The sequence below is a fragment of the Eucyclogobius newberryi genome, unplaced genomic scaffold (genome assembly GCF_026437365.1).
Source record: "Eucyclogobius newberryi isolate DKJ021-1_F unplaced genomic scaffold, fEucNew1.0.hap1 SCAF_1, whole genome shotgun sequence".
NCBI lineage: Eukaryota > Metazoa > Chordata > Actinopteri > Gobiiformes > Gobiidae > Eucyclogobius > Eucyclogobius newberryi.
Genome location: NW_027315723.1, coordinates 25,560,354 through 25,691,195, shown reverse-complemented (window position 1 = coordinate 25,691,195; position 130,842 = coordinate 25,560,354). Strand labels below are relative to the sequence as shown.

Genomic DNA, 130,842 nt, shown 5'->3' with positions numbered 1-130,842 from the left:
TTGACTTCTTAAAGTGCAATGAGAGGAACATAAAGGTTTATGCACGTAAGGTCCATCAGCCAATCACATCGCAGCATTGTTTCATGCAGGAGTCCAGTGTGTGATGTTCTGATCAGAACAAACATTCATATTGTAATTCACTTTTAATAGAGCAATAAAACATTTCAATTTATTTAAAAAGCATCATTAGACTATTTGTTATAAATCATAATAAATTGATAGTGAAAAATAACCAGACATATTATGATTACGTCTGTCATAGAATAATACTATATATTTTTATATAAAAGTGGCAAAGTTGCAGAAACGCAGTCTCTTCACTATAGCAAGGTTTAGACCTTCACTTATAGTTCTGTTCATTCTCTGGGAATAACATGTTTGCACTGTGCAGCTTTATGAGTGTTATCAAGCAATGCTTATGCCATTTGTTTAATTTAACATAACTTGTTTTGTCACTTTGGCAAGAAGGAACAGTTGGGAGCTGTAAAAGATAAATTAGTAAGGATAACTATTAATTTTACATTTTCAGTTAAAATGAATAAATTTGACCATAATTATTTTTCATAGCCAATATTGTATTGAGTAATTAAGTACACTAATGTATTAATAACTGGCTTTAGTCATTTTCTCCTGGCACAGTTTCATCACATCATCATTTTATAACATTACAACCTCAACATTTTACTCTTACTTTAGCCGGCTGGACCACATTAAAATGCACCAGAAGACCCAAAAAAGGTCATTAATTTAAACTAATGTTCTAATGTGGCTGTAGACCCTTAACGCCCCCAAATACGCCCAAAAACATATCTGGGACGTGTGTTATTTGTACAGGGAGTAGAGGTGATGTCAGCGGAATACCAAGTTGCATTGTGGGATTTAAGTTATCAATATTTGAGCTTGTGAGGTGTTGAGAATAAACTAACTGGCAAACGGATGCCCTGGCGTTTTGGTGCGCTTTGTTTGCGTTGAAGAAAGTTCCCATATGTGAATTGTTTACTGACAATGGCAATAAAACTGATTCTGATGACGTGGTGAGGGGCCCCCAAAAATGTTTTCGCTTAGGGCCCCCTGAAGGCTTGGGCCGGCCCTGGTTGCCATCCTCTCCTTTCAGCGTCCCACTCCATTTGCAGCACATTTTAATTGCATTTCGATGTCCATAGCTGCTCAGGGCAATGTCTATATCTACAGTTTCCCGCTTTGATGCAGCCTTAGCAACCTGATCCGCAGTTTCATTTCCCATAATTCCCATATAGGCTGGGACCCACAGAAATCCCACATCACTCCCTCCCCTTTCCACCCCGTGCAATACATGCAGGGCCTCGAAAACTAAATCTGGCCTTGCCCGGGATGCTCCTGACTCCAGGGACAGCAACACAGCAGCTGAGTCAGAGCAGACGACAACTCGTTCTGGCTTCACTTCTTCCATCCACTATAGGGCCCACACAATTGCTAAAATCTTAGCCGTAAACACTTCAATTCCATCTGAGTGTCGCCTGCCCTGACGCAGGGACAGGGCCGGAATGTGCACTCCAAATCCCCCTTTTTTTACTGCTGGGATCTACAGACCCATCAGTAAAAATCTGCAACTAATTAGCCCACTGTCTCTCTCACTCTGTCAACAGGGCTCCTTCCACCGACCAGTCCACTTCCACTTGAGGGAGCAACCAACGGCCAGACAACCACAGGCGCTCTTCCCCTTCATCTGAGCTCTGGTACCTCATCTCTCACATCAAACACAAATGTGCTCCCGCTCCTACTTCCTGACCCATGATTCTTCCGGCAACCTCCTCCCAGGATGACCCTGTCCCTGTTCCTGTGAAGGGGCATCTCTCCCATTTCAAGCAGGTGGGCTGGTATTGAAGTGGTCCGGAATGCACCACAACACAGACAACGAGCTTTAGCCTGAATCACATCCAACTTGACTTAATTTGTTTTAGCTGCATTCCCATCAACACTACTACCATAATCTAACGCTGACCGGACCTGATGCCACCCTCTCCAGCGCTTTGTCATACAGCTGCAGGCCGGCATTCCCCATCTTCCTCTCTTTCCCAAAAAAACATTATATACATTTTAAAATCCCACTGGGAGGAAGCATTTCAAATCTTTTCAGATGATTGTATGCACTTGATTGTGTAATATCTTTAAACGTGGGTGTATTTCGGGGCTTTTATAAATACAAGGTGAGACAAGGCAGGTGAATTAAACAAATTAGGAGATGTCAATGTTAAAATAAAATAATAAAAAAAATCATCATCTCTTGAGATCCTATTTAATATTTGAGTAAACTGGATCTTACTGAAAATAATACAAAACAGAAAAACACAATTTAAAAGTTGTTGTTGTTGTTGTTGTTGTTGTTTTCAGATCTAATTGAAATTAGAAATCAACAAATCCTGTAAAATCTAGTCTTATCTCATTTCAAATGTAGCATATGTAGATGCTTTAAGGGGTGATATGTTTTACTTTGTCTAATACTTGTACTAGGAAAACAGCCTTTGAAGTTGCAATATATATATTTGCCTATATCGATCTGAAATTGGTTTGTATGTTAAAGGCGCAATGGACGATTTTTCGGCGATTTGAGAACGCAGGCGGAAGTGCTCATGCACACTCCCCCGAGCGGACTGATACAACACACACGTGCGTTTGTTTATTAGCGCGATGGATCGCATCGCATCTCTCGTCTCCCGTAGATTTCAGTCTACTTCTGAGTCAGCTTGAACTGTCTTTCTCCGTCTCCATTTTGCCTTGTACACTGAGCGAACTATATTATGATAGATCAATGCGCTTAGACACGCGGAAATGTGGGACGAGCCGCACGCTGCTGCAGGTGAGCGATAGGTGCGTTTTATGATTGATACGTGGCAGGACTAATTGGCAGTCCACGCCACGAGGAAATAAGACTCAGATTTATGCCAAAGAAATCGTCCATTCAACCTTTAAGATCTTCAGTAAATCTTGTTTGTTTTGCAGCTTGGCAAATTCTTCTGTGAAAGAGCCTTTCCTGTGTTCGTCCCTCTGCATCAGGCTTGAGTCAAACTGTTCACTTAATCACCTGCAACTATCTACATTGCTCTTCTCAAGCCTTGACTTCTATTTCCCTTCATCCTGGTTCAGTGACTGATTTGTCCTTTGAGTCTGACCCAAGTGTAAAAAGTTGCAAACATTGCACCATTGTTGCAGCGTGCATCTTTGATCTAATGTGCCCTGTATGTTTGACAATAGATCTTCAAAGTCTAACCTTTTTTATTTGTTAATAACTGAATGTAAGTGGTGAATTTGATTCAGAAATGTCTTGTTTTTTCATGTTGTTATGTTCAATGAACAACAATTATCATTTATAACCAGGAGTTACACATTGTAGACACATCTTGTTAAGTGTAGGCTAAGTACACTAAAGCACAAACTCCATCTGTATCCGTGCAAAAGGACTAAAGTTCACACTCAGCTACAGAGGTAAATGACATTATCTGTGTTAAACTCATCACAGAAAAGCAACAGTAATACACTATATACTGTGTGTGACTTCTCATACATCATGTGATCAGAGATTAGCTTCACTCCGTCAATAGTTTTCCAGCAGTTAAACTGCATAGCATTTGACATAGTAAGGATTATATGTACCGTTCCACATTTCCTGTCTCACATTAGCTGTGTTGTTGTGGTTGGTGCACACTATTATCAGCCAATGTCATGGTGCCAGTGGTCAAATTAAAAAGTCCAGAGCAATTACTTATTCATCTTAATTTTCCTATGCCAGTGTTCTGTGTACACCACTCTGAGCCACTCTTGCTGTTTCCTCTGCTTCTCCGTGATGGATTTGTGTTTATCTGTTGTGGTTAGACTGTTCATTTTGCTTCCTGTCGTGCTGTGTCCCCTCGGTGTTGTGTACACAGTGTGTTGTGTGTGTCGACTGTTCATGCCTCACTGTGGGATGCGTTGATTAGTGCTCGCTGCGGCTCAGCTCCCAGCTGTCCTGGTGGCTGGCCGCTGATTGAAACCAATCAGGCTTGCGATGGCCCCATCGCGGTGACCCCTCACCCCTCCCACCCCCGGCCTAATCACCTGCTGATTGGCCCACACAGGCCCCCTCCCGTCGGCACCGAAGGTTAATTTGACCGGCGGATGAAGGCTCCAGGAGGGAATAGGAACGTGCGCTGGGTGATATTGCATGGATATAGCTCACCTGTCAATCACAGCCACTTAAAAGGAAGGAGCTAGGGAAACACTGACAAGCAGTGAGGACATCAGGGAGATAGAGAGAAGGAAATCAGGTGCTAGAAACAGTCCATATGAATTCATGTATTTATGTTCTATAGTAAAATTATAGATATTGACCTTAAACCATTTACTGGTACAGTATGTTCTGGACATACTAATATTTAGGATTTTCTGTTGTCTCATTTTAGTGAGGCTTGTTTGGAAGAAGCAAATAGAGGTATAACGTGAATATCTTAACACATATCTTAATGAACTGCACAAGCGACTATAGGCCCTGCCAATTATGCTATAATGATTTGTATTGTAGAGCCTTGTCCAGTGGGTGGCGCTGCTGTATTCACTGTCTTGTTTTGTTGTGGAGTAAAACCTCCTTCAAATCAAATCAAATCAATTTATTTTTGTAAGGCCCAAAATCACAACAACAGTTGCCTCTGAGGGCCACAGGGAGAAATGAATCAACAATGTATATGGTGGCGATGAAGTCAGACAATGTCTGTGGTGGCGAGGGAGTCAGACAATGTCTGTGGTGGCGAGGGACGATGTCCCAGGGTCCTCTGTCCTTAGACTCTCCTTCTCGGCCAGGAAAAACTACAAAAAAAACCTCTTTGGGAAAAAAGCGTAGAAACCTGCAGGAGATCCAGTGAAGGAGAGATCCGACTCTCACAGACGGACAGACGGACACGAGGGAGACTGGAGCTGGAGCCACTCTTCAGACAGATGAGGGACCGACTGAGGCGAACTGGACCCACTCTTCAGGCAGATGAGGGACCGTCTGAGTCGAGCTGGACCCACTCTTCAGGCAGATGAGGGACCGTCGGAGGCGAGCTGGACCCACTCCTCAGGCAGATGAGGGACCGTCGGAGTCGAGCTGGACCCACTCCTCAGGCAGATGAGGGACCGTCGGAGGCGAGCTGGACCCACTCCTCAGGCAGATGAGGGACCGTCCACACAGGGCAGGGACCACTTCACCAGGGGAGGGGCATCTGGGTCCACAGGTCCTCAGGAGTGAGAGAAAGAAAAAGAAGGCGGTGAACAGTTTGCAAGTGGAATTAAAAAATAAATATTGTTTGATAGCATAAGTAGTCAGAAGAAGAAGAGGATAGTGCTCAAGCTGTCATACTTCCCCCAGCATAGTTACTCCTAGGGCAGCGTAGCTAAAGCTGTGGGTTTATGTTTCTGTTCCTAACTACTCTGACCATAAGCGATTTCGAAGAGGAACGTTTTAAGCCTGGACTTAAATGAAGAGACTGTGTCAGCATATTTAACATGGGTCGGGAGCTGATTCCATAACACAGGAGCTTGGTAGCTAAACGCTCTACCTCCTACAGTACTTTTAGAGACTCTTGGCACCACCAGAAGGCCAGCATTCTGAGAGCGAAGAGCTCTGTTTGGATGATATGGTTCTATAGCATCTTTTAGGTAGGATGGGGCCATGTCATTTATGGCTTTGTAGGTCAAGAGTAGAATTTTGAATTTGATTCTAGACTCGACGGGGAGCCAGTGAAGAGACTTCAGCACTGGCGTAATGTGCTCTCTTCTTTTTGTTCCTGTTAGTAATCTTGCTGCTGCATTTTGAACCAGTTGAAAGCTTTTTATGGAGCTTTTAGGACACGCTGCGAGCAGGGAGTTACAGTAGTCTAATCTAGTCGTTACAAATGCATGGATAAGTTTTTCGGCATCACTTTTAGGCAGGATTCTTCTGATTTTGGCTATGTTGCCCAAATGGAAATAGGCTGTTTTACAAGCTTGATTTATATGAGCTTTAAATGAGAGCTCCTGGTCAAATAAGACTCCAAGGTTTCTTACAGTAGAACTGGAGGCTACACTGACATTGTCCAGTGTGACTATCTGCTCAGATAGAGCGGCTCGTAGATGCTTAGGGCCAAGCACAATGACCTCGGTTTTTTCAGGGTTAAGAAGCAGGTAGTTTAGTGTCATCCAGGTTTTTATCTCCTTCACACAAGCACTAAGTCTGTCTACTTGATCGCTCTGATCAGGTTTTATTGATAAATACAGCTGAGTGTCGTCTGCATAGCAGTGGAAGTTAATGCCATGCTTTCTGATAATGTTGCCTAATGGCAGCATATAAAGAGTAAACAGAATTGGACCAAGTACCGAACCCTGTGGCACACCGTAAATTACTTTAGAGCGTGGTGAGGAGCTCTTGTTTACATTAACAAATTGGTACCTATCAGATAAATATGATTTAAACCAGCTGAGGGCTGTTCCTCCAACACCTACATCACATTCTAACCTCTGCAGTAGAATGTTGTGGTCAATGGTGTCAAACGCTGCGCTCAGGTCCAACAGAACCAGGATTGAGACCAGTCCATCGTCAGCGGCTAATAACAAATCATTTGTGACTTTAACTTGTGCAGTTTCAGTGCTGTGGTGGGCTCTGAACCCTGACTGGAAAACTTCAAATAAGTTATTATCCTGCAGGTGGCGACAAAGCTGTTTTACTACAACTTTTTCAAGGATTTTAGAGACGAAGGGAAGATTTGAAATAGGTCTGTAGTTTACCAATAGGTCGGGATCTAGATTAGGCTTTTTCAGAAGAGGTTTAATGACTGCATGTTTGAAGGACTGTGGAACATAGCCACTTTCGAGTGAAGTATTTATTATATTAAGAATAGGGTCTATAATTAGGGGGAGAATGTCTTTGAGGAGTCTGCTTGGAATGGGGTCTAGGACACAAGTTGAGCTTTTAGAGGACATAATGGCTGAAGTTATCTCTGCTTGATCAACAGCTTCTAAGTTTACAGGTGGATTTATTTGGGACGTTAGATTTACAGCTTGGGCTAGTTCAGGGCTAATAGCGGGGGTAATTTCATCTAATTTATCTCTGATTGTTTTTATTTTATTGTTAAAAAATAGGAGGAAATAATCAGAGCTGAGTGTAGCTGGGATTGAGGGCTCTACTGCACTGTGACAGTTTGTTAGCCTAGCTACAGTGCTGAAAAGGAATTTAGTGTTACTTTTGTTGACTTCTATTAGACTTGAATAACATCTGGTTTGGGCCTTACGCAGAGCCTGCTTATAGGACAGCAGGCAACTTTTCCATGCTTTTAGGGATTCTTCGGTGTGAGAGCGACGAAATAATCCCTCTAACTTTCTAACTCTTTGTTTATGTGAACGCAGTTCTTGGTTGTACCATGGGGAGGCGCGCTTTGGCCTAATGACCTTCTGTTTTAACGGTGCGACAACGTCAAGAGCAGACTTCAGAGAATTCATGGTCAAGTCGACAAATTGATCACTTAAACTGGGACTAAAGCTGTTCTCAGCAGGATCACATGACATGTCAATATTGGCTCCATTATTTCTTTGAATTTTGAGATAGATTTTTCAGATATTGTCCTTTTCATTATAACTTTATTTTGTGGGACTGGATGATCTTTAAGAATAAACTGAAAGGTAATTAGTAAATGATCTGACAATATAGGGTTTTGAGGGAGGACAATGAGGTCACTAATCTCTGTTCCATACGTTAGGACAAGATCCAGAGTGTTCTTATGAGTGTGAGTCGGTTTATTTACATTTTGAGTGAAACCAATGCTGTCTAACAAGGCGCTGAAGGCATTACTGAGAGCGTCATCACTCATGTTCACGTGGATCTCCAGCTATAACTATTTTATCCCAGGCTAACACTAAGTTTGATATAAAGTCAGAAAACTCTGTTAAAAACTCTGAATAGGGACCAGGAGGTCGGTAGATAACTATGAACAAAACTCCTTTTTGGTTTTTCATATTTGGACATGTGATTGACAGCATAAGGCTTTCAAATGAGTGAAATGCATTGTTAGTTTTAGGGCTCATGAGTAGGCTTGAGTGGGAGATCACTGCCACACCACCACCTCGGCCTGTGCTCCTGGCGGTCTGAACGATGCCAGTGCAATTCCACTGTCCTTGAACTTTTCCAGTTCTTAAGGACAGTGGAATTGCACTGGCATCATGAATACATTCATATGATACATTTAAGAAAGTATTTTAATCTGAAACTACTCTTGAAAAATACAAGACAAGTCTTATGAAGTAGCCTACTCAAAATATTGTATAGAACAATGTAAATAATTAAAAATCTGTAGGTATTAGAATAAGATCAGACACTGAAGCCCACAGCGTTATTTGGGTGTACTCTTTTCAGCCTTGTTGCTCCACAGATCTAACCTCTGCTCTGTGCCCTGTTGTTGGCGTGTTTTGTGGCGGTTCCCCTCGCTCCGGGTCCCGGCCAGGCAGAATAATGTTGCCAGATTTGCATATCATTACCATATCATTTCCATGTCATTATGTCACTGCTGTGCGCCGCCGCTGTGTGTGCGGCTCAACTTTTCATCTGATCTTCCACTGTTTCTCTTTCACGTTCAGACCCACAAACCTCCCCCAGGACACACACACACACTCGCGCACGCGCGCACAAACACACACACACACACACACTCGCGCGCGCACAAACACACACACACACACACACTCGCGCGCGCACAAACACACACACACAGACACACACACACACACACACAAACACTTGCGCGCGCGTACACACACACAGACACAGACACACACACACACTCGCGCGCACAAACACACACACACACACTCGCGCGCGCACAAACACACACACACACACAGACACACACACACACACACACACACACACACACACAAACACTTGCGCGCGCGTACACACACACAGACACAGACACACACACACACTCGCGCGCACAAACACACACACACACACACACAGACACACACTCTCACACACGCACTCACACGCACGCACGCATGCACGCACGCACACACACACACACAGACACACACTCTCACACACGCACTCACACGCACACACACACACACACACGCACACACACACGCACACACACACACACACACTTCTGACATGCGGCCAGTGTCTCATCTTTGTATCACTGTCCCGTCCCAAAAACACAGAGTCACAATCTGCCGTTGATATCCACGTCCTGCAAAAGCGCTTTACAAAAATGCCTCTAGTAAATGCATGACAAAAGTTGTGATCCATTTTAAATTGTTAAATAGTTCATTTGTTTATACTTATGTGTCCACTGTCTAAATGTCTTAAACATTATAAAATGGATGCAGAGAACACAATTGATGATTCACTGAGTCTTCAAAGGGAACAAGACGAAGTATGAGCACAATCCCATCTTAATTGTTTATTGCTTATTATTCTATTACACATAGGATACAAATATGGCTAATTCAGTAATCAATAGGAATGGGATGAGACGCATTTCCCACGGGACGAGACACAAGATTGGGTCCACGAAAAACGAGACAAGTCTAGATCTGTTGACATACTGTAATAATGAATGAATTGTGCAGATCATTGCAGACAATGTTGGTCTGACTTTGTTTCCCCACTATCATTGTAGGATGGCTTCTCAAAACGCATCTCACCTGTGTGTTACCTTTTTTTTGTGTCGGATAGAAATGTAAACACATGGGAACAAATATAACGAGATCATTTTCCACTGTGTGCACAGTTTTATCTTGCAAGATCTTGTGGCACGAGATAAGAACATGGATGAATGGGTCTTGTCTCATCCTAGTAACCAACACAATTTAATCTCTAAATGATTGTGATTTTTTTCAATGTTTAGGTTGAGTGGATATGGTTTAGTTACTGTCTTTAGGTGTGACTTAACTGGGACTAAACCCTGAACTAAACATACTATTAGACTAGAACTGGGCCAAACTGACCTGCACCAGGACTAAACTGGGCTCAAACCAGGACTATAACCAGGTTTGAATGCACCCTCAAGTTACTACATTTGGTGTCAATGCAACATGATTTAAAATAGTGGTTGTATATTTATTTGCATTTCTTTAACACTTTAACATGGACGCCGAGGACCGGGCTGTGACTGGCCCTTGAGCCGCACTCAAACAAGCGGATTTAACTGTAATTATCTTGATTGTGGTGGTAAAAAACACAAAAAAGAGGACATTTAAAGGCTGTCATTTGTCCACACTACAACACAACCTTGGAGTTTTCAAACCGTAACCTCCCTTGTATTGCCAAAACAACAACAACAACCCCCAGTTTTCATGTAGCGTTCGTGGTCGTCCATTCTGGCTCCTGTCCCTCATACCCCCTCTCTCAATGTCAGCCATTTTGGGTCTTGCAGCTGCCAGAACGATCCCATTTAGTAAAAGGGGAGCATGTTTGGGGTCGCGGCCTTGTTTACATGGGGAGCCGGAGCTGATGGTTTTAAAATGGCATCCAGATGGTGAAGGGGAGATGATTGCAGCAGAGGGGGTTGCTCATGTGTCCCGCCCACTCCGGCTGTCCAGGGCGCCGCTATTTACCTCCTCATCTTTTCACGTCCAACTCCAGACCTGCTTCTCTTTCCCTGTTGCAGTTTGAAATCATTCGCAGCTCGTTCCCACATTGCAGAGTCAGGTAATGCAACGGGAGAGGATAGATGCTCGCCCGTTGTCGGAGTGATAGATTGGACAAGCCGCTGTCAAATTACTGCGCGTCTTGAGTGTGCAAGCTCATATAAGAATGTGCTGTATTAAGGAGAAACAGACATGATGACGGAAAGCTCACTGCGTGTGATTTTTCATATGTCACATGGAGCTGTGTCTAAAGCATCTTTAAGGCGGGAATCAGGGAGCGCAACATATGGGCTTTTCTGATGAATACCCCAAAAGCACCGGTGCAATTAGACACTCTTTAGTGGCTTAATTGATTTTTGCTTTTTTTTACTGAGCCAAATATCTCCTTTCATATAGTCATTCCCTGTCCAAATGTGCATTGTTCATAAATGTTTGGAGACTTAACAGACTGACATGTTCATTAACAAAGTAATAACAACTGTATCCTTCTGCTATTTATCAACAATATGTAGTAGTAGTAGTAGTAGTAGTAGTAGTAGTAGTAGTAGTAGTAGTAGTAGTAGTAGTAGTAGTAGTAGTAGTAGTAGTAGTAGTAGTAGTAGTAGTAGTAGTAGTAGTAGTAGTAGTAGTAGTAGTACTAGTAGCTGTATAAGTCAGTTTTTTAAAATACAAATAGTAGGAATGTCCATTAAGGCTATAACACAAGTAGTAGATAAGTGAATTCTGCATGATATTAAACGTATTTCAACTCTAAATATTAGCTATGTTTATATGCGCTCCACAAATGTGATCATCATCTGATTTCTGGAGTTATTGAAATTGCACGTTACCGTACATCTGATGTGAGTAATCTGATACATTTCTGATTCTTTACTCCTGAGCATGTTTCGACAAAGAAAATTATGCAAAAAAATAGTAATTCATTGTACTGCAAATCCATAGATCAACTGACATGTGTCACCAGGTGTTTTGATGATCACAGTTCATTTGTGCATCAAAACACAGCAATAATCAGATATTGTGTTCTATGTGCTCTATTGTATTGTGTCTGATTATTCTAGTTGGGTTTATTTTTTGGACCATGTAAATGTACTGCAGTGTCGCCATTTATATCCGGAAACACATTTTGCACTATGATGGAGACTTTATTTGATCCATTATGATTCATGAAATATTGAAAAAAAAAACAATGTGGGGAGTAGGTATTTTTTTCATTTTGACTCATTTTAGAGTAGAAAAGAGAACGTTGTTGTCCGACTGTTGAGTGTCCCGCCTTAGTCCTTGCCCACCTGTAACAGAGGAAGAATAACTAACAGATGAGGGAACAATAGAGTCAACACATTCGACATATTACTGTTTGTATAATGTCCCTGCAGTCTTCACAGTTGTTAGAAAGACGGATCCGGTAAAAGTTGTTAGCAATAGCATGACAAGCGAGAAGGGAGTTGATAAAGATAGGATTGTGTTTGTGCCATTTCGACTTGTTGTTGGTACTTTGTCTCTCTAAAGGAAACTGAAACACGGTGAGGAATCGCAAGAGGACGCCCAGTCCTGGGTGTGTGCGCGCTTTACCCGCAAAATAGGGGCACATGCGTCTCAACGATTTTTACCAGTGTAGCTGCGGTCCCCTGTTGTGTTAGCCGGTAAGTGATTCCACAGGCTGCTGGCCGTCATCCAGCTCAGAGCGAGAACGGACGAGCGAGGAAGGAGTGAATGCAAACATAGTAGGGGAGAGAGAGAGTCAGTGGCTGTGTAATTAGTGGCAGGTCTTTGCCTCTGTTTAATTAAAAAGCCAAAAGAAGCGAAAGAGGAAACAAGGAGAAACGAGAGAGAGTGAGCCAGCGAGGAGACTTTCGCACAGTTATTCTGTTTTTGCCAGCGGCAGGTGTGAGGCTGGCACTGGGAAAGCTGCCCAATAGCTGCAGGCTGCTCCCACTAGGATTTAGAGAGAATAGTTAAAGGGATGAGCTGCACCAACAGTTGAATTCATTTTGAAAGAGGCTCCAACTTTATTTTCATGAACTCCACACAATAAGAAAAGTTTGTTGCTCTGCTCTTAGGTCAGTGTTGCACAATTTGCGACGGACAAATAAACAATTAGTACATTAAAACATGCACAATCCTCATTTTGACAAGCTTATTGTGTGTGTTTAACATCGTGTTTGCCAATTTCAGTGATTATACAGAGATGTGGTGGTGTTTGTGAGTGGTCGAGGTGGATTGTTACTTTAGGAATTGTATCACATTATTTAGCAGAAAACAAGGTCTTAAGATGCAGTTAGTAAGTACATTTGAGATCATGTTGTAATGTAATTTATAGAAATACATTTACTTAAGGCTGTATGATGAATCGTAAGGAACAAAAAATAAAATAGAATGGTTTCAATTGGCAAATCACAAAGGCTGCAATTACTGAGATACCAGTGTCCAAATATCCTTTCTACATTTTAAGTGCTGATTCTCATTGACATGTTTCAAATGTGTACTGTGGATTGAAAATTGATTTTTAGAAAAAATCAATAAATCAAGAGTGTCCTGGTTTTGTTCTGGTTTAAGCCCAGTTTTGTCCTGATGCTGATTTGGTTTTGTTTTGTTCTAGTCCTGGTTTAGTCCTGGTCAAGTTCTGAGTTTAGTCCCAGTTTAGTCCCAATTTTAGTCCCTATTTTTATGTGGTGTGTGTGAGCATGTGTTTAAATGTGCCCGAAATCATATCATATTACTACATTGACTTGCTATTAGAGGTGGGCAATATATTAAAATTCAGACAGTTGTATTAGTGTTATTTTGAAGATATGCAACATTTGAATAACAAGTATATTGTTATAGTAAAAAGAGCATAAGGTGCTATTTTGACTTTTGTGAGTGGTTTTACAGACATTTCACATTTGTCTAAAAATTAAACCTGAACTGATTACATACAAAGACATGTTTTAACGCTTTTCTTTTGGATTAACCATAATGTATCCTCTGACTATCGTTTTAGGGTTACTGGAGATATTCATTTCTGTCAGTAATCGTCCACCCCTACTAGCAATACAAAGGAAGAACATACAATAAAGTGTTGATGCTACACTGCTTGTTTTGCCCCCATCGTTCACGTCTCTCCCGACACTTAACAGGACCACACCGGGGCAGACACGTTTAGTGCGCTAACGAGTGCGCTGATGTGAGGTGGCATAGAGCAGGTTTAACACCGGCGGCAGTTACAGTTCGAGTGTATGAGGCGATGATGAGTCAGCCATTTGCGCAGTTCTGCAGGTGCTGATGAGGACTTCTGTGTCTTCTTTAACCCACGGCCACGGATCCATAACGCTGACGACGGTCTTTCCCTCCAACAACAAAGTCCTTACCATTTTTCTGTCACCTCTCCACTGTAGAGCTTTCAGTTTGCCCGTGCCGTTTATGTTTTCCCCTGTGGATCGCTGTATATTTTGACTGCGGTTTCTCAATCTAATGCGCAAGATTCGGTTGGTCGTATGATCCGATGCATTTTAGGTAGAGATTGATTGATAGATGTTTTTTCATAGGCGATACAGATTGTTTAGAATCCAGAGAAACCGATTGTCGATATTTTTTGGGGCTAATTTTGATAATGTTTGTGTAATTGTAATTTGAATGAACTACAAACTCACCCACAGCCTTGTTTCACCTCAAGTCTATGAGGGAGCAGTGTAGTTGGGTTTTGTGCCGTTCCCTCTTGTCAATAAAGTGTTAAAATAAAGCTTTATGTGTGTTCTTTTGGCAGCAAGTCTACCGAAACAATCTGCCTCTGCTGGAGAATTAAGGCCAATATGAAAAAAGTGATAAATATCGGCTTATCTTTCTTTTTGTTACCTATTTACAAATGAATCTGCAAACAAAGCTGCACCACATATAGTAGAGGTTGTTACGATTTCTTGATGTTTTTGCAACATTTATTTTGAGTCTAAACTAGTAAAGCAAAATCCTTTCATTTTATTGGATTGTTGTAGAAAAATTCAGTTGTGTAGTCCAGAAACAAAACGTTTCAACTCTCATCCAAGAGTCATTCTCAATCTGGGAATCGAGTCTGGGAACTCTTTTATATCCTAGGCAAGAAAAGTTTATTTGTAGAGTTTTTGATTTCACTTGAAAATACCCTTTTTGTTAACTAACAGCCCTGTAATGAGCTATCAACATCCTATTATAACCTGACTTTCACTCCCTCCTCACTGAGTACATGATTAGCATCAGAATGTCCCTGGGCGTCTCCTTCTCCAGGGTTTCAAAATATATACAACCGGAAAGTTAAATCTGATTCGCAGATTGAGAATGACTCTTGGATGAGAGTCGAAACGTTTAATTTGCTAAAACGACACGAGTGCAAACGACACAACAGATTATTTTTTTTACAATGGAACACTCCTGGACGAATGAGGGATTACACCGACTTGTTTTTATTGGATCCAAAACTATATCTGAAATTACAAACAACCCAAATTTCCCAAAATTGTGTTTGCTTTTTCTGATTCCAAATACGTAAGTGTTGTTCCGCTTTGCATGAACCAAGAACAGAAAGTGACTGTTTGCCCACCATTCGCTGCACAAATGCTACACCATGAAATAAGCATTATATTTTTCTCTCGTTTCATTCATTTTAGTTCGTTCTGTAATTGTATTATCCCATAACAGAGATATCAGCTTTTTGTTGGCAGATGTTATTACTTATTGTACCTAGCAACGCTGTGTATGCGTTTTTACAGTCTTCTGTTTTTTGAGCATCAATAAACCACACTGTTCCCTGCCTTGGTCTGACATACCCACAGTCAATACTACACGCCATTGTTGGACAGAGAAGAAGCAGGTTTTTATTGTTGAAAAATGCTTCTGTTCACCTTTACAAAGCTGCGTGATGGATGATGGACGCACTATTGGTTCGGCACATAAATAATCGAAGCGTTACCGACCATGTATTGTCTTATATGTGTTAGCGTCATACTTGTCGCAGACTCCAGTCGTTTTAAGCTTGATATTTTGTTAGTTTCCATCCAAAAATGACAAACAAAACCTGTACAATGGCCAGCCTTTTCCTGCCCCACTTCTGTTTTTCGCTATTGTGCTGTGCTGGAGTAAAATACCTTTGCGTATAGCCTCTCTCTTTTCATCTGGCGCTTCCTGCCAAAGTAAGTAAATGAGAACTAGATGAAGTGACATACGGTCAGGTAGGGAAAATAAAGAGTGGGTGAAATGGAGATTGGGGGGGGGGGGGAGGAAAGGGAAGGAGAGGGGGGTGAGAAGCAGGTGCCAAATTCAGTCAGATGGAGGAGAGTGAGGAGTGGGGCGATAAGAAGACAGCCAGAGCAGCCAAGGAGAGAGAGGGAGAGAGCTGCAAGAAAGACACTGATACCTCCGTCGCCCCCTCCTCCCCTCCTCTTTTTCTTCTTCTTTCCCAGCATCCTCTAGTCTTTTGTGCCATGTGTTTGAGTGGCGGGCCGTCACAGATCACCTAGCAGCTAAGCACAGAGCTCCAGCTGTGTGCACAAGCATGTATTTGTAACACCATGTGGACAAGTACAGTTCTAGAGGACATTTTGGTTGCCTTTGGGTTATTGGCTGTTTATTGTTGCATGTTGGTGTGGGATTTTCATTGTTTTCATGCAAACTCAGTGACTTGCATCTTACATACTGGGCCAGGGATGTCAAGATGAATCCGATAAACTATTGTGATTGTTTAGGACTTCAGGTCATCATTTTATCATATGAGTAAAAATATATATATATAATAGTGAGCATTTTAGAAACACAATTAAGTCATTTCAATTCATTTAATTAATTTCAATATTAATTCATATATTTCTTAAAAAGTAAATTCAAATTTAAATGGTTTATTTATCTGACTGTCATATCACATAAACTGTATCAATCAGAAGGTTTGATTTCATAAAGCTAGTCCCATACAGGAGGAATGGTAATGTAAATACACAGTGCGAATGAAAGCAAAACGATTTCATTGTGTTTCTGATTGTGTCACTAATTGTGAATAATTGTTAAAATATATGATCTTTTTCTCACATTAATTGTAAGACAAACATGTTATATTATGACAATCCTAGTCTGTGATACAATGATGTCTGAATTTGTCAAGGGCCATGCTTCATTCACTTTGCAAATATCTTGTCTTGTTAGAGCTGGGCCATATCATATGGTTCATGATCATATTGTCATTTGCTTTTGCTGCAATGTAAAATTTGGAATGTCACAATATAATTCTGCATCTAGTTTTTCTTGCAGCAGTGAAGGGAAGCAGACAGAGAGTGCAGCTAATTACAGACGCTAACAGCTACAGATGCAATAACAATGAGTATAAATATCAATTGAATTGAATATCCTTAAATGCTTTTGAGGCAACTGCTGTTATGATTTGGGGTATTACAAAAATAATAATTTGTACAGATATTATAGATGCCACCAGTATGTATTTGGTCTAGAGTTAATTATGTTGCCATTTTTGTCTTTTATTATGTCGGATAAAACTGTAAGCCATATTTTTGTTTGTTTACTGTGTTTCCTGGAAAGTATTCTACCTTTTGTTATGTTTCTGTCTTATACAAAAATCTATTCAATTCCTTTTTTGCCCCAAAATTCTACACACAATACCCCATAATTACAATGAAGGTTGTTTGAATTATTTGAAAAAGAAAAAAATGAAAAGATAAAAGCACCTAAGTACCTAAGTATTCACAGCCTTTCTCAATACTTTGTTGAAGCACCTTTGTCACTAATGATGAGTCCAATGATACAAGTTTGGCACAACTGCTTTTGGGCAGTTTGTCCCATTCTTCTTTACAGAACCTCTCAAGCTCCATCAAGTTATAGTTGGTGAGCGTCAGTTCACAACCATTTTCAGAGATGTTCATTTGGGTTCAAGTCTGGGTTCTGGCTGGGTCATTCAAGGTCATTCACGGAGTTGTCCTGTAGCCGCTCCTTTGTTATCCTGGTTGTGTGCTTAGGGTCGTGCTTTTGTTGGAAGATGAACGTTGTGGATGCAGGTTCATCATGATGTCTCTGTACACCGCTGCATTCATCTTTCTGTTGAGCCTGACCACTAACAAACCTCCCCACAGCCTGATGCTGCCACCACACGCTTCACTGTAGAGATGGTACTGACCAGCTGATGAGCTGTGCCTGTTTCCTCCAGACATGATGCTTGCTCTTCAAGACAAAGGGTTCAATCTTTGTTTCATCAGACCAGAGAGTTTTGTTTCTCACGGTCTGAGAGTCCCTCGGGTGCCTTTTTGCAAACTCCAGGCGGCTCTCATGTGCCTTTTACCACACAGGCCTGATTGGTGGAGTGCTGCAGAGATGGTTGTTCTCTAGAAGGTTCTCCGTTCTACACAGAGACACGCTGGAGATCTGTCAGAGGGAGTCAAAGTCAGAAATGTTTCTGTCCCTTCCCCTGATCTGTGCCTTTATACAGTCTCTGAGGTCTTTCCTTGGACTTCGTGGCTTGCTTTGTGCTCTGACACTGTTAACAGTTGGACTCCAATCAGGTTGTTGAAGCATTTCAAGGATGTAAAAAGACGCTGAGCTCAATATTGAGTGTGAATGATTATATGCATTTGCTTTTTTCTTTTTCTTTCCTTTAATACATTTACAAATAATTCAACAACTTTCCTCCAAGTTGTCATTATCATTGTTTGTAGAATTTTGAGGCAAATAATGAATTTGCTGTTTTTGAATAAGGCTGTAACATAACAAAATGTGGGGGGGAAATGTAATATATTCCGGATGCACAAAAATCCCATTTAATTTAGTACAATAATTTACTTTTGCAAAGATATCAAACAAGTAATACATATAAACTTTTTTTTCCAGTTCAATATTCTTACATTTGTCAATAAATAAATGAATTCATTTTTATGCAATGGCATCTAAGAGATGTCCCCGCAGAGATAATTAGCCGAGCACAAGTGTGAAAGTGTGTGAGGCAAAGCAGGGGGCCGCTAACACGGAGCAGAGCAGATCAGGGGAGAGTCTAAGTGGGCTTATCCGTCACTGCTGCCGAGCACAAAACACTGCACTATAGAAACAAGAAACGTGCCTTGAGCTTTATATATACAGTATATATATGTGCACATACTTTCTGTTTCTCTATCTGGATGTGAGCGCCAGTGGGTGTATGGGCGAAGGGGGTATTATAGTGAACCAAAGCAAACCTGTGAGCATGAAAGCGCCTTACTGCCTGCCTGCCAGCCCCAGATGTGAGAGGATTCTTAAGCAGCAGCTCTAGAGGACAGGCTCCAGTTCAGATGAAAACTGTTACAGCTCCGTCGGTGCAATAGACACCTCCTGCATGAACTGCACTTGTCAATTTTCCTGGTGCTGTGCTTACGTTTCGATACAGGCTACAGTTTGTACAGTTTGTAGTAGCAGATATCAGTAGTGTTCAGATTCTAAAATGCAATGTCGTCATACTCCCATGTGGGGGAGGCAAGAGCAAGTTTTTATGATTGATTTCTCATTTGGACTTATCCAAACCAATGACCCTGATCATTTCTATTATGAATTCACTACTACAATAAAATCTGTAATAAACAATAGTTATTTTATGCCACATGCCACACATCTTCATTAAATGGCTCTACCAGATTTGCTTTCATAACAAATGTATTTTTAAAGCGGCTCAGGGTCAAAATTAAACCGCGGTGAGCTGCCTGCATCTAATTATAATGCATTGTTATCCCTCAGCAAACTAGGAGGTGCGCTGTTAGCATGCTAGTTGTTGTTAGCTATACCGTGATGGCAAACTGGCATCTGACGGTTGTGAAAATTACTATATCATGTCTTATTGTGAAATAAAGCTGGAAAATATGTTTTGGGGCACAATATGTATCGTGTGTATCTTTTCTTGGCACTAATAGGAACCCTTTTGTTATTTTTGTAATAACATTTCAGCTGTAGAGGGTTGAATAATAAACATTTATCATTTACTGGGATTAATATGTGTTTTTGTGGTATAAAGTAATTTAGATATGATCGTTTATTGTGATATTTTTGGAACAATATATTGCACATAAACATTTGTTATTATGGTTTTACAGTGAATAGTTAGAATGCTAAGAAAGTGTAGAATACGTTTAGACCACTGCACTCTGTTTAAGATGTAAGATACTGGACAGTAGAACTCAGGCCTGTTGTGAGGTCGTCTGAAACCCAGAAATGGAGCGATGCAGAACAGAATGATTGCATGGAGTAAAGAGTGTTACGTTGACGTCATTGGGTTGGTATTTCCAGTCTGGGGCTGTCTTCAGTGACCTGCTTTCTTTTGTATTAGGTTTGGTGAGCGGTTGTGGATAACATCTAAAGTGTATCAGAGGTTTATCAATTCTGCTACCAATTATTGTTACAATGCTGTTTTGTGTCAGTCCTATGACCCAATAAATACAGCAGGATACTGTACAACTCCATTATGCTTACACCATTATGCCTACATTGCAGAGATAAAAGCTTCTAAACTTTATGGATTAATACATTTTAAGTTGATAATCAGTTAGTTAGTTTATTTATTTGCTTATTTATGTTCAAATAAATACAAAGACAGAGAACGTGACACAGAGAGAGGAAACAAACAAGATGCCAGAGCATATTGAGAGTGTTTTGTAAACTTCCTATAATCTGTTATCTGTCCTTTTCTTCTGTATCTACCTGCGTTGTATCAATGAAATTTCCCCATGTGTGGACAATAAAGGATTATCTTATCTTATCTTATCTTATCTTATCTTATCTTATCTTATATTTGACATAACTGGCAAATTAGTAGTTTATTCCAAAAGCCTGTGAATGTCCAACTTCAGGTACGTTAAGTTATTTTGTGAACTTACAACGTACTTTGCCAATTTGGTCCCGAGTTCTCCCTCTCTTTTAAAATATTTTGCCCAATGCATTACACAGATATGCTCTGTAAATACAATTTTAATTTACTGTTCATATTTAGCAGATTGTTCAATTAAACTTAGCATGTTCTGCATTGATAAGTATTTTTGTATTCAGACATTGGCCCATCTTTAAGCTGCTACATAAAGAAACTCTTTTTTTTGTCCCCAGCTGTTTTTCCATATATGTTAAGTGTACACGATTAATATGCTAATTAAAATACAGGAGTGTGAACTCTGCACAGCACGCCCCGCTGTAGCACTGGAACAGACAGGCCTAATTACTTCTTTAAGTGTGTAATTAGCAGCAAATGTAATTGGTTGTTTGCACACACTACACTTCTGGTGTGATGGCACAAATCATGTCTGACATAAAGGCCGACAAAGAAGTGCAGCAGCAGGACAGGTGCAGCCCCTTTTACAGCACACTACTATATAAGAAAATAGCAGCTCACTTTATTGACTTTTCCCTCTGGAGTCACCACAGCAAAACATCTGTGACATGTGTGAAGCCTGATGTAATTAGGCTTTCGTGTGTTTTCAAGTTCACTCCATTCAAATTACGTTCATATTTTTCAACTCACTTTCAGGCTTGTATCTGACGGGCTGTCGCACTTAAGTCGTTTAACTGGACGATGATGTTTTAGTTTACCAAAATTTGTATTAGTTCAGCCTCCAAGCTATTTCAGCATGACTTTATTGGAATTTTCAAACAGTATTTACATTTTGCATATATTAACCATACAATAATTTAAAAAAAGTCCTTGCCTGTGCTTTTTGGATGGTGGCAAGGAAACAGATGGTGTATGTGAAAGGTTACGCGTGCAGCACGTGTGTACGCATAAAGTCAAGCATACACTTTTCTGTCCTCTTCATTCCTCCCACAGTCTTGGTTTTGGATTGCGTCGTCCACAATGATAGATCTGTGAGCATATGGACATGTCTGAAAATATGATGCATTTTCTTCTTTCTTCTATACTCGAAGCTGAGATTATATTGTTTATTACAAAGTCAGGAAATACATTGCTTGGTTGAGAGCGTATTGGACTCGATGAAATTCCCTTTACTGTCTGAAAAAGTTGTTAATACTGTATATTCATATAATTATAGTGATGTGTCAAAGGGGCTCAAATCAACCAAGTCAACCCAATTACAGAGGCGCCAAGTCGATTTTTTCAGGTATCTTTACGTTACTTGAGTATTATATTTTTCTGGGGACTGTTTACTTCTACTCTTTACATACATTATCAGTATGGGCCTGTCACTTTTGTTTAAATCTGCCCTTTTTTTCCCCTTTTGTAAAACAGTGCTCGCCCACGTCATGGATCTATTGGCTCCAGTGTGTGGCTCGAGCACTGCCACACGATGCTTTTTTTCTATCACTTCTAAACTTTTGATCCTGTGATGTGGCGTGCCGTGGACTCACGCACGACCTAATGATATAAGCCGATTGGACCTAAGGCCATGGTGTGAACATGAGAAGAAATGGAGCATGTTCATGTGCCGGCGCACAAAGTGACTGAATCATACTTTAGTCTGTTTGACCTGAGCACATGTGTGAGATCACACGTGCGTGTTCATTAACACAGACAGAAGAAAGACCAGGCTTTTGCTCCTCAGGTAAATAAAAGTCAGTCAGAGTGCAGCTGGGCTTTCAACATTCATCATTGTTTGAATAAAAAAAAATCTAACATATACCGTTTACCACTTAAGTCTAAACACAAACCAATCAAAGTTTTAACTTTTTTACTTAAGTACCTTTACGATGATGTACTTTTACTTAAGTAAAGGTGTTTCAGTTCTTCTCTTCTTTTACTTGAGTAGTGAACTTGAGTACTTTTGCCACCTCTGGCTAATTGGCTCTCTGCTACCAAATGTTCATATTTGACTATATATTTTTTTCACAATCAAGTACAGGTTAGGGTTAAGATAGAAATGGGTGTGGTTCAGGAACAGGTTACTTGGTTTACGTTAGGTCTTTGGGACAGTTTCGCTTTGGCAGAGCTGCATTAGGAAAAAAAAGGAGTTTTGTGAGCTTGGAACAAACACCCTCTTTCTCATTTCACACAGTCCCACAGCTTTAACTGTTCCTTTATAGAAAACATGCTGGGCAAACCTGTTAAGTAAGAATGCATCCTCAGTTCTTGAGCTGGTTTATGGTGAGGAGGACCTGGCTGAAGCATTAGCCTATTGTGCATGTTTAAAGGGCAAATATTATACATATTTGACTTTAACACTTGTTTGATGAATCTTGTTTAGTTCCCCCCCCCAGATTTGTGACATTGTGGATAGAGCTCTGATAAGTCCATCATCGCCAGAGCCTTTTTAAGTTCCAAATTACATAATGTACAACTGCATGCTTATATTAGCTTGTCGGGGAGCTATCTATATTACATTTTCTCATGGTAATTCCCTCTGCTGCCAGTAGATGGAGAGCTAACACAAATCCTGAAGAGGGAGTAATTTTAAGTTTTAACACATGAGATGACAAAGCACAGGTACTCAAGACCACATTTAAAGGCCAATAACGATACAAACAATGCATAGTGCATCCTTGTACTGGTAGTATCAGTGTGTGTCGTGATATCCTAAGTTGTACTCTAAAGTGCAGAATTACATTCCAGATTCACTTCTGACTTTATTGCACACAACAGTTGTAAAATGCACCCCTACACTTCAATACCCAGATATAGTATTGAGCGTAGAGGACAGAGGATGAAAAGAGATGAGGCGAGATTGACACGGCAGGTCCCGGGCCGCGGCGATGTCCACAGAAGAGCTGTTTGTTTAGAGCAAATGACACGTGCTTTCGAGGAGGAAATGATCTGCTTGGCCCCTTGTAAGATCCTCGCTGGCACAGAGACCACTGCGCTCAGCTCTTTCCCTCTCCACCAATATGCCCTCACACACACACACGCACAATATTCCTTCATCTTCTCAGCTCTCCATCCATCGCTCGTCTGTCACAGCGGGAGTGCAGCCAATCCATCACGGGTCGGAGCGGGGCGAAGCGCGAGGGCATGTGTGTGTGTGAGTCCAGAAGAGTCAGCAGATGGTGTGTGTCTGTGGGATGTATTTGTATGCAAGCATTGACACCTTTTCCATCCTTCACCTTTACCGGGGTTAAGCCATTGTATAATATTGATAGATTGCTCCAAAATCATTATCAGACTGTGAAATCTAACTGCTTGTCTGACATAATAATTTCTCCTCATGCAGTGAAGTGTATGTAGTTCTGTTAGAATGCTTTCTGATCTGTTGGCCACTAGGGGGAGTCAAGAGTAAAAATACATACCTTAGTGTGAACCAAAGATTGTGGAAAACAATTGTTCACATTTGGCTTGGACAAAAACAAACACAAAAATATGTTAGCACTGGTGAGTTACATCTCTTAAGTAAATGTAACAGTACGGTACTGCAAAGAGAGCAAAAAGTTAAAAAAACAAAAACTGTTTGCAATATTGACCCAACTCTGCTTAATTTCAACAATGGGACCATATACTTCATGTTCAAAACGGCAGAAAGCACTGCCTCTTCATAGGGGCTTTTTTATGGAAGTAGTGGTGTGTAATTTACAGGTTTGACATTTAAGTGGGTGTCTAATATCCCATATAGCAAAGCACAGACTTTGCAAAACAGTGGTGCACAGGACTGGGACAAAAACTCCTGCCATAAGATCTTGTGAGATCAAGATCGTGCACAGGTGGAAAATGATCTTGTGAGTTACACTTCAGGAGAAGCTGCTGTCAGAAAAAGCAGTGCTACAATGACGTAATTAGTCAAATGATTGAATTAAATTAATGCTGTTTCCACAATGGACACCACAAGTTGGCGCTCTTGATTGGCAACATGTTAATAGCAATACGGATCTGTGGCTAATTGTGGTGACAGATTAAGGATGAGGATGAGGATCTATTCAGGATCAGAATCAGAATAAGAACATTGTTTATTGACATTGTAAATTAACAGAATTCACAAACATAGGGACTTGCTTTTGTGCAACATAAAACAATGAACAAAGCTAGTGCAACCTATATAAAATAAAAAGGGCATGCATTAAAGAAAAACAACTTAAATCTGCTATAGGATAAAAATAGGCTTACTATGTACACAAAATTTACAGTTGAATTTACAGATGTAGTGCAGAAAGTGAACAGTGCAGTGGGTGATTGAATTATGGTTAAAGTGACAGTGTTTAGGAAGTGTTCATGAGTCCAACGGTAGTGGGAAAGAAACGGTTCTTGTGGCGGAAGGTTCTGGTCCGGATGGACCGTAGCCTCCTGTCTGATGGGAGTGGCCTCCTGCCTGAGGGGAGTGGCCTTCTGCCTGAGGGGAGTGGCCTCCTGCCTGAGGGGAGTGGCTCAAATAGTCCATGTCCAGGGTGAGAAGGGTCGGCTGTGATCCAACCTGCTCGTCCCAGAGTCTGCAGCTGATCACCTTCTCAGCAGAGCGCACAATGCACTGTAGTCTCTGTTTGTCCCTGGCTGTGGCTCCAGCGTACTATCAATCTACTGAAATGAAAAATCTCTTTGTGTTTTTAAAATTTAGTGTGTCGGTTGAGGTTCAAGTATTTCTCAAAACGTGAAGTGCTGTAAAATTAAACACAAGTGCAGAAATATCAGCTCATACTCTTATACCTACTAAGATTATACTGAAAGGCAAGTTTATACTTTTTTGCTGCATTTTGAGAGTTTTCTTTTAGATTATTCTGTGTAAAATATATATTGTTTCGCCACACTTTAACATCTGGGTTATGTTGAGTCGCTCCTTTGTTTGTGTATTTGGATGAAGTAAACTCTCTGTTTGTAGCTCTTTGGACGACAGCAAGCTTAGCGCCACACTGCGATGTGCCTGTGATGAATTATCAAATTATCTACTAAGCTGTCGGCATGGGGGCATCCACACGCGCGCGCTAACACCAACACTAATCGAACTGTTGACTTATTCCACTAAAAGTCTCCCACTGAGTCATTATGATCCGGTGGCAGCGACAAGCAGCGTATTACTGATGCCGTGTTGTTTTATTTACATGAGACATCTCCCTTAGGCGCGCTGAATGGGGTCCCTGTAAAAAAAAAAACACTTTGGATTTATGAGGCATTTTCACGCTTGTTACCAGAAGAAATATGGGAGTCGATCAGCGTGCGAAAGAAGAACGGCGACAGCGATAGATTCTAATGGACAAAGCTATAGGGCTTAGCGATATGGACACAAATAAATATCTTTATGTATAGGGATTTTTGCAGTTATTATATTTGATCACACTTTTGTATTCCAGATGAAACAAACCTATACATATTTTCGTTGAGATTGTTTGAGTATGAAAAGTGAATGAACTGCAATATTAAGTATTGGAACTATACATTTAACCCTCAGTTTGGAAGATTACATGGCAAGTTTCTCTGCTTTATCGCTTTTTGCAACTTTTTGGACAGTTTGCTCTTTATAGACGACATGGGATACTTTATAATCTAATTTGGCGTACAGTCAAAAAAACGATTTCAGTATTATCATCAAAATGGCAAAATGCCATCCACTTCTAGAAAAGAGAGAAACAATTTAGTCAGAGCAATATACTCGACCGTGTCCTTTTTTCAGTAAATTCTTGTATGTATTTGTACTAGTGGGAAAAGTCCCTGTCAAATACAGAACAAAACACTGAATATCTAGCTAAAATGTCAACAAAAAACATCAATAAAACATTCAACAAATGTATAAACACACTTTGACATATATTATTGAATTACAAAGCAAGAGCACTGGCATTGTGGGAAATCTTTAACAACTGCTTTGAATACATTAAAAGGCATGAGATTGTCTATTTTCGATAGTTGCTGAAGGCCTTTTTTCCCTGATTCAGTGTTGACGTGGAGCTGTAAAATAAAGATGTCCTGAGATCTCAATCAGTGAATATTTGATCTGATGTTCAATATAATAAATTATAATCAGGCTGTTTTCTTCTGGCATCCAATCACAGTGGTGCGTTCTGTATCCTTCTCCTGTAATAAACCTTAATGCTGAATGACTGTCGCAGAATGCATGCATATAATATCACCATAAAGCACTGAGAGAAATGTAGCCTGGGTCAACTGTTTTCTACAATTAAGAGGAATACGCTTTTTACTCCTAAAGAAGAATGACAATCTGGCTTTAAGATTACGTGTCAGTTATTATTTAAGGCTGCACGTGTAACTGTGTGTGTGAGAAAGAGAAGGTTAACCGCAGAGTAGCTCTCTGTTACAAAGCCATCCAGGGGCACTTTAGGCTCAAGCTTTAAGCCCAGCAGGGAGCTCTTGGCTTGTCATCAATATGCACCACCACAGCCTCCCAGCACTGCATTTCATCACTTCTTTCTCCTTGTGAAACCGTGTTCCAAAACAGATTTCAGGTGTTTGGTAATAGGGCTATATAGCACACTAAAGCACGGTGAGCTCGATGCAGCGACAAGCATCGATGGGTGTCACGCTTCACATATGTAAAGCTGTTATTTTGTAGCTCAAGTCATTTATTTAAAGCTTAGGAAGATCAGATAGCAGAGATTTGGCAAAGGTTCTTGTCTACATTTATTTACAGGGGTTAAGGATTAAGATGACCACATGTTAGATTGGCTTTGTGCTGGCTTCTGACCCTCTGTAGATTTCATATTGCACATAATGAACATATTCACCTTATTCCGGGCGTCATTAATTATTATTCCGCCCCTTCCTCCACTTAAATTTACATGTATCTGCCTGATTTCAAAGGTAAATACATTTTACACAGATAAAAACAACATTTTCAAGCCTCCCAGAGAAACGGTTCAGTGTTGACTTGTTGGTGCACATGAACATTGAACATTTTACATAAATCTATCAACTATACAACATGTTTTAGTGCTGAAACTTTCCCCTCATTCGCCACTTAAGTGAACAGGATTCCCGCTCAATCGGAAGTGCCATGACAATAGGGGGGCATATCCATAGTAAAAAGGGGCAAAAGTGGGCGGGGCAAAATAAGGTGAATAAAATGATAGGACAAGGATGAGGAGGAGGTTGATTTGTCTGTTCTCTGGACAACAAAACGCATTATTTAAAGTGCAAAGTGAAGAGTAAGAGTAATCTCTAAAATGTAATCATTATCTATAAAGATATTTCTGGATCGCGGATACAAGCAGTCGAAATGAGTTTCCTCCGCCGTGTGGCTGGGCGCTCCCTTAGCGATAGGGGGAGGAGCTCGGCCACACGGGGGGAGCTCCGAGTAGACCCGCTGCTCTTCCACGTCGAGAGGAGCCAGCTGAGGTGGCTCGGGCATCTGTTCCGGGTGCCTCCTGGGCGCCTCCCTCGGGAGGTGTTCCGGGCATGTCCCACCGGGAAGAGGCCCCGGGGAAGACCCAGGACACGCTGGAGAGACTATGTCACTCGGCTGGCCTGGGAACGCCTCGGGATCCCCCCGGAGGAGTTAGAGGAAGTGTCTGGGGAGAAGGAAGTCTGGGAGTCCCTGCCTAGACTGCTGCCCCCGCAACCCGGCCCCGAATGAATTAGGGTTGTCAAAAATACAAACAGATACTAACTATTCGATACTAAAATTAGTATCAAAAGTCGTAGATACTCGTAGATACTCATACACATTTAGATACAAAAATCACATAAGCAGGACAAAAATTAAGATTTCCTGAACAGTTTCAAAATGATCTTGAACTTTATCAAAAAAACACCACAAGCTAATGAAAATAAAGTATTATTTTGAACTGGAATGTACTATTGGTAGTGAAATCAGAGCCTAATGCGTTGGATCAAAAGTTTGAAACGTCAGTATCTTGACAACACTATCTTGAATACTTTTTGATTCGTCTTCATAAGCAACCGCCAATCTGACCCCGGCAAAGCTTTACCTTCTTGACAGTTTCTATACCTTTGTTCCTCAGTGTAGTCTGGATTCTCTGTGGTGAAAGAAAATCAAACATATGCATCTATTTTACTGTCTCATTCTTGATAGGGCATTGTGTTGTAAATTGTGTTCTACATTTCAAAATCAAATTACCTCTCTCCTTTCATAGCTACCGTTATCATCATACAAATGTTACCATTGATCGTTGCAACACACTGACAATTTTGGCTAAACGATGGCAACAAAGAAGACGGTGAGTTGAGCATAGGATCTGGACCGCAGTGGTCAGAGGGGAAACAAACGCACAGTGAATCAAAGGCAATTTCGGTATAGATGACACGCGTTTCAATAAAAATCGATGGTGCTTGCCTTGTGTCAGGTAGGGTCAGCCAACCAATTCAATTTCCCCACCAAGGGCTGCTCCTCCGAGTCGGGGCCACGGCGAGACGTGGTGTCCGGTGATTGTGGTATCGGCTGAGGTCACGCACAAACCGACAGCTACAACATGCCATAACAGTCATGCTATTTGCCCGCGTGTGCAGCCCTGTTAGAGCCACTGTTTAATGTGAGTATTTATAACCACCAGAGTCTGCCATTAAATATTATGGCAACGATGGCAACGTTTATGCTCTGTACTTCGATGCAATTTTATGTGCTGAAGCAGATTGACAGGTTTTTTCCCCCCTTTTGGCAGATCAATACAAACTCATTCGGAAAACATACCGACTTGTCTGTCTTTGGCCTTTAAATCACTGGTCGATACTTCAGCCATGTTGTGTAATTTTATCAAAACGGCTGTAACTTTCCTCTGACATTTCTGATTCGCATTATTAGGCTTATAATGTGTTTTTGCACAACCTAATTTGGTCGACCAATTAAATTAGCGTTAGAGGTGGGAGATGTAGCAAAGCATTTATAATATCGCAGTTGCTTTTGTGGAGATATGCAGAATAATCGACTGTCATTAAATCTATGAATGACAGCATAAATACCAGATTAAGAATAAAAGGAGCAGAGATGTCTCTTGTAATCTTCCAGACAAGGGTATAAAGTGATATTTTGACACTTTAGTGGTTCGTTTTATGGTCCATTCATGTTTTGTGTAATCAACCGAGCCATTATAGACACTTATGAGCTCATCCCTGATGCTTTTTGAACAAACCATCAATATTGTTATCAAGCAATGATTTTGTCTCTTTTGCACACCTTTTTTCCTTTGTTGTATCTTTGTCTTTTATTTTATGGATCATGTAAGCGACAGAAATAAAGCTGATGATAAAAGTGTCACAATACCAACAAAGATGAGAATTAAATTTAGGTCAACGTTTAAAACAAAAGTTTGACATTTTCAAACAACATCAATCAACAAAATAATATGACTTTGTTAACTAGTTCTCAAGTTAATTCTAAAACTATTCTGGAAAACATTTGTTCTGTTTATGATTTGTTTTTGTATTGATACTTGTTGATTTGAATACAGTGTATAGTATCAATTATACTAGTATATTGGGATATCAAAATCGATATAGAGCACAACATTATCAAGCCTATTCCTTGATATCAAAATTGAGTTTGAAATGTTAGTATCGTAACAACACTAGTGATGTCACAACATCAAAATGGAGGCGTCTCCACACATTGTTTCTCAGTAGCAGAATCTGTTGTTTGATGTGGAGCCTCTTTGCCTCGCTGTTCTAAACCATTTTAAATTTAGTTCATCCTGTTGTGATTTACAAACGCTAATGTGGATTTCCTATAGTTTTATTGTAGTATTATTTGAACAGTATATTGTTGCCATTTGAACAGCCCGTTAAGAAGAAATATCCCAATTTTCCGATTAGTCACGATTATTGAAACCAGCGGAACAGCAGAATTTTATATTTTCTTTCATTCCAATTGTCTAACAAAAAAGGCGGTAAGTTATTGCAATATTAGTCAAACTCTATCAAAGTAAACCTGGACCAAATTAAGGTTAATTAAGAATGAATAAAGAAAATTGTATTCTTTTTCAATATTTTTCCCATTTATAACATAAACGTCTGTCAGATGGAGAACCTTGGTGTTATTGTGATATATATAGATTGATATGTTTCCACTAAACCGTGCAACATTAATCATGGTGTATTGTGACCTGAATAATAACTATTCATTACCAGTTTCTCTTGACATCATTAGTCATATTATGTTAAATCTCAGCGTATCTCAATGCATTGGTTTACCACATGTTTACTGCTACAGGCTCCACACACACACGTTCAGAACACATCCAACATTAGATATGGCAGTTCAAACAGAAAGCAGAGAGCAGAGAATCTCCTCTACTCCTTGGTAGCATCGCATTTTCACTTTATAGTGGCGACGTGCTGATTGGACATGGCCAGAGCTTCTGCTGCTGCCGGGAACTATTCAGCAGCGAGAGAGAGAGACTTGAGAGGAGTCCTGCAGTGCTGAGGATTGAGCCACACTCCTTCACACTCTTAACATCAAAAACAAGACCCCGACATAAAATATAACGCTGGAAAAACATGACAGACCACTGCAAATTATTCTCAAATGAGCCTCTGCTTCTCACAGCCCTCCAGGCCAGTCTCTGTTAAATGTGTTTCTGAGCGCGCAGGCCTCAAGCAGCTCAAAAGTGACATTAAACTGCACAGATTCATGGAAATAATACAGGTTTAGGACTGGCTAATGACCTCTTGTTGCAATTCTACTCATAATGACAATCAGGGAGGGTCCAATATAAATTATTTGAGCTGATAATAATATCCGAGTATGTCTTACTGTTGTTGCCACTGACAGATTTGTACAGATTCTGATAAGACCACAAACTTCACACAATGAGTCTGTTTCAAAAAGTCAAATGTGATGCACTGAGGACAAACTGGGAATTACACAGTTTTTACAGACGCTGCAAGTCTCCTTACAATTGGGTGCATAATTCCTTCCACATTTGATGGCGGTAAGGGACTTTTGTGACATAGCTACCCTGATTTCCAAAGTATTACGCAGGCCTCATTGTGCATCTTGCTCAGACGAGCTCAGGCATATATAAATATTAGTGGGAAATGAAGATAAATCCTACCACAACACACCAAAATACCCTGAAAACAAATTGGACTACACATGGACATCACAAAATCACACTTTGTTGCCCATTGTATCATTACAAAGGTTTTATAGTAACTGTACTGGGCAAATAAGGCTGCTTGAAGATTAAATATAGACCATAAGTGTAATGATTTGGGATGTAGTCTACTGAAGATATTCTTGGTTGACTAAAGAAATGACTATATTAAGTCGACTAAAGGGAGTGGCACTCAAAAGACTACAACTGCACAGACGTTTGTGCAACTATACAGTAGTAGGAAACAGTGTATTTACATGTGCGATGTATGTATATTACCGGTAGTTACATTAAACGTATAAGTCACTCCAAAATCACTCCATTTCTTCTCCTTTTTGATGTTGCCTCATATAAATAATTGTAATGAAATAATTAATTGACAAATAAAAATGTCTGTCTTCTAAGTTGCCATCAACCCATGAATCGACTAAACGACTAAGGGATTTCTGCCCTAAAAGTGTTTGTGCCACCGTCGCCCTGGAATCTATGGGAAACTATAACAAATATGATGGTATATTTGTGGTGGCTGTAAACTCCTCTATTTTCAGTTTATGAAGCACTGAACAAACAAAAGAAATTGATCATGCTCAAGTTGTTTTACAGTATTCCCAGAATGATCTTTGCCATCTGGATGTAAAACTTCTGGCACGGTGTGAAATGCTCCAGTGTGTGGCTTTAGTCTGGGGACAGAAGGAAAAAATGAAAATGAAATGAGCTTGGCTTTTCTCTCCTGATCCCGGTCTCAGCTCTGTCCTGGGCTCAATCTCATCACCCGCACCTCCCCGCCTCCCTCTGTATCCTCCTGCACAGCCCTCCCTCTCCCCCGCCGCCTCCTCCTGCGCTCCCGTCACCCCTGGGTAATCAGTGTGCTCTCTCATTCCATGGCACACGGAGACACATTGATCTGCAGCGCAGCGTGGACAGCCACCAGCACACACACACACACACACAGACACACACACACACACACAGACACACACACACAGACACACACACACACAGACACACACACACACACACACACACACAGACAGACACACACACACACTCTCTCTCTCACACACACACTCTCTCTCTCTCTCTCTCTCACACACACACACACACACACACACACACACACACACACACACACACACACACAGACAGACACACACTCACACACACACACACACACACTCTCTCTCTCTCTCTCTCTCACACACACACACACATTGATCTGGCCCGCAGGTCAAGTTCAATAGGAACAGCCAAGCGAGCCTTTCTTTTCTTTCCCCTTTATTTTATTTTTTTCTGCGGCGAAGTGCAAAGAGCTGTGTGTCTCCTCCTTTCAGTCCATTCCAATCTCACTCTCACGCACACTCTTCTGCACAACTGGTACAATGCTCTGACAGTGAAGAATATATGAACTTAGTTTCCTATGGCATGAAGGGTGATATATATATATATATATATATATATATATATATATATATATATATATATGTTAGATTTGAACATTTAATCTATTGTTTATAGTAAACATGCTGCAAAAAGAGCTGATAATTTTTTTTGTAAACTTTTAAATTAAGTGATATTCCTTCACTTTTGTGATTAATTAACAATCATTTCCAAATTGTCTGATAATTAAACATCAACTAATGCGTTTAAAGACATGTTTTAATACATTTCTGTTGGATAGACCTTCTGTAACATTGTCTGATTATCATATAGCACATTTGTTCACATGTGTTAACAAAGTGCTACACGTGGTGAACGCAACATCAGTAATCACATCAAATCACATACATTTGGGATTCTCTCAAAACAATATTGACAAATATCACTTTTGTGAATATCACCCAGTCTATTTGCAATTCAGACATGCTTTTATTTAATGTTTTCTGTATTCTCACATGTAGATGATACTGTTTTTGGATGACTGTTGATTTTGTATGCGCTGTATAACTATTAAAGTTCTATTACGGTAATTCATAACACTAACCATTGTTCATAAAAAACAAACTGTTTGCAAACCCAGGAGCTTCTTGCATTAACCGCTCAGCCACCTTTGAGTTTCAACCTCCCAGAATCCAGCATTGTTGTCAGACGTCATGATTACTTGGTACAGATCTTTTGCACATTAACACGCAGAGAGACTGTGGTTTTCTTTCACGATCAAACACGCTTTATATCAGGAAGGGCATCTGACAGACTTATTGACACTGCTGCACCACAGATCCTTTTTGTAGAGGTGTGGTTTAACTGAAAAAGGCCCTTGTCCTCATGTCACCTATGATTATCGTCAGGCCCTCACTCTGTCTGACTCCAAGGACTTCTTTTTTGCGTTTGTCCCGTTTATTTCTGACATATCTAAGTACAATACATCAAGAGGATCCTCCCGTGGGCTGAATAGTGTAAATATAAAAAAAACAAGCTGCAGATCCAAACAGACACATGCTGATCCTGACAAAAATCCAAGCAGCTCCAACACACCAGAGACGTTTCATAACCCACTGCATGCTGGGGTTGTTTTGAGCCAGAATCCCGCTCCACTCAAATCTCTCTTTTCCTCTCTGTGTAATATTTGCCTCTTTTATGATTCCGGAGTAATTTATCCCTGTGAGAGAGACGTCGGACATGCACACAGGCGCAGACAGCAGGGGAGAGCGAGCGCGTCCCACATTGGCACCGTACACTTTGATTTAGTCAGGCAAATTTAATTCTGTTTGCTTTATGCAAAAATGTGGCATCGGCCTCGACTTGTGTTGATTTCCACTGGAGGCAGGAACATCGCTAATGGGAGCTAGCGCCGCGCACGCCACAGCTACAGGGCTACGACACCAACCGAATTAGCCTCATGCATATATTTAATACAGACCTGCTACACAAATTAGCCCAGTAGTATGTAGCCTAGCACCTCTCTTGTGTGAGGCGGCAAGATCTGAGCTGCAAATTAATTGGCTAGGTTGCCTCCTAGAGTAAATCCCTCTTCCCAAATTATTATGCTTTCCAATTGCAGAAACACATTTGATATGCATGAAAAAAGCGTGTAAAACTCTGTTTTCTTACAAAAGCTGTTACAAAAGCCCTTTCATTTTTCATGTTTTGTTCATCTGCCAGTCAGACGATGAAAATGGGGCTGGGTATTTATTAGCGCAGCCGTACATTTTTATGATCATCTATAGACTATGATAACTCTAAGAAATCGCTTCTAAACACTAACATTTTTAGGATTATTTAGATTTCAATATAGGCCTATCATTTAAACGTTATTGTAATTAGCACCATGCAACTGACCTTTTATACCACAGTTTTGTAACAGATCGTTTTGCAGTCCGGAGCAGAAGCGACAGTAAAGCATGTGGAACAAGCCAGCGTTGAGTTTGATTACCACACACTGAACAGCAGGATTGGTCCCTGAGGTCCAGCTCTGTCTGTCCTGGTTCAATCTGGGACATTAATCTTGGTTCAGGATCTGCAAACACGCCTCCTCTGCAGCTGTGAACATGCTAGGGAACAATTGTTTCTTTTATTCTTTAGTTTCTAAACTAAAACTTGTTTGTTTTGTTCTAGTTAAAAGCCTAATAAGTAGATAATTAGACATAATGATGATGGAAACTAAGCTAAGGGGATTTTCTAATGCCAGATTTACTCTAAATGCCGGTCGGGAGCTGTTAAAATCAGTGCAGGTTTGCAGAAAGAAGTTGCAAAGAGTCTATTTTTCCTTGGTACTGCAGAGGTTTGATAACGAGACAAAAAGTACTCCTCTGTGTTCACCCAGATGAACCTGTGCTCCTGAAGTCAGATGTGCACTGCAGTACAGAGCTGGTGTGACTGGCAGTGTACAAGTAAACTGCTAAAAGTACGTGCCAAACCCGCCATGTATTGAGTGTAAATCCGGCGTAAATGAAGAGGACATGGGGCAAGAATTATTAGAAGCTTCACGTCTACATTCGCACGCAGTGACAAAATATGTTTCTTCAAAAGACTGAAATATCTGAACTTTGCAACATAAAACCAACATAGCCTCATTTATTGTGGCTGTCTATCTCTTTCTCTGTTGTTACCGCCCAGACCTCCCTCCGGACACTCTCACTCTTGCACATAATTCACCAGTGTTTGTACCTGTGAGTCATCGCGGGGCCCTTTACCATTTCACTCCAGCGCCGTGAAGGACAGCTCTCACCCCGTGCACAAAGGAGACCTGACGTCACTGAAATGAGGCCAGAATTTACCAAAGGTTTTTCTGAAGGGCGCACAAAAATCTGTGTTCAAAGTCACGTAACAATAAGAGTAATTATAAAAGAAACAGAAGTGAAAGAAAAATACTTTTGCAGGAGAGTCAGAGTTTAAATCCAGGACGAGTCTTCATTTATAATAATAACTTTATAAGGATATCAGGTAAAGCTACAACAAAAGAAAGTAAAGCATTTATCCATTAACGTGAAAGGTTGCAGTTCAATCCCATCGTCCCGGTTTTGCCATCGTGTCTACACTGGTTTATGGATGAGTGGAATAAATATAAATGAGAAAGTGTTTGTACTTCCTAATGTTGACCTGTTTCAGTGTGTAGATACATAAATGTCGTTTCCTTCACAACAGCAGAGCTTAATTAACAGGTGATGCTTTATGTAGAACAATGATTAAAAGTTAGTCTCTCAGTGGCATTCACATCTCCCACAGCCATCGCATGCCCACTACAACTGGATAACTGAATTCTTTTTATAGTTTCTAAGAAATAATTATAAAATAAAAGGGAATATTTTCTACACTATCTCCAAAACATTCACACCGACATTTTTGATGTTGAGAACCACAATCTTTGTAGCGTCATAAGAACATCTTTGGCTTCTCCACCTTAAGACATTTGCGGTTATCTTACTGTTTGTCACTTTAATTAGATCGTAGCATTTGGTCATTAAACAGGACATGAACTGGAAACAATTACAGATCGCATTAATTGCAGTTTTTGTAACTTTAGCCAATCAATAATGACACAAATACATATTGTACATACATATTTTGGCCTATAAACATTGCTGAAGCAGGGAAAAAATCTGTGACACTTGAATATAAGATTCATATAATGCATAAATAAGCACTTATAATAACTTGAGAGAAGTGTATAGCATATATCAATTGATTCTTAAAAATATATATATATATTTTTAATTAAGTAGCTTGGTGGTATATTACTGTATGTAGTATTGTAAGCTGTAAAAACACTAAATTGTCATACCACAATGTTATGTCGGATAGGAACGCTGCTGTATCAAAGTCATTTTTACTCGTAATGTCAACACGTACAATATAATAAGGATACATGCATTTATACTTGTTCCCACTCCTTATTGAGCGTAGTCTAATAAAACTTGCATGTTGGTCAAATAAATAACCTGAACTGAAGTAAGTTAGAGCTCTTACTAACTTGTACATTATTCATCAACACACACATGATTTTGGTTAATGGTTTATTAGCCTTTATACGGTATTATAAGCCATCTACAAATGCTGATTGTCTAAGTGCTCATAAACAAATAACTAGTGCTTATTAATGCCTTATAAATATCACATTTAGGGATTCTATAGCATATTTACAACAACACCAGCTGCCCAAAGTATCTCATATGCACATATAAAATAGTTTACTAAGGAAGCTTATCTTAAAGTGTTGCCAAAAAAGATCATATCATACGAAGATGTGTTCAGAGGTTCTTGATTTTCAAACTATGAATGGATGAAGTAGATATTTAAATCGATCGAATTGTCCCTAGCTCTCACAAGCCCTTTATATTCACATGCATTCATTTTCGAGCCCACAACTTCAGAACAGCTTTTATTAGACATCAAAGTCAACCGGGGGTGGACAACTCAAGGGCAGCCAATCACAGCGCTGCTTTTGGCTCTGACTTCCTGATTGACAAGATATAAAATACTTTGTTGTTAGCTGCAAACACTGCGCAGTGGTCTCATGTGGTCACAAAGTGCTGCTTTTACATTAAACTCTTTGGGGTAAAACACAAAATTCACTCATTTCCCCCCAAAATAGTCAGATAGCGCAGCTTTCAGAATGAAATTGAAAGCATTAAAGCTGTACAGTGCAGGACGAGCCAGTGTGCTTATAGACGTGCAACAGTTTTTCTTTGTTGTTGTTGCATATCGCTGCATTGATCAGTATCGGTAATTGATAGGCAGACCTGTGCTTGTCGGGTCGATAGGTGCTGTGATGACCATCCTTCATTAGGCAGTAAAACAGTCAATCATGCATGTCAGCCCACTGTCTATAAGTCATTGCTTTTTTTTTTTTTATTGCTTTGCTGTCTCAACCTGTGCGCGTCGCCATAAAAGTCTATGTGTCTGTTTGAATCCGTCTGAACATTGTATTTGTCTCGTTCACACTCTGGCACACAGCTCCTGAAACACATTGAGATCAGCTTAACTCACCCTGCCATTGAAAGCGCTTGTATATCTCCAGTGATACAACTGGGAAGAGCGCGGGTAAAGGCTTATGGCTACTCTGCGTATCGACTGTGCGAGCGCGGCGGCCATTCTGTGTCGATTTGCATGGATAGCAGCAGATTTATCAGCACTGTAGACATACTGCGGACCTATGTATGGACGTGTTTGGAGATTTACGCCCATTTTAACCCAGGGTGAGCCATCAGTATTGATCGGAACAGACTTAGCCCGATTTTAATCCCTGCTCGGCCCAGGACGATCGATCAGTACGTGGCGCTTTCAAGTGGGTTTAACGACCTATACCTGCCCCTCCCTCCGCCCCTCCGCCCCTCCTCCTGATCGTCTGCAAAGGAAGGTAGAGTGGTCTTAATCTGTACTTCAAAGATCCTTACGTCAAAGACCCTGGTGAAAATAAACACATTAAAAGATGTTTCAGAATATTATCTGCCTTTTAATGAGGGTCAGTTAATTTGTTTAAAGGCACATGGATGTCATTTTCTGGACGTGGAAAGTTACCAGCATAATTCCATTGAAAATAAAAAAGTTAGAATCTTTCTCAAACTTTCTACAGGCAGATAGATGAGTTTTATATCATATTGTTGAATATTATAGCCAAAGGAACAACAAAAAACAGAATAGTTCCTCACCATTTACATTGATTCTAGTTTAGTCCTGGTTTGGTCCTGGTTTGAGCCCAGTTCAGGCCTGATAAAGACTTGGTTTGGTCCCATTTTAGTCCTGGTCTAGTCCTGGTCTAGTACTGGTCTAGTCCACGTTTAGTTCCAGTTTGATCTGGTTTGATGTGGTGTGTGTGCAAGTATGAAAGTACCCACAGATTCCCTTACATACTTGACCTACCATGTGTGGCTTGTACCAAAAAGAAGGGCAAGAAGAGTTTTTGAGATGGAAGATGGCTAATAGTGATTATCCAGGCTACATAATGATCATAAGAGCAAATAAATAAGAAACTGGAGAGTTCTAGAAGCAAAAATAATTAATTCATCTCAAAATACTCCAAATAAATATACCTAAATGTAACTTTATCATTCAGGAAGTTTAATTTTAAAAGGGCAACTCAGATATTGAAATTGCCTTCAACGTTACACCTTTGTAACGGTTTTTATTCATAAAGATCTAAGAAAACACAATAGAATCCAAGTTGACACTGGCTTTCTACTTGGAACAAGACCTAAGTTTGTTATAGTCGTCCTGAGCAGAAGTGACAAGCGTTTTCTGGCCACACTCCTTCTTCAAACCATTAGCGCAAAGCAGTGACAGTAATATACAGCTGCACTTAGGCCTTGGCTGCGTGTGGCTGCTGTAGGGCGTTATGGAGCTGAAAATGAGATGAATCTAGGCCCTCTGACAGCTCTGTCACACTAAAAATACCTGTGTCTGAGTTACGAGCACTCACCTAGAGGAGCGCGCGTCCCTTTATGTCTTTATGACTTCTCCAGGGACAGTTATATGCAACAACATGGGAAGTCTTATACTGGCTCCACTGTCCGGGGGCCCGGCCTGTGTTGAGGATTTATCATGAATGCAATGGTCACTTGGGTGAAAAAATATTGATTTTGAAAAATACTTTTGCGATGACTGATGTTTTGCATTGACAGAGGTAGATTTTGTTGTTTTTCAGGAGTTGCTACAGCAATTCACCAAATGTTTAGTGATATCTTTGTTTTTCTCTCTTTTAATTTTCTCTTTTTGCCTAATTTCTTGTTTCAAATGATGTCATCTTTTACAAAACAATTACATAACAATTACCAGTTCATACTTGCCATATGACATTCATAACAGGAACACAGTTGGTGAAGATGGACTTGATATTTGTCTCTATATGTAATGATTCATTCCAGATCAAACTTACATATTATGCCAACTTTACTTTTAAGAGCTTCAAGCCATTTTATAATGTCATTTATGTATTTAGAAATGATTCATACATGTTTGAGAAAACTTTATTCTCTTGCAATCGCTGCTCTTTACATGTTTTGTTCTCTAATACAAATATATATAAAAAGATCTGATACACATTGGATTCAGTGGTGTTTTGTACACTACAGCACACATTTTAAAAACGTGAACTGCGGCTCTCCATAGTCGGGGTCGTCCACATCGTGCAGTGCGGCACTTTGTTGGGACGTGTTACAGAAACAGAGGGAATCTGCGCCGCAGTATTTCATCTGGAAGTTTAAGGACTTTCTATTTTATGAAGTTATTTTGGATCAATTTTACAATGTCTAATGATAATGATCCACGGGTCTTACATGTAAACTATAAAGCAGAGAGAAGTAACTTGGTTTTTTGGCCTTCCAGCTTTATGTGACAGGACAAGGACACATGCCATGCACTTTCATGTTGCTGTTTACTTTTTAAAAAACAAAAAGGAAACTAGAGCCATCATGTTGTGAGAAATTCTGTAGAATTTTGAGATATGGAACAAACGTATTGTTTGAGTTTACTGTATCTGTATCTCGATTGCAACAGGGATGCAGCGATATTGAATGTTAGTGTTTACCAAAGAAGAAGAAAAAGAACATATTAACAATGATATAAACAGCCACATACTTAAGAAAAAAAGAAAAAAAGACCCGACATTCTTTTATGATTATTTAAAAAATGTATTATCCCGATTTTCGATTAACCGAATCATCTTGACATCCCCACTTGCAACATTGAGCACAAGTTTTATCTTTGACCTTCTAAATTGTGTCCATTGACACATCTCTTGGTTCAGAGTCATTGCAATCTAAAACTTTTCCTCAACACTTGGTTCTGTGTGCTGTAATATGGCTTAGAGGTTTGGCTGAAGCATATATATTATATTGTGAGTTTCTTTCCCTCTCATTTCACATTGTTAACTGTCTTTTCTACTAAAATTAAATAAATAAACATTGTGTCCTGGATTGTGTGTTTGCAGTACTTACATTGCAAACTCCAGATTAAAAAGTATCCTTGCTTTTCCTTGTCTGATCCTTTTCAGAAATAGGATAAATTGCAGTATGTTTTTACAGTGGATGCATTTGTCACTGTGTGTGTGTTTAAGGGGCTGGTTTCTCCTCCATTTGTCCTCCCAGTGGCAGATCGGGCGAAGGAGAAATAAATTGGAAAAAGAGAATAAATCAATGTTAAACTGAACACCAGCGAGACCTCGAAGCCTTGAGATTTTCGCACACACACCACGTTTAAAAAGGCATCCAGGGAAAAGACTTTTTATCATAACTCATACCAACTAGATCGTGCTGCGGCGGAAAACTCATCACAAATGGTTAGAGGAATACCATCAAAACTACCGAAATAAGATAAATTATACTTATGATGGTTAAAATACAAAGAAGTGTTGTGATACCTGCTTTTGTTCAACTCTGATGGGACGTATTTTAATGCCACAACTTATAACTTGGGACGTTCTCTTGTAATTGTCTAATGTCTCAACAAACTATTGCAGAAATGGATCTGATATAATTGCTAAATCTAAGTCTAGTTGGCTGTAAAAGTAATATTTGTACATGTATGTTGCAGCAAATTGTTCTGCTGTATTTCTTTTAACATCAACCTGTCCAGGAAATCAGGTTATTATGTTAAAATACCTGGAATTTACAACAGGAAAATAATCCATGATTGATTAATCTTCTGTTTATTTCTGTGCAGGTGAAGGAAGCTCATTATGGGCTATATTTGGGGTTCATCTCAAACATTCACATCTTTGTGCAGTGGGAAAATCCTGGAGAAAGTCTGACACAAGAACGCCATTCCCTCTTTAGCAATTGCAACATGTTTGAGTGCTGCCCTATATGAGTATTTATTTAGTAATGTTTGCATAGATATGGTCCACCTTTTCATAATGTTGATATGCCTTTCATGTGTCTCACTTTAGTCCTGATGTAGTTCAGGTTTAGTTCCAGGATTAGTCTGAGTTTAAAGTCCCAAAAGTGTGTGTGCACCCTGAGTCTAACAGTTTTTTAATCAAGTAATAATAGTTCTAGGATTATAAGGATTTGTATGGACGGAAAATTGAGTGCTTTAGCTAGACTTTTGGGATTGACTCTTTTCATCTACCTTTCGCTTATGTAGATGCTGTTTACTTTATATGCAAGGTTATAACAAGACACTTTTACGGCGTGTCTTTAGTCGACCAAGTATTTCAGTTACATCCCTTGTTAATAATTCATTCACAATTCCTTTTCTCAAAACCTCTCATCAAATCATACCGGCACCTGACTTGCAGCAGCTACTCAGTCTTTTGTAATTAAATCTGATTTTTGACACTGTAATCTGTATCTTTGTTGCTAGCTCCAGATGGCGGTGGAGGAGCAGAAGGAGGCTATAGATTGGGATTATAGTACGTTGGAGGAAAGGCTCTTCCCAGTGTTTTCTATTCACCCCCTAAGTCCTCTAAAACCTCTTCATCACTTCAGAGAGCCGCCAGCCCAGATCTGATCTAATATCTAGTGTGTGTGTGCCTAGTGAACACTTACACCTAAAGAATGAGGGAGCTATATATTTGACTGTGTTGGTACTGCTCTCTGAAGGGTTGTTTGGGGCTGCGCTGGGCAGGTTGGGCTCTTTGGTAAGGTGGTGGGGGTCTGTGGGTCTCGCATTCAGATGTAATTAGCCCGGACAATGGCTTGGTTAAAGCTGGAATCCTCAGAGTCCTCTTTGCCTTTGAATGTGCGGCCAGTTGTGGAGGAATGGCTATTATCTCGGTGTGTCCAGCAGCATAAAGGATCCCCCCTGCCCCAGTTTGGCCCAAGGAGTGGAGGGTTCCCACAGGGGGAGGGACAGGGGGCTGCTAACACACTGGTCCACATAGAAAGTGAACCAAATATAGAGGCTCTTAAAAGGCTTCACCTGCCACTGCAACTGTTATTCCATTCAAATGTTTACGCAACACACGTGTCCGGGTGTATACCTGTTCACACTGACATGAATATATCCACTCTGCAGACTGAAAATAGAACATGTCAAAAGCAGAACTCAGTGCATTTCATGGTTTTGTTGTTTTGTTTCTGTCATAAATATCTGATTGAGAGTGAGGGCCGCACACAGGGACACTCAAGCCCATTAGACTTGCCAAGAAATTGAATCTTTACAGCACCGGGGCCATATAATTACTGCTAATTTAATGCTTACATTCTCAATCATTAACTCCTTGTGTTGAATACAGAAGAAAGTGCAGAGCTGGTGTTGCTGATATTTACAGTGAACATAGTCCTGTCTTAATTAACAATGAGCACTTTGTCTTGTAAGAACAGGACTCGCATCGTTTATAGGTTATTAAGTCCCATAATTGGACGGCCCATAGTTTGCATATTAGTCTATTAGGGTAATATGTTGTACCTGTCTTAATACACGACTTGCCAGAGCCCCTGGCGACAGATTTGGTAATTCTCAGAATTAAACCCCAATCATACACCCATGTACTTTCTATCTCCATAATTCACTGTGTCACGTTATGTCCACATTTGCACCTGATCAAACTGTTTATTGATTAACCCATCACTCACAACATAACCATGTCCTATTAGGTGTCACTCTTATCCAATCAAAACAAGATGTAAATAGTATGCCCACGTGTCACAATAATATGGCTGTTTAATGGTGTAACAAGAGAGGCTTTGATCCTTCCAGAATATGTTTAACCACCTAATATCTGTGCTATTACACCACCAGTGACCCACTTTGAACCAATACAATTAGGCCTCCACCTTCTAAATGCCAGTATTTGCCAAAGTAGAGGTAGGGACCCCCTGGGTCTCAGAGGCATTCAGGGCTAAGCAGAATCAGGGCTAATTTAATGTCATTGTTTTGTTAAAACAGGGGTTTCAGTGGTTGTGTGTGTTTGTGTTTTAATGACAAAATAATATTACAAGAGTTTTGGGAAAGGCACGTAAGCAGGTGGACAGAGGGTCATTTTTCCTTCTGTTTTTCCTCGAGCCCAGTGCGCACCATCACATACTCCTCACGGCTGTGACGTGGGTGGTGTAGTCCCATTGAATATTCGCCATAGCAACGGGGCAGGGCCCTGGAGCACGCGAGCAGCTGGAGACTGAGCTTCATCATGTGACTCTGTGAAAGTTTAGAGAGAAGTGCCTCCAGGGGCTCGTGAGCTTTGGCTGGTCACTCCGAGTGGTGCGCATCTTTTACGCAGGACGCACGGAGAGACACGGACCCAGATCAGACTGCGGGACCCGTGGTTTGGAGTTCTCTTTTCCAGGAGCGCTCGTGTGCTATGCTCGTATAGTTGGGAGAGTGATTGGGGTTCAGTACAATCTCCCGTGACCAATGAGCGGGGTGCTGTCAGGGGTAACCACATCTGTCAAGCGTTCTCGGCCAATAAAGAGCGGCGCGAGGCGGACCACAGGTGCGCGCCTCTGCGTCCCTTGGCACTGCGCCCGGAGATGCTGAGAGAGACGTGAGGCTGCCCCGTGGCGCGCACAGAGTTCCTCCTTTAAGTCAAGCTGCCTTTGGGCCAGTATCACAGTCCAGCCCCAGTTTGGTCCCTACCGGTGATGGCGACTGCCACGTCCAACCACTACGGTGTACTGAGCCCCGGCAGCGCGCCGCCGCCGCACTCTGAATCCGGGAGCCTACAGCAGGCGGCCGCGTACAGGGACGCGCACAGTTTGCTCCACAACGAATACGGCACGTTACCGGGACACGCGCACCAGTGGATCACGGCGCTGCACGCGGACAGCGGAACGCCGTGGCCACACAGTCCTCTCTCGGACCAGGACGTAAAGCCCGTTCTGCACGAGGGCGAGCGCAAGGAGCTGCAGACCCCCAACAATCTGCAGCAGCAGCAGCAGCAGCAGCAGCAGCAGCAGCAGCAGCAGCAGCACGCGCATCATGATGCCAGGACATGGCGCAGCGGTGCGAGTTCCACGCATATAGCCACCATGGCGACCTCTGAGCAGAGTCTGGTGTACGCGCAGTCCGGCTTCAGCCTCGTGCCCCCGGGTGACCAGGGCTCCATGCACCACGCGCTGCGGGACGACGAGCAACACAGCCACAGCCCGCAACTGAGCGATCACGGCCCGCACTCGCACCACCAGCAGCATTCGGGCCAGGACCATTCTGACGAGGACACGCCGACCTCGGATGAGCTGGAACAGTTCGCCAAGCAGTTTAAACAGAGGCGCATCAAACTGGGGTTCACGCAGGCGGACGTGGGCCTGGCACTGGGCACGCTCTATGGAAACGTCTTTTCTCAGACCACTATCTGCAGGTTTGAGGCTCTGCAGCTCAGCTTCAAAAACATGTGTAAGCTCAAACCGCTGCTGAACAAGTGGCTTGAAGAGGCTGACTCCACGTCGGGCAGCCCCACCAGCCTGGACAAGATTGCGGCACAGGGACGAAAGAGAAAGAAGCGCACCTCCATCGAGGTAGGGGTCAAAGGCGCACTGGAGAGCCACTTCCTCAAGTGTCCAAAGCCCGGGGCCGCGGAGATCAACTCTCTCGCGGACAGTCTGCAGCTGGAGAAGGAGGTGGTGAGAGTCTGGTTCTGTAACCGGCGACAGAAGGAGAAGAGGATGACCCCCGCGGGGGGCCCTCTCCCGGGGACAGAGGACATGTATGGGGACACTCCCCCTCACCATGGAGAACAGACTCCTGTGCAGTGACCACTGTGGGCACAATGTGCCTCTGTTCTCTGGATCTGATCGCCCCCGGGAGGCCTGAACCGGACTCAGGAACCGCGCGGCACTGACGCAGAGCCGCTGTGGGGCTCGTGCAGGAGCTGATGGAGGGGCTGTGGAGAGGAACCAAAACAGGCTGAAATGCTTTGTTTGAAAGACAGGCTCGTGCCATGTGTATAATACAGAAGACTGTGCACCAGGCAGTGCTTTGAGTTTATGGCGTAACCACGCCATCTTCTTCATTCTCTTCATAATTTCATCCACAACAAAGCAACAGGGGTCTGCAGCGCAGGCTCAGGAGCAGAAACTATTTGAATCATGAACCTATTATTATTATTATTATTATTATTATTATTATTATTATTATTACTATTATATATATATATATATATATATATATATATATGTATTATTAAACTAGGTTATGGCCTAGTTTTGCGTATGATATGACTAAAACAATAATAAAACAAAATAAATACTTTAAATACTTTAAATAATAATAATAATACTAATAATAATAATAATAATAATAATAATAATGATAATAATCGGTTGTGCAGACGTCTCTTGTCTGTGGCCTGTTTACACTGTGTTATTATGTTGATCCTAAAGCTGTGAGACCTGAGACTGTCTTGCTGGAGACAAACTCCAGCTCATCTTGCCTTCCTTTGCTAATAATAATGATATCAGTAACTCCACCTACACCAGCGCTGGCCACACAGGCTGCTCTGCTCTTACTGTGTCTGATGAACACTGTTCGTGGGATGTATTTACATTCGTGTATGGCTTCGTTTGTTCATTCGTGTGTTTTATCTGTGAGTTTGTGCCAACGCACAACGTGTTGTTGTGCCACCTTGATGCTGTGATGGAGGCTGACCTGATGGTGGAGGTTATTGGCAGATTCTGTAGTCATTGAGACGGTTAAACCTAATTGAAGGATGGGAGAACCTGGACTGATTGATTAGGGCCTCTCAGAATGTATTTGACCAAAAGGGAGCATATTGTGCGCAAAATGCGCAAAACTAATTTTACTCACATTTTGTAATTGCATATTTTATTTTTTAATATATTTCAAAATTGTCTTTATTTTAAATGCCCTAAAATTAATTATTTCTGCCATTGCCACTTTCTCCTCTCCATCAGTGGAACTTTAAGGTTGAAATAAACCAAACAGAAAAAAAAGATTGACCTGAAATCTGTGACTTCACCAAGAGTAAAGGAAAATAGCAATTGCACAATTTCTAAATGCTTTTTGTCATTAAATCGTATTTGTATATACAATTGCAGTATTTGCAAGTTATTTTATGTGTGAATTAATATATCTTATATAATATCATCCATCGTTTTGGGTTTTACGCGTTTGAAAATCGCATTTGTTCCAGGAATATATCCTACTATATCGTGCTGTTTCTAAAAGTCAATGCTAGTGTATGAATTATTTAAAAACGGATAGCTGCTTGTTATTTTTCACACTTTTACACTAATAACCTATTTTCACTGTTTGCCCAAGGCAGATGCGAGCAAAGTTTGGAGAGAGAAAAAAAGTACAAGCAAACAATTCTAGATATGACAGTTTCATAACATTTAAATAGCGCATCAGTGGCAATAAACAACAAACAATCCATTTCATGTACAGCTGTAGTCGTATTTAGTCATATTTATTTAATTTGACTGCACACACCTCTCTCCTCTAAATACTGCACATTTTGGTCACTATAAGAGATGCACTAGTCATCTGGCGCCCTCTCGTGGACGTGAGCAGAAACACAACCAGTTCAAGCACCCATTTATGACGTAATCAGCTGCACGCTTTCATGATAGGTTGTTTTAATAACATTTGCATTATATTCATATAAATATAATTTGTCTCGAATACAACAGTAAACTAAAGTTGGTGTAATCCCTCATTCGTCCAGGAGTGATCCATTGTAGAAAAAGCTTCAGTTGTATCATCTGGACTCATTTCGACTCTAATCTCAATCTGCAGATCTAGTCTGAGAACTCGGATACTTATCCTACGATCCAACTAAAGTGAACTCAAAAAATGAATAGTATTATTTAAAAAAAAAATGAAATATGGCAAATAACAAAATTCAAATAACAAAATTAATAGCTAAACAGTTCTGAACTTTACATCACTGCAGTGTGCCTTTTTTGCCCTAAACTAAATGGAAAGTGTTGCTTTTGGATGGGCTTCTGGGAAACAAACAAATAAATAAATACTCTGCCAATAACCATAGAGACAAAAATTACTTAGACAAATCCAGAAAAAAAGAATGAAAGGTTAAGGTAATTTCAGTGGGCAACCGTCTGCCCCCCTCTGCATCCTCGTGTTCTAACTGACTGTCTCTTTATTCACAATTTCACACTCAAAACTCTTCTTTCAGTGGTGATGACTCACGGTTCTCTGGCTCTAGGCTCTGCCACTTGGGATTCTTCCACTGCTGCCATTGTTAAATGTGTGCCATAGAAAAGAGAATATCCAGGGATTAAGTTTAATGTCGAGAACTTTATTTCCAGGTACTTGAAGTAGAACATTAGTTCTACTTCAAGTACCTGGAACTTCTAGTACTTCTAGAAGTAGATCATTTTACATTTTATTCGTTGTAAACCTCAATATTGATCTATAACGACTTGATAATAGAAACTGTAGCGGCCAGCGGCCCTGTGCCACCATTAAGACTTAATAATAATATTTTACATGTTTTTTTATTTTTGAAAATTAGCTATAAGAGCACAACATGTCACAGGATTATTCAAATATGCCTGAACCAATCACTCAAAATATACATTTGAAGAAACGAATGTTGAAAAGCACGTTTAAAAGCTCATTAAATTGATTTTGCGTAATATGTCCCCTTTAATATCATCAATATTGCCAAATGGTATAGCATGTTGTTATAATGTTATAGGAATCTTGATTCACTGCAAGAATTATTAGTTAGTTGTTCCGGTATTCCCATTTCAATTCAAAACGTGCTCATCCTCGTGCCTTACAGGTTGTTGTTGCTGCTGCATTGAAGGATGGATCAAATGCCGGGACTGCATTAACTTACCTCAGACCCAGGCAGACCGTAAGCCTTGGTCATGTATTTTCCTGATTTAATTTGTCTGATTTGGACTTTCTCTTGTCTTTGGCTCCTGTGCTGCAGCTCCGACACAGAAGAAAAGGCCAGAAAGTTAATCCTGGCTCATTGTTGGAGGGCTCAGTATTGTCATATGGAGCTAGCACAGAGGGAAGGATTATGGGTAAGATATGAGCCTGGGCCTTTCAGTTTGACAGAAACAGTGGCTATTCAAAATCATTCAATCTTTAGTATTACAGCACCAAAGTATGACATGAAATGTATTGATCTTCATGGGCACATGCAAGTGACAAAGTTAAAGGTCAGATCTGTGGAGAGGCGACCCCGCTCAGTGAGAAAGCGTTTTTGAGCAATAACATGAAAAATAAAAAATGATAAGTTTAATGCCATATTTGGAAAATTCTAGGTAAAGCAATAAGAGACACAGAAAGCATTTTAAAGTAAAAATTACAAAATGAATAATTATGCAACAGGAAATAGGAAGGTTTTTGGATCGCTCATAGAAACCTAAAAAATGTTAAACTCAAAAGAGTCTTTATGTATTGAAAGTATTCAGTGTCTCATTTTGTATTAATTTTTTTTCAATCGCTTTGGCACATTTTTTGAAACTTTTCATAAACCTGGCAAAACCATAGCACATTGTGCAAAAGTATTCACTTCAGTGGCAAACAGGTCAGAATGTTGGAAGACTCCAGTAAAAAGGACACTTTGTGATTAAAATATAAACAGGATCATTTAATTTCCCAATGTCACCGAGACAGAGCTTGAGAAATGTTACATTTTTAGATGTGTGTGTGTTCTCTGTTGTGTGTCTGGACATGGACTATTTGAGCCACTCCCCTCAGGCAGGAGGCCACTCCCCTCAGGGGAGTCACTTTAACCATAATTGAATTACCCACTGCACTGTTCATGTGTAAATTCAGCTGTAAATTTGTACGCCTATTTTCATCTTTTATCTTATAGCCTATTTTTATTTGTATTTTCATCCTATAGCAGATTTGAATTGTTTTTCTTTTTGATTTATATAGGTTGTTTAATCATTGTTCCTTGTTTTATGTTGCACACAATCACCAAAGGAAGTTCCTATGTTTGTGAATTCTGTTCATTGACAATAAACCCTTCCTGATTCTGTCATGTGCCCTGTCACAAAGCGTGTGGTACAATTGCAATCTGTGTTTAAATTATTGTGTTTTAGGTTCTGCAAAAAGTGTGTTGTAGTTTTGATTTGAAAGTTAAGGCTTAAAAATGGATATAAGTTGATGCAGTGTTTGATCCCTGACTGGAAAGTTGTGGAATTCGTGTTAAAAAAAATACCTGTATTACGTAAGTATTTTTTGGAGTGGGCATTGAGTCACCTTGGTCTGACAGGGAAGAGTGACAGTTGAATTGACAGCAATAAAAACAGATCAGAGAAAATATCACAGCTATATTTAATGAAATCTGACGACTAATCCAGTGTCACGCAGCTCATAGGACACGATACATTCATAACATCTTAAGAGCTTTTACATCACAAGATTATTTTTTATGTTATGTTATGTACACTCGGAGTTAGCACAAATAATTCACCACAGACAACAGCAGACAATGTTTATGGCTTCTACCGTAAGTGAAGGATGATTTTTGAGCGACTGCAGGGACACAAGACTTGGAAGGATTAGCGAAGAGTGTTATTTTTTATTTTGGAGAGAGGAGTTACTAATGAAAAGTGAAATACACTTTAATGGGGAAAGTGTCAGTGAATTCGATGGGATAGGGCCATTTTGGATACTAACAACGAATGGTGAGAGACATTTAACAGTGGACAACATGCATTAGACTGGATGGTATGTATTCAAAGGAAGTCAGTTATTGCACTGCACACACCAGTCAAACAGCAAAACCCAAATAAAGTGCAAAATAATCCATGGCACTGGTTACAGTACACAATAAATAAATAAGGCATTAAATGTAGACAACAAATAAATATATTTAAATATAAATAATGTATAAAATATGCTGGCACTGTTGTACAGTAAACGTAATGACTCATGGATGAAACAAGACCAACAGATTTAGTGATATTAACAATACTTTTAAAATTAAACTTCACAAAGGAACAAGCACTGTTTGTTTGGGATAACCTCATTATATTTTAACTATATAAACACTAATGTTGGTCCCAGCAAACAAAAACTTTGGTTAATTTTAAATCTTCACTCTATATTGTCCTCATGTCTCCCATTTAAGCACCATGTTTCTCACAAGTACTTTGACCAATTTCTATTGCACTCCACTGGTTTTGCACAGTAAAAATGTCCTAAATTGACATTGGAGTAAAGATCAAGATAATCACGAACCAGTGTCCTTTCATTAACAAACAGAAGACAACTCTTCTATGCACAGTGAGGACACAAACCTTGTCTGTTCAAAAGAAATGCCCAAAATGTGCAACAGCAGAAGTATGTGCATTTGTTGAATGACAAACTCACACCACATTTGCAGATTACAACATAAACAACCAATGACCCGTATTGCTTAGTCCTATAAACGTAACTCAGTTTTAAAAACTGAAGTTGGCAACAGCAAATTAAACTCAATGAACACCATTGGTCCAAACTATGATCAGGTTTCATCAGCACGTACCAGCCATGCACATTTTTAACATCCAATCAATCTATTTCAACATGATTGTTTCATTCGCCTGAATGTTGGGTGCATCTTACTGAAGGATGTGACTATTGTCAATGATTCAAAATAAACACTTGGAGAAGTTAAGGTAATTTGTGCATATGGCGTATAGTTCGCCTGAACTTTATTTGTGTATAATTGTTCTATTATAAATAAATATATAAAGGCATTTATACAACATACCACCATCATGTCGACAGTATGGAAGTGAGCCAAGTGAAGTTGAACTCTTGTGTCCACAAGAAAAGACAAATTCTGGCACAACAATGACTGTATTTACACTGACGTATTTGCAAGCTATCTATACTATTTATATCTTATATACTTTGAATATCTCTAAGTTTCAAATTGCTCAAATGTACATTGAATTTGTTCTGTACAGTGGTCTATGTGTCAAGGCGATAGGGTTCAGTTTACACACACAGGCTGGACGGCATAGGGGTCACAGGGTCACATCAAGTTGCCATGGTTACAGCAACATGCCGAGAGTTATACGTTAAAAACTGTGACTGCAGATGGCGTAGTGGAGGAGTTACTCAGCAGTGGCATCATTGACTCCTGATTTTCCAAAAAGACTCATGACCTCTTCCTCTTTTTCCTCCACTGCAGTTGGCTCCAACTCCTTCACCTCCAGCACCGGAAACACTCCAGTCATGCTCTGAGTGCCACCGGAGAGAACAAGCATTCCACCAGCTATCAGAGGTGCTTTGTGTGTCGCTACGTTGCCTACTTTTTCTGCTTCATCAACATTTAAGCTGGTCCATTTCAGAGCACTCAGTGTCCATGTCCGAGTCGTACAGAGAGTGTCCCGTCGGGTCGCTGTCCGGAGACTCAATGTCCTTAGGCATGTGGTTTTGTCCAATGTACGCTGGGATGTGGGGGGAGCCGGGGGTGACGGGGGTGGGCGGGTCGTCCTGCAGGAGCGAGGAGGAGTCGGAGCGCGAGTACAGGCCCAGGTCGGGGAGTCTCGTATGGGAGTCACTGCACTCTGTTGTGTCTGTGTAGTAGAAGTCCTCCAGGTCCACAAACCATTCGGGCCAATATCTCCGTCGGATACGCTCACAGTACATGGCCAGGTTGATGAGCTCACCTGCGAATAAACAGATAATTTCTAATATTCACTAAGTGATCAATATACAATGTACAAGGACAGCTTCAAATGAAATGATGTGGTGAAAAGAGGATTTACGTTGTACTTGTGTCGAAACAGTCTGACACACAAGAGGAACAATCATCTCAACACTCATTTGGTGGCCTGCTTTAACTAAAGGCAAAATCAAATGTTTTTTCCCCCCTCATTTTTGTCATGATTAGCTACAAACAATTATAGCAACAGTATCTTCAATTTGCAAAGTGGTTGTGTAGGAACTATCCTATTCAAATGGTCTTAGTAACTTCACCCTAATACCCCGGGCATCTGGCATACAATATTTGGTTTGCAATGAAACTCCAAACGGAAACAAAGGAAGCAGTCAAACAGACATAAATGTATAGTAATGATCTAGGGTTTGTCTTAGTTTGTGTGTAATCCTACTTCAGACCTGGTTTAGAACTGGTGGTACATGAGAGCCAAATGTTTTTCGAGGTGGTATTTTGTATGAATACATATGATGGTGGCTTTTGGATGTCGAAAATATATATATACATACACATATATACAGTGTTGTACCTGAATGCGTTCATTGAACGAAAGTTCATGAACGTGTTCATAATTTTGGTGAACGTGAACTGAACGAAGGCTATAACTGCTGAAGAACGATAATATGAACGCGTTCATTCTGGTGTCTGTGAACGGCACCTTCGTTCTTTTTATTTTCGTTCAATAAAGTGTCAGATTTCTAGAGACTTCCAGGCAAAAAACACACCGTTAAGTTGCCCAAAAAGAGCCTGTGTCTGGCAAGTGTGAGAGCTCTGAAGTTGTAGAGGCGATAGATCGCAGAGACAGAGATTTCGCGTGTCGCACCGCACTGCACATCAAAACAAAAAGCAGCACGGACGCGACTGCAACGTGTGGTCACAGAGCAGCAGGAGTCGCCCTTCTACGACCAGTTATGTGAGTTTCATGATAAGGTCGGTGAGGATGGGAACAATCTAACATTTCTGTGCAAACTTTGCCCAGCAAGTTTCCCTCATGTTTTTGAGAATATATTGTGGGGCTGAAAGCTGCAACTGCTGCTAGTGTGGTGCTGAATGGACAGCAACACATGAGGGAACTCTGTCCCTTCAATGTGAATGTAAATTCTGGTTGTGTAAGGATTAAAAATTGGATATGAAGATGAAATCTGACACATATTTTCAGCAATAAACTAATAAAATATTTGCTGCCTGTGGTTGTATTATCAAAATGAGTGGCCGCTAACCTTTGATGAGTTGCTCAGGTCTGGATCCCGGAAGCGTCCACATGGCTGGAGCAAGGTGACTGAACACTGTCACATCCACGGATGTCATTATGGAGCCCATAAGGTACTTTTTGGTACCTATAAATACAAAGAGACATATATATTAACATTGATGTGATATACCTGAATAAAACTCAACATTCTTGAATCTAGACTATTCTAAAATGATTACTGTTGATATGTCTATCTTCCCTTTTTCCTATGTAGCTGCCCTGTGCTTTATAACTGTGCAATGTTCTACAGCTGAGCAACAATGCATGCGTCATAATTCAATCATGTTTTTTTCCAAAATAGCTCAAGGGGAAAGACAATCTAGTCTGGAACTCTCAAAACCCCCACAGGAGATCTGTAATGAGTTGCTTTTTGTTACAAGTTCTGCTCTATTTTTGAAGGAAGCTCAGGACTTTATTCCTTGACTTAAAGGTGGAATGGACGATTTTTTCCAGCAAATTTTTTATCATATTTCCTCGTGGCGTGGATAAATCATTTGTCCTGCCACGTATCAATCATAAAACGCACCTATCGCTCACCTGCAGCCGCGTACGGTTCGTCCCCACGTTTCCACGTGCCTAAGCGCATGGATCTATCATAATATAGTTCCCTCAGTGTACGGGGCAAAATGAAGACGGAGAAAGACAGTTCGAGCTGACGCAGAAGTGGACAGAAATCTACGGGAGACGAGCGATGTGATGCGCTCCGTTGCGCTAATAAACAAACGCACGTGTGTGTTGTATCAGTCCTCACGGGGGAGTGCGCATGCGCACTTCCGCCTGCGTTCTCAAATCGCCGAAAAATCGTCCATTGGCCTTTAAGACTAAATATGTTTTTATATGTTTAATTGTTTTGGCATTATTTACAGGGTAGTTGTAGTGTGAAATGTGGAAGGAGAGGATAAAGACAATCAGTCAATGTGGTAACAACCACATTTACAACAAACCACTGCACCAACGGCAAGCACTAATTTAAACATTATTTTAATCCATTTTACCCCATAGTATTTTAGATATTTTTAGTGACATTAATGGATTAGTAAAAGCAAATTGTATCAACTTCAATTAAATTAAATTGAAAAAATCTGGCTTAAATGAATTCAATATTATAACCAAAATATTGTATTGAATTCTGTATTAAATATATAAATGCTTTAAGTATTTTATGTCTCGTGCAGTTTTCTTGGCGCTTACCTAGCAGCGTCGCGAGCGTGCGCATGTCTCTCTCCATCAGAGCATACACTTCCTCTTTAGAAAAGCGCCCGATCCCATGTCCGTACATCTCCCGCTTCACGATGCCTCCGGTCAAGTGACTCAGGATCCACTTGAGGATGTCACTCAGTGGCCCGCTCACCGACAGCATCTTCTGGGTCTCCTCCAGGTTGTCCACCCACTGACAGTACGCTATGGTCCTGGGACACAAGTTACAACCATTTTACATTGTATTTCTGGTACTTGTACAGTTTACCAGTAGAAGGTACCAATATAGTCTCTCAAAAACCATAGGTTTGAAAGCTACAGACAGATATTAAGTTCAGGGGCCTTACACTATCGATTTTCACTTTCGCACCAACCCATTATAGGCAATTTAAACCCAAAGACCAATCACAATCAGGAGGTAGCAAAATGTAGATCTTAACAAACTGTGGTTCGAGCTCAGCTCGAACCACAGTTTCTGAGCTTTTATTGTCAGATACTTGAATCATAATAACATTGTTTTCTCTTGACTATATGACTATATACAAAATGGACATTTATGGATTATTATTATTTATAGATTATTATTATTATTATTATTATATTATTATTATTATTATTATTATTATTATTATTATTATTATTATTATTATTATTATTATTATTATATGGATTTATTTTACCCAGAAACAATATTAGTCCCACTGTTATGGCCTAAAACCAATATATTTAAAAAAAATATCGATATAATTATTTCATTATCTATGGCAAGGCCTACAATTTAGGTTAGACTGTAGTTACTGTAGGTTCACAAAGTACGGAAAGTACCTTTAGCAACAAATTGAACAAAGGTTTTCTTGGCTATAATATAATTTGTGGTCCTTTTAGACACATGAATACATCCTCCAGTACCGATATTAGCACCGATATATCGCCCATCCCTGGACGCAACTCCAAATGCTTTGATCACCTGAAGTTAACAAGAGATCCTTTATAGCAGTTAATCTATGTTATACACCTGTAATTGATGTCAAAAAGTAACAAACCCCAAATCATATCCATGTAATCCCAAATACAATACACATCCAACAGAGTGGACAATCCAACAGAACAAGTATTTCCCTAAGGGGGAAATACTTGTCTCTTCTTACCAGTAGAAGTGTTCCTCCACCATTTTGGTAATGGCTCGAGACATGGCGACCTCCTGTGGTGTGAGGCTCTTGTTCAGACTCGCACCCAGACGTTCCTCCAGAAAATCAATGATAAACTCTGTACCAAACACCTGCTCTCTGTTGTACTCGATCCACGGCATCTTTCCTTGTGGCGAGAGCTTCCCGTCAAAGTAGTTCTGAAAAAAGTACAACAAAATCACACAATCTTAGCTGCTCACAGTTAAAAGAATATCTGTTTTGACCTGGTTTCTCGTTAATAACTCTATAAATATGTGTGTATTCACATGAAGCAAAAAGTTACATAAAGCTCGATGTCTTTTCTGTCAGCAAAAAAAGATGAAATATTTGTTCTCACAGTGAAAGTCCAATCATTTTTCAAACGCTGAGGCACCATTGTTGTCAGATGAAAGGACTTCACACCACAAGGTCTTATGGTCAGTTTGTGGACCCAATTTTCTACAAAGAATGACAAGGTTCAACATTTGTGATTGTGACATTTGTTATAGCTTTCAAAACCCTTTGCCAATAGAATTATGAAAGTCCCCTCCATCTGAAATAGTAAATCAGGAGTCTACAATGCCCTGAAGGCAGCCTATTCATGGGGACAGCTTCCTGTTCTATGTAACATTTTGATGACTTTTTCTCATTCAAAAGAGTTCACATTTTGTTTTAAATTAATAATTCCTGTAGCAATGGCCCTATTTTCGCATCATTCTGAAACTCATGGATTGGCTAAAACTTTTAATATGTGTTTTATGGACATGGGCACATACTTTGTAGGGTAGGTCCACCATGCGGAGGTAGGTCTCCATCTTAAGGCAGAAAGGGGACAGAGACGGAGCACCAGATTTGGGCCTGGAGAACTGGTGGAGAATAATGGCGTCCTTAGAGTCCAGCTCTTCCTCTTTCCTGTGTAGATAAAGAATGCCAGCACTGTGAGAAAATGACTGTGGTTTATGGGCAAATGTGGCAGCTGCTGATACAAACCAGCAGCAATTAAAAAGAAAAATGACAATTTGTATAAGAATTACAAAGATGCTAGATGCAAAAGGTTTAGTTTATCAAGCCATCCAAGTCTGCAATTGTTTAAATTACTGTTACTGTAGTGTATTTCTATAGCACATTTCCACCTTCAAGGTACTCAAAGCGCTTTACTAGGCAATGTAGGTGAAGTGTCTTGCCTAAGGACACAACCACATTGCATCTAGCCCTTGAGATGCAGCATATCATTTAAACTAAACTGGCTAAACTGATATACAAACTATCTCCATTTCAGAACATGTCTAAATTACAGCAGGTGGTTTTCATAATAAGATATTTAAATGATAATAATAATGCCAAGAATGATCTAGGGCCATTAAATATCATGTTGTTTTCAGAGAAGATTGTGTTACTTAAATGGATGTGTTTCTTCTTGCAGCAGCTGCATAGAGCAGTAATCATGTTTATTGGGACATTCTATCTGTGAAATGAATTAGATGATTGAATTCAAATGAGGTACAACATGCTCATATATAGTAAAATAACATTGTTATACATGGTGTGGACAGAATAGATATTTTACTTTCAATGAATGAACATGATCAAGATATTCGAGTAGTATAAACATCACTATCCAACATTTGGTTTAGGTGATTAAAGAATAAAGATTATTTGTTATTTACATACCAAAGCCAGGGACAATTTTCAATGACAAGTAGAACATTGTCCTTAGATAACACTCTGTCCACAGCGTTGCCCTTATGTATACTGTCATTCATATTTTATATGCTTTATGCAAGTACCCCAGTTACTCCCTGTCATGTAATGGTGCCAAAAGCATCAAACTGTATGTAATATGTAATGTTTATTGAGATTCTCTGTGTGAGTCTATATCTCTGAAGAGTAACTGGGACATTTAAAATGAGTAATATAATGATCTGCAGCCAGAGCAGCTCTAGCCTTGGCCCGATTGATTTTGCCCTTTAAGTATTTTTAGTTCAAAGAAAAACTGCAATGTCACAATAACATCCTCCTAGAGCGAGGGAATTCAGCATGCACGGGTAGTCAGGGATGCTACTGTGACAATCAAATGCTAGATACAAACATGTGAGCGCCTCACACGAGCTCATGTGATAGAATCACAGGAGCTGTCCACTGTGGGAAGTGCTGAAACAGACAAACAGCCTCAGGGAGCTATCCATTACAATGTAGTGCTGCAACTCAAAGCTGTTTTTGATGCAGTAAAGCCTGTCTGTTAGACACAAAAGCACGAAGAAAAAGGCCCTTAGCCGAAGGGAAAGTGAAATAACAGCACTGTGACTGAACCGTTCAGACGATTTACAACATCCTGCTTATGTTTCCGCTCTCACACATAAAGACTGACCACATTAGGCCTATTTCTGATCAAGAGTTCAACCAGGGTTTGATTATGCTCGATGAAAGACCTAATTCAAAACAAATATTTCATTGCTGCATTTAACTGCAATGGTGTCAAAGGAGCAACTATGATTCTGCAATGTCCTTGACATGTACATTCAATGTGACCCTCTGTCAGAAGACATAAATCAATAGTGGCTACAGTGTCATGTGGGACTATACAAGATGAGGTGTCTTAAGGGAATACGCTTGGTCAATAGTGTGATGTTATTATTTGGTTATGTGCTGATTGGTTAAGAGGCCCAATCCTCTTCAACAGACATATAAAACAACAGATTTGGCGTTTAAAAAAGGAACTGAAAATAGGCTGCATGTTGGTGTATGAGGGGGCTGTGCTGGGGCGCTACGTCACATCACAAACCAACCCACTCACGACTCCACAGTCTCGCTCTCTCCCCCGCCCGTTCCTCCTCAGATTGAATAATATCAATTGCAACCCAATGCAAATACAACAACCAGCAGGGAGGGGGAAGAAAGGGGACATAAACAAGGGTTGTTTTTGGCGCACTGAGTCCCAACACCGCCCCGGCCTGGTGAGAGGTTGTTTGTACCTGATGGTCAGCAGTTCATGCAGCAGATAAGCAGCCGCAGCGAGCAGGGCCCCTCCGGTCAAATACAGCGTCTTCCACCAAGAGTCCGAGCCCAGGGCCATGGCGCCGCCGTAGTCCTGCAGAGGCGAGGCGATCACATAGCCGAATAACGAGAGCTGCTCGTCGGAGGCTGCGCCCAGCAAAAGGCCGGTGAATGAGGACAGGCCCTGATTATCACCAAATTCAAGCACGAACGAGCGCGTACAGGCGAAGCCCACACGCCAGTACATGCTCCAGGCTGCGTCCGGGCTCTGTGCGCCTCTCGGTGGCAGCTCGCGCCTGCATCCGAGGCGGGGGGCTTCATGAGTCCGAGGCGGGCGTCCCGGGCGAGGGGCAGAGGGGACAGAGGGCGAAGGGGAGCAGCATCCCGCCCGTCCGAGTCTGTCCCCGCAGCGGGGTCCTCATCCTGGGCGGCTGGCTCCAAGCTCGGCTCTTTGACGCTTGTGCAGACGTGAGGGAGGGGGCCGTTTCCGGTGCGCTACAATAAAAGACTGGAACCTTCATATAATCCGTTGTTGCACATGGACATCTGAGCATAGCCTGTCCCAGTGACCAAGTTTGCTACTTATTCATATTCGTGTTGCTATATTTTGTCCTATAACCCTACAACTGGTGGTTACTGTACGATATTTTAACGTGATCTATCACAGAATTATTAGGTTGGTTTTATTTTGAAAAACTGTGCGTTCGGGAGTTTCGTAACTTGACTGTTTGTCTGTGTTGTAACTGTGTACCGTGAGTGTTATGAGAAGGTTACTGTGACGTCACGGACACGGTGTAACCATGGATCTATTAGAAGCTCTCTCCAGAGAACTGCACTATGAAGTACACCAGTTATATACTGGGCAGCACAACTCTACAGAAGTGGAGTGAAGTACTGCCACTGCAAAACCAGCTTCAAAGCTCACTTTAAATGTTCTGATTGCTGGTTGCAGAGGGAAGAAGTACCCTTTGCTAATACACCCTTGTGTACATTATACAAAAAACAAAAGACTTAAGAAAATAAAACAATAATCACCATTGCTTTTTACACCAAACATTTTATTCCATAAATGAGCATTACAAATAATTAACAGGTTCAAGTAATAGTTACGCAGTGGAAATGCATTAGGAGTCAGACTGAGGTGAAGCCCTTTTATTGAATCCCCTCACAGGATGATCGTGTAACAGATGGTGCCCATTGAAAGAAAAGCAAAGACTATACAGGTCATTTGTGCTTTTCATCATTAGATTATCCTTTAACATGTAAATGCATCTAATTAATTATTAGTGGATGCATAATCCAGCAGGAAAAGATGTGAAAGTCCTGTTCAAAACATCTGTCACCTGAAAGAGACGTGGTCGTGCTTGAATGAGAGGATTACTGAAACTAGCAGCTTTATTTAAGGCTTTCAAGCACCTTGTTTTTGAATACATCCACACACACAGACACACACAGCTCACAGTTTTACAGCACAAAAATATAGACATCAAGAGGAACGTGGTCAGCTGTATTGCCACAGTTAAATGGATGGCAGAACAGGTGAAACATAAACAAAACTGGACAAATGATAAATGATTTGGCATTTAACATAAACATAAAGCCAAATACTATTTCCTAGCCCACATGTCAATGACTGTGCTGCAAACGCAAATGTGAAGCAAAATGACAGGGGCACTTTCTTCTGAAGCGCATCAACACTCAGCTCATGATTCCAGACAAACGTTTTAATCAAGCAAAAAAAAGATAAAATAATAGAGCTGAAATTATTTACAGAAAGGGCAACGGGGCAAAAACATGATTGAAAAGCTGTTTGTAATTCCATGATCCACCAGCTTGGCCCCTTTGACAGCAGGGTTTTCCAATCACATCACAGTAAACATGGGTCCATTCCTCAACGGCACAGAATCTAACAGACCCCAGTAAAGAAGTCTTAGTCCCTGAGGTTTAATCGCTCGCTCACAGTACATTTGAAGTTTTTTTCCCCCAATCAAAACGAGTTGCCCTTCATTTCATCCCAAATTGGCACTTCCCTCTTACCCCAGATTCCCCCGGGTTTCAGTTCTTGTGTGTAGCAGAGCAGTGTGTGTCGGAGACCAACAATGAGCACGGAGTTGGAGGTGAAGACTTCAGATTTCAGTTGTCAAACATGAACATTTGGCCCAAGAAACATCCACTGTGCAGAAGTAAATGCTGTCAGTCCTTGGCTAAGATTGGCTGTAGGAGTTGCTTTGGTTCCCATTTGAACTCTGATCACTCTCACTGGAGAAATGGAGAGAAGATTTTTGTAAATAATTCTGATTCTGTGGGGAAAAAAAGCATCACTATGAAGCAAACCTTGTTAAATAATATGGTGTTGGGTTAGTGTGAGCCCATGAGTTTACCATTACTGTACACGACGTTTCAGATTTTTGTTGTTGTTGCGTGCACATTTATTACTTTTTATCTTTATATGTTATGGTTCATTTTTACCTGTTGGGAGGAGGCTTGGGCTTTGGCATTTTGTTCAGAACAGCAGCTATTTCCTTACGGTCGTCGAAGTTTTTCCACTGGTCATACAATTTAAGAATAACACGGATAATCTCCAGGATCTAGGGATTATTGGATAGTTGTAAAGTCAGTCATTCAGAAATTTTAGCAAAACAACAACAACATCATTTACTTTGTCCATATCGACTGAAAGTTCTGCGAACCACTGTCTTGCATCTTTCTGCTGCACCACACAGGCAACATGCAGGCAGGCTAAAGAGACAGGAGAGAGGAACTGATCAGGTTACAATCCATAAACTAACTCACAAACAACATTATAAAGCAGTCGAATGTTACGCAGTTGGATAAATCTTACCCAGCGCGATCATGAAGGGAGGATAGAGCAGGCACAGATCGGTCCTGTATGTGTCATTGACTATTCGCCTGGTGGAGAACAATAACAGCATTAACAGCATAAACACCAGGGGGAAAGTCTTCTCAGAGTCTGCGTTCACATTTAAATTGGGCCCATTTCAGTCCTCAGTCCAGTTCTAGTCCTCGTTTAGTCCTGATCTCGTCCAGGTTTAGTTTAGGGTTTAGTTTTGGTTTAGTACCAGTTTTAATGTGGTGAATGTGAAAGCTCTTAGAAAAGGTGAACAAACCCTGAATTAATTTAGTTTTGAATCAAACTGTACCAGGCTAGTGGCAGCAGCATGTCCTCTTGTCCCATGTCCTGCACATACTGCAACAGTGGTCTGTAGGGGTGATACACAATCAAGCAACAATCCTAAAAAAGAAAGAAACATTTTAACAAAAATCTAAACAAATCCTCAGTTGTGTAATAAAAAAGTACTTGCCATCAACTCTAAAAGGTAAAATTCACATTCTAAGATCTGTGAAAACACACATGAAGAAGTTCTCAGTTCAGAAGCAGAACCAGTTTGGTTCATTGGAACAGCTTTATAATATTGTCAGACACAGGGTTAAATAAACACATAAAAAACTATGTACAGCTTCACAGCAAGAAGGTCCTGGGATCAATTCCCGATCGGGCCTTTCTTTGTGGAGTTTGCATGTTCACCCCGTGTCTGCGTAGGTGTCTTACTCCGGTTTCCCCTAATACTAAAGACATGTACCACAGGCTCCTCCCCTCAGTGGGACTTATTAATGTCAGCCTGGGGACTACAGGTGGAAATCAGCACTTGCTACAACCCGGTACAACACATTTCTCCTGATGATGAATGTATATTGTGCACTGTCCCTATCTCAAATAAATCAAATAAAATAAGTATATGGCCTTGCTATGTTTTACCATTAATACAGCAAGAGATAATAGGATAAACCATGTGTGCTGGTGAGACTGACAGCTTGATTTATGAAAAGTTTAGTGACTCACACACTGCATGGCACTATAGTGACATTTGGCACAACATAATGAGTCTGCACTTGCACACGGGTCAAGGTAATCTCTAACAGAACAGACTACTCATCAGAGACGTGTGAACTGTCGTAGTGGAATCTCTCGTACGGCGCTACATCGCCATGGTGATGTACAGTCCAAGTGTTTATAGCGTGTTGTAATTTGCACAAATGTGCTTAACATTACATTACACCACATTGTAAAGAACTCTGATATGTATTGTCCACAACAGGTTGAGAAGTAGCAATGCCAAATGGCATCTTAAAACTTACATGATTCATTCGGTAAGGAAACTCTTTTGGGAAGGCATAGGAGAACCTAGTTTTCACTGTGTGAAGAAGAGAAACATTATTACACAAACAGTTTTAAAAGGTGGTCAAAGTGTCAGAATTGTTCCCACAGTATTACTTACACACAGAGGTTGCAGCAGAGATAAGTCTGGTATTAGAAACTACTCCAAATTCCTAAAAAAACAATTTAATTATTGTGATAAAACTTGAATTGGAATTTAGTTGTAAGAATTTTCTGACCTCGACTTTAGAGGCAAGAAACACACAGGTTGGAGCCATCAGCACTGGATCTATACTTTTCAAAGAGTATCTGGAAGAAAGGTATAACAGTAGTATTATTCCTTTCCAGTAGTGACCGCTCTTGTCAAAGCATTTAGCAATGTTAGCAATGTTCTGCCAGCTTCTACAGGGTGGGCCATACGTTTCCATACAAAAGAAAAATAAACGTTTTATGTTGGACAGCAGTTTTTATTTATATAATGTGCTCTACCTAATAACCACAGTTTTGAAAAAACATATTAATCTTCTAGGGCACCAAAGATAAGACTGGAAGGAAGAAATCTGGGGATCTGGGAGGCCACTCCGTGGGACCACGTCAACCAATCCTATGTATGGGAACTTAGGGCCCGCCCTGTATATTAGTTTAGTCATTTTCTGATGCTATGTCAAATCTTACAACTTCTACAGAACCAACATAGTGTAATGAACTAAAAGTGATGATGTGATACACAACACACGCAAACAGGCAAATAAACGTACGCAAGCACACTTTGGTTAAGTCTTAACTATTTGATTAGTAGTTATATATTTTACACAGCAGGTGTATACTTCCCACTCACCTGGCGTAAAAGCGTTTGAAATAGACTGTCGCAGTAGCAATGACCTGCTGTCTCAGCTTCAGATGTTCCCCTAAGGCCTGGATGACTATTGGGACAAAATGAGGCTTGAATGTCAAATTTACAATCTTATAAGTACTGTACATTTCCGTGACGCAAGAAATATGATCGAAGTAAGAGTGGGCAATGTAGTGATAACAATTGCATTGAGATCATATCTTTGTGACGATCTGATATTTTGGTCATATTGTGATTAACTATTTATCTATTATCTAATGCATTTACAGCTGGATTTAACCAATCACAGTGAAATGTAAACTCCCCAAAGAAGATGATAACTTTATTTACCTTAAAATTAAAAGAAAAATACAACTGAAAAACCTTGAAATTGTGATATGAGAACAAGAAAATTGTGATCTATATATTTTTTTTCCATACTGCCCAAAATAAATAACATGTGGGCCTATGTGCTCTTCTTGAAAATCAAAAGCAGTATTTATATTCGTTTTACCATTGGCAAAGAAAATCTGCAGTTTCCAGTACTCTTCTTCAGACAGAAACTTCAGGTCCTTCTGTCGCTCCTTCATCAGGTCCTGTCTATCCAGCACCCACTGAAGACTGTACAGGATGGTTTGACAAAAATGACCATCTAAACACTTCACGTTAACATAATATACTGGTTTCTATAAAGTGCATTTTCTAAGAAGCTAACGAATAGCAGCAAGCAGTTTCTGCTACTCAGCCTTTCGTTTACGCGTTGATACACCAAGAAACACATTAACACATTCAATTTAGCTACATAATTAGATGTTTAAGTGGTGTCCATTATTTTCTCGACTAAAAACTACTTCTTTTAGCAACAATACTAGTTTGGAGACTGTGCTGTCTCTTTGCACATAAACACCGCTAGCGTTGGGCCTGATGACAAAGGCAAGGAAATAAAGACGCAACAAATTAAAATAAATGTTAAAACTTACTAATGAGAACTTTGCCAGAAGTTTCCTGCCATTGTGTCAAAAATGAGGTAGAAAAATAGCCTTCAAATCTATTTTTATTTACAAAGAAATGGATGCGAGAGTTTTCCCTGACAGAATTGATGGTAACATTGAAAGTCGTCCGGGTAGTAACTGTGCGCAATGCAACTTAAAGGTTCCGTTCTGGCAAACTGCGGTCTTCATACAACAAAATCAAACTAAAATAATAAAACACTGACAAATACACCATATTATCAAGTTATTATTAATAAGTGAATGTGTATGTGTTAATAGTATTGTGCGTCATTAGTGGAAGTTGAGGTGTATTTCAAGAATGTATTCCAATGTAATTACTTGGCACAACCTTGATAGATATTTGCAGGAAATGTCACCTCTGGGCAGGAGAGGTTCAACATTCCTGTCTAGTCTTTAGGGGAAGGGCTGGGGGTATAAAGACCCCAGCACTGATCCAAGGTGGGACCAAAAGACTCCAGTCAATCTTTAATTTCCACCAAAGCACAGATCATCATCATGAGTCGCAGCCCAGAGAGGATGTCTTCTTATCGCAGACAATTTGAGGGCACCCTGGCTTCAGGCTTAATTTACCAAGTGCGGGTGTCCAGTCCCTCGCCCAACCGTAGGGACCCTCGCCACAGATCTGCCAGCCACAGATCTGCCAGCCTCACAAAAAGGGCTACCTCCAGCAAGTCCAGAATGAGCAGGTAGGACAACTTTCATACTTTTATCTACCTTTTGAATACCTTCATTTTGTCACAGATTGTTTTCTCATTGTTAGCAGCACAAGTCTGGGAGCACTGTGCTATGGTATGTCAATGGGTTTTGGCTCCAAACTCGACCTGGATGCTGCTGCAGCTGAGAACCAAGCATTTATGCAAACCAGAACTAGTGAGAGAAAGGAAATGGTGGCCCTGAATGACCGCCTGGCTGTGTACATTGAAAAGGCAAGAGCATGGACAGAAAAGAAAGCCCAACAAAAAGGAGTGACATTTTAATGTTGGAACTTAATTTGTGTTTTTAAGGTGAGGACTCTTGAATCCCAAAACAAGCTCTTGGAAGCCGAGATTGAAGCCTTGAGGAACCGCTATGCCAGACCTTCAGGACTTAGGCAGCTGTATGAAACCCAGCTCAAAGATCTCAACAGAGAAGCAGAGCAGATGAGAGTCCAAAGGGTAACAAGTTGCTAGTGTGTTCTGTAATATATTAGTCGTGCATGTCATCTAAATTATAACTTGAATCATCGTGCATTGTTTGTATGTGTGTGCAGAGTCTGTCATTGGCAGCAAAAGAGGCAATGCTGGGCCAATTGGAAACGCTCAAGTCCAAATATAATGAGGCAGTGGAGGCCAGGAAGCAAACTGAGTTGGACATTGAGGCTTTACGTCCAGTGGGTTATGGTGCATAGTGAAATATTTTGTAAAATGCAATTGTTTTTAATACATTGTTTTTCTTTGTGTTGTAGGATGTGGACAGGGCAACCTCGGGAAGAATCGCTTTGGAGAAACAGCTGGAAAATCTGGAGCTGGAGTTGATGTTCCTGCAGAGAGTTCACAAAGAGGTAACATAAAGTATTTCAGTGCTTGCTCCTCTCTGTCAGTGACGGGAACAAAGTGTATGTGACTGACTCAGTAACTGGCATACATTCCATTCTGTCATTATAGCTTTGATAGGAGGGCAATTACCAGTGACAAAATTGTGACAAGGATTTCACAATGAATGCACAAAAATAGATTGGCTGTTGAAAGATGTTTGTATAAAATGTTAATGTTGATTTCAGGAAATAGAAGAGCTGATGCAGCAAATCTATACAAGTGTGGCTAAAGTTGATTTGACTTTTGGCCTCCCGGATCTCACCTCTCCCTTGAGAGACATACAGTCACAGTATGACAGCATCGCTGCAAAAAATCTGCAGGTGAGAAAAAAGATTAATTGGCTGTAAGAATGCACATTTTACAAAAAATAATGGTAATTTCTTGTAGGAGATGGACGTCTGGTATAGAAGCAAATTCCAAGATTTGAACAATGCATCCAACAAACATGTGAAAAGTGTGAGAAGTGTAAGGGAGGAAATTGCAAGTTACAAGAAGGATGTAAGTAAACTACATTAAAGTAAATTACATTCTCATGGTGTAATTAGATCTAAATGTGTGTTGCACATGTTGCAGCTCCTCAGCAAGGAACGTGAACTAGAATCCCTAAAGACAAAGAATGAGTTCCTTGAGGCTCAAATCCGTGATATGTCTCTGAAATACAAAAAGAAAGAGGAGGATCTTCAGGTAAGTGAAATAAATTGATCAGTAATTTAACAGCCAATGCTACAAAAAATCAGCCATGTGCTGCTTTCCAATAGGAGCGTATAGATTCCGTCAACGTGGATCTGAGAGTGACTAAGGAGAAGATTGCTCTACTGCTGCGAGAATATCAGGATCTTCTTAACCTCAAGATGTCGCTTGAAATTGAAATTACGACCTACAGGTAAAGTTATATTTATATAGTAAATGACCCACTCCTCCAAAAAAAAGATGCACAAAATGAAGATGAATAATTTGCTAGTGTTGAAAAATGTATTATATTCATTTTGACCTTTTTTTCCTCACAGGAAATTGATTGAGGGCGAGGACAGTCGTCTGAGCACCATGGTACGTAACTTATCCTTGAATGGAAAACTGCCGATCACTTTTGGATCAACATCTGCCAAATGTGCACCACCTGCAACGCCTTCAGACAAAGGAAGCTCAGATAAACCTGCAGTTAATGTGATTGAGAAAGTGCGCCATGTTGAAGTGTCCTCCTCAGACACTCAGACAGACCAAGCGATCGAGATGTCAGAGAGGAAGACTGTCTTGATCAGGTAGAGAATAACTTCAGTAGCAATAAGGGCTGGGTGGTTTTCCGTACCACGATAGCTTAACTGTTTTTGGTACCGCTTCCAATTTTAATCCTTAAGATAAATGAATAATGGTAATAAATTCTATTAAATATTAATTCTCCGAAGAAAAATCAAGTTTCATCATATATTTGTGGTGATACACAATAACCTTCTATAGTGCTCTTCTTAGACCCACCATGAATCAAAACTTGCTAACAAAAGAAAGTACTAGTTTACAACAATTGGTTATCAGTCTTACCTTAGAATCTTTCAGTAGTTACACTTTAACTGTACCAAGCCCTAGCAGCAGGCAGAATACCTGTCATCATTAACATGGTCTGTTTCTCCCAGAACAGTTAAGACCGATGAGGACACTATTGAAAGTGACACACAGGAGCGCACCATCCTTATTTCTGGAGCAGCAAACGACACAGATGAAGAATAATTACCAATAAAAAAGTTAAATAATTGGCCAAATCTGCCCCACAAAAATGTGAACCATCATGTACCAAATCATTGCTGTGTCTAATATCTCCTCTTACTGCTTAATCTAACATATTGCAAGTTTCTATCTTTTAATGCTCTATAACCTGTGTGAAAGTAATGTGTTTTACCTAATAAACTGCAAGAATCAAAATTGTGTAGTTATTATCCAGCATTTTTTTTATTCAAATCTGTTCATTAACATTGAAAAAGTGCATTTGAGACAACTGCCCCATGTAAACATTTGATTAGGTTCATAGAAAGTAAATCACAATAGCTCAAAAAAACACAGTCATAAGAAATTGTCATCATAAACATGATAATCGTACGAGATACAGGCAAAATGTGTTAATATTTTATCTTTTTATGCAGTTACCTTTGAAAATTTGCATGTTAGATCTTATACCATTAATAATTTGGCATATATATTAATAAGATAAGGCTTAGATTCAACATGATTGGTACAAATGCAATGAGAAAAGCACCAATTTGATTTTGTACTTCTAGTGCAATGGTTTTGGTTCTTCGCCCACTCCTCCAGCAAGACGGTAAACTGCCAAGCTGACTTCATGTGCAAGGGCATCAGCACTCACCTAAAAGCACATTGTTCCAGATTATTATTACTTAAATACAACTGCAGTTGCAAAAGTCATCTGACATTTACATTCAACATTAGGTACATTAGACACATGGCAAGAAAGAAAACAGATTATTCACATCAGATTTTGTCGACCAACTCTATAAATCCGCAAATGACAAATTAATTCTGACCCGAGTGTCGGCCTCAGCGTAGACCCGGACTACGTCTTCAGTGCCAGAGGGTCTGACAAAGGAGCGAGCCAGATTGTACTTCTTCACTAAGGCATCAATGGCGTCCTGTAAACCTGCTGGACTCACTGCACGCCTCTCTGCATCTGTAGTGTCAATCAGTCTCCGGTCTGCAACCTGCACAACAATGCACATGTTATTCATTGGTACTAAAGAATAAAACCAACACAGGACATCAAATACTATGGAACACACCGTGATACAACATGTACCGGTAATAGCATGTTAGTACATTGTTATAGGGTAAAAGAGTATTACAGGTGATGTCACAGTGCCTTGCGTTGTACTTTTAGTGATATGTAGAATTAAAACATTTGATTGTATAAAGATTCATTGATATTAAAAAGATGAATTGTTTTGATACCTTGACTTTTAGTTGCCTATTGGGTAGATCAGTGTAGATTGCATCCCACTGTTGGACTGTCATCCCTTTTATGGCTAATATGGCTTCAATCAGCAGCATGTCGGAGATGGCATCTCCAACAGTCTAGAAAAAGAACACACTATTTAACTGAGTGTAAATGGGTTGTCTAATTGGTTTGTGTGTTCCCATGTGTACCTGGTTGATGACATTGATAGTGTTCTGAAGCAGGAGTGCAGCTCTCTTCTTTTCATCATCACTGTTGGGATGGTCAATGAGTTGCTGGATTTTGTCTTCTACAGATTTACTGAAAAGCACCTGGACATACAGTGCATTTAAGAATTATAATATGTATATTGGACAATAGTAAGCGTACTTACCGTTCCATGGCCGTTTGCTTCAAAGTAAACTCCAATTTCAAACTCCTGTGCTACATGGTGAAGATGTTTGACCCCAGTTTTAGTGCACTTCACAGTTAACTATGGGTAAAATGAGATTTCTGTTAGTTGTGCAACTTCAAACCACAAACATGGACATTTATTTAAGTTAACTCACCTTCATAGTTTTTTCAAGGTACCTTGTTGAGCTTCCGTTAGCATAAGCAGTTTGCACTACTGCCATATTCAAATTCAAGTCGGCCTGCATATACACAAATCTCAGTTATGTTTCTGAAAATGTTTATTATTATTTAACACATGGTATAAGAGTATGTACTTGTGTGAGCAGTTCTTTTAGGAAAGTGCTGATAAGTGTAGCTATTTTGTCTCCGTCCAACAAGTGAAACTGTCCTTCAGAGTCACTGTAGTAGTAAACAATGCGGTCAGCATCGCCATCAAAAGAACAGCCGCGTTCTCCGGGTTTTATCTCAAAACCTTCAAAAACAGAAAAAAAAACTACATTTTAAGAGATGTTTACACAGAAGGTGTTCACATTTGATTTCAAATGAGTCCCACCTGTCGGAGCTTTCTGCTGTACTTTGACGTAATCTGCTCCACATTGATAGTTCAGCTTTCCGTTGCTGCCGTCGTTGTACAGTGAGATCTGCAGCTCTTTGGCCAAATGACGCTCCATCTCCCGAACTTTCAAAGCCCCAATTCCATTTGCACCATCCAAGGAAAGATGTTTCTGATCATCAGTGCAGTTTGATGCCTGACAGATTATATTAGTAACAGGAAATTAATTATTGGTTGACCAACAGGCCAATGATAGAACCTCTAATACTGACATTCTTGATGAGCTTTATGAATGCCTGACAAAGTTTATTGTAGTAGCCATCCAATGAAACTTCTCCGTACTGGCCTTGAGTGTTCTGGCAGCAGACCATATAGTGAAGCTGTGGCGTTGTTACCAAGCCATAGTCTTTATGGTTAACAAGAAACAAGTAATTATTAATAGTTTACAAAGTGCAAATTAATTTACGCAAAACAATCCAAGACTAACCTTTACTGAGACCTCCAAGAGAGGAGACTCCATCCAGGACGGTTTGTGACAGACTGCCACTGCTGCTTCTGCAAACAAACATTCAGACCAATTTATTTGCCTGAAATAGCAAAAGCAGGTGAACTAAAATGCTTTAAACACTGATAATGTATTTTATAATATAATATATCCATCCATCCATCCATTTTCTGCCGCTTATCCGGGGCAGGGTCGCGGGGGCAGCAGTCTGAGCAGGGACTCCCAGACTTCCTTCTCCCCAGACACTTCCTCTAACTCCTCTGGGGGGATCCCGAGGCGTTCCCAGGCCAGCCGAGAGACATAGTCTCTCCAGCGTGTCCTGGGTCTTCCCCGGGGCCTCTTCCCGGTGAGACATGCCTGAAACACCTCCCGCCTGAAAAGACGTTCCCAACAGATCCTCACAATGCGCTTGGGTCTGCCAAGTCTGTCCAGCTTCCTCCTCCGCCATCGGATCCAGCTCACCACCAGGTGGTGATCGGTTGACAACTCTGCCCCTCTCTTCACCCGAGTGTCCAAGACATGCGGCCGGAGGTCAGATGACATGCCACGACAACAAAGTCAATCATTGACCTCCGGCCTACGGTGTCCTGGTGCCATGTGCACTGATGAACACCCTTGTGCTTGAACATGGTGTTCGTTATGGACAATCCATGGACAAAAATGGCTAGCACAGAAGTCCAATAACTGAACACCGCTCGGGTTCAGATCGGGGAAGCCGTTCTTCCCGATCACCCCTCCCCAGGTGTCACTGTCATTGCCCACGTGGGCGTTGAAGTCTCCCAGTAGAACAACGGAGTCCCCGGTCGGTGCACTGTCCAGTACCCCCAGTACCAAGAAGGCCTGGTACTCTGCACTGCTGTTCGGCCCGTAGGCCGCCACAACAGTGAGAGACCTGTCCCCCACCCGAAGGCGGAGGGACGCGATCCTCTCGTTCACTGGGGTAAACTCCAACACGTGGAGGCTGAGCTGAGGGGCTATAAGCCCACACCAGCCCGCCGCCTCTCCCCGCGGGCAACACCAGAGAAGTGGAGCGTCCAGCCCCTCTCGAGGAGATGGGTTCCAGATATAATATATAATATATAATAAGATAAGATATTCCTTTATTGTCAACACAAAGTTCGTTGATGCAACGCAGGTAGATACAGAGGAAAAGGACAGAAAACTTATAGGAAGTTTAAAAAACACTCTTAATAGAAGAACTCTTATAAACAAAAACTCCTATAGACAGAACCTCTCATTTCTTAATAAGGAATGGAGGGGGAAAATAAAGATAAAAACAGCTAGCGTAAGACAAAATAATACTAATAATAATGGTAAACATTATTGACATTATTGCGTGTGAATACGACAGTATATTATAATATAATATAATATATAATAATCTATAATTTATACCTGGTGTCTCTGCCCACAAATACTTCTGCTTCATGGCTCATGTTTATTCCCTCCTTTGCTATTATGTCCTTCAAAGCTGTGAGTAAGTCTTCATTTTCAGCGTTGGCCAGTTGCGTAGCATAGCCCTCCCAAGTTGGAGTCACCATCTCTCCCATTGGGTCAACCAGCTTTACTCCATTATCCTCCTGAAACAGGAAAATACAAATAAAACAATAAGAAACAGAATCAATCAACCCGCAAGTTTGACGGCAAGTCAAACAGTGATTACTATTTTTCTAACTTCAACCACAGAGAAGAACACAAATAAGCTGACGGAGGCCCTATTTATGAAGGATATTAAAAATAATACAAAATATTTCAGTGTAACCACAGAAAGTTTAAGTTTTTTTTTATTGTGCCATTTAGACAAAATAATGGCAAAACCTTCAACCTATCAAATGTATTTTCCAGAGTCTGGTTATTCCAGATAACAATACAAATGTATAAATTAGTGGATAATAATTTATTCAATAAATTTACAGCAAAAAAGATCAATATAGAAATGACTCCGGGGCCTGACCTCTGGGTTGTGTGATGCTGTGACCATAACGCCGATGGTGGCTTTGGTTCTCTTGGAGCGCAGCGTGGCCAGCAGTCCCATCCGGAACATGATGTGGTCCAGCAGTTTGGCATTGGTCCTGAATCCAGCTGTGCCATACTGTAGAACCAACCCAGGAGGCTTTGGGTGCAGACTGGAGTGTTTGGTCACTTCAGGAAACTGGGCTGACACTGAAACAAATAAGAAAATGTTCAAAAATCAAAGCTACTTAAAAAGACAGATATGGCAATAATAACAGGCAACAAAATGCAGCTTACATATATTTTACCGTTTCTATATGAAAGGAAATAGTGTTTTGGACTACTATGAAAGATAAGCAGAAAAAAATGTTAAACTTTCTCATGCGTACTAAATAGATTGAGATTTACAGCATAATTATTTGCAAATACAAGCTAGGATCTTTCTTCTTCTACTTCTTATGTGGTTTCATGGCAGGTTAAAGTGTAAAGTGCACCCGACAGACCCTATTCTACCCCAGTTTCCCCTTCATCCACTGCCCTGAACAAATCCCTCCAGTACAATCCTCTCCAACTCCTCTCCGGTCACATCCACTACACCTAAAAATCGTTTTGCTGCATCCAACATCACCATGACCCGTTCAGATGTCTCTTGCACCTCCACAGAAATGCTCCCAATCACAACCGCTATAAAAGCTAGGAACCTCTGCTTCTCCATCAGCAGACATCGTGAATCAGGCTGTAGTTCAGTTTGCTTGCACTCCTGATCTCCGGCCCGATGCCCTCCAGAGCAATGAGGACATTTGGGGTCCACGTCTTCATTCACACACTGCCCAGCCACACACTCAGACCCTGTCCACACTCCTGACAGGAGAAGCACCTCAGGGAGCCTCTGGTGAAAGGTCTCACCCTGTAACAAACATGATCTAGAAACACTTTATCTGGCAAACCCCTCAAAGGTTATGCACAATGATAAACTCTCCTCTGGCTCTCCTCAGTCCGAGCACCACACCCCCCAGGGACACACTGAAAATCCTCCACGTCATTATCTACTGACACACCACTAATTACAACTTTATTCTGTGGTTTTCCTGTAAGCAGGAAACATCGGACACACACATTGTTAACAGATACATTCATTTTCAGAGCTTGATCTCGTAGTTACTCAGAAACACAATCCACTTTTACCCTGCCGAACTTTTCCTCAACAAACTTTCCAACAACATGTGGATCCTTAAATATGCCGTCGCACATCGTCACCATGCCAACTAGAAACGACCCTGTGCTCTGATTTGTGTGAGTCCCTCTCTTTAGTCCTTTCCTTTCTCACTCCTGTAGTTTCAGTTTGCATTTCACTTTCTGGATCTGCTGTGACTCCGCTGGACAGCTGCATGGTTCTCATACTTCCCTCGTGCCGTGGCACATCTACGCAGACCAATCACATAAGATCTAAAGCGCACTTAGATATAAAAGTTACTTACTGTTTGCATAGAATTACAAATGTAGCGTTAGCATCTGTACGACTTCCTGCTCCTCCGGTTTGGGTTGTGTACGTAAGCCTGTACGACGTGGCTCCGTTCTGTACGCAATGACGCAATGACGTAGGCACGCACTTCCTGTGCGTCACGAATATCCGCGGCCGCTCTTTCTGCAGGGTTTCCCCAAGAGGACCAAGATATAATATAATATAATATATTATATAATAGATCCATGATGGAGGCTCATCCAGTCCTGCAGAATCAATTAATTACGTCAGTTTGTTCATTTTGATCTAAACTATTGTTTCTAGATCGTCCATCCTATGAAATGTTTCAGAATGATGAGACGCAAACCCATCAACGAGATGGCAAAAACATTAGCTGTGGCCAAATACACTTTTTGGAACGTTCTTAAAAGAAATAATGCACTGGTATTATAGTAGTAGTAGTAGTAGTAGTAGTAGTAGTAGTAGTTGTAGTTGCCATAATGATTAACAATTTAAAACTATATAGACTATTCACCTGGACACCGTTTTTAGAGAAAACAAAACGTTTGGAAGTGTTTTTCTCAATCTGAGAATGATCATGATCATAAAAGTAGTCTACATTCTTATACCACAGGGGCTTGTCACGACTCTGTTGTGATAATTTGATGACTTCAAACATTTCAAAATCAAGGAATGTTATATCCAAAGCAAACTAGCATTGCACCACGAGCACTTAGTTCTTACAAGCCTGTAATATATATAATATATAAACAAACCACATGGGGGCGAAGAGGAAGCAGAGGAGATTGTGTCCTTTCCTGTTCCCTGCTCCGTCCGTGCGCAGTGTCAGCGGCACCTCCGGGAGAGGTGGGGATTTTGCATCGAGCTGAGCTCCGGAAAAAAAGAAACAAAAGAAGAAATACGTCTTCTTGAACTGCACTTGATGAAATAGAATAAAAAGAGAGAAAATCCCGGAGACATTTTTCCTCTCTCTCCGCGGTGCTGTTATTTTGAAGGAGTTCTTTTCCTTGCGCTGACACGAGGGGAAAGTCAGCCAACCCTGATGCCCCCTCCTCCAAACGGGATATTTGACCGATCCAAGCCGTGCTTATTTGCATCTTGTCAATTGGTTACGTTGTATTTGTGATCAGTGGAGCCTTTTAGCGCATCGCTTGCCTCGTAGTGCTCCTGGCTGTAGTGGGAGTCGCTTCCAGTGCCAGCGGCAGTGTTACATAACCGAGTGGCTTTAGCTGTCCAAGGTGCTGAACAAGTGGACGATCGTAGCCATTAGCGGGACGAGCTGTGGGGGAATTCGCCTCGTTTGTGAGTCTGAATATGTTTTAACGCATGCTTATCCACGTGACCACTCCATTTGCGGCGAAAATTAGCTTTTATCTCGATTCAGGAGCGTTCATTTTGTCCCTCTTTGCGCTTATACAGAGGTCAAGGGCCTGCAGTGGAGACGACTGGGAGCGCAGCTAGAGAGAAGAGAAGGAAGACGTGTTTCCCCCCCTGCCGTATAGCGGTTCAAATTCATTCCTGGTGGTGGTCGATTTGACGGAGAGAAAATGTCGGGGCAGACGCTCACGGATCGCATCGCCGCTGCGCAGTACCAGCTCACGGGATCAGATATGGCCCGGGCTGTGTGCAAAGCCACTACTCATGAGGTGTCACCGCCCAAGAAGAAGCACCTGGAATGTAAGTGCACAGTTCCTCTGCATATTTCCACTGAATCTCACTGTACAGAGCCCCGAAAGCACGCGAGGCCTCTCCTACTCTGTCGGTGTAACACAGCACGTTCGTTTACTCTCTGTAGCACATGGGGAGTGTGTGCAGCGAACCACATCCCAGCCCACCATGTTATTAGCTTTATTGTGTCTTTGGTTTAAGGAGTGGGGTGGCAATAATGAATTGATGTAGCCGTGGTGATGACCCCACTGGCCTTTATACATTATGATTGATACTGATAGTGTCACAGGGTTAAATCGTGGCATTATCTGTGACTTTTGAATGAATGGATCATGAAAGAGTGAAAGAGCTGGTTTGTGTAGAATAATGATAAACATCACATGAAATCACCTTACCTTGAAAATGTTCTGTTGACTAAACACATGATACATGCAAGCTATAATTAATACAGTTATCAAGCTCCATTTGGTGTATGTGTCTCTTTAAAAACATACTGTATAGAAATCTACATTTATTCCATTTTGTCCAGCATCTGATGAAAAATAACTATCAAGCTATAACTCACGTATTTTCAGTCAAATCAACCAATCTGGGAAGAATCAGGGTCAGTTTGTACTCTAAACTCATAATAAAAAAATGCCCTAAAATAATATATATTTAAAAAAATATATGAATTACTTTGTTACAACCCCATCTAATGCTCAGTCCCCTGTCTATCAGACCATCCAGACACCAGCTTTACTCGTCTGAAAAGAGTCTGTGCAGAGCTTTTTTCACTTATAATTAATGTAAATCAAACAACAGAAACCAAAACTGGAGAGTCTCAGCTTCACAAAGAGTCCAGCCAATTATTTGTACTCCAAAGGTTCAGAAACAGATTCAAATTTGAATTGAGAGAAATTTTAATCAAACGTTTCAGGGAAAATCAGCCGAAATTAAACAGAATTATATCAAACGGAAGATTCTGCTTATAAATATGCATTGTCTCGATAAAAATATTCAGATAATATTTTAACAATGCATCAGTAATGTGTAAAAATGTGCTATGAATGTCTGGCTTGAGGTTCAAGTATTGCATAAACAGTCCATAAAATGATCTAGAAAATGGCGGAAATACCACTTTATACAGATTTCTGTATCTTTTTGGTCATTCTTAATAGTTTTAATCGTAGATGATGTACTTGGTATTTTCATTTTGCATATTTCTAAAACAACAAATGTGATATTATGAATTATTTGATCACCTCCAACCTCTAGAAGCAGCCAAATTTCTATTTCCATTTCATGACATTCTCACAAGAACAAAGGGTCAATGAATAGGTTATTTTCCTCTGTCCAACAATATTGTACTGCTGTCTCCTTTTTGCTTAGTTTTTGTGGGTTTTGGCAGATGTGGTCCTAGAGTAATAACGTTTTAAATATGTAATGGAATGCATAAAAACCCTGTCACAGCTTTATTGACACCATTGACAGCAGACTTCACATATGATAAATCACCATTGACCTCTGTAATCACTGTGGCATCAAGTCTGACTCAGAGTGCATAAGAAGAAGTGCTTCGGCTGATCGTATGTTGCAGCGTCCAGGGCAAGTCTGGTCCCGTGTCTTGGACCGAGGCCTTATATCTTGTGATCCGCTCCCTTTTGAATAATTGAATAATCAGCCAATGACTGCCTTGCATTATTTACACCGCCAAAGGTGACGATTCTAAAGCCACAATGAAACTTCCTGGTTCTGCGGTTTTGTACGAGGCCGTGTTTATTCGTAATTATAATTGCCATTTACCATCCAAGACTAAGAAATGTGTTGTGACGGTTCAGATCATTCAAGTGAAGAGAATATAAGTTCCTCTCGATTTTGTTCTGAAATGAATCTATAAATACCTATAATGTGTTTCTAATTTCTAGGGCAAGCCTTTTTAAATATGCTTCCAGTAAGTAGGACACTGTGTCTGTTGCTAGTTTCCAGGGAGAACGCTCAGCCTCAAACAGCAGATACCGGCTTCTTTGATCTATATATCTATACGATCGGTAATTACTAATGCACATTGTACACTTGTCCATTGATTCAGCTGGTGTTGTTTTATGTCAAACCCTGAGGAGGAGTCATTATGTGATATAGATAGTGAGGCGTGGTTGTCATGGAAACAGATTGAAGGGGCTGGACCGGCGATGACAGAGAGAATGAGATGTGGTCATTTGGTTTGTGCATCGTGTTTTCCAGTGAGATTCTCTTTTAGGCGTAAATATTTATCATTGTTATCTTAAAGTAAAATGTTCTTCCATATTTATTCTTACTTCATGGATATTATGTGTTTTGTTTGTGATTTATGTGGTTGTATTTAACTAATTAACGGAAATGTTCCAAATTGTTGTTTTTTATCTCACTATTGACTAATCGTGATCGTGTTTTGTTATTGGTAATCATTATCTGGACTTTACACACATAGAAAAAGTCTGTTTTCTAACAAAGACAATGTGTATTAAAAAAAAAATCTAAATCTCCAAAACAAATAAACGATTTCTGATTTTCATCAATACTGCATTTTAATTGTAAATATTCTCCGTCTAGAAGCCTTTAGTCATGATATTTCAACCTTTATTTGGTTGCTTCTGCATTTAAAATGCCTCACTATTCAACAGAAGTAATAATTTGACTAGTCGAGTATTAAGCTATATTTCTCACAAGGACGATAAATGATACAAATATAAAGCAAGTAGTAGCAAGAGAGCGAGACAAAAAGGCAATATATAACTTTATTGATACCAAGGGAAATAAAAGATGCTGTTGATGAACATCTTTTCTATTGTCAATTTCACAGAATAATCTGCATAATACACAATCTCTGATGTAATGCAACTATGTTTTACAACCAGTTAAAAACACTAAGTGACTAAGACATTGCAGGCCAGTGGTTATTTGTTTCGTTCCCATGCCTCAAATCAGCTCCCTGTAAAATAGTTATTGAGGTCACACACGCTTGGAGAGATGGTCACATGGTTGACACAGCTGGAGTCACGTGATCAGTGTGAAGAAAGTTAAAACACCTGATCCCTCGGCTTCTCAGTATTACCGGGAGTCAGACACTCAACTACACGAGAGAATAACAAGACGACCACTCTCTGAACTGCAGACGTTTCAGGAGGCAATGGGCTGCTGCAGGATTTTGGAGGAAAAAAGTCAATCTTTTGTATTGCGATTGTGATTAGGTTAATTTATGTTCTGTGCATCATTAAACATAAAACAAGAGAAAACAAAAAACGATAAACTAAGAAGAATCCCTTGCATTTCAGAACATGTTTGTAGAGGTCAAAACCTGTGGCTCCAAACTTTTTATCCCCTAATCTTTATCTCACACTAACTCGGCTACAAGACAAAAAAAAATCTGTTTACTATTATTGTATAGTGTCAATTATTTCCAATATATTTACGTATTTCATGTGTATTGTTGCCCAAAGTCCTCCAATACATTCTTAAGTATGTACAATTAACACAAAGAGCCATTTCTTATTCAAATACGATTTCACCTTCTTTTTAAACCTAAAACAATTCCAACCCAGCAGAACACACTGATGTAAACGGGTTAAATGTTCTCAGAACTGTAGTGTGTGTCGTGGATTACCGTAAGAGTCTTAATTTAGCTCGGCCAATCCTAGGCGCACACAGACACAGAGGCCATGGAGGTTTCTGGCAAAAACAACACCAAAGCTCAATTATGACACCTATAAATGCTTGTAGATGTACTGTAGATGTGTGCATTTAGAGCACGATAGGACAGATGTGTTTTGGCAGAAGAGTAGAATGTTCACTGTGGCTGCCACGCAATAATCTTATGTAATAATATTAGTTTTGTGTGATAGTTTGGATTTTTGCTGTAGAGTGGAATAGACCAGTTTTTTTTTTTTTTTTAATATGACAGAAAAACCTCAATATACACATTTAGAGGCAGAATTAAGTAGATAATGTTCCCAATATTCTGTTTATTGATACATAAAAATACATTATTAAACATACAACATTTTTTGTTCACATAATTTCAGTAAAACCAGACAGTTAGGATATATTTGTAGAAACCAGTCTGATGACTAAACTAAAGTGAAATATTTACGTCACAATATAATCGTAAGAACTACAAATTAATAATAGTTACTATTTTAGAACCAAAATTAAGTGGTTTTAATTCAATCCATAGTTTAAAAAATATATTTGAATATAAAGTATGTTTTTATCTGGCTGTGTTGGTCACATTTACTTTATTTTGACATTCAGATTCATTCAATTTCATAAAGCTGGTCACAAAATTGAGAAATAGTAATGTGTTGGGTGAGATTTCACACAGTCTCAGTAATAATCGGGAATAGTGATATTTTTTCTCAATAGTCGTAACACAAACATTTTATATTGTGACATCCCTGATGGCAACTAAACTACACTAAACTAAAATAAGCTAAACTAATAACTTTTATATGCATATACATTTTATAACGCAACTTTAGTATAAGTTGTTTGTGTTTTTGACTACTGTATTTTGTTCCTTTTGCTATTTTTTGCTATGCCAGATTTCTGACAATTCTCCGTCTATATTAAGCTTGTAAAACAGAAGATCCTGATTATGTCTGTACTAAATAAGATATATAAGAAAAAACTACTGGCAGATTAACTACATAGATTTGTATTTTCCAGTATCTAAAGTTGTGCATGCCTTTCACAAAAAGCTCGTAACAAATCCTGATATAGTGACGTATTATGTGGTCATTGTAAAGACAGGTGTAGTTTGACTGTTTTGGGGGAGGGGCTAAGAGATGTCTGCGATCACAAATACGCTAATCTGTTTACAAGCCCCTGTCCGGTCTGTCCCCCGTCTTTTGTCCTTCACTGTGGCCTCTTCACACTGTTCACAATGTCACAATCTCCCTCTTTTCACCTTGAGATGTGTGCGTTTTCTATCTCCAGATCCGTCTTGCCTATATTGGTGCAAGGCCTGGTTCAATATAATAGCCTTCTTATCCCTCCATTATCAGGAACATGTGCCAATAACACATCGCAGCGTCGCGCACAAAAACACTCGCCCTTCAGAGTATTGGACTAAAATGAGTTTCTATAGCCAACTCATTGCAAGAAAGATCGATTTTTATGCTAGCTATATAAATAAATTGGTGTGAGAAGGCTTCGTATGAATGTTAATCTATACTAAATACTATACTTCTGTACCAATACGTCTGTGTTTCAACCTGAACAAAGACATTGGCTCATGACTGTTATCCAGAACCAGAAAATGCTGAACAAATCTGATTTAGAGACCCAATTTAACAGGATAAAGTTGATATTTTTGAAGTCCATTTGCATTTGTTGGACACTTAAACCTCCACAGAAACATTTAAAGACACATAGGACAAGGACACAAGGACTAAAACAGGACTAAAGCAAGACTAAGCAAGGACCTAAACAGGACAGGCCTAAAGGCAGACTAAACCAGTTCTTCATCAAGGATTAAAATAGGATTAAAGAAAGACTTAACCAGGTCTTCACTAAGAACTAAAACAGGACTAAAGCGAGACTAAAACAGGCCTAATATCATAACACATAATAACGTCTGATTATCAACATCCTTCCAAACAGTATTGTATTATAAATGTGTATTAACACTGCCATGTTTGCCTTACTTGTGGAGATTCTAGTTGTTTCTAGTTGCCACTATAAGGAAAGAGGAGAAACGCTACAAGCCTCTTTGCCTGAGCTCTACCCTCTTCTACTGATACAATAATCTGATGTAGAGATTTGAAGATGACAAAGCGTTTTTGACTTCAGTAAATGTGTGTGCCGTGAAACCACTTTGTATGAGCAGCAGGTCGTCCTCTGTCTTTATATTCTCTGGTGTGTCTGGAGCTCTGCACTGAACATTAGGTCGTCCTGCCTAATCAAACTTTAATCACAGCCGTTCTACACTTACAGCAACATTTGCAAATTAACCTCAATCATGACTTGGTCTAACTCAGTTAGGATATAAGCAGGAGACAGATACAGGAGAAGGTTATGTATCACAACATGAACATGTACACTCAGCACTGTGTGATATATTCACCGTTAGGTAGCATACATTAAAGGTGCCATATCATGCTTTTTTCACGTTTCGTAGTCTATCCTAAGTGTATAATTGATAATAATAAGGGTTGTGCAACACCCTTAACATAATAGTTAAGAAATATCACCCAGACCTTGGACCCCCTCACCAACCCGGAAATGCAGACGGCTTGGTTTGATATTCGCCCCCACCCTTGCGAAGAGCGATCTGGCTCCCCCGCCCAACCCGTGACGTAGTCTCAGAGCGCGTGTGTGCCCCGTCCACCTGTGACGTAGTCTCAGAGCGCGTGTCCCCCCCGCCCACCCGTGACGTAGTCTCAGAGAGCGCGTGTGTGCCCCGCCCACCCCGGAGACGGTGGGGGTGGGGCACAAACTAACTCAATAATCATGTTTTCGATTCTAGCGGCGGTGAAAGACGACGGGACCGGTCCCCTTGTCATCCGTTGCCGTCACTTGTTGCGTTCCTTTGCACTGATAGAGCGTGGAAAGTGATCTCAAACGTACATTATGGAGCCCCCAGAGCTTTCAGAGGCCACAAACTCCTTGGACGAGCTACACAGAGGTCGATATTTAGAAAAGCTGCGATCAATCAACTCAGATCCATATTTTATGCCTAAATCACAACTCTTCCAGATATCTCCAAGCCCACTGGTCCCATGGTTCACAAGTCCCAATTTTGATCAAAGGCTCTACGGCTGAATAAAACTAAACTATTAAAACTACTTAACTACTAAACTACTAAATTATTCTACAGCGTTTATTCTCCAGCGCAGGCAGGCGGTGCATGACTCTGCATGCCCGGGTCACCTACACCGGGCTGAAGAGCTGTCAGCTCCGCCGCAAGCCGCTCCGTCCGCGCGCGAGTGAGTGACAACCGATAAAATGGGGGATGGTGACGCGTGCTTGCCCTTATGACACGGTCTTGCACCCACTGCCCGTCAGTTTGGAGATTCGAGGAAAGGAGATAGTCTGTACTATAGTTAAAAACTGTGGGAATCAATCAAAAAAACACTTTGGGTACATATATGAAGCACAAATAGCAATGTAAGAAGGTTAAAAGCTCTGAAAAGTCGATTTTGCATGTTATGGGACCTTTAAAGCTGAGGTACTGCACCTGATTTTCACACCACAAAACCAGAAGTATGGATTAACTCATCCTTTGCTCTCACAAATCCTTTGGCACATTGTTAATATCTACATACCTTTGTTTTCAAGAAGGTGTACAGGTTTAGAGCAGCCTTTTTGAAACTGTGGTGGACCACCGAAGCTCAGCCAATCAGAGCGCCGCTTCAGTCTCTTTCTTCCAGGTTTATGAGAAAAATACTTTCTTATTCGCTGCGGACAGAGCACAGTGCACAGCGGTCACACAGTGCTGCTTTTACAATATACTCTTTAGGGGTAAACACACAGTTTACAACAATGACAAAAGTTGGGTAAGATTTTAAGGGTCAAGTGAATTTAGTTATTATTATTGAAGAATGCATTTGAATGTATTTAATTTAGTGTATTTGTAAAACATGTAACATCATACTATCCACAGGCTGCAGATGGAAATTAGCACAAAGTTTATGAAAATGTATTTACTGCCAAACATTCTAGGTAAAGCCATAACATCTCCATGGACACAACCAGGTGGTTACAAATTGAACAAACTATTAAGTGTAATAAATGCTTGTTTGTGTGTTGCAGACTTGGTGTCGGCCACAAACACCACCAATGTGAACATTCCTCAGATGGCCGACACACTCTTCGAGAGGTCCACTAATGCCAGCTGGGTGGTGGTCTTCAAGGCTCTCGTCACCACCCATCATCTGTGCATCCACGGCAATGAGGTGAGTGACCCCTCAGTCTTTATCACACTGTGGTTCTAGATCGAGCCATTTTCAGTCTTGGTGTGGACTTGGTTTGGTCCTGTTCTAGTCCTTGTTTAGTCTTGATCCAGATCAGGTTAAGTTTTGGGTTTAGTCCTGGTTTAGTCATAAGTTTGTAAAGACACAATGTGTATTCATCATTACATAAAGTAGCAGCTCGTCTCATGAATGCAGAAGCTTTCCAATTACTGACTTTTGCTTGTTTGTTGCTATAACTACCAGCTATGTTTCTGATTACAATAACGATCGTGTTTAAAAATAGTTTCACGATAAGAGCTCCAAGATTGGTTACGCTGAAAAACCAATTCAGGTTTACACAAATGCTGTGCTTGAAGAGTAACTGCTTAGCAACCGATCCTACTGTATTTGAACTGTATAAATGCACTGTTTCTGTTCTCAAAAGGTTTTCTGGGTTTTATTGAATGACTCATTTTCCTGTCCTCTTCAGAGATTCATTCAGTACTTGGCTTCCAGGACTGCCCTTTTCAACCTCAGTAATTTCATTGACAAAACTGGCTCTCACGGTAATAATTCTGCAAAATATCATCTGCTCGTATAACATTTGCCAGTGCAATAATGTGACTTTGATTGCATTTAGGTTATGACATGTCCACTTTCATCAGACGATATGGGAGGTACCTGAACGAGAAAGCTTTCGCCTACCGCCAGATGGCTTTTGACTTCACCAGAGTCAAGAAGGGGTCGGTTATTTAAAGCTACCTGCGATCGCCGAGCTGTAATGTGGTTTCAGAGTGGAATTAAACAGTTCAAATGTTGTTTTCAGTGCTGAGGGCGTGATGAGGACCATGACCACTGAGAAGCTGTTGAAAGCCATGCCCGTCCTGCAGACGCAGATCGACACGCTGCTTGAGTTTGATGTGAGTGTCGTTTATAATTGAAACGAGAAAAAAAGAAGAAATAAAACCAGCATTGTATTGTTACGTGATCAATCATTTTTTTTCTTTTTCAGGTTCATCCAAAGGAGCTGAACAATGGCATCATAAATGGTGCTTTCTTGCTTCTTTTCAAGGATCTGGTCAAACTTTTTGCTTCCTACAACGACGGCGTCATCAACTTATTAGGTCAGTATTGTAGTTAAGCCCTTTATTCTCTATTAAAAAAGAATGACAAAAATATAAAATGTGTTGATTGTTTTTGCTTTTATGGCATAATTGGTCTGTGTGTTTGTGGAAAGCAAATGCCGTCACTAACTAATGCAATAATGCCAACAAAAGCTTAAAGGTGCACTATGTAGCTTCTCTGGTGGAGGGTCCGTCCCCTGCTTGTCTCCATGGAGATGATATCGCTTTGCTTTGTAGAGTGATCCACTTCATGGCATTAAGTGTTTCCACCTCCACGGAGACAAGCAGGTGACACCACTAGGCCCAGTTACATGTCAGATCTGTGGAGAGACGACCCCGATCACAGTAAGAAGTCATGATTTTCAAGGTATTTTTGAGCACTAAAACTATAAAATCCAACAGAAAAGTTATATAATGCACCGTTAAAGCAGTTATAGCTGATTCAAATTAAAAAAAGTCACTGTATTTTAATATGTTTTCAAAAATAATTATGAATTTCCCCACAGAGAAATACTTCAAAATGAAGAAGAGTGAGTGTAAGGAGGGCTTGGAGATTTACAAGAGGTTTTTGACCAGAGTGACAAAGATCGGCGAATTTATGAAGCAGGCTGAGGTAATAACCCAAATATTATTCATCTTTCCACCCAAGTTATGTTCATGCTACAATGGGGAAATAATGTGTCTTTTTTGTCTTTCACAGACAGTGGGAGTTGACAAAAACGACATTCCTGACATCAATTATGTAAGTCAGTTCATGCCAAATCGAGGCTGTTTTTTAACGCACCTCTTCAAAAAACCTCATTCACTAAAAAGCACAAGTCCAGATACAACATTTTGTCTTATTTGACCATGAAATCCCGCTCAGTGCCTCCACCCGGGTGTAGTGGTGGATCTATCAGACTCAGACGACGAAGACTGTCCTTTCAAACCTCTCGAGGAACCGGTAACCATAGAAACAGCGCGTGCCTTTGCCGAGTGCCTGTTTTGCAGGATGCTGTGTCCATAATAACTTCACAAAGCACAAATTGGTGTTACTTGAAGCGTGTTCTGTTGTGTTAATTCTTTTGGTTTTATTACTTGTGATTAAATGTACAATGCAGTCTTTTAAAGCGAGCCAAACAAGCGCCACACTGTGATTTATTGATTTCCTGTCTCTTTGATTTGCTGTTAGGCTCCCAGCAGTATCTTGGAGTCACTGGAAACCCACATGAACGGTCTGGAAGATACAAAGGGTGGAAAGAAGGGGTGAGCGTAAAGAATTATTCGATCTATTTTGCTAATAAGTTTTGTTTGACCAAAAAAGGCAGAGGACCGCTGCAAACCCAACTTTCCTGGATCACGAATTACCCTAATTTTGCATAAAAATCTGTTTCCTTAACCCTTCCTCTCTTTTATCCCTTTTTATGTTCGTTTGGAATCACCAGTGAAGGGTGAGCAACACACCTTTTCTTTGGCATTGACCACTAACTTCTTAAAATGTGTAGATTCACACGTAAAAGTACTACTACCACTCCCCGTTTTGAAGTACTTATTCACATGCAGTACCCGGGTTTAAGAAGCATACCTTCATGTGAATAAATACCCGTTTTGCACCATGTACTGTTCAACCAATTATGTTTGGATATTGGTTCACAGTAACTAATTTTCACGTCATGTCATGCAATGTGATTGAAGATATGAAGAGTTTAGTAACAAATCATACTAAATTAAATGACCGTTAAAGATGCAGGTGACAGTTTTTGAACATATTATTAGTTGAGTAGTTGCAGTAGTTAGAGTAGCTGCTGTAGTGTGTGTTCGTGTGTAGTAGAGGTGGGCAATATGTCGAAACATTTATACTGTGGATGTGGTTGTAATAATGTGTGCATAATGATCTTTTATGACTTTTTGATGACTTTAAATTTGACTATTTACAGATACTTATACTTCAACTAATACATTTAAAGACATGTTTTAACACATTTCTGTTGAATTGACAAGCAAGACAAGAAAAATCCAGGACTAAAACCAGACTCAGAATCAGGTCTCCATCAAAGACTAAAACAGGACTAAACCAGTGATAAAATCAGGACTAAAACAAAGCTCAATAAACCAGGTCTTCATCAAGGACTAAAACAGGACTAAATCAGGATTAAACTAGGGACACAACCAGGATAATATTGTCTGAATACCATTATCCTCCAAACAGTATTGAGAATGTGTGTTAATATTGCCCTCCTCCAGTGTGTAAGTATTGTTGTGATGAAAAACATATTTTGTGTTCAATTAAGAACTAAAATTATCACCTGCAGCTTTAATGCAAGTAACAACTGGGGAAATGCTTCAAATGAAAACTGCTTTGAAATTAGACTCTTCATATGATCACATGATAAAGATGTTTTTGTGTGTGTTTGACAATCTAAACAACATTGAGCTCAATTCTTAAGTTGTCCATCATCTAACTGCATTTCCTCTTGCTTCCTTCTCTCATTTAGGTCTCCAACAAAGGTAAGCTCTTCACATTCTTCCTGCTTTTCTTCACCACTGCTGTTACTGATAGTTGTCTGTTTTACCGCGCACTCCAGGGTTCCCCAACAAACAACGTGTCCCCAACTTCCACTCCAGCCAAATCTTCAAACGCTGTCCCCACACTGCAGCCTCCTCCTGGGGACGGTGCTGCCGCCGCTGCTCCTGCTGCTCCAGAACCAGCCGAAGAGTATGCGCTGATAAACCAGACTGCACTGTAGTTAGAGCTGCGCACAGAGATATTGTGATGCATCTGTTATGAGAATTTACTGGATGAAAATGTTTAAATATTTAGTTAAAAGTGTATCCTCTAACCAGCTGTTTGACAATTTCACAAAGCAACTAGTTTCATTTAGCCTATTGTCCCACTAGTCATTTTAGCATTTTGAATTTATGCAAGGACCACCTAAACGTGACTCATTTTACTATAATTACTATAAAGATTTGATCCTCGTCTAGAAGTAGTTTTACTAGTTTTTGTGTTAAACTCTTTCATAGTCAATACATTTCAAAGTCTGCATTGTTCATGTTTAAGAAATTCATATCTAAAGTATTTTTTATTCGTTTTTAATAAGACAGAGATAGATTTTGATTTAAAAATAGTGATCTGTTAACATGAGAAAACATTAATTTGGATTCATTTCAGCTCTAATTGTAGTAGTTTTCCTGTATACAGCACATTAAAGAGAAGCGTTTAGTACCAGTGCCCTGAATTCACCCTCTTTTTGTGTAGATCCTTGTTGGACCTGGACCCACTGTCTTCCACGGGCCCTTCAGAACCATCCGCTGCACCTACGTCATGGGGAGGTACGGAATCTATTTGACACAATCTAGTTATTTGCAGTGTTGAAATGATTAATCCTTCATGATGCACCACGCTCGCTTCTCAAAGTACCAGAATCACATAGATGAATGTCTCCACTTTGATTTTTCTGAACTGATTTGTTCTTTATTTCTGTCCTCAGACCTCCTTGGATCCGGTAAGTTTGTTCACCTTTCATACATCTTCATCCCTTGACCCAGTGATTTACTTAAAAATAACCCAAAAAGCAAGATTTCATGTTTACCCTAATATTAGTGATGTTTAGATATGGTAAAATTCCATTATGTTGCTAGGTTTCTCCCTGTTCGTGTCCTCAAAAACTGTTCTCTTAGTGTTTGTTTCTCTCTGCCTTCTCTCCCTTCCCTTCACATTCTTCATTGTCTGCTTTTGGTTACCAACGGGGGCTATTTTAATTTTGGATTTATTGGATGATTTTATTTATTTATGTATTTTTTTCTTGATTTTAATTTTGTTTCTACGGTTACTCCCTTGGATTGTTTTGGTTGGTCTTTTGGGGGGGATATTGTTTTTTTGGTTGGTTGGTTGGTTGGTTGGATACCCTGACACCTACAGAAATGGGCGATTCGTTGCTAGCTGAACCCGCCCTGGCAGCAGACCCCGCCCCCTCCCCGGCAGCAGCCACGCCCACACCAGCAGCTGCAGAAGCCTCGCCTCTAGCTCCTCCCACTAGCACAGCAGCCGTCACCTCCCCAGGCGCCACCAATATGGATCTGTTGGGAGGTCAGTGGGCTTCCAGAGAGTAGCCTATGACAGGCTCTGGAGAGCTCAACACACAGTATGAAAACACAGATAAATGCATGCTCAAAGTTGGTGCCGATCAGGCATTACATTGACCACGGACAGGGGAAAAACGATGAACTATAATACATGATTATTTGTGGGTGAGATACAGTAAACATAGAAAGATTTGCATATGCTTCTAACACATTTCATGGATAAGGCACTGCAAGGTTTTGAGCGAGTTTGACAAAGGACTACTATAAGTGATTGATCAGAGCATCTCATGTGGGTGTTCTCAGAAGTTCAAAGAAGATGAGGCATGTCTTGAGTGAACGCTAGCTGATATTGTGCGGCATCTGTTGCAAAAGAACACGAGAGCAGCCTCAGAACTGCTGTAGGCTCTGAGATGGGAGACACAACATCTGTATTCTGAAAACCTTCTTTAACCTTCTTTTGCAATGGATTGGATTGCAATAGACAACAAATAAATTACAAATATTTCCTGTATCTGATTTGTGAAGTTTAAAAACAGTAATTCTATGCATAGTCCTTCTAAACGCGACACATTCTAAATAAGCCGTAATTTCAGTTCGATTTGAGCCCCGTCCAGGCATAAAATCAATTCTTCAACTCTTGAGTGCCCGTATTCACTCTGGACATGCATCACCAGTCCAAAAGACAAACTATTATAGCCTGTTAGTTCAACAGTTGCTTGCAAATGGGTTCATACAAGGCATGTGGTCATAGTAAATAACTTTTAAGAAACGGGTGGTCAAATGTTTTGCCTGATTGGTGAAAATAGACAAAATATATTCACAGCTTTTCTGTGTCCTGCAAGAAAAGATGCATCATCAGAGGAAACCTTGTGATGCACTTCCATAAATCATGTTAGCTAATGACTTGTGGGACACTTCTAAAATGCAACCTGTTCCAACTGCACTCACACTTTCTCTTGGCTTGCACAAAAATCTGCTCTGTTCATTCCCCTCATGGATCTTGTTTGATAAGTCCATATGCTTTTCTCAACAAAAGCAAATCTATCAAACCCAGTACGTCTTATGGCTACAGCTACAAAAGGTTAGCTGTACCAGCCTTAGTCACTGCTTTGGGTGTAATCTGCAGTAGACCCGCCTTGAATGTAGTGCCTCCTGTCTGTACTCTCATTCGTTCATTCACCTGTCAATCACGAATGTTGCACAAGAAGGCTGCAGCTTGATTTGCACACTTTCTGATTGATATCTGTTTTGGACTTGAAATTGGCTTAACCTCTGTCTCTCTCTGTTTCTCTTGCGTGATGTTTCTGTTTCCTGTCTGGCTCTGTGTGAACATCAGACACTTTTTCCACACCTGCTCCTGCCTCTGAGGCGTCTGGTGCTGCGGCTGAAGGCGGAGCTGCTGCCGCATCTGCCCCTGCTGCCGCCGGAGCCGGTGGGTGACTCTCTCTCCGTGTTTGAGAATAAGAAGAGTATATGCTGGCGTTACACAAAATAACAAGTAGGGATGTCAACATATCACATTTTAGTGTTACGGTTATTGTGAGAAGAAACATCAAGGGTTAATTGTTGACATCATGACCAAATAACAGACATTTTCACATTGTCACATTACCTTTGAGATAAAATGACAATGATATTTTGATTGTACACTACACAATTCTTGCTTTAATAAAGGCCTTACCTCAGGGATGCGTTTTTGAACCATTTTTGTTTTTGAAGAGAGAGACCTTTTTGTACATGACGTAGAACATGTTTTATTTATTTCTTATGTGAATGAGAAGAGAGTTGCTAATAGATTCTTTTGAGCTGCTTAGTTGTTATTGTGCATGTTTTTAGCTGCTTGTGTCTTGGTTTACTTTTCACATTTTCCATCATTGGCAATAACTCGTCTGAAGCTGGGTCAAACTCAGACGGTGTAGTGTGTGCAGACAGTGAGGATGTTCTTGTTGCTAAAGAGACATTTGCTCAGGTTTTGGTACAAAATGATGTAACTTAATTGTTTCTCAGCATCTTGCTTTGGTGGATGATTCCCAAATATTCAGACCTCTCCCTTGTTTTGCCTACTACTCATTACTCATTCTCCTCCTCCTCAGCTACATCTACACTGTAACTTAAATCCTTCTGGTCTCATAAAACATTAATCATGTAACAATATCAAAATTTCACCGTACAATCTTTATTTTTATATTATGGAAAGGCTAACAGAATTATAAATATACAACGTTTCTTTTTAAAAGCCTTTGTTTTCTGCACTGAAATGGAGCAAATGATGATATGTTGTTCCCTCTGTTTCTTTAGCTGTTGATGCAACAAGAAAATGTATTTAAGCAAGAGCTTCCATTGACAGCACAATATTATTGTGAACCTTATTGTTATTGTTACATCCCTATCAAATATCATTTTAATTTGAACATAAAATTACCATTTGTCCATTTCCTCATCCAAGACCCCTTCGCTCCATCAGAAGGTAGCTCCAACGGCGCGTCCACTGGTCTAGACCTTTTCTCCATGATGTCAGTGGACTCTGAAACTCCTGCTAGCTCTTTGGACGTGTGTTTTACCTCCCAGCCTCCTCCCTCCCCCTCACCGCTCTTCAACTCCACCTCCACCACCATCACAACCACCGCCACCATCTCCGCCCCCAACGCTAACCACTCCACCGACCTGTTCAGCGGTAAACCAAACCTGGATCTGATCGGTTCAGCTTGTAATCAATCATGCCTGGTGCCTTTGCAGAGGTGGAATGTGCATTTTGTTCATGTAGTTCAACCCTTAATTTGGGGGCTGATTTTTCCTAAAATGCATGACAGAATGACCCCCAATTAAAACTGAAGCTGGTTCTGAACTCTTTGGACTATAAACAAAGGCCTGGACTGTAATTTGGGCCTGCCTTATTTACTTATACCGGGTTACAAGCTGAAGGAAAATCCTATTTCAAATCTTGCCTAGATTCTTTTTTTGGAGGAGTAAAGCTGCTGTTGGGAAATATGAAATGACAGACCGTAGATTGCACATTTGTAGGGTCTTGATATTTCAAATCTGAAGTAAATACTACTAAAAAATTGATTCAGGGAAAAGTCCAAGCGGAATGCCTACAAAACATGTTTCTTTGTTCCTAGAATGGCTGATTTGACTGGAAATTAGAGGGTCTCAGATTTATTTTATATTTTAATTCCTCTTTTATTATATGGTGACTTCTTAAAAAGTGGTGGACAGTCCACGCAACCTGCTAGTCTCCATGATATGGCTCTAAACTCATCTCCATGGAGACAAGCAGGTGATGCCAACAGGCAAAGTCAGAGATCAGATTTCCAGCAATAAAACCTTTAATTGAATAAAGGCAAGACAGATAGGTTTAATGCCATACTGTGGCACACTCCAAGGAATAACATTATCTCCATGGAGACAAGCACAGTATTATTTACAGTTATGAAAACATTACAGTACACATATACACTAGCCTCACATTTATATTATATCTCAAAATAGTGAATACATTAAAGTTAACCGGAGCCAATAAGCTTACATAAATGATAGTTCACTCCTAGCAATAATCTAATGTGTGTGCATGTCCTTTCAGACCGAAAATCATGGGAAACATTTCATTTCATATTCTTGTAGATTATTTGAACATTTCTTTAAACTCAATAAATAAAAAGCTTCTTTTGTAGGCACTGGCACTTAAATTTGTATTGTTTCCTCAAACCAATTAACTGCTGTTCTGCCTCTTGATATTGTAGGATGAGGCATGGTGAACTCTATATATAGTAATTGGGTTTGCATGTTTTTGTAGATATCTTTAACTCTATGCCAGACACAAGCTTTGCCCAAACCCCGCCCGCATCGAACGTTGACTTGTTTACAGCAGGTATGCCCTCATAGTCTGACTTGTGCAGTGTTCTCAGATATGGCTTGCTGTGCCTGTTTTTTGCTTGGCAGTACAAGGCGTGACGCTCTCTCCTGCAGCTTTAAAAGTACTCACGATCTCTGCATGGTTTGGTTTGCCCTGGTTGTTTTGGAGTGACATGTAAAATCACAGAAAACAAAGAAGAGTTGATTGCAGTGTCCAGTATCTAAACATCATCTCCACCTGCCCCTCGCTGTAGCGGACGTGTTCAGCTCCCCCGCCCCCCTCCTCTCCACAGCGCCACCAGCAAAATTAGACTCTGGAGACATCATGAACCTGTTTGGTGGTGGGTAATGTACTGTACTACCCTTGCAGTGGCTGTATCATAGATTGTAGTAAAAAGAAGCAGAATAGTTTTGGACGTGTCGGGTGATGTCTATTGCGCTGACCACTCTATGTGCAAAGTCCACTTTTCTACCTTTACTTACGTGATATAATTATTACAGGCAATATGAAAGTGTGAGCTGCTCATGTAAGAGATGGGGGGGGAATAATACAAAATAGGGCTGCAAAGATTGATTGATTGATTGATTGATTGATTGATTGATCAATTGATTGGTTGATTGATTGATAGATTGATAGATTGATAGATTGATTGGTTGATTGATTGATTGATTGATTGATTGACTAGTCTAGTCAGGCTCTAAAAAAAATAAAAAAAATCCAAAACAGTACAATACAATAAAAACAAAAAGGATAAACTATTTCATCAATATTTTACTTTATTTATAAATATTCTCTATCTTAAAGCCTTCAGTTAACACATTTTAACACTTTATTTGGTTGATAATGTATTTTCAAGTCTCAATGTATAATAGAAATCATCCTTTGACTTGTCGACTAAAGAAAAAAGAATCGCTGTCAAGTCGACTACTAAAATACTACTTTTGAATTGAGGATGTTCAAAAATGAAATAATGATTGAAATTAAAGCTCTTGGGTGTTATTTACTAATACTACATTAAATAAACTAACTAACGTTGGCACTTTATTTTATTTTTTGTCTGTCTAATTCTGGAACACTTTTTCAGCATTAACAAGTGTGCTCCTGAAGGCTGACTGTTCCCCTTCTTTACCCCAATGCTGCGATGGGATTTCCTCTTGCTTTTTTTGGGCTGACCTGACAGAGTCCACTGGAGATGCCCCTGCCGCCGCTCCTGCCCCCGCCGCCGCTGCTGCTCCTGGAGCCGAACTCATGTCAGGTAATGTGCACATACTCTCCACATGCATGAAGTGTGAGCATTTCATTAAAGTCACTGTGGGTTTGACAGTACATGGAGGGCATGTGAAGTCTGGTTTATGGCAAAATATTCAAAACCAAGATTATTCATGCTAAAACTGGAAGTGAAGTAGATTCAATACATGGTAAAATTAAGTTGAGGCACTACAGGCCAAATTGAAAACAACACTATTTAATTGGCACTAAAGATGTTTCATCATTTCATTTAATCCACTGGAATTTCAAAGGCTGTTTTTCCCCCCATACTGACACGAAGAGCCCTCCTACATTCACCAGACATTCTAATCATACAGAAGGATTTGTTGATATCTAATTCTTAATCTGATTTATATATATTTTTTCAACTCTAAAGAAATGGGTACAATTTAAATGTATAATATGTCTTGGTTTATTTTGTTGACATATTATGTCAACAAAATAAACCAAGACATTTGAATCAAACCCTTTGATTCAAACAAAAAAGATATTTTTTTACAAATAAAATGTATGTTATTTCTATATAAAAAATTAGCATGATGATTTTAAAAATTATTAAATTTCAACTGCCACGTGTCAATCATAAAACGCACCTACCGCTCACCTGCAGCCGCGTGCGGCTCGTGCCCACGTTTCCGCGTGCCTAAGCGCATTGATCTATCATAATATAGTTCCCTCAGTGTACGGGGCAAAATGAAGACGGAGAAAGACAGTTCGAGCTGACGCAGAAGTGGACAGAAATCTACGGGAGACGAGAGATGCGATGCGCTCCGTCGCACTAATAAACAAACGCACGTGTGTGTTGTATCAGTCCGCACGGGGGAGTGCGCATGCGCACTTCCGCCTGCGTTCTCAAATCGCCGAAAAATCGTCCATTGCGCCTTTAACAGTGTGTCAGAATATTAAAATTTTTCTCACATGTTTTGTTTCATTTAAAAAATAAATAAATTTAGATCTTGTTTCAATTTCAGACATTGTCCTTAGTTAACTTAACTTGAATAAACTTGTTTTGTAAGTTAAATGTATCTTACACATTTAGTTTGGTGTTGTTGTTGTTGTTGTTGTTGTTGTTGTTGTTGTTGTTGTTGTTGTTTTTGGTGGTGGTGTTGGTGGTGGTGTTGGTGGTGTTGGTTGGTTGGTGGTTGTAGGGTCGACTTAGCTTGAACTCACCAGTACATTTGCATGATTTCTCCATGTGTCATCTGTGAGCATGCCCAGCTTAACTTTGACACTCTGACTTGCTTGTATTTCATCTCTTCAAGTTGTGTGTCCACTTGTGTGTAGAATAGTGCTGCTGTGTGGCTCTGACCGGCTCCTCTCTGTCACTCACACACGGTTATCACTGCTTTACTCTTTTTCTCTTTCTCTGGCATCTGCACTTTTGACTCTTCCTCTGCCTTGCCGTTTCTCTCCGTCTGGCTCTTGGTCTGGCTTCTTTGCTTGCTTCCTGCCATGTGATTGGGTGAGTTTCCTTGCTCTCTCTCTGAACATGCTCATTTCCCACAGTGCACTGCATTGCAGCAGTGCGAGCTCTGCTGCACTGTTCTCTCTACTAGACGCTTGCAAAAAAATTACAATTTTGCATTGTTTGGCCACTTTATTTGCGACACAATGAATTAGACTAGACTAAGCTGCGTTACAAATTGTTTCTTGTTTTTGCTTTTAAAACATTTATTCCAGTTGTTGCCAAAATACTTTAAATACATTACTGCAAATGCATATGTTAAGTGAGGTTGGTTCTGCTTAAGGTGACATCACTCAGACAGCGATGCCGTTTTTCGCTCTTTGTTGTCATGGAGTTGTTGCCATGGTAGTCCCTGTAGTACATGGGTGTGGGTTGTGATGCACGTGATAGTTGCTTGCTTTGGGGAATGCTTAACCCCTCCTTGTCCTTCCCTCTGCCCGCGCCTGTGCCCTCCGTAGTGTTTGATGGATTAGGAGATGTGATGAAGCCCACTGTGAACCCTCAGGCAGGCGATGTTGACACCTCCATGGCTAACATGGCGAGTAGTAAGTAGTCCTTAGATATCCTCATCTTTTGCATGTGCTACTGTTCTTAATATAAGCCAGGAAATGGATATTTTGCGATGCAACATTGGTCCAAACGCAGCTGACACATGCACACACATGTCAGCTGTGATCCGACCGACGAGCAGGTCAGATCACTGCTGACCCTTCTCACACTGGACATGGACAGTCCATCCAGACCAGAACCTCCTGCCACAACAAAACAGTTTTTTTTTTCTCGGCCGTTGGACTCATGAACACTTAACAGCCACTTTAACAATTATTTAACCAATAATCATCATTGCACCGTTCACTCTTGCACTATTCCAACTCTAAATTGTGTATATATTCAGACCAAGTTTATTTATTTTTTGTAAATTCTGATTATTTATGCATGCTCCTTTTATTATTCATTGTGTATGTTTTACCTACCAAAGCAAGTTCCTAGTTTTTTTAATCCTGTTCATTAACAATGGCAATAAATCCCTTTCTAATTTCTGACTTTTATCTAGTTATGTACTGCTTTAGTCTGGTATATTTACACTGCAACTGTTGCAGAGGTTCATTACCATGCAATGTCCCTATCTATCAAAGAAAGAAAGAAAGAAAGAAACAAATATATATATATATATATATATATATATATATATATATATATATATATATATATATATATATATATATATATATATATATATATATATATATATATATACACAGTACAAAATACAAGTACACATACAAGTACAAAAATACATAATGTCCCAAAATGTCTGTGTCCATGGCAATTATTTGAGTTGTTTTTCTCTCTCTTTACATACAAATATTTTTTTAATACTGATTCTTTTGTGTCTTGCAGATCTTACAATGGGAACAGCCCCTCAGGTAGCTCCCCCCAGTTGGGGTGCCCCCATGGTAAATGTTTGTCTGTGTTATATAGCATGGAGTGTAGGCGCATGGAAGCAACAGACAGACTTCATCTGGCTCTCCAGGTTCCACATCCAGGACACTTAACCATGTTTGGGTCATTAAAGCAAAACCAAAAGCAGTTACACATAGTTTTCCAAACTATTCTGTGAGATTCTGGAGCATGATGAAGTGTCAGACGTAGTGCTAAATGTGAAACTGTTGCTTGGAAACAGCTTCTTCTTTGGCTTTACTTCCTTCTTTGATGATTAAATTTACAAAAATACAAAAGAAAAAAGCCAACTTGGTCTATAAAAAATATATGTGTTTTACACAAAACTAGTATATTTAGGGTCACCTCTGCTCCATTAGACATCCTCCCTCTGCTGTTATAACCACGTGGTGCATGTTAGAAGTTAAAATAAATATGATTCAAGAGACTGTAAAATAGTTTGCTGTGTCCTGTTGGTCTGGTCATGTCCATTGTATGTTTTGTATGTTTGCATTTTGTGTGTTACGTGTAGTTTAGTAACACCACACCTGCTCCTCTCTCCATGCCCCCTTCATACCCTTAGCGTCCCATGGGTGTCCCTTCTTTTATGGGGACTCAGCCCTGCTTCAGTATGGTAAGACCATCAGCCCCGTCCAGTCCAATAATGACCCCGAACTAAGGACATTAATGGACTCTCCAGGACAACGTTCCCATCAGTGGCTGTCAAACTGATTTATTCCCAGACTTACTGTGTGTTTATGTTTAAGGCTGGTGCACCAGGAGCTCCCATGATGCCAATGGTTAGACCGAGCTTCCCAGCAGGCGGAGCAGCCCCTGCCCCTGGAGCACCGGTACAATATCACACTTTATACCTTCATTTATAACATAAATCTGAAAGTGTAACTTGAGTATTTCTCCTTTTAGATGTCTGGAGCTGCCCAGAGTCCGAGAAAGCCCCCTCCTCCCAGAAATGCCCTGGATGACCTCAACATCAAGGACTTCATGTAGGCGGGACAAGCGATCGCTAAAGGTGATTGTCAGTGTATAGTAAGTTTAATGTTGCCTATAAGATGTAATTTTGCCTAATATTTTGGTTAATATTCATATATCTGTGGGTCATGTGCCGGCAGGTCTGTCAATGTGTATGGAACTCTGTGGATATGGATGTCTGCACTTCCCCACTGCCTCCCCTTTGTCCCCTTCAGCCAATCAACCATCATCTATACTAACTTCACTCTCTGGCTTACTTAAAAGCCCTCCTTTTCCTATCTAATGTTGTAGCACAACTGTGAATGTGAACCCTAGAAACAGAAAACAAAATTCAGTTTATGTGTGTGTGGGTGTGTGTAACTCAGTGTTAACCTTTACTTAATATACTCTGGAAAACTTAACAAAAACAGATCATTGTGTAAGTAGATCCATTCTCCACGTCCACATATCAGCTGACTTGAACAGTGCATACCGTATATGTTGGTTTTGCGCATTTCCCAGATGAGGACAGTGTTGTTAAACGTGGTGTGTGTAATTCACCTGCCAAGGCCCAGTCTTTCGACTCCACGCTCAAACTTATCATGAGCAAAGTATCATTCGTTAAACTCAGTTCTTTCTCTGCAACCATCCTCCTCCTGTTGACTTTCGGACAAATGTGACAGAATGCACTGCAAATTGTGACTTTCTAGGACCACTTCTGTTCTCATTTTATTACTTTTATTTATTTTCAATGATTGTTTTTAAATCTGCGATAAATTGTGAACATTGTTCAAATTGTATGCATTGTAGACTATTTTAAGTATAGATTTTACATATTTAATTTACTATTTATTTTGAAATGGGAAAAAAATATATATTTTAGTTACAGCAACACTTTTATGTCAGACAGAAAGGCAAGTTGATCAAAAAAAAAACTTACTTCATTGTAGAACCCAGAATAAAAGATGTGTATGGGGGTTATCTTACCTGCAGTGTTATATCTTGCACCCTCTGCTGGTCAGTCCTGGTACTACATTAATAAGTCTGGAGAAAGAGTTGAGAGTCTACATTGGGTCCTTTGTAAAGCAGTGGCAGTGACAGTGGCTGAAGTCTTGGGGACTCTTGCTGTAAAGCGCTCAAGTACGCTGGATGTTCTGTGTATTGTTTCTTTCCAAAGTGAATTGTATCTTAATCCATTGTGGCATTACAAAGTGTTCAAAGAAAATAAAAAAAAGAGTATGGTTCATAAAAATATCTAAGAATGTGGAAACAATGTTGAATATGAAGGCAATGTTGAGTTTTTATTCCAGTGGATGGCATCGTCCTCTCCCCATCTGCATGTGAGTCCAATGAGATGCAATAAAAAACAAATACACTGGTCCAACACGGCTCATCACTCATCTCTGTTTGGGTTCTTTATTCATTCCAAAAACGACTCTTAAATCATGTTTAGACACTCCTCCTTTAAAACACTATACTTTTTAAAAGTGCAAAGTTTCAGTTTTATTTGCAATCCTTCAAAGCAACAGCCAACAACAAAAAGCATTTTTTTTCTTTAAACAGTACAAGTACAGTTAGAAATCCATACATTGTTTTTGTATGCTAAATTGAGCAACACATTTATTTAAACTTTCTCTATAGCAAAACAAACTGAATACTTACTACTACCAACCATTTCCGTAAAGGTCTACTATGTAACTTTTTGCTGCCTTCTTATCAACATGGAGACGCTTCGCAGGGGTGTCCAAACTGTGGCCCGGGGGCCAAATATGGCCATCAGACCAATTTTTTGTTGGCCTTCAGGCTTTCTGCTTAGTTGGTCCAAACAACAAAAAGTAGTACTTTTTACTGTAAAATCGGACAAATTCAAACTGTTAACATAATGTTTATGTTATACCAACTTAATATTAATGTTCCAAGTCTTATTAAAGGTGTGGAGGCTCATTGAAACTGTCAAATGCAAGATTTCGAATGGTTCACTTCATTGTTGGGTTGTCTGTGGCTCTTCTGCTCCGTATAACTTTCAAAATGCGGCCCTTTGTGAAAAAGCTTGGACACCTCTGCGCAGCAGCTATTACAGTGGAGATGGATAATGCCATACTGTGGAGTATTCCAGGCAAATCACCTACTTCTCCATGGCAACAAGGATGTGGTGAGCCCATTAAAAAGCGCATTTGGACTTACACGTTTATAAAAGATACAACTTCAAAGCACCAGCGCCCCATTTATGACATGATGAGGCTGAACATGTCGAATAGCAAAAATGTCCCAGAAGCTTTTAACAACAAGCAACATTTCAGTCATTTGTTTGAGCTTTCAGTGGATGTAGTGAAAGGAATTCATATCTTTTTACACAGTTTTGCATCGCCGTGTATCCAGTGGCAGATCTGTGCATATTTAGTGGGCGTAATTCTCACCGCGACATTATATTCCTCCCGCTCGCCGTCGCCCGCCTTCACCCACTGTTCCCCCGAGAACACCCCGATCACCCGTCGCTGCCACCTCCCCGCCTCCTCCCGCAGACGCACATACACCCCCGCCCCTGAAGCCCCCGTCTGCGCATCGCACTGCTGATAAATCAGATCGTTAGACTCCTGTGACACAGAGCAGAACCTGTAGACCACTTTCTCCTTCCCGCGTCCATCAAGGTGACTTTTATCCGCGTCGAAACTTGAGAAGTGAATCCGTCCTGTGGAAGCATCACCTGGCGCCACTCCCAGTTCCATGTACTTCTGCTTGACGGGACGTTTCAGCTCCAGCAGAGCGTAGTTGTAATCGGAGGACAGAGGATTGCTGCCTTTGTAAATCCAGCCTTGGGGAAGTTTGCTTTCTTTCACTCGTGTCCATCTGAACACGGGTTTCTTTTTGGATGCTGTGCTTCGCCTGATTCTTGCAGCCCTTGCCCCGCCGCGCTCATCCGTTTCAGCAGCTTGATCCACCATAATCTGACCTTTCCCACTAGCCTCTCCTCTCTGCTTACGACCTCTTCTTTTTCTCGTTGTCTTGAGTTGCAAAACACCCACTTTGAGCTTTTTTGCGTCTTCTAAGTAGTCTCCCCCGTAGTGGATGCAATGGGCTGCTGTTAGCACGTGTTTTGGAGACACCAGGACCCCAGAACACCCCGTGGAGAGGCGGACCGCCGTGGAGAATGGGTATTTAGTGATAAAGTAGGAGTCAGAAATAACGAATCGTCCATCTGCTCCATAGACGCGCCTCTTTCTGCGAGTGTGGCCTCCTGTGTTTTTGATCACCGTGGTTTGGTTGTAGCTCTGCAGAGTGACATCGGTGTGTGTGCACGTGCCGTTCTCGTGCAAGGTTTCGTACCCCAAAAGTCTTTCTTGTTCAGTTGGGTCCAAAGGCGGTAGGTTGCTCTGACATTCAATGCCACAGAAATCTCCAGACTCCTCATCTCTCTTTTGTTTACTGAATGAAGGAGAGTTCAAGGGCGTTGTATTTGTTTCTAACAGAACCGGAAGGCTCTGTTCAGTCCAGAAGTTTGTTTCACTGTTCTCACCGTTTCCATGGACTCCATAAACAGTCAGAGCAGTTGTGCAAAGTAGAATACAAAGTGAGTGTTGGAGGTCCATTGTCCTAAATAAAAAAGAACACATGAGGCTCAACAATCATATAGATTTACAGCAAATATATACAACATTAATTAAATGGCAATAACTATCTGTCATTATCCATCAATCAATTTATAAACATAACTAGTCTGAATTACAAAGTTTTATTGAAAAAAACATTTGTGTGGTAAAGAAAGTTGGATACTATGAACATAAAAATCCATCCATTGTCTAAGTCCATTCCTGTTACTTATAATAATTATGTCTACGTAATTAAGATCAAATAATGCTTAATCTTTACATGCTAAGAAGGTGACTTGTATAATGCAAATGGACCAATGCACACAGGCATTTTACTTCTGACTGTTTTTGTCGCAAAAAACTTAGTTATGTATGATAAATTATGACTGAAATTAAATAAAACCTTTTTTTTATTTTTTACTAAATACTCCTGAACTGATCGGAATGTATAAGTCATATATTTTATTTTACTGCATCATTTACACTGTAACAAAAGAAACGTCCAGAAGAGGGCGCCGCAGAGCAACACTGAGCAAGTGCACTGTGCAGGCGCCTTTAACACCTGAAAGACATATTCTGATGCAGGTATTTCAATTGCATTGGTTATTTTATTTATTCCTATTTATGAAGTCACTTCAAACCTAGAAGATAAAGTCACCTGGACAATATGAGAGTTATTTAGCATATTAGAAAAACTCGATTGATTCTGCAAATGCCATGCAGCATGCACAAGCCTAAGTTGAATTGTTCCTACCTTCACTCGTGATGTTTACTGCTCTTCTTAGCAAAAAAAACCCCGCTGCGTCCCGACAGCCTTCAGTGAACGTCCCAGTGGCAGTCCTCTCCATATACAGCCCAGTCTGAAAGCAACACCAGAAACATTTCCCTCTGAGGAGGAGGGAAGGCGCGGGCAGATGAACCAAGCATATGTCCAATTTGAAATTCTATAAACTACGTGTGTCACATGTTTCACACAATTGAAGTGTTGTTTATTGTAAAGTCATGCTACCAACTCTAGGGGCAGACGTTTTCACACATTTAGATTCAATTATAGGTCTTACTAAACAACGTGACAAAGACATATTGAATGTGCTCTCAGTACAGTTCATAAATGGGATTAGTATGATATAAATCTGTAAACAGTGTTAGTCTACTTCCTCCTTCAGTTCAAAACATGCACAAAACCAGAACATTTTACCCCTTTCCCACCAGGAACTTGTTCTGAGCTGGTTGTGGTCCCATATTGTGTTTTCTACCAAATCTCTTCCCATCATGTTCTAGGGGATGAAAAGAAGATAAAGCAAAATTTGATAGCTAACTTCTCTGTGTCTAAATTTAAGAAAAACATAAATAGACAATTCAGATGAGATCAGAAAGGCTACCAGAACTATTTAGCTCAGTTCCTTAGCCGCTTCTTTTTATTATCTACTTAAATGACCTAAATAAAAATATCACTGATACAACAGTCAGAGCTTCCTGTATCAAAGCTCCAAGTGGCAATACACCTTTAAACCTGGGTTTGAACTCAAACAAATACCTTTGTAATTGAATTGATGACTGTTTATCTTTAAAACTAGGGGTGTCTCATTTTGGGGCTTGGGCTGAATTTCGACACTCAATGGGTCATGGGCCGAACATGACGTGACAAATAAAACAAATAAAAATATAAGAAATAAATAGACTTATACAGCTCAGTAATAGTTCTATGTGGAGACTGTTGCACAAATCAGCAGGTGAAAGACTGAGTCCACATTCATGCATCAGCAGCAGGAACAGGAACATAGACTTTTGATATGAAGTGTTGCTATCACAGACATCTTGATATTGCTACACAAACTCAATACATTCTGACTGTATTCACAGTGTCCAGCTCTTCAGTCACATTAGTGATAGTTCGGGAATAAAAGCCCAATAAACACACAGAACTGAAAATGAAAGGCTTATTTCACCCTGGAGAGACAAAGAGACCATGAGAATGGACTGTTTAGCGAGCTTTATTCGTGAGTTATTCCTCGCTCAGACGTTGCGATCATGGGCACTCCTTGATCTATTTGTATTAGATGTCTCCCCCCGGAGCCTGGAGACTGGTGGTGGTAGATGTGAAGAGAAGGTAGAGGATGAGGGGAATGCAGAGGAGGAGCTGGGGAGGTGGTGGGTCGCAGTACGGTTTGAGCGGCCGAGCCATCTGCCTGAGGGCTTAAATGTGACCGCCTGGTGCCGATTGGAGCGGGGAGGAGTCACTGGGAGCGTTGATTGGGGATGAGGAGCAGGTGCGAGGGCCATGCTACAGACGCCCCCTGACCTTTCACCCTACTTCTTGGCCGGGAAAAACTGCATAACCTCTTTGGGATAAGCGCAGAAACCTGGGAGAGTCCATGGTGAAGTGAGTGATCTGACTCTCTCAGACGGACAGGCGGGCGCCGCTTGAGTGCGATGATGGCGCTTGGGAGAGGGGTCCTTCCATGGTGGTCTTGACGTAGATGGGTGGAGTTAGGTCTTCCAGGCTGAATTTACGCAGGCTTCATTAGTGGCCAAGCATTTCTTGACTAAAGTTACTAGTTTTAATCCTAGGCTTTAGAGTTAGAGGATCAAAAAGACTGTTTGAATTACATTTTTATATTTCATATATAATATATAATAAAGAAAAATTATACATTATAATGGGGTTAGAATGCATTCTTATTCTTATTATCATTACTACTGATAATAATAATACTAGGCTTACCACTATTAACTATGAAAATAATTCATAAATCACAACCCCTAAAATGTATTGGCATTCACTGACCCCTTACATCAAACTCAATGTTTTCACTGCAGCTTCACTCTGTCATGTTCATACCTTACTCTGACCTGTGTTTTTCACCTGTGGCCCCTGATCTGTCATCATCACATTAGCACGGCTTTTAGCACAGCTTTAACGTCCACAAAATCATCTCCTCTCTTCCACGTGTTTCCCAAAACCACAAGTCTCTTTCCCCGCTCAGACCTCTCTTCTCAGTCCTCTGCAGCACTGAGCAGCGTGGGGGAGGGGTGGCTGCTGCAAACAACTGTATGACTTGTAGTTCTAGCGATGAAAAAACACTATATATCTAGCTATCGGAAACAAATAAATATAAATTAAAAATGCTTTGCAGGCCAGATTAAAACGTTTTGGGGGGCCGGATGCGGCCCGCGGGCTGCATATTTGACACCCCAGTTTTAAACCATTCAGGCTAAAACTAAAATTACTTTCGAATAAAATCATATTTATCATTTGAAGCCAGTAAGAAGCTTGTCACTGCCACATGTCTGTTCTAGAATTTAATTATGTGATAGATGAATGCTTCTGATGCTGTGCGGGCTTTAGACACTGTTTTTCACAGTGTTTCACAACACACTTGACGTCGCTCACCCATCACTGTGCATGGCTGGGTGGATGGCCCTTTTAAAGTCTTTTTTTAAAATTTGTAAATTTTGAGTTTTACACCAAACAGTATTATGTAAAAGAAGCACATTGTGACACAATGAGACCATGCGCATTTTCTGCGGCTAATATTAAAATATTTTATTTCTCATCAACCCGGAAGTAAGACTGACTGGAGGAGGTTGTGGTTGTCGCTATCTGACAAAGGTGTGAATTACTGTTTGTGGGTAGTGAGTTGGTGAGAGCAAGAGACAAGTTAGCACATTATCTACTTCTCGTTTTGTATGTGAAAATCAGGAGCTCAGAACTGAGCAGCAGCAGCGGCAGCAGCAGCGGCAGCAGCGGCAGCAGCAGCAGAAGCAGCAGAAGCAGCAGCAGCAGCAGCAGCAGCAGCAGCATAACATTTAACATTAACTTTAAACTGTGTTGGAAAGCCCCAATATACATTGTCTCTGTACTTCTGAACATCACTATAATAACTCTGTGCCAGGCCCAAGTACCATGCCCTGGAGCCAGGACTCTGCAGGTGCCTCTGTAAGACAGAGAAGAGGTAGTAGAGTAGTAGCAAAAACATTAGTTGAAGGAATAATAGTTGTGGGAGAAATAGTAGAATGAAGTGAAATGTTTCTAAAAGTAATAACAGGAGCAGTGAGACCTGCAGTGTAGTGTCAGTTCAGACTGGGGCGTGGGGAAGGGGGGTCATGGTTTGAGCGAGTTAAAGTCCAAGCACATTTCAGTGTGTGGACAATGTTGATACATGAAGGACTGATTTGTCATGGATCAATTTACAAGATGGACACATAGAAAGTGCTTAAGTTGTTAAAGCAAAACTCAGATGAATGCACACAAATGAGGACAAGTTCAGTGAGACAAAGAGAGAGACTCTGATGGCCCATTCACACTGCAGCGTCAAAGTGTCCTGCTTACATTAAAGGTCTATGTGGATGCGTGTCTTGGGCGTCCAGCCAATCATCCTGCGCTATGAGCATCCTTTTTTTTTTTTTACAGGGGTCCAACTTGGGCGTCGAGCGCAAATTTGGACGCTGTGGTTTGAACGTGGCGTCCAAATTTGCGCTGGACGCTCGAGTTGGACACCTGTACATTTGAAGGCAAACCCTGAACGCGAGGCCCAAAAATAAACACACCAGCAGAAGCGTCTAGCGCACACGCACAGTTGAGGAGTTGTGTTTCCCAGTGTGTTTCAACTGTTCTTGTGCCCTCCAGATAACGCAGCATCCCATCGAGCACGCGCCATACACCGGGGAAACTGGGACTGAGATTACGGCAAGTATAACATGGTTACTAACAAGAAGTCTGCACTCATATCTGCCTGTAAACTCTCCACGCTGTACAACAACCTTCACCGGGAGCTCGTAGGCTTGGCACCGTGGGAATAGGATCTCTCTTTCAATGTTCTCCCTGAGGTTTTGTAGTTTTTCCTTGTCAAGAAGGAGGGCCTAAGGACAGAGGATAATGGGACATTATAAATTAGCTAATTTCCAATGAACATTGTTGAATCTGTTTTTCACTGTCGCCCTTCAAGGAAACTGCTGTTGTGATTATTATTGCAAGTATTTTTATTTAATTGAAGTAAATGATGGCTAGGAGTTTTCAGTAGGGTCCACTTCTACGCTTTTGCAAGTGGAAAATACTGCAACATGAGAGATTTTTAACTAACCTAAAATTAATGCTTAGCTAAATTAAAATATTAGAAGCCAACAATGCTACCAGGCTTTAACTCGTCGGTGTAATCCCTCATTTGCCCAGGAGTATTCCATTGTAGAAAAATATTCAGTTGTAATCACTTGGACTTTTTTTTTTTTTTAGGAAAAACGAAACATTTCGACATTCATCTGAGAGTCATACTCAATCGGCGAATCAAGACCTGGAACTCAGAAATGTATCCTACTCTGAGTTGGCCCTACCCACTGTTTTTTTTGTTTCATCAGAAACTAACCCTCTTTGTTTACTATCAAACTAGCCTCTTTGTTTCCTCTCAGCCCTTTAATGGGCAATCAGCCTATTGTATCCTGGCTTACTCTCTCTCCTCCCTGTGTAACTGATTAGCATCTGAATGCCCTGGGCTGGGTGAACCTATTTGCTGACCTGAGGATACGTGTCACAGCTACCCTGAAGAGTGCCAAACCGCCTATCGGTACTACAAAAAGATCACAGCTTTGACATTCTCCCAGCGGACAAGGGACGCTGCACTGTGATTCTCAACACAGGTGATTATGAAGCCAAAGTCCACAGCCTCCTCTAGGACACGACCACGTACAAATGTTCTGGATCCAACCAGTGGCTACAAGACGAAATGTATAGACTGTTTACAAAAGCTTGAAAAATAGTGATAGACAGTCTCCTGTATTACAGACTGTCCTCGGGAAGCTATTGTAGGGTCTCAAACTACAGGTATTCAGTTTATGATTAAGGGAGATTTCTTAGCAGAAACGAAACAAGACGGGGCACCAGGGTTAAACCCAAAGAGCTAAGATACGGTCCTTAATCGCGCTCGTTAAAAAGGTCTGAAGGGTGTTTCACGATTCAGGGACTTACACATAGTCTAATCAAACAAACAATAGTCAATAACTCTTTCGTGTAGTTTATTTATCAAAAGGGTAATCAAAACACCGGAGCAGAAATGCGCACAGGTAAATCACAGGTGACGTTATATCAGATTTAACAGCAGATTTCATGCAGATAATGTTAAACCAGGGTTTTGCCTTTGATAATCAAACGTGTCTATGCTAATCTATATCAAAAAGAGGGAAAGTGAGAAGCTAAAGGGAGGAGGAACGGCTGAGCTCTACCCAAATCATGCCACAAAACGGACCGCACGCAATGGACTCGGCTTACGGTTCTGTAGAGTCGGTCCGACTGGTCCTTGTCCGCGGACGAGGTCCGTAGCGGGGCGTCGCGTGGAGCGGAGGAGGCTGCGACGTGCTGTAGGGTCCTTGGCGCCGGGGAGCGGTGTGCTGCGCCGGGGAGCGAGGGGTCGCGTGGAGCGGTGTGCTGCGACCTCCTTGAAGCGGCGGCGGCAACGGAGAGTTCCTTAGCGGTAGAACGCTTTAGCGGCGTGTTAGCTCCTTACGCAGCCTTTACTCAGATGAGGACGTAGCGCTGATCCACGTAAACGGCGTAGATTACTTCAAAAAGAAAAGAAACGAAGTAGCAAAGAAAGTCTCTGTCCGGTTGAGCGCTTAGACTTAGTTCCAGGTAGTTCCAGGTGGTTTCAGGTGGTTTCAGAGTCCGGGGCTGGCATGGCCTTGTCGACCACGTGACGGACGGATTTTGTTGAGACAAAGGAAAAGTGAAAGCTCGCCCATGGAGACGGCTTCAAGAGAGAAGAACAAGAAGAGAACAAAAAGAAGAACAAAGAGAAGGACAAAAGAGAGCGTTTCTAGCTTGGAGCGTCCTTTTGATACCTGGCCCGCAGGGCATGCTGGGAGCGACAGGGGCGGGCGCTACTGCGAGAACTTCCTGTTTAACATTTTCCTGACCGAGAAAATAAAACTGGAGTAACGTAAATAATAATGGCAAAAACATTGAACCCTGTTTTAACATTTACACGTTAAACACTTTTGGCAGTTTGTGCACATTATTTCTTGAGGTAGACACATTTTACATCTTCTTTCACCTGTGATGGGCGCTCGAAAATCAAGCATTGGGAATGTAAAACCTTAAACAGTGGAAAAATACGTAACACAAGGTGAAACATGCGGTATAGGGAGTTGATTCAAACATTCATGGCATAATCACATAAAACAGTTTTCATCGGGGCGTCTTCCTGTAAGACTGTGGGGAGAAGAAGATCTGTTATCAAAAAAAGTCACAGCGGCTCCCCTGCGGTGAGGGAGACAGGGAGAACGAAAAAACCCCAATGTTCAAAGTGAGATTTTCTGTTATCTGGCCGTGGAATGTCCATCTCCATTCCCCTACACTATTCATGCATTAATGGCCTTCCAAAAATCCACAAAAGAGATCTCTCACTCAGATCCATGTAAGACATCTCTCATGTGGCCAAGCATTTAACAACCATCTTGGCTCCATTGGTGGGGAAATCGGAACAGCATGTAGAAAACTCACATCATTTTGTGGACAAATTGAAACATCTCCAATTGGACCCAGATGACCTCATGGTTTCATATGATGTTATGTCCCTTTTCACCTGCATCCAGACATCTGAGAATAGCAGCGGTTAGGACCAGACTGCAGGAAGACACCACTTTACAGGAAAGGACCAAACTGTACACATCTGCAAACTGCTGAACATCTGTCTTAAAGGTTGAATTTTTTTGGCCCAAATCTGAGTCTCATTTCCTCGTGATGTGGACTGCCGATTAGTCCTGCCACTTATCAATCATAAAACGCACCTACCTCTCACCTGCAGCCGCGTGTGGCTTGTCCCACGTTCCCGCCTGTCTAAGCGCATTGATCCATCATAATATAGTTCCCTCAGTGTACGGGACCAAATGAAGGCGGAGAAAGACAGTTCGAGCTGACTCAGAAGAAGACGGAAATCTACGGGAGACGAGAGATGCGATCCGTCGCGCTAATAAACAAACACACGTGTGTGTTGTATCAGTCCGCACAGGGGAGTGCGTATGCGCCGAAAAATCGTCCATTGCGCCTTTAACACCACTTACTTTCAATTCCGGGGACAATTTTTACAGAGGGATTCACGTATGTGCCATGGGCTCGCCCGTCTCTCCCATAGAGGCCAACCTGTACATGGAGCACTTTGAGAAGAAGGCACTGGCCTCATTCTCAGGCATTGCCCCAAAGCTTTAGTTTCACTACGTGGATGACACATTTGTAACAATCTGGAAACAAGAGCTGGAAGCCTTCTCAGAGCACATCGATTCTGTGGACTCATATAACAGGCTTACAAGAGAAGACGCTAAGGAGAGCTACTTGGCCTTTTTTGATTGTTCCACGATCAGAGGAGAGGACGGGAAACTCCAAATAGAAGTATATATGAAACCTCCACACACGGACCAGTATCTGCTCTTCGGCTCTAACCACCCACTACAGCACAAGCTGGGAGTGATCAGAACTTTACAACACAGAGCCCAAGAGGTGCCCACCAGCTCAGAGGGCAAGAGGAAAGAGGAAAAACACGTCCGGAATGCTCTCTCAGCCTGTGGGTAAGCAGGGAGAAAAGATGGTTTGAAAGAAGAGTTAAAGAGGCAATCTTTGTTCAAAAAGAATAACCGTCCTTTAATAAAATGGTGGTTTAAGATTCAACCTTCTGGTCGTTTATAATGGAATTTTGAATCCCTGGAGAGGTAGACGTCCAGGGCATCCGGAGGTCCCGCCCGTCAGGCAGGGCTCACTCAGAGTAGGATAAATATCTGAGTTTGCAGATTGAGAATGACCCTCGGATGAGTGTCGAAACGTTTCCAGATGACTACAACTGAATCTTTTTCTACAGGCTTTAACTCTGAAAAATAAAACCTATAACTAGTTTAGGACACAAAAGTGTGTTATTGACAGTCAGAGTCACTTGGTTCCATTTTATATAATTTATTATAAATTCATTATTTAGTTTTTTTTCTCTTTTCTTTTAAGTTTGTTCGGTTCAATTCATTTTTAGCATATTCACAATTCGCCCAAGACCCTGCTACAGTCTTTACACTTCTGAAATGTAAAGACTGTTTCTGTCCAGTATGGATCATCTGATCCTGACCGCAGATAACACATTTAACACACGCAATAAAACATTTTAAAATACTTTTATAATAAAAAATATAAAATTGTAATAATTATTTTGATTTATTGGGAAAGAGAAAGGACAGAAAGATCAGATAAATTCAGTTTTTGGATAACCCATTATTGAAAAACGTTAACGCACAACAAAAATCCAATAATCCAAAAGACCAAGCAACATGTGTACATGGAACGCTTGTTTATGTGGACAAGAATGGACTTATATAGAATAAAGGGAAGAGAGAAATGTGTTTGTAATGTACATTAACTGTTCTGTAAATTAAGATCAGACAAGCATGTAGTCTGCTTTGAAGGAGTGTACATTTAACAAGGAAGGCTGTTGTTTCCTGTCTCTTGCTACTTTAAGAATCTGAGCTGGTTTAAACATGTGTAGTTCCTGGTTTTGTGACTAGAATCTACAAGCCTCTGCAGCAGACATGGACCAGCTGAACCCGACCTCTGTAAACCTCACCTTCTCCTCGACTTTGGGACCCCCAGCCTCAATTTCGGGCTTCAGGACTCTGGTCCCAGTAGGCATCATGTTTCTGTGCTTCCTCGTGGGATTCCCTGGAAATTTATCTGTTTTAATCCTCAAACCAAACTGGCAGCAGCTGTCCAGACTGACCCAGTCTCTGATGATGAACCTGGCCTTGTCTGACCTGCTGTGTGTGGTCACTATTCCTGTTTGGATCTATGCTGTACTTTATGATTGGGCTCTGGGAGACGTCACCTATAAGATTGTTGGATTTGTTGTACATTGTAGTATCTACAGCAGTGTATTGACCATAACTGCTCTGAGCGTCCAGCGCTACGTGCAGGTCGTGCACCCACTGAGATGTCTCCAGTTCAAGAAGAGACTCCTTGTCCTGATGTGGCTCACGTCGATGGTCCTCTCCATCCAAGCTTTCATGGCACGGTATCACGACCAGCATCACAACTCTACACAACATGTGGCTATGTTACTCACTGAATGTGTTTTTGGACTCAGCTCATTCATCATTACAACATGTGCGTATATTTTACTGAGCAGGAAGTTAAACCAGGCAGTATTTTTCAATAATGATTCTACCATCATAATGACATTTTTTGTATTTTTAATGCCAAACTTGCTTTTTAATCTTGTGACTGTGGGAGGTATTTTAAGTAACAACCAGAAGATTGTTCAGTTTTATGAAACTGGCTTAAACTTTTTTGCATGTTTAACATTCATCAATAGTAGCATAAATCCACTTATCTATGCATTTGCAGGTGGAATATATTGTAAAAATATACAAGTCCAAGAAGATTGTGGGACAATGAATGAAATATAATATAAAACAACCAAATATTCTTTGTTTTTTGTGTTAGGTTTGTTTCTTTTTTATGGTAAATTATTATTATTATTATTTATATAGAGAAAGAAGGAAATTAGAATGTAATGTCTGTAATGTCTATGTCTCTGTGTTAACCCTGCGACAAGTTGGCCACGGTCCAGGGTGTACCCCGCCTAAGGCCCGAAGTCACTGGGATAGGCTCCAGTCACCCGCGACCCCGAAAGGGAACAAGCGGTAGAAAATGGATGGATGGAAGAAGGAAATTAGCCATATTTTTGTGTAAAAGTCTTCAGTTTAAGTCAGTATCTGAGCATATATTTTACTAAACCAAAAGCTAAACCAAGCTGTATTTTTCAACAAAGGTTCCACATTCAAATTTGCACCTATTTGGGGCGGAAGTGTGAAGTGTGAAGAAGATAGTTAATGTCACCACCGTTTATCTGCAAATGGAAGAGCGTCAGTCTTCGGCCGTCTGCAGTCTGTACGTCCATAGAAGTAGGATCTCTCCTTCACTGAGGTTCTCCCTGAGGTTTCTACTTTTTCCCAAAGGGTTTTGTAGTTTTTCCTTGCCGAGAAGGAGGGTCTAAGGGCAGAAGATGTTGGGACATTGTCAATTTATAATAAACATTGTTTAATCTGCCCTTTGAGGCTGTTGGGATTTTGGTTGTTGAAAAAATAATTGAATTGAATTGAAATAAAGGTTTACGATGATGGCTCGGAGTTTTGTTTTTTGCTGGTTTAACTTTTATCAACAGTATGATCCACTTTCGCTTTTGCAAGTGGAATATACTGTGACATGAGAGATGTTTAACTAATCTAAAGTTAATGCTTAACTAAATTAAAATCAGAAGCCAACAATGACATAACCTATTATTGAAACATGTTTACATGCACATCAGAAATCCGATAATCCAAAAAACCTGTGTATGCTTGTTTATGCTGACAAGAATAGACTAGCAAAGGGAAGAGAGAGATGCAGAGTCTTTTAAAAGGAAGTTAAGAATCCCTGAGTACAAGCTGTGCTTACAACATTAAAGGAGCGACATACAAACTAAACAAAGATGTTAAAATCTTAAACTGGTTAGCTTATGAACAAGGTTTTGTACCAAATAGATCTGACCATAGATTCAGGATTTCAATGACAAAAGGTTTAAACGTTTTTTACCCGATTGTAAAAGATAATCAAATTAAAAGCTTTGATATGCTGAAAGAATCCTTTGGTATGGATGAACAGTTTCTAAAATCGAGAAATTAAACAGGGTAATGTCCATTGTGGACCTCTGATTGAGATGTTTATTATTATTAAGGCTTATAAATCTGAACTTTCAAGGGGAGCGTTCTCGCCTCCCAAGGAGGATATTTATGTATGTCTTAAGCTACAATATTGTGGGTTTGATTCCCAGACCAGACTGACATCACATGATCTTTCTGGGTGAAGTCTGCACGTCCTCCCCATGTTACCGTGGGTTCTCACACCATCCAAAAACATGCATGTGTCTTTGGAAAAATAGATAAATTCGAAACTCAAAAATTGGCCCTAGTGAATGAATGTGAGAGTGAAAGGCTGTCCTAATGTCTAGGTCTCTGAGTCAACCCTGCGACGATTTGGCCCTTGTCCAGGGTGTACCCCGCCTAAGGCCCAAAGTCATTGAGATAGGCTCCAGTCACCCACAACCCCTAAAGGGAACAAGCAGTAGAAAATGAATGAATTAATAAAAAAAAAAGAATAGCACATTAACAAAATAAAGGCAGGCAGAAAAACAGGCCAGTCTTGCACAACAGGCGAGAATTTCGGTGGCTGCCCACGAGTCCGAAGGTTTATTAGTCCGAAGTAGAAAAAGCTTCAGTTGTAGTCATCTGGACTCAGTTTGAAAAATTAGACGTTTCGACTCTCATCCAAGAGTCATTGTCAATAAAAGAATTTAGATCGAGAACTCCGATATTAATACTGTTCTGTGGTAAGACCCGCCCATTGGGCGGAGCCTTCCTGAAGTAGAAAGAGTTGTTTGTTTCAACAGAAACTCCCCCTTGTATCTACCGAGCTAGCCTATTCAGAATCTTAATGGCCTATTAGAATCCTCTTTGTCTTTGTGAGACCCTGGCTCAACCACCCTGAGTACCTGATTAGCAAGGAAGGGTGTTTCTATCCCTTATGTGTCTGGCCTGTCGGAAAAACTGCAGAGAATTTTTAGACAACACGAAGTCCCTGTTTATTTTAAACCAGGAAACACTTTAAGACAAAAACTGGTTCACCCTAAGGACAAGTTGCCGACTCAAAAACAGAGCAATGTAGTTTATTCTATCCAATGCAGTGAAGAAAGCTGTAAAGAACGGTACATAGGTGAGACAAAACAGCCTCTACACAAGAGGCTTTATCAGCACAGAAGAAATACTAGTTCAGGACCTCAGAGTGCCGTGCATCTCCATCTTGAAGCCTCTAATCACTCGTTCAAAGACGGTGAGGTGAAGGTTTTAAGCAGGGAGAAAAGATGGTTTGAAAGAGGAGTCAAGGAAGCTATTTTTGTTAAAAAAGAAAGACCTTCTTTAAACAGAAATGGAGGGCTAAGGTTTAATCTTCCTGTTATTTATAATGGGATACTGAACCCCTGGAAAGGTAGAGGACCAGGACAAGGACATTCGGATGCTAATCAGGTACTCAGGGTGGTTGAGCCAGGGTCTCACAAAGACAAAGAGGATTCTAATAGGCCATTAAGATTCTGAATAGGCTAGCTCGGTAGATACAAGGGGGGAGTTTCTGTTGAAACAAACAACTCTTTCTACTTCAGGAAGGCTCCGCCCAATGGGCGGGTCTTACCACAGAACAGTATTAATATCGGAGTTCTCGATCTAAATTCTTTTATTGACAATGACTCTTGGATGAGAGTCGAAACGTCTAATTTTTCAAACTGAGTCCAGATGACTACAACTGAAGCTTTGTCTACTATGGAACACGCCTGGACGAATGAGGGATTACACCGACATTAGTCCGAAGGTTCACGAGTCCGAAATTTCACCGAAATTTAAAAAAATTCACTGAAATTTTAAGGTTCACAAGTCCGAAGGTTTATTAGTCCGAAGGTTCACGAGTCCGAAGGTGTGAGTCTGCGCAGCGGGCTCTACTCGCGGCTCTCTCACCAGAGCTGTGTGTCCGTGCAGCGGGCTCTCCTCGCCTCCCTTTGCTCCACACACTGCTTTTTGGACTTTTCTAGTGTTGATGCACTTTTTATGATTAAACTCACGTATTTTCCATAACCGACTTGTTTCTGTGCATAGCTTGAGCTCCTTATCGTATAATTAATGAATTAATTAACTCAAATAGCCCCGCAGTTTCGGCGGCGCGCCGCGGCTCTGTAGACACTCCCGTCTTGGCCAGCTGAATTTCCTTTTTGACTACCAATCCTACGGTGATCGGATCACGCGTTTCTATATATACATATATCATTTCTATACTTTGATCAAATGAAGGCATAGAGTGGAGGATTCTGATCACGCATATTTCTTATGATAAAATGAAGGCATAGAACGGAGGATTCTGTTCACGCATTTTTCTTATGATCAAATGAGGGCATAAAGCGGAGGATTCGATTCCCTTGTTATTTTCACATACACAGTACGGGCGGTAATGCGACACTCGGCTGTCGACTGCCATAAAACAATAACAACAGTCTAAGGAATAAAGTCTGGCGGTAATGCAACACTCGGATGCCAACCGCCATAAAACAACAACAACAACAACAACAACAACAACAACAACAACAACAACAACAACAACATACACAGTACAAGTTGGGGTGCCTCCTGTAGCAGCTGGTACATTAAACGTGACGAGCCCCAGCGCGTGTCTTCGTGCTTCGGGCGCATTTTACAGACTGACTACATCCCGATGCCGTCTACACCTTCACTTTAGCCTATGAGGAACTTTCGGACCAGTGAACCTTCGGACTAGCGAACCTTCGGTCTCGCGGGGGGTAACCAGAATTTCTTCTTCTTTTTTTGGTTCGATGGTGGTTGGCATCCATACAAATTTAACATTATCATCACCTACTTAACTGTAGTTATGCGTCTTCAAAGTATGTGTTTTATGCAAGGCCATCAAATAAAAATTCAATCAAGATAATCAAAGCTCCATTCCTTTCATCTCCCACATCACTCCTTCAGTGTGAGGCTCAAGTCTACTCCTGTAACATTGTCCACATTCAACAAAATCAATTCTGTTCTCTCAGACTTTCCAGGAAACGTCTCCAAACTATTTACTATCATGTCAATAAATGCAAGCAAACATTCCTCCTCGATGTACACGCCCATTCTTTCTCTAATAGGGTTTTCTTTGGTTGGTCTGTTTCAAACTTAACAGAACTCACTGCCTCTGCATAAGATATATTTTCCTCCTTTCTTAATGTTATCACTTTGTTCTCCAAAGTACTCGTACTTGGTACTTGGACAGAGAGTAGCTCCAGTCTCACGAGTTCCTTAACAGTGCGCAATTTGGGTTCTACACCCATCACCATATTTTTCTGTAAAATGTAGGCTATTGCAATTATTATTTCATACATTTCATTTATTAAGGACACACATGCAGACACATGTTACATAGCTAAGACTTTTGCTTGACGAAGGCCCAGTTGCCGAAACGTTGCCTCTTCACCAATACATTTCACTTGCAAGTAAAACAGTGTGCAGGATTTTGCCTAGTACATAGCAAAGACTAAAAATAGAAGCTAAAATCTAGCGGGGGGCCGGATTAAAACATCTCGCACCTGGGGCCACAAATGCCCACTGCCCAGGACTGATCTAAATAAACTCTGGCAGCATGTAAGATAGACTCATGTACTCTGCTGCTTCTCCTCATTCACAAAATACATCAAATCAAATCAAATTTATTTATAAAGCACAATTCATACAAACTGCAATTCAAAGTGCATCAATCTCTTTACTCGACACACACGCACACCATCTACAACACTGGTTCTGCTTCTTTTCACCATCTTAAAAGGAACATTACCACCACCTACTGTTCAGGAGTATGGGACAGGTCTCACAATCTAAGTAATATTGTAGAAGCTGCATCTTTCTACTGTAGCGATGCAAGTGTGCAGTGGCTGGTTTACCATCTCCAGATCTTTGTGCTAGGTTTGGTCAGGACTACCTTCGCTGGAGGATTTTACCCGGTGCATGTTTTGTATTGATGGGGGAAACCGGAGCGCCCGGAGAAAGCTCACCCAGACAGTGAGGAACATGGGGGAGAGCTACTAAGGCCACAGGGTGCCACGCCCAGGTAGGAGGGTATAAACAGACACACAGAGGGAGACAAGGGAGAGACAGAAACAGGAGGCAAGAGTCCAGACTGTCAGAACTTTCAAAGGGAATAATATCTACACTATAAAAATGCATTAATAATCTGGACATTCATTCTAAAAATAAATGTATTTTTAAATAGGAAAGCGCAAGTCATTTAGAAAGAATTATCTTGGAAGATGTATCACGATATTACATAAGACCCTGTTAAGTCCACATTATTCACAGGGAAATACTGGTTGCTGGAGAAACTGTGGTTCATCACTATCATGCATTTTGGGACTTATTGTTCATAAATACTGGACTGAGATCAAGATGTACCTAAAAAATCTGACGTCGGGCTCCAGCGAAAGAGATGACCAATGGATATCTATAGAACTTATGGCCGCAACAAAAAAGGCAATCATAAAAATATTGATGACAAGGACTGGACTGAAATAAATTAAAACGTCTACAAAAAATGTTTACTTTGATTTGGTCTTTCATTCTCTGGCCTTGTTTTGTTTGTTCCGTTTGTTTGTATTTATAAAATGAAAAATTAATTGTCTACAATATCTTGACCTTTTTGGGTCAATGGTATGATAGATTAAAAAAGGGAAGAGGGAGATGCTTTATGTAATTTTAGATCAGACAAGCATGTAGTCTGTTTTGAAGGAGAGTACATTTAACCAGGAAGTCTGTGTGTTTCTGTGTGTCTTGCTAGACACAATGACATTTCCTCTAGCCGTCCCACTGTGGCACTCCCACCCAAGCACTAACCAGGCCCTTTCTTGCTTTTTTGATGTTGATGATGGGTAAAGCGTCCTACTCCATTTAGAGTGAAGTGAAACAAGCCACAAAGCATTGTCAGTAATTTTAGAATGCAATGTGGTTTAACTTACATGTGCTAGTTTCCTAATAGCCTGAAATGAGCCTCATTGCAGCATTAAACCTCTCTGCAGCAGACATGTACCAGCTGAACTCAACCTGTGCTAATTTCACTAACTCTTCCACTTTGTGGGTCTCCAATACTTTAGCACCCACAGTACTGTCTCTGTGCTTCCTCGTGGGATTCCCTGGAAACTTAGCTGTTTTAATCCTCAAACCAAACTGGCAGCAGCTGTCCAGACTGACCCAGTCTCTGATGATGAACCTGGCCTTGTCTGACCTGCTGTGCTTGGTCACTCTGCCTGTTTGGATCTACTCTCTTCTGTACGGCTGGACCCTGGGTGTCGTCACATGTAAGATTTTGGCCTTTTTTGTGCACTGTAGCCTCAACAGCAGCCTGCTAACTGTCACAGCCCTGAGCGTCCAGCGCTACATTCAGGTCATACACCAGCAAAGATGTCTACGATTCAAGAAGAGACTCCTTGTCCTGTTGTGGCTCATGTCGATGCTTCTCTCCATCCCAGCTTTAGTGATTCGACAAATCAAACTCCAACAGTGCGTTCCTTGTTACGCCTCTCCAGCACAACAAGTGGCTGTATTAATTTCTGAATCCTTTGTGGGATTCAGCTCATTCTTCATTACAGCCTGTACATATATTTGTCTGAACAGAAAGTTAAACCAGACTGTGTTTTTCAACTCTTCCTGGACATCTAAACTGATCACAGGTATCATAGTAACTTTTTTTTCTCTGTGGATGCCATACTTTATTTTTGATCTTGTGGTTGGAGTAGCCATTGTTCAAAACGTCCCCAATATAGATTTTTTGTTTGAATCTAGCTACAACATTTTTGCATCTGTAACATTCATCAATAGCTGCCTGAACCCAATTCTCTATGCATTTGCCTTCAGAATATGTGGGAAAAGTAACGTGAAAACCTCTGGCAATCATGAAGAACCAACCATGACTAACGATGCTATATTCACATCAAAGTAATCGTCTGTGTCACTTTAAAGGTGGATGATTCACTTCCTGCTTGTCCTGTTGATATGTTACTGCTTTGTCTGGAATGTATGGACTGGGTGGGACAACTGGGTGTTGAGGGCTCTGCACTTGACTGGCTCACATCCTACCTCACCAACAGGCAAGAGTTAATTTCCCTCTCCGGTCACTCATCCACCCTCTCCCCAGTAACGCAGGGGGTCCCCCAGGGCTCAGTCCTCGGCCCCCTCCTCTTCATCTGCTACATCTTCCCCCTTGGTCACATCCTCCGCCAACTCAACCTGGACTTTCACTGCTACGCTGACGACACCCAGATATACCTCACCACCAAATCCACCCAAAACCCTCCCCTCAGCCACATCGAAACCTGCATCTCTACAATAAAATCATGGCTAACTCTCAACTTCCTCAAACTGAACAGTGACAAAACAGAGCTCCTCCTCATTGGCACCAAATCCACTCTCAATAAAACTGGTCCCTTTTCACTCAGCATCGACACCTCGACCATCACCCCCTCTACCCTGGTACGCAATCTCGGTGTCATCATGGACCCCACCCTCTCCTTCACTCCCCATGTCAGCCACATCGTCAAGACCTCATACTTCCACCTCCGCCGCATCGCCAAAATCCGACACTGCCTCACCCTCCCCGCTGCTGAATCCCTCATCCATGCCTTCATCTCCTCCCGCCTCGACTACTGCAACTCCCTCCTCACTGGCATCTCCTCCCATTCCCTCCATAGACTCCAAATGGTCCAAAACTCCGCTGCCCGCCTCCTCACCCACACCCGGTCCCGTGATCACATCACTCCCGTTCTCCGCTCTCTCCACTGGCTCCCCATCAAGCAGCGCATAAACTTTAAAATACTCCTCCTCACCTTCAAAGCTCTTCACCACCTTGCCCCCCCCTACCTGTCTGACCTCCTCATCCCCCACCGCCCCACCCGAGCTCTCCGATCCTCCTCCTCTCTCACCCTGACTGCACCAACATCCCGACTCAAAACTTTTGGCGACAGAGCATTCTCCCGAACAGCACCCCGACTCTGGAACTCCCTCCCCCAACCTGTCCGCCACTCTCCCTCACTCACAACATTCAAATCCCGCCTAAAAACATACCTCTTCACCCAGGCATATGACCTCCCCTACCCCTAGCCTCCTCTACCCCATTGCCTACTCTTCTACCCCCTGTTACATCTTTTTCTCTCTACTTCTTCTGTCTTGTTCATTTTATCTGTATATTAATGTGTATTGTACGTGTTGTCCCCCCCGTCTGTAAATACCCCCCCCTTTTTTATTATGTTCAGCGTCTTTGGGTCACTGAAAAGCGCTATATAAATAAAAGTTATTATTATTATTATTATTATGGAACATTTATCCAATTATATCATATTTTGATAACATTTACATGAGTTTGATGTGTTTTGAGGAAAAGCAAACACATCTCCATTGAAACAAGCTGGTAGCTCCAATAGAGAAAATAACTTACTTTAAATACAGTAAAGTCTTTAATAAAATCACATCAAAGCTTCTTTCAAACCTAGATTTTTGTTACTTTAACATATAAAATAAACATGTATTTTTGTCTCCTTCATTCTCTGTCTTTGGTATTAATTTGCAAACCACTTCCTTCCTCTTCTTAGTAACTTTTTAGGTATAAGGTTTCTATTCACTTCTAGTTATTGATAATTGTTTCACTATTGTCTGCCTGATCATTTATACAATGATGAAGATGGCAAAGTGCTCTTAATTAAGTGGTATTAAAAGTGAGGTGCAGTAAAATTTGAAAAAAAAAATATTTCTCAATTCTAAATAAAAATTAAAATATTTGTGTTTCTTAATAAGAACTCTTTGGAATCTCCAACTGTACAAACCAGTACATGTATGTAGTGTAATTGAGTATTGTATTATAGTATTGTAGTATTGTATTTTCCATTTGAGCTTTCAAACACATAGTTCCACAAAGGGTATCATATTACATAATATAAATCTTATGTTTCTTAATATACATGATCTAAAGTAGTGGATGATGAATATGTTGGGTTAAATCAGTGGATAGCTTGAAATAACATGAACTTGTGTGCCCCGGGTTAAGTGCATGAGTCATTCTAACTAATCACGCATTTTTCCATCTGTCTGTCCCTAATCTCATAATAGGGGTTTTATGTGGATCAAAATTATTGCAGTGGTGGAAAGTTATAACATTTTGTTTATACAAGTTTTATTCCCAATAAACATTCTTTATTTATTAAAAAGTACAGCAGTATTTCTGAACTGACTTGCTTGACGTGGTTTGTATTGTAATGATAAAGCCTTTCACAGCCTACGTCAGGGATGTCCACACTGTGGTGGCCCTCAGCCTGCATGATTGGCCCAAAATACCAGAAGTAGTCCTTTTCATTGTAGGTTTGAACATTTTCTACCCTCTTAATCCTAAATTCAAGTATTTCCATGTGTTATAGACTTGAAATAGAGGTTTGGAGGCAGAATAAAGATGTTGTGGCTCATTCCAACCTGTTCATCGGAATTATTGACTGCATTGACCACCAGTCTATGGTCCTCAATGGGCCCTCCACTTTGTTTATAATTAAATATGTGGCTCTGGCTTGAAAAAAATGTGGACACCCCTGGCCTATGTCATGCAAATCTGTAGTTTTGATACAAGAGAATGAGCCAAATGACCACAGTGAATTAAAGACTAAAATATACATACTGAAAGAACACTAGTGACAATAGATCATGTGTCACTATCCACTGATCAAGATATTTCCAGCTGCAACCAGGCCCGGGCCTACAGGGGTGCAAAAGGGTGCATTTCTACCTAATTTTAAAGTGTTTGCACCCTCATTTCAGGTGAGTTAAATACAGTAATGAAACTTGATGGAACAGTATCAACGTCGCACTCCTTTGACACTCAGATGCACCCTCAGCCAGTTTTGTCTAGATCCGAGCTTGGCTGAAACCGAAACTTCCCAGCACAACCTTGTATGAGTGTGTCTGATAAAGTCCAGGCCGAAGAGCAACACTGCGTTTTAGACTGCGTCTAAAATGGTTTCACAAAAGAAACGTGTCTTTTGACTTCCTGTCCAAAACAGGAGAACTGAAATGCTCAGTTCTTTTAAAGAGGCATTTCACAGAAGCAAGGGGTTTTCTTTTATGTGTTTGTATATATTTTTAAAGGAATTTGATCTTTTAGCCCTAACTGGAAGACCGGAAGACATTTTCGGAATTACCGTAAGTAAGAACTAAGCTGTAGGAGGAGATAGGGCCCCCTATCTGATAGGGGGTAGGTGAAAACAGAAATGTTCCAGGCACTCAAGACTCAAATGCATTACAATACAGGTTCAGTTGTAGTCATCTGGACTGTTTTTTTGCAAAAACAAAACGTTTAAACTCTCATCCAAGAGTCATTCTCAATCTGCGAATCAAGGCCGGGAACTCAGATATTTATCCTACTCTGGGTAGGCCTTGCCCACCGGGCGGGACCTCCTGATGAAAAGGTGTTGTTGGTTTCAACAGACACTAAACCTCTTTGTTTTCTATCAAACTAGCCTCTTTGTTTACTATCAGTCCTTTAATGGGCTATAAGTCTCCTTTTGTCCCTGGCTCACTCTCTCTTTCCTCACTGTAACTGATTAGCATTCGAATGCCCTGGGCGTCTATCTCTCCATGGATTCAAAATGCCATTATAAAAAAACGGAAGGTTGAATTGTTCCTATTTAAAGATGGTCTTTCTTTTCTGACAAAGATTGCCTCTTTCAAACCATCATTTTTCCCTGCTTGGAATCTTCACCTCACTGTCTTCGATAGAGTGGTTTGTGGCTTTAAGATGAAGATGCATCGCGCTCTGTGGTCCTGAACTTGCATGTCTTCTGTGCTGACAAAGCCTCTTGTGCAGTGGCTGTTTAGTTCCTCCTATGTATCGCTCTTCACACTTTTCTTCACTGCATTGAATAGAATAAACTACATTGATCTGTTTTTGGGTCAGCATCTTGTCCTTAGGATGAACCAGTTTTTGTCTTAAAGTGTTGCCTGATTAAAATAAACAGGGATTTCATGTTATCTAAAAATTCTTTGTAGTTTTTCCGACAGTCCCGAGACGTAAGGGATAGAGACACCTTTCCTTCTACGTTCTGTGTCCCTTTTGTCCTGCTTTTTTGTTCTCTTCTCTCTATTGAGAGCCCAAGCGGGGTATCCACAGGCTGAGAGAGCATTCCGGACGTGTGTTTCCTCTTTCTTCTTGCCCTCTGAGCTGGTGGGCACACCTTGAGCTCTGTGTTGTAAAGTTCTGATCACTCCCAGCTTGTGCTGTAGTGGGTGGTTAGAGCCGAAGAGCAGATACTGATCCGTGTGTGGAGGTTTCATATATACTTCTATCTGGAGCTTCTCGTCCTCTCTTCCTCCAGTGCCTTCTTCTCAAAGTGCTCCATGTATAGGTTGGCCACTATGGGAGAGACGGGAGAGCCCGGTGGGCAGGTCTTACCCAGAGTCCAGATGACTGCAACTGAATCTTTTCTTTTTCTACAATGGAACACTCCTGGACAAATGAGGGATTAAAACGACATTACAATACAGGATTACTCAGAAATGCGTGGATGAATATAAAAAAACTTTGGTTAAAAGCTCATACAAGTCAATGAATATGTCTCCTTTAAGTTATTTTCCCCATGAAAATAGTTTTTTTCTATTAGAAAAGGGAATCACAAGTTGAATTGTGAAAACGTGTGTTGTTTCTGAAAATGCAGTGGTAAGCAGTTTGCCATGTGCAGATTATCAGTCGTGGTGATATTACAGCAGGAGGTTTTATTATCGCACTAAAGCAGATCCAAACAGATGTTCAGTGAATGTGTTGGGGGAAGTTTGTTTGTCTCAGTTCATCTGTGTGGTCCAGCACTTGTTTAGACAGTAGGCCGACTGAAATCATCGTCTTGGGCCCAGAAAAACAAAAAGAAAGTGTTAGCGTCAACTCCAGAGTCTAGCTCTGATATCTACAAATCAAGTTGGAAATCTGGGGATAATAATGGACTCAAATCAATAACATCAGCAACTTTTTACCATCTAAAAACATTGCCAAAATCAAAAGTATAGTGTCTAATCAAGACTTATCCATGTGTTTGTCTCCAGTAGATTAGACTACTGTAACGGCCGCTCACTGGTCTCTCCAAACGAGCTGTAAAACAGCTGCAGTACATCCAGAACGCTGCTGCTCGGGTCCTGACTAGAACCAGGAAGTACCATCACATTAGTCCTGTTCTCAGGTCTCTGCACTGGCCCCTGTGGCTCAGAGAAGAGACTTTAAAGCAGCTCTGCTTGTGTACAAGTCTCTCCATGGCCTAGCACCAAAGTACATCTCGGACATGTTAGTGCCATATGAACCATCTCGGACTCTTAGGACCTCAGGGACCGGCCTCCTGCTGGTGCCAGAGTCAGGACTAAACATGGACCGGCCTCCTGCTGGTGCCAGAGTCAGGACTAAACATGGACCAGCCTCCTGCTGGTGCCAGAGTCAGGACTAAACATGGACCGGCCTCCTGCTGGTGCCAGAATCAGGACTAAACATGGACCGGCCTCCTGCTGGTGCCAGAGTCAGGACTAAACATGGACCGGCCTCCTGCTGGTGCCAGAGTCAGGACTAAACATGGACCGGCCTCCTGCTGGTGCCAGAGTCAGGACTAAACATGGACCGGCCTCCTGCTGGTGCCAGAGTCAGGACTAAACATGGACCGGCCTCCTGCTGGTGTCCAGAGTCAGGACTAAACATGGACCGGCCTCCTGCTGGTGCCAGAGTCAGGACTAAACATGGACCAGCCTCCTGCTGGTGCCCAGAGTCAGGACTAAACATGGACCAGCCTCCTGCTGGTGCCCGAGTCTGGACTAAACATGGACCAGCCTCCTGCTGGTGCCCAGAGTCAGGACTAAACATGGACCAGCCTCCTGCTGGTGCCCGAGTCTGGACTAAACATGGACCAGCCTCCTGCTGGTGCCCGAGTCTGGACTAAACATGGACCAGCCTCCTGCTGGTGCCCGAGTCTGGACTAAACATGGACCAGCCTCCTGCTGGTGCCAGAGTCAGGACTAAACATGGACCGGCCTCCTGCTGGTGCCAGAGTCAGGACTAAACATGGACCAGCCTCCTGCTGGTGCCCAGAGTCAGGACTAAACATGGACCAACCTCTTGCTGGTGCCAGAGTCAGGACTAAACATGGACCGGCCTCCTGCTGGTGCCAGAGTCAGGACTAAACATGGACCGGCCTCCTGCTGGTGTCCAGCAGGAGGCCGGTCAGGACTAAACATAGAGTCAGGACTAAACATGGGGAATCTGTGTTTCAGTTTTATGCAGCTAAAATCTGGAACATTCTACATGAAGATGTGAGACAGGCCTCTCTTTGTTTTGCTGTGCATATGACTGAAATGATTTTCTTTGCACTCTTCTCTCTTATGTCTTAAACTGTTTTGTGACTTCTGTCATGTCTTTGTAATTGTATTCATTTTTTTTCTTTTGTGTAAAGCACTTTGAATTGCCTTGTGTATGAATTGTGCTCGACAAATACATTTACCTTGCTTTTCCTAATGCTTTTGTTATTTACATTTTTCTTCACAAACATACATTTGAGTTACGTAAAACTATTCTAAGTATTTACCACAGGAACTATGCCCTCAAACTGATGAAAATAAGTTGAAATGTTTTTATTAATCCGTATATATATACGGATTAATAAAAACATTTCAACTTATTGTTGTATTACTGCTGAAGAACGATAATATGAACGCGTTCATTCTGGTGTCTGTGAACGGCAAAATTCGTTCTTTTTATTTTCGTTCAATAAAGTGTCAGATTTCTAGAGACACACAAGAAGAAACACCGTTAAGTTGCCCAAAAAGAGCCTGTGTCTGGCAAGTGTGAGAGCTGCAGAGTTGTAGAGGCGATAGATCGCGGAGACAGACAGATTTCGCCGTTCGCACCGCACTGCGCATGCGCATCAAAAGCAGCACGGACGCAACAGCAACAGAGCAGCAGGGGTCTACGACCAGTTACGTGAGTTTGTCTGCTTTTCTGTGCAAACTTTGCCTCTGGGGAAGTCTGTCCCTTCAATGTGAATGTAAATCCTGGGTAAGGATTCAAAATTGGATATGAAGATGAAATCTGACACATAGTTTCAGCAATAAACTAATACAATAATTGCTGCCTGTGGTTGTATTTGGGCTGTGGAAATAATTTAGAACAATTATAGCATAATATTGAAAAAATAACTGAACTAGTTCAATTTAAAATGAGTGAACTATGAACTGAACTAGTTCATGTAGAAAGTGAACTTTCCCAACACTGCTTCTCTAATGCTTTAGATGTGAGATGTGAATCAGACTTAATCCTAGGAAAAACAGGAACAACAATTGCCAAATTGTTTAGAAACTATTTTGCAGAGGCCCCATGAACACGTGGTTGTATTTGAGGAAAAACAAACATGGACTCTTGATTAGGTAAAATAAGTCCAGTTGAAAGGCTTTGAGGCTTTATGTGCTCACATTACTCTTATTCTTTTCCCTTATATATATAAACGCATAAAACATAGATTACGAGAGAGCGCATGAAAGCAAAAAAAAGTGACAAGACATTCAATTGAATTACATCACGGCACATTTTTTAGAGTTTAAGTCTGATTTGGTTCAAAGTCTGTAAAAACTGTCCATTTTCAAACTAAAACATTGAATGTAATTGTTTTTATTTTAAGAACGTCGTCCAGTCCTTCACTGTTGGGGCAGTTTGTGCCATCCATTTTTCCATAATGGCCTTTTTTCTATGTCAATTTCTTCATCAAAATCAAATGTATTTGAGGTTTGCTACCACGCCCACCCTGCAGCCGAAAACGTTACAAAACAGTTTTCTTTCCGAATTGGTGCTTTGGTTGTAATTACAGCCGGTTGCAGCACTGCCCCACGCAGCCACAGCAGACAGGGCAGAATACCAGGGTCGTAGACGGGTTATTCGTAAAAATACAGACACTAAATTAAATCTTTAGACTCTATTATATTGAGCTTTGGAGGTCCATCTTGCGCCACTATAACATCATATTAAATGGATTCCACATGTGTTCCTAACCATTGCTTGTGTTTCATTGCTTTTATTAAAATTGACTGTTGGAGGAAACATATTGGCCTCGTAACTATTTGTCTTGGATTATGCACTACAAAAACCTTCAGTCGATAAGTAAGCAGCATTGTGAAGGTTTAGTATCCTACATCACATTCTGCATCGTTCGTACCTTTGTAATTGAAGGCCTCGTTTAGGATGATGTTAAGCTTGAAATACACCCTGTTCTTAAATCAACTTTGATTTAGCGCCGAGTGACAAAGCTATCATTTAGGTTTAGGTCTCTGCCAGACAGTGTAAGTCGTCTGCAATGGTTTAAAATTATCTAGCACTGACTAGCTGTGGAGCATTACACGTGGGCCGCTTTAAATATGTGCCTTTTCTTAACTTTGTGTCTGTTTTTTTGTCCATTTTCCTGCTGATTGCTCCATTTCAATGAATCATATTCCGGTAATCAGTTTTGACAGCTTTTCCTGCCTTGAGATGTTTTGTGTCTGATTTTGGATTTTATTGGTAATGCACGCTGTCATTTAGAGTCAAATATTTGTTTTTCATTCTACGTCTGGACTCACTCATGTGGAGGAGAGTCAGGGACCAGAGCCAAAGGTTTTCTCTGGAGAGGACAACTGCTGAACAACTGCTTGGATCCCATAGATTTTAATTCCACAAAAGTATTATTTGCAACTTATCTTATCAGTTGTATACTTTGTCTTTATTGTATTGAAGCAAATTCAACGCAATGTTTAAATATAAGTAACATTTTTGAAAGCAGTACAAGCTAAGCATTTGCCAAATTTTACTGATAAGGAAAGAAAAACTAAACTAAACAAAAGAACGAGTAATCTATAGTCATTCTTTTAATGTTTGCTATTCTGCACTGGTTGAAAACTTAGCAAAAGCTTATTTTCTTGTGATAATATTCATGAATAACTTACGATACATTTGAATAACTGCACAACACAGGAAGTATTTGTGTATTTGTATTTATTATATTACCTCTCGTGAATTTAGGTCAACATCCCAGAAAGGATCCATGTTTCTATTGAAAGATTTTGCATCTGGTGGAGTTCGTGAGGGTTGAATCATGAGTTCAGAGCCTTTTCCCGCTCCGCTGCAAACAGGAAAGGCCCTGATTATAAACATTCATCACTCATTTATGAAGCAACAGCAGGTTCTCTCCAGTAAATACTTCTACTCCAACACAGTCCAAGAGTACGCGTCAGGAGTCCGCCTTCGAAGCAGCTGCAGCCAACAGATAGTATTACTTATGCTTATGATTTTATTATTGAGTCGTGAAACAACATTTGTATTAAATGCAATCAGGCCTGTCACGATAAGTACTGTATCAACTTATTGTGCAATGAATTAAAGATTTTGTTTAAGACAGCCTTTGTTGTGTGCGCATTTAATTTGCACTAGTGGGGACTCTTTTTTTTTCTTGGTTTATTTCTTGTGGAATGATACGTTTTGAGCTGTATAAAAAAATAAAGGTATATAAAATTCACTAGAAAAAATTAAGAAAGTGATTGGAATTGCTAATGTTGACCCACAATCAGCACATTTGAAAAAATTCTAAAATCATCACATTTATCGCTTTAACAGTTTACAAAATCTGTAGACAATACTTGTATACTCTTTAATTATAAACGGGTACTTCAAAACGCTTACTCAACTAGATTTTTTACACTTACATTTATTGTTTTGCATCTGTATCTGTACTTTTTAGGTGACAAAACTTCTTTCACCACTGGCTAGAAGTTTTACTAAACACCGCCAACACATATAATCAACGATCATTTCCCGTAAGATAAGATTATTAACTGTTTGTTGCATGTTGAGTGTGCTCCAAATGAGACGGTTTACGACTGAGAGTGCAAATGTCAAAGCGCAGAGAGAGCTGAGTTCATTGTATAAAAAACAAGAGAAAAAACGAGGCCCCGCACCAGCGGACAAAAAAGAAGACAAAAATAATCCATGTGCGTGAGAGAGAACAGCTGAAGTAAACAAAGCAGCACATATGCAAATCAGATCTGGACAGTGTTTTCTGGCAACACAAGCTGCCAACGTGGTTCTTTGTAGTTTTTAATTACAAAATCTCCCCAGACATTTGATCACCTCTTCTACTAAAGTATCCGCCTCCACATGACTCCACAGCCAGGATTTAGTTCAGGCCACACAAACTGTCTGCCATCACCCACAACCAAAGCAACCACCAGCACCTTTTTATAACAGACCGACTCATGTGAGCAGTTAGCAAAACTCATGCGGAGCAGAAGACAATATTTAATGAGATATATTGTGCTTTTTTTCAGGTACTATAACAGGAGTAGATCATCATTTTATATTTTGTTCATTGTAAACCACAAAATTGATCTAAAATGACTTCCCTATAGAAACAGGTCCATTGACTTCCTGTTCAAGACTGCAGATCTGATCTGCAGAAGCTCCTCCTCCTCATAGTGACATTTCACTGTAACAAGCAACAGATTGTTATTGACGTGTTGTTTATTGTTGAAAAGTGGCCGTGTGATATTTTAGAACTAAACAATTATCATTCAAGTCTTAACTTTTCCAACTAACCGCAACTAAGTACAGTGGGCGGGGATGAGGGGCAAGCCTCTGTGGCAGGGCAATATTCCTCAAACATGCTGGAATCAATCAAAACACAACTTAAAGAAAACTAAAGAAGAAGCAACACGGTTTTGCATTATATGTCCCCTTTAAGATTAAGCAAGTGTAAATTAATAATTTGTCATAAAAGCAGTGTTACATTTCAGTTGTTTATGAGTTTGACCAGTTCATCACACACTAGATTGGCTTGACCAAACCACATTGTGAATTGAAATGTAAAATGTAACTTTTACGCATAAAGATCAAGATTCTTCTGTTTGATAGAGCACAACTGTCCTCTTTCCTCAATGATCTGTGGGAAACTTTTAGAGAGGAATTTCCAAAATCCTAAATGTAAAAAGAGCGTCATCTTGTGGACTTTATAACAAACCCTCCAGAGTCTTTGCTCCAGTGCGATTCCACTAGATGGCACTGCAGTTCTTTGCTTTAGCCTCTGACCGTCATGTTCAAGTCATGTTTCTCATTATGGTTTTGCCTTTTCGTTGCGCACTGCACAATCATGCAGTTTAATTTGTGGTGTAATATAGATAAGCATCAGTGCAGCATCACAACCACAAGATCTCACTGGAAGCTAGGCTCAAGCTGCAAGTCACAGTTTGTGCAATATCGCAACAGAATGCACATTAAATGTTTACAAAAGTACAGATTGTGCTGTAACTTTAGGCCGTTTAAAATT

At 40.7% G+C, this 130,842-nt stretch overlaps 9 protein-coding genes across 11 annotated transcripts; 5 read left to right on the top strand and 4 right to left on the bottom strand.

Annotated features, from left to right (window-relative positions):
* The first annotated feature begins 44,038 nt into the window (after positions 1 to 44,038).
* Positions 44,039 to 46,847, top strand: pou3f2a (POU class 3 homeobox 2a). The gene has a single exon (XM_072441234.1). The coding sequence runs from the start codon at positions 44,442 to 44,444 to the stop codon at positions 45,549 to 45,551; it is 1,110 nt and encodes a 369-aa protein (XP_072297335.1). The 5' UTR covers positions 44,039 to 44,441; the 3' UTR covers positions 45,552 to 46,847.
* A 3,216-nt stretch (positions 46,848 to 50,063) lies between these two features.
* Positions 50,064 to 59,548, bottom strand: faxca (failed axon connections homolog, metaxin like GST domain containing a). The gene is made up of 6 exons (XM_072441223.1): positions 59,050 to 59,548; positions 56,854 to 56,989; positions 56,060 to 56,256; positions 54,906 to 55,123; positions 53,683 to 53,799; positions 50,064 to 52,412 (listed from the first exon to the last, which is right to left on the bottom strand). Exons 1-6 carry the CDS (start codon positions 59,316 to 59,318, stop codon positions 52,066 to 52,068), a joined length of 1,284 nt encoding a protein of 427 aa, XP_072297324.1. The 5' UTR covers positions 59,319 to 59,548; the 3' UTR covers positions 50,064 to 52,065.
* Positions 59,549 to 60,108: 560 nt separating this feature from the next.
* ccnc (cyclin C) lies at positions 60,109 to 65,209 on the bottom strand. Its single transcript, XM_072441211.1, has 12 exons — positions 65,061 to 65,209; positions 64,595 to 64,701; positions 64,087 to 64,171; positions 63,488 to 63,557; positions 63,370 to 63,421; positions 63,230 to 63,285; positions 62,395 to 62,430; positions 62,233 to 62,324; positions 61,914 to 61,981; positions 61,731 to 61,810; positions 61,541 to 61,659; positions 60,109 to 61,330 (listed from the first exon to the last, which is right to left on the bottom strand). The coding sequence occupies exons 1-12, from the start codon at positions 65,090 to 65,092 to the stop codon at positions 61,276 to 61,278; spliced, it is 852 nt and encodes a 283-aa protein (XP_072297312.1). The 5' UTR covers positions 65,093 to 65,209; the 3' UTR covers positions 60,109 to 61,275.
* A 314-nt stretch (positions 65,210 to 65,523) lies between these two features.
* Positions 65,524 to 68,543, top strand: ngs (notochord granular surface). The gene is made up of 11 exons (XM_072451400.1): positions 65,524 to 65,779; positions 65,854 to 66,019; positions 66,098 to 66,247; positions 66,343 to 66,462; positions 66,538 to 66,633; positions 66,853 to 66,987; positions 67,055 to 67,165; positions 67,241 to 67,351; positions 67,426 to 67,550; positions 67,675 to 67,926; positions 68,296 to 68,543. Exons 1-11 carry the CDS (start codon positions 65,589 to 65,591, stop codon positions 68,387 to 68,389), a joined length of 1,551 nt encoding a protein of 516 aa, XP_072307501.1. The 5' UTR covers positions 65,524 to 65,588; the 3' UTR covers positions 68,390 to 68,543.
* Positions 68,544 to 68,589: 46 nt separating this feature from the next.
* On the bottom strand, positions 68,590 to 74,593 carry pgm3 (phosphoglucomutase 3). Its single transcript, XM_072441199.1, has 13 exons — positions 74,506 to 74,593; positions 73,029 to 73,237; positions 72,470 to 72,654; positions 71,057 to 71,124; positions 70,842 to 70,975; positions 70,570 to 70,765; positions 70,331 to 70,488; positions 70,172 to 70,255; positions 69,997 to 70,095; positions 69,815 to 69,934; positions 69,620 to 69,742; positions 69,199 to 69,372; positions 68,590 to 69,020 (listed from the first exon to the last, which is right to left on the bottom strand). Coding segments are annotated over exons 1-13 (1,641 nt in total). The 5' UTR covers positions 74,507 to 74,593; the 3' UTR covers positions 68,590 to 68,930.
* Positions 74,594 to 75,305: 712 nt separating this feature from the next.
* LOC140356428 (clathrin coat assembly protein AP180-like) lies at positions 75,306 to 99,657 on the top strand. Of its 3 annotated transcripts, XM_072441356.1 has the most exons (22): positions 75,306 to 75,812; positions 75,930 to 76,187; positions 83,949 to 84,091; positions 84,579 to 84,654; positions 84,729 to 84,831; positions 84,915 to 85,008; positions 85,101 to 85,212; positions 85,719 to 85,825; positions 85,913 to 85,954; positions 86,384 to 86,457; positions 87,687 to 87,699; positions 87,777 to 87,907; positions 88,451 to 88,524; positions 88,683 to 88,697; positions 89,114 to 89,281; positions 90,614 to 90,709; positions 94,311 to 94,385; positions 96,323 to 96,409; positions 97,266 to 97,321; positions 98,072 to 98,155; positions 98,229 to 98,351; positions 98,435 to 99,657. In XM_072441356.1, exons 2-21 carry the CDS (start codon positions 76,058 to 76,060, stop codon positions 98,310 to 98,312), a joined length of 1,764 nt encoding a protein of 587 aa, XP_072297457.1. In that variant the 5' UTR covers positions 75,306 to 75,812; positions 75,930 to 76,057; the 3' UTR covers positions 98,313 to 98,351; positions 98,435 to 99,657. The 3 variants fall into 3 exon arrangements, 2 of the variants coding, with proteins under 2 accessions (XP_072297457.1, XP_072297445.1); XM_072441344.1 differs by lacking the exons at positions 96,323 to 96,409; positions 97,266 to 97,321; positions 98,072 to 98,155; positions 98,229 to 98,351; positions 98,435 to 99,657 and having other exon boundaries at positions 75,308 to 75,812; positions 90,614 to 90,719; positions 94,318 to 94,391; XR_011926074.1 differs by lacking the exons at positions 89,114 to 89,281; positions 94,311 to 94,385; positions 96,323 to 96,409; ... (2 more) ...; positions 98,229 to 98,351; positions 98,435 to 99,657 and having other exon boundaries at positions 75,312 to 75,812; positions 86,384 to 86,463; positions 90,614 to 90,720.
* A 944-nt stretch (positions 99,658 to 100,601) lies between these two features.
* LOC140365132 (inactive serine protease 35-like) lies at positions 100,602 to 102,751 on the bottom strand. Its single transcript, XM_072451391.1, has 2 exons — positions 102,615 to 102,751; positions 100,602 to 101,864 (listed from the first exon to the last, which is right to left on the bottom strand). The coding sequence occupies exon 2, from the start codon at positions 101,858 to 101,860 to the stop codon at positions 100,613 to 100,615; it is 1,248 nt and encodes a 415-aa protein (XP_072307492.1). The 5' UTR covers positions 101,861 to 101,864; positions 102,615 to 102,751; the 3' UTR covers positions 100,602 to 100,612.
* Positions 102,752 to 111,412: 8,661 nt separating this feature from the next.
* LOC140363570 (type-1 angiotensin II receptor-like) lies at positions 111,413 to 112,285 on the top strand. The gene has a single exon (XM_072450207.1). The coding sequence runs from the start codon at positions 111,413 to 111,415 to the stop codon at positions 112,283 to 112,285; it is 873 nt and encodes a 290-aa protein (XP_072306308.1).
* Positions 112,286 to 118,529: 6,244 nt separating this feature from the next.
* LOC140363560 (leukotriene B4 receptor 1-like) lies at positions 118,530 to 122,056 on the top strand. The gene is made up of 2 exons (XM_072450196.1): positions 118,530 to 119,440; positions 121,909 to 122,056. The coding sequence occupies exons 1-2, from the start codon at positions 118,530 to 118,532 to the stop codon at positions 122,054 to 122,056; spliced, it is 1,059 nt and encodes a 352-aa protein (XP_072306297.1).
* The last annotated feature ends 8,786 nt before the right edge of the window (positions 122,057 to 130,842 follow it).

Coding starts and splice junctions, on each gene's coding strand:
- pou3f2a (XM_072441234.1), top strand. CDS start 44,442: ATGGCGACTGCCACGTCCAACCACTACGGTGTACTGAGCCCCGGCAGC.
- faxca (XM_072441223.1), bottom strand. CDS start 59,318: ATGTACTGGCGTGTGGGCTTCGCCTGTACGCGCTCGTTCGTGCTTGAA. Junction 55,124..56,059: donor GTGGAGGAACACTTCTACTG/GTAAGAAGAGAC, acceptor CTTGTGTCCCAG/GACCATAGCGTACTGTCAGT. Junction 53,800..54,905: donor CACGCTCGCGACGCTGCTAG/GTAAGCGCCAAG, acceptor TTGTATTTATAG/GTACCAAAAAGTACCTTATG.
- ccnc (XM_072441211.1), bottom strand. CDS start 65,092: ATGGCAGGAAACTTCTGGCAAAGTTCTCATTA. Junction 62,431..63,229: donor TTCCTTACCGAATGAATCAT/GTAAGTTTTAAG, acceptor GTGTTTTCACAG/ATCTTAGAATGTGAATTTTA. Junction 62,325..62,394: donor TTTACCTTTTAGAGTTGATG/GCAAGTACTTTT, acceptor TTTCTTTTTTAG/GATTGTTGCTTGATTGTGTA.
- pgm3 (XM_072441199.1), bottom strand. Junction 70,766..70,841: donor TCATAAAGCTCATCAAGAAT/GTCAGTATTAGA, acceptor ATAATCTGTCAG/GCATCAAACTGCACTGATGA. Junction 69,373..69,619: donor ATAGGCAACTAAAAGTCAAG/GTATCAAAACAA, acceptor ATTGTTGTGCAG/GTTGCAGACCGGAGACTGAT.
- ngs (XM_072451400.1), top strand. CDS start 65,589: ATGAGTCGCAGCCCAGAGAGGATGTCTTCTTATCGCAGACAATTTGAG. Junction 65,780..65,853: donor AGCAAGTCCAGAATGAGCAG/GTAGGACAACTT, acceptor TCTCATTGTTAG/CAGCACAAGTCTGGGAGCAC. Junction 66,463..66,537: donor ACATTGAGGCTTTACGTCCA/GTGGGTTATGGT, acceptor TTTGTGTTGTAG/GATGTGGACAGGGCAACCTC.
- LOC140365132 (XM_072451391.1), bottom strand. CDS start 101,860: ATGGACCTCCAACACTCACTTTGTATTCTACTTTGCACAACTGCTCTG.
- LOC140363560 (XM_072450196.1), top strand. CDS start 118,530: ATGTACCAGCTGAACTCAACCTGTGCTAATTTCACTAACTCTTCCACT. Junction 119,441..121,908: donor GATGCTATATTCACATCAAA/GTAATCGTCTGT, acceptor CATGTGTTATAG/ACTTGAAATAGAGGTTTGGA.
- LOC140363570 (XM_072450207.1), top strand. CDS start 111,413: ATGGACCAGCTGAACCCGACCTCTGTAAACCTCACCTTCTCCTCGACT.
- LOC140356428 (XM_072441356.1), top strand. CDS start 76,058: ATGTCGGGGCAGACGCTCACGGATCGCATCGCCGCTGCGCAGTACCAG. Junction 90,710..94,310: donor CCCTGCTGCCGCCGGAGCCG/GTGGGTGACTCT, acceptor CTGACCTGACAG/AGTCCACTGGAGATGCCCCT. Junction 97,322..98,071: donor CCAGTTGGGGTGCCCCCATG/GTAAATGTTTGT, acceptor TTTATGTTTAAG/GCTGGTGCACCAGGAGCTCC.